This window comes from Dendropsophus ebraccatus, chromosome 10 (genome assembly GCF_027789765.1).
Source record: "Dendropsophus ebraccatus isolate aDenEbr1 chromosome 10, aDenEbr1.pat, whole genome shotgun sequence".
Taxonomy (NCBI): Eukaryota; Metazoa; Chordata; class Amphibia; order Anura; family Hylidae; genus Dendropsophus; species Dendropsophus ebraccatus.
The window spans coordinates 19,360,365-19,477,918 of record NC_091463.1 but is presented as its reverse complement, the minus strand read 5'-3'; the positions used below and the strand labels follow the sequence as shown (position 1 = coordinate 19,477,918).

General features: G+C 45.4%; 3 protein-coding genes across 9 annotated transcripts; 1 reads left to right on the top strand and 2 right to left on the bottom strand.

Annotated features, from left to right (window-relative positions):
• Positions 1-29,113: 29,113 nt before the first annotated feature.
• On the bottom strand, positions 29,114-44,903 carry SMC1A (structural maintenance of chromosomes 1A). Its single transcript, XM_069985846.1, has 25 exons — positions 44,682-44,903; positions 41,884-42,072; positions 41,419-41,531; positions 40,686-40,889; positions 40,135-40,373; positions 39,562-39,820; positions 39,333-39,473; positions 39,159-39,241; positions 38,310-38,517; positions 37,989-38,174; positions 37,675-37,854; positions 37,251-37,397; positions 37,011-37,148; positions 36,786-36,902; positions 36,599-36,705; positions 36,191-36,332; positions 34,277-34,422; positions 33,267-33,420; positions 32,413-32,523; positions 31,851-32,007; positions 30,642-30,796; positions 30,407-30,558; positions 30,178-30,247; positions 29,959-30,069; positions 29,114-29,396 (listed from the first exon to the last, which is right to left on the bottom strand). The coding sequence occupies exons 1-25, from the start codon at positions 44,788-44,790 to the stop codon at positions 29,313-29,315; spliced, it is 3,702 nt and encodes a 1,233-aa protein (XP_069841947.1). The 5' UTR covers positions 44,791-44,903; the 3' UTR covers positions 29,114-29,312.
• Positions 44,904-48,213: 3,310 nt separating this feature from the next.
• Positions 48,214-74,365, top strand: LOC138802779 (prickle planar cell polarity protein 3-A-like). 4 transcript variants are annotated; one of them, XM_069986414.1, is made up of 8 exons: positions 48,214-48,348; positions 60,519-60,604; positions 63,392-63,572; positions 63,659-63,772; positions 64,410-64,526; positions 65,019-65,222; positions 65,312-65,498; positions 72,476-74,365. In XM_069986414.1, exons 1-8 carry the CDS (start codon positions 48,316-48,318, stop codon positions 73,159-73,161), a joined length of 1,608 nt encoding a protein of 535 aa, XP_069842515.1. In that variant the 5' UTR covers positions 48,214-48,315; the 3' UTR covers positions 73,162-74,365. The 4 variants fall into 4 exon arrangements, with proteins under 4 accessions (XP_069842515.1, XP_069842516.1, XP_069842519.1 ...); XM_069986415.1 differs by having other exon boundaries at positions 48,216-48,348; positions 63,396-63,572; positions 64,386-64,526; XM_069986418.1 differs by having other exon boundaries at positions 48,241-48,348; positions 64,386-64,526.
• A 1,013-nt stretch (positions 74,366-75,378) lies between these two features.
• STXBP1 (syntaxin binding protein 1) lies at positions 75,379-116,803 on the bottom strand. 4 transcript variants are annotated; one of them, XM_069986110.1, is made up of 20 exons: positions 116,665-116,803; positions 99,306-99,355; positions 99,142-99,223; positions 98,027-98,103; positions 96,267-96,345; positions 96,063-96,166; positions 95,316-95,464; positions 94,770-94,854; positions 92,267-92,397; positions 90,802-90,909; positions 90,650-90,713; positions 90,490-90,555; positions 89,882-89,962; positions 88,684-88,822; positions 88,471-88,580; positions 87,859-87,960; positions 86,763-86,848; positions 86,519-86,673; positions 82,164-82,296; positions 76,638-76,720 (listed from the first exon to the last, which is right to left on the bottom strand). In XM_069986110.1, exons 1-19 carry the CDS (start codon positions 116,699-116,701, stop codon positions 82,187-82,189), a joined length of 1,815 nt encoding a protein of 604 aa, XP_069842211.1. In that variant the 5' UTR covers positions 116,702-116,803; the 3' UTR covers positions 76,638-76,720; positions 82,164-82,186. The 4 variants fall into 4 exon arrangements, with proteins under 4 accessions (XP_069842213.1, XP_069842214.1, XP_069842211.1 ...); XM_069986111.1 differs by having other exon boundaries at positions 90,653-90,713; XM_069986112.1 differs by lacking the exon at positions 82,164-82,296 and having other exon boundaries at positions 75,379-76,720.
• Positions 116,804-117,554: the final 751 nt, after the last annotated feature.

Sequence of the window (117,554 nt, the reverse complement as noted above, 5' to 3'; positions counted from 1 at the left end):
TGTCAAAGGAGCAGCAAATGATATTGGTTACAATTGTGGTGCTAGCAGCGAGGTTGTCTTCAGATCGAGCCCCTGGGAGCGGAAAAAAACCCTAAAAATAGGGAAGAAAAAAAAGCTGAATGTAGCAAGGTAGAGGCTTTGCAGCCTGCGGGATCTGTCAGCAGATAGGGAGCCAGGGGGGAAAGTGATATCACAAATCTTGCTGACATCCTTGGCTACATATCACCTTCATAGGTAGATCATGGATGGGTAAGGAAATATGTCCTGTCCGACCAATCACAGCGCAGAACACCTGCAGGCCTGCTGTATTTATGGCGCTGCCTGCCGGGGGGCGCTGTGAATGATGACGTCTGTGAAATATTACACAGGTAGCAAAATCCTGAATCCTAGAAAGAAAATAGCAGGGATGTAGTATTGTGACCCCTCTCCATTAGATTTAAAGGGTAACTCCATCTAAAAAGTTATACTTAGCTTGTCCAAAAAGTGTTATGTCTAGTGAAAGGCATGACATAGGGATACCGTCTCCAGGGGGCATCGCTTCTCCTTGTGCAGACCGCCAGCTGGCGCAAGGGAACAGCTTGCATTGATAACACACGGCCTGTAAAGACTGTGCCAGGCAGCTCCTGGAAATAAGTACAGGAGAGGGAATCTCCCTACTGTGTCCAAGCCAGGAAGCCCAAGGAATATGTGAGGAGGGATTCTCAACTGTTCCAGCAGGACCGTCCTGGATTCTGGGCTTCTTCCACTGCACCTCCTTTAGTTAGCACAGTGAAGAGGGAGTTGCACTAGGATGATGGTGGTGATAGTAGTCCCCCCCGAGCACTCCGTCTCCTGGCTGATGTAGGTTGGGCGCCTCTGACAGTACTGTACATTTTGGCAAACTGAAGGTTAACATATCTACCATATCTTAAGACATTTCAGTGACTTGTCTTCTTTTTATTGCAATTCCCATCTGGGAGGTAGACAAACTTTTGTGCTGCAGTTTCCAGCTGCAGGGTGCAGATCCTTAAAGGGGTACTGCAGAAAAAAATTGTTTAAATAAGCTGGTAGCAGCAAATTATACAAATTTGTAAATTACTACTACTTAAAAATTGGAAGTACTTATTAGCTGCTGTATCTGGTCTATTCCATCCAGTCTGATAGTGCTCCCCGCTGCCACCTCTGTATGTGACAGGAACTGTCCAGAGCAGGAGAGGTTTTCTATGGGGATTTGCTGCTGCTCTGGACAGTTCCTGACATGGACAGAGGTGGCAGCAGAGAGCACTGTGTCAGACTGGAGAGGATACACCACTTCCTGCAGGACATACAACAGCTGATAAGTACTGAAAGACTTGAGATTTTTAAATAGTAATAATTTATAAATCTGTATAATCTAAATATTTTAAAACATTTTTATCCAGAGTATCCCTTTAAAAAATATGTAATGTGAGGGTATGATTGGTCAGGCAAGAGGCTGCTGGCCTAGTCCAGGGCTCTGAGGTCCTTGTACATATTCTCCTCACAGGATAATCTTGCTCCCCTATAGACAAACACACTCCAGCTCCTCTCTCCTGTGCAGTGTCCCACTGCATACCTTGAGGGGCCTGATGGTTGGTGACCTTGTTTTTTGTGTATTTATGCCGTGGCCCGGGTTGCTGGAACAGATGTTAGTCCTGCTGGTGGGTTCTGGTGTTTTGGAGGCCACTTGTCAGCTAAGGTGAGGTGCCAGGTGTAAGTGCGGTGGCAGAGATGACTACTACATAGTTGCCAACAGTCCCGGTTTTGCGCGAGTGATGTCACTCATGCAGAGCAGGAAGAGGAGTTGCTGGGGGACTAGAGGAACCATACTGGTGAGGTAAGTATAGCTTTTTTTTGTTTAAAATTTTTACAAATTTGTTTTACAAATGAAGGGACAAGAGGATTCTGAAGGGGGTACTGGTATGATGATGTAGGGACAGGAGGAGCATGAAGGGGGCAGTGGTATGATGATGGAGGGGCAGGAGGATGAAGGCGGTAGTAGTATGATGATGGAGGGGCAAGGAGGATGATGAAGGGGTAGTAGTAATATGATGATGGAGGGGCAGGAGGATGAAGGGGGTAGTAGTATGATGATGAAGGAGCAGAAGGATGAAGGGGGTAGTAGTAAGATGATATGGGGTGCAGCTGAATCATATGGGTACAAACTACCAGTATGTACAGTCGAATGCTATCTCTGAGTCTCAGCCTGCTCTGAGTAGGGTGTGTAATATACTAAGGACCTGAAACTGGGGTGTGTAATATACTGGGGACCTAATACTGGGGTGTGTAATATACTGGGGACCTGAAACTGGGGTGTGTAATATACTGGGGACCTGAAACTGGGGTGTGTAATATACTGGGGACCTAATACTGGGGTGTGTAATATACTGGGCACCTAATAATGGGGTGTGTTATGCTCCTTTTGTGCTGTTCTGACTGTAATTCCAACTGGAAAATTTTTAACCCACACTTACCGATACCACACCCCTTTATAATGCTAAAGTGTCCCTGGAAAAAATTTGGAAATGTTGGCAACTATGCTACTATGATCCATGGCGTAGGCAAGGGGGAAGACTCCCTTTGCTCCGTTTTTCCTAGGGTTCTTGTCTAGCAGCCCACAGTGGTTGGGTGACTAGCTGTAAAAAAAAAAAAAAAAAAACAGCTCTGCTCTCTTCTCAATCTGAAACCAGAATGAATACCTCAAGGAAATGCAGACTAAAGAGACCAGAGAGGAGACCAGAGAGTGTGTGTTGCTAGATCTAGTGCTGTCTGCAGCTGTGCTGTATAAGTGTGACCTCTAGTGGTTGGAGTAAGGTACAGCGGCCTCCTGTCCTAACCTGTGACACTAGAGAGATACACTTTTATCAAGGTATAAGAAAAGAAAAGAAAACAGGTAGTGGGACACAACATTTATACCTGTGCCTTTGGCATTGTTCTTAGAATGTTTTATGCCATTGTTGTAATGTTACTCATGCATAACGTCCCAGTGTCACATGTGAATTAGTAGTTACACATTTGTCTTTATTTTTGTCATGTGTTTGTGGTATTTTACTCTTTTGCACTGTTTATGCTGTGTGTGATTATACTGTTTTATATTGTTTGCACACTGGACTGGCTCTCAGTGAGGAAGTCCATTCACTTAAAATGGCCCATAGATTAACAGTGAGACTTCAGGCAGTGGGAAGGGCCTGCCCTAACCCTGTCTTTCCTTCTGCACAAAAAGTAAACTAATCTATTTTATTGTGTGAGAAACGGTGACTAACACCTAATCTCCCTTCTTGCAGTGGTAGGCCACGTTCACACTTTGTAAGACAGCGGCCGTTCTGTGACACGGACGTGTCACAGAACGGCGGCTGTCTGTGAGGTTCACCCCGGACGGTACTGCAGAAGTGGCTGGATAAACATCACTTCTTTGGAATTAGAATGCGGGCACATCCAGGTGTGCCGCATTTCAATTAACCATAGGAGACAATGTAAAGTGCAGCCTGCGCCGCACTTTACATAGTCAATTTTGTGTGGTCACAATTCAATGAATTTTTTGTGCGGCCACATGGAATCCCGGCCAGAGTGTATACAGTGTGTATACACTCCGGCCGGGATTCCATAGCAGTTAATGCGATCGGCCGCTATCATTAAATAATGGCCGTTGTTGCAAACCTGCAATAACGGCTGTTGTTTAATGAAAATATATGTTGTGTGAACGTGGCCGTAGACTAGATTGCTTGGGGGAACATTAGCTCCGGTGGAGTAAGGATCACATCCTGATGAACATTATCCTAATACATCATGAGAGAATAAAGAGATAAGGAGACAGTCTCAACATCTGTGGGGAGAAAGTGTCCAGGAACCCCATTGAATTCTTGGACCTTTCACATCTGCCTCATGAGTTGCTGATATAGGAATGCTGGTCTACATATATTACATATATTAATATTTTATCCCATGTCCTATTCTCAGAATTTTATATCTGTTGCTCAACTTTAATTTCTTAATTTGGTCACCTACTTGTCCTGACTCGTAACTTCAGATCTTTAGGATATACAGTATTTCCACATCTAACTGATGGGACTATAAGGTTGGTTACACCCTTAATGGCTGGAGGGCTGGAATAGTGATATAAATTCTTTCCTGCTGTATACTAGGTCTCAGTAATTAATTAGTTTTACTGGGAATTTTTAAAAGAATTTATAGTATAATTAGTCTACAGAAAGTGGATGAGCCATTTGGACAATGATTTGTGTAATTGTGTAATGCTTCATTTCCCCTGCGGAGGAGCTGTAGGGAAAGTGAACACCTGATCAGCTAATGGTCAGGGGACCCTCCCAACAAAAATGAATAGTGGTAATGTGGTGCTCGTGTTGTGGGAACCACCAAATGCTGTGCTGGTGGTTGTGGCACAACTCAGCCGGTGATGGTACTGTCGTGACGCCAGTGCTGGTTGAGCACACAGGTGTGGTGGTATACCTGCTTTTAGCGGTGGCTGGCTGTATCCCCCTGAAATGGTCGGTGAGACCTGCTGGGCTGTGATGGGTCCCTTGTCACAGAGATCCGGAGTGGAGAGATGACCCACCCGGACTGTCGGTACCACCACTCACAGAAAGGGGAGAGTAACCCAAGGAGTATGTAGCCAGTTTATGTAGGTGCTGGTGCAATGATCACTGAGTCCCAATAAAATAAATAAAATGGCTTTACTGATAGTCTCTTGTGATACAGGTTACGCTTGTAATAAACAACTTCTTTCTTTTGGCATAGACTTGTGTTCACTAGATCAGTGCCGGGAGATACCTTAAGTGCTGAGGTAGAATTGCGGTGCTTGCGTAGCTTAGTGTTGAGCAGTGAAGAGAAGAAGAGAGGAGTTTGTCGTGAGAGCCCCAACCCAGGGTAGTAGTGTGCTCTGCTGGAACTTGGGAGAGAGATACTTGGGAGAATATTTGTGCCCGTGTTTCACTAAACCACCTTCTACCCTGCAGTGTCGGGGTACCCGTCCTATCAGGGTGACACAAGCTCCACTCTTGGTTACCTGAGAGTAGCTAAGTGTCCGAAATTATCCAGTGTCATCTGCGCTGTGAGATAGAGTACGTAGACTTTTGCTTTGCTCTATACGGGTCCTCTGTATTAGGACACTGCCCTGCACTTTTCAGAGAGGTTAACAGCGTGGGCTGGGGTAATCTCTGACTTGTTCTCCCTGTAGGGTCTAACACTGCATAGTGGCTGTAGTTATAGTCAGAGACTAGAAGGAAAAATCTCTGGGTTCTCCATAAATGTGTGTCTCACCAACACAACTCGACTGGACTGTCCTGGAGAGGGATCCTGTCAGAGCCAGGCCCTGGCTAAGTTCAGCAGGGATGTCTGTTCTGTGTGTGTCTTACTCCTCAGAGAATTAGAGGGAAACTGACGCTATACTTCCTGACTACGTCCTACCAGGGTATGTAAGAGCCCCTGTGAGTGGTGGAGAAGAGAGTGTGCAGGGAAAGAGGTACAGTGATAGGTAGAAGAAAAAGGAATATCTTCAGTGCACCAAAGAATCACAGAACATGAAGGAAAAACAGTAACCATAGTAGCTTACAGCTGTGCAACACATATATACAAGCTCATACATAAAATACTGACATCTAGTGGCAAAATAATAAATGTCTGGTTCATCACCACCTTTGGAGTACACGGCTTTTGCGACAGGTGCCATACAAGGAACACCCCTGGTGGGACACCACAGTAGGGACCCATTTGATTTTGATTGATATCATGTCATACTGCTGACCTAATTTCCCCTGAGATGCTACTCCTGTTCTTCGACCAACCAGCAATGGCAAGTATATACTCATAGTAACCAACAGATATAAAGGGCAACACCCTAGATGGGAAATCCATTCAACACCTTGTATCGAAGAGCAAAAGAGGAGCCCCAGCCATACCCAGCGCACGCGATGGCGTCTTCCGGAAAATTGTATTTAGCATATGGTACATTAAAAACTTTTCACAAGGCAGAGACATTACTACTATTAATCTCATCCTTACCGAGGTTACAAAGTGTAACTTTACCTAAGCGGACGCATGGCGATAGGGCGCATATTGCAGTATGTTGGCTTTTCTCAATCTGTTGAAGTTAGTTCTGGCATAAAGAGGAGATGGGAACAAAGGTTATCTCTCTCCAGAAATATCTGAGGAAAGAGGTGAAACAAAGAGACTTTCTCTATGGAGAGAATGAGGTGAGTGAGAGAAGCCAGTGAGCCGGCGGCTGCGCTCTCCCCTTATCGCCGCTCTCCCGTGCGGTGTTCAGCAGTGATGAGGGGTCGTGGTTTTGGGTTTCAGGAACCTGTGATAGCTACATAACTCGGTCTGGAAAACACATTGAGTTGCAGCCATTGTTGGTTCTGCTCTCCTAAAACCACTTATCCACGTGAAAGATTATGGATATTTAAGCCAGGAACGAAAAGGGTTTGTCCGAGATTAAAAAAAAAAAAAGCCAAATTGACTTAAGTGGGGATGAGCTGTAATGCCAGAATCAGCCTGTGGACGAGAGGGGTGCTGTTTCCAGAAAAAGAGCAAGCCCTAGACGTACGTTAAAGAGAAACTATCAGCAGGTTGGAAGCGTCTAATGGGCCTTAAAGATTAAGAGGATTTTCTTAACTTGATCTTCTGTGCCGTTCTGGGAAATTTTTAGTTTATTAGATATGTAAATAAGGCAGTTTGGTGCACAGGGGGCGGGACTATTAGCCATCCCACTCTTCTAATGTATATTAATCCGGCGGTCTGCAGTAATGATGTCAATATTCATTAGGAGGGCAGGCCTGGTGGGGGTGGATTGGTGCACTGAGGGTGGTAGTCCCTTACCCAGTGCACCAAACCGCAATATTTACATATTTAATAAGCTACAACAGTTCTGAGTGCCGAGGATCAAGGTAAGAAACTTACCCTCAGCGCTATAGGGACATGCAGGGTTAGATGCTTTCCCTTTAAAGGGGTATAGTGGTAAGTACCTGCTATAAATGCTCCAAGCTAGGACAATCAGAGAACTGGTAACGGGCCCATAGGTGGCCAAGGCTCATAAAGCACATAGAGAGCAAAGGCTAGCACATCTTTCCGATCACTAAGGGCCCAATAGAAATGGCTGATGATACTTTTTTTTTTAGTATCAGGACACACAGAGCATTGCAGATTACTGTGTATGGGGCTGCAATGTTACTGTAGAGTCCTTCAGGTGCTTTTTCCCAAACTCCCAGCAGCTTTCATTTGTCTTTCTTACCCCTCTACCATAAAGCCCAGATTTGTAAAGATCGAACTTCTGGAAGTTTCTCCCATCTGCACACAGGATCTCTGGAGCTCAGAGAGTAACATGAGATAATTGGTCACATTTCCTACCAAAGTCCCCCCCAATTGCCTAGTTTGTTGGGCAGTAGTCCTGGTTGTACCTCCTTCCATATAAAAATATAGCAGCCACTGGGCTCTTGGGAATTTTCAGTGCAGCAGATGTTTTCCACTGCTCTAGACCTGCTCACACAATCCTGTCCCTGAGCTCTACAGGCAGCTCTTTCCTCCTCCACACAATCCTGTCTCTGAGCTCTACAGGCAGCTCTTTCCTCCTCCACACAATCCTGTCTCTGAGCTCTACAGGCAGCTCTTTCCTCCTCCACACAATCCTGTCTCTGAGCTCTACAGGCAGCTCTTCCCTCCTCCACACAATCCTGTCTCTGAGCTCTACAGGCAGTTCTTCCCTCCTCCACACAATCCTGTGCCTGAGCTCTACAGGCAGTTCTTCCCTCCTCCACACAATCCCGTCTCTGAGCTCTACAGGCAGCTCTTTCCTCCTCCACACAATCCTGTCTCTGAGCTGTACAGGCAGCTCTTTCCTCCTCCACACAGTCCTGTCTCTGAGCTCTACAGGCAGCTCTTTCCTCCTCCACACAATCCTGTCTGAGCTCTACAGGCAGCTCTTTCCTCCTCCACACAGTCCTGTCTCTGAGCTCTACATACAGCTCTTTCCTCCTCCACACAATCCTGTGCCTGAGCTCTACAGGCAGCTCTTTCCTCCTCCACACAATCCCGTCTCTGAGCTCTACAGGCAGCTCTTTCCTCCTCATGGCTTGGTGTTTGGCCAGGTATACATTGTAAGCTGTGACACCTTATACAGTCAGGGCTGCAAGCTTCCACAAAATGTGAAAAAAGTCAAAGTATCTGAACAGTTTTGGAATGCATTGTACTTTTCTCTGCTTTGTACATTACTAGTTACTCAGTTGCGGAATAAGAGGATTTTTTTACTCACCGTAAAATCTCTTTCTCGTAGTCTTCATTGGGGGACACAGAGACCATGGGGTATAGGCTGCTGCCACTAGGAGGCGCTGACACTAAGAAAGAAACAAAGGAAGTGACTCCTCCTGAGCAGGATATACCCGCCCACAGGCACTGAGGTAAACCAGTTTGTGCCAGAGCAGTAGGAGAAGTCAAGAACAGGTAAAGTAGGAATAACACCAAAACGGAGAAAACTACCATACCAAGGAAAAACCCAAAAGAAAAATGGGTGGGTGCTGTGTCCCCCAATGAAGACTACGAGAAAGAGATTTTACGGTGAGTAAAAAAATCCTCTTTTCTCGTGCGTCTTATTGGGGGACACAGAGACCATGGGACGTCCAAAAGCAGTCCATGGGGTGGGAAAGATAACCGCTAGACAAGAGCGCTTGGCGAGAAGGCACAGAATAGCACCAACACAACCATCAACTAGGAAGAGAGCAAGGGATGATGCTGAATGCATCAGAGAAAACCCCGACAGGTCCGCGGCAAAGGAAAGCAGGTCTAGTCCCTGGAGCAACATGCTGCACTGCAGAGTGGGTTGTGGCCTTCCTGGAAGCCAGCAACATGATGTAACATTGAGTCCAACAGAACTAGTAGGCTAGATGTGGGGAAAAAAGCAGACGCCCAGCCAAGTAGGCGACCACAGGCGGCAGGGACTTACTCTGAGGTAGAACAGAAAAAAGGCAAATACAACCATGACGGGAGAGACTGGAAAGTGTTTCGTGGCACCTAGAGGCCTAAGGCGTCAAATAAAGGAAAAAGGACTGAGAGTCTCTCATAGAAGGTGCCACATGAGATGCAGGAGAAGCTGCGTCCCTGACTATGGAGCAGGGAAGAATGGCCAGGCTGGAAGCTCCATAGGCCTAGGAGTACAGTCTTCACTGAGAAGAGAAAGCCATGGCCTATGACATGAGTTACCCCATCTGAGAAACACATACATGTTAATAAGAATAAAGCTTTCCAAGCGTAATGCAGTCCAGGGAAAGAAGGAGAGGGAGAAAAGAAAACCATGATCTGAATCTTGAGCAAGTTGTCCTGAAAAGAGTACAGTAGTAACAGGTTCCCCGCAGTGTCCGACAGAAAAGATGAGCAGAGGAAGCCGGTAGGCCGGGAATAAAACAACTCCATGGGCTGTTAAAGCCTCGGAAAGGAGGTCGATCATATAAAACACTCCGCTCCAAGGAAGCCTAGAGGTACTCGAGAGCATGGAGTCAAAGAAGAAAACCGTTGAGGGAGGTCGAGGTAAGGCTGATGGGCACGGGAGTTGTCACAGGACAATGGGAACAACAGTTAATACATAGACTAGAGTCCATATGTAGACTAGATCTAGAAACCAACGCCTCAAAGTGTGAACAAAGACATTGCTTGAGAAAGGAACCTTATGCGGGATCCAATGGCCACATTGAAGAGATTAGTGGATCAACCAGCTCAACCGGATCCCTAGGCAATTGGAAAGGCGAGAGCCAGATGCATTCTGGTGGACAGAGCAACAGGAAAACAAGGGGACTTTAATGGTGAATGAGAAAAGATGATCGAGAATTGGCAACTTGCTGAACAAATGAAGCCTGGCCAGAATGCGATAGGTTCGGAGACGATAGAGCCTTAGGTAGGGCCAGACATGGGCCAGTGAACAACCCTGTTTGCAAGTAGAGGAAATCTTTAAGGGAGAAGTTCTCGAGGACTCCACATGGGAGACAAGATTAGGGAGGGGGACCGGGAGTCCCATCTGGAGAGCATGGCAGGTCAACAAGAAGACCAAGGACAAGCAAGTCAAGCAGGAGTGCTCATAGAGGCCAATGAGGGCCGAAAACCCACACCTGCCTGTCGGAAGAAGCAATCTCGGAATAACAGTCCTCTGGAGGACTGTAGGATACCTATTATACTAAATATTCCATCCTCACGGAGGAGAGAAGGACTGCTTGAAGATTTCCTGACTGAGTAGTAAAAAACCAAACCTAGGATAGGGGGGTCATGCACAACAGTGTGCTACTCCAGAGCATAGGAATAACTGTGTATGCGGGAGCACTGCAAAACCCTGAACTGAGAAAAACAATGCTTCATAGTCCATATGGCCAAAAAAGGACACTTGGAGAAGCTAGACCACAAAGGGACCATACACCTAGGCTTAGGACGGTAGAGAAACAGTACAGGCACTAAACAGGAATCCTTACCCTGTGAGACTGCAGCTGCCTAAGAGAGAGAAGACTAAATACTAGCCATGTTGGCCATAGGCAGATGCAGAAGGAGAAGTTCTAAAGCAGCACTGTGAGTCATGTAGGCAGTTGATGTCCTACATACACCAGGGGTAGAAGAAACCCTTACTGTTTTACCTGAGGAACCGAGAGGCCTCACTTCACCCAGATCAAAGAGAAGAGGCAATGTGGCTGGTGCTGACCAAGGACAGCTTCCTGAAGTAGAGCACCATGAGACAATAAGAACAAACCTCGCTGAGGGCCATCCGCAGTATAGCAGAGGGGACGGTCTAAGCAATACAATACTACTACTGTTACTAAGCCATACTACTGGGTAACAGCCAGTGAAACAAATGCCAAAACATGGTAGTTATGCCCAGATGAAGGACAGAAGAACCACCCTGACAGTACCAGGATGAAATAGTGACTGTACCTATATGCTGCCGGCCACTCAGAGGACCAGAGTATGACAGTACAACAGTCCGGGGGCAGGTAAAGCAGGGGGTTCTGTACCTTGTGTAGTGGGACACGTAGCAGGATGCTCGGGCTTTAGAAAGGATACGGCCCGAGAGGAATAAACCAAGGTTACACTGCCCGAGAGCAGGTAATGAGACTTGCTAGTGGAAACATACAGAAGACGAAATGGTGTGGTAACAAGTTACCCTATGATGATCCCCTGAAGTGACAGGCACCTATCATGGGAGTCCTACGTGGATGAAAGGTAATATACAGGGTAACACGAGCAGAGTAGCTGCAAGCAGTAGGTAACCAAGGACCAGCATTCAAGAGATACAAATCCCTGGACTGGAAGCAGGTAATGTGCCTGGTCAGACCTGTAAACTAGACAAGCAAACAGAAGCCTACAGGGTGTGCTCTGGGAGCAGGGAAGAGAAGAGGACTGAGTCCCAATGTAAACGAGAACTGGACACGAGAAATGCCAAGCATCACCACTATAATGCACTATAATGAGTGGACCTGAAGAAGGTGTATTACATCGTGTAACAGAATACCACAATCTGTGCACACCAAACTACAGGTAATGTAGTTGGAGCCATATCATGCAAGGGGATATCCCCTGGGAGGGGATAACGTGTCCAGTTCTATGTCTCTGACATCATGTAGTAAAGGAATCTATGTCATGAAGATGAGAGGCAGGTTTGAAGCACCGCCCGCTAAGGGGTGATGTGAATGACAGGACATGTGTTGTGCTTGTGACATCCTGTAGCAGAGGGGGTAGCTCTGAGTAACACAGGAACAACGATTGGCAATGGGTGATGTGTCTGGTCCCATAACCTGTATGACCAACCATGTAGCAGACGGTTCTCCTGGTTGGGAAACCGTGTAGCAGAGGGTTCTGCTGAGAGCACAGATACACCGCCTGGAAACAGGTAACGTGTCTGGTTCCGTGTACTTATCGTGACACTGTGTAGCAGAGGGTTCTGCTCAGAGCCCAGATACACTGCCTGGAAACAGACAATGTGTCTGGATCCGTGTCCTGCTCGTGACACCATGTAGCAGAGGGTTCTGCTCAGAGCACAGATACACCACCTGGATAGCGGGTAACGTGTCTGGTTCCATGTACTTCTCGTGACACCATGTAGCAGAGGGTTCTGCTCAGAGCACACATACACCGCCTGGATAGCGGGTAACGTGTCTGGTTCCATGAACTTCTTGTGACACCATGTAGCAGAGGGTTCTGCTCAGAGCACAGATACACCACCTGGATAGCGGGTAACGTGTCTGGTTCCATGTACTTCTCGTGACACCATGTAGCAGAGGGTTCTGCTCAGAGCACACATACACCGCCTGGATAGCGGGTAACGTGTCTGGTTCCATGAACTTCTTGTGACACCATGTAGCAGAGGGTTCTGCTCAGAGCACAGATACACCACCTGGATAGCGGGTAACGTGTCTGGTTCCATGTACTTCTCGTGACACCATGTAGCAGAGGGTTCTGCTCAGAGCACAGATACACCACCTGGATAGCGGGTAACGTGTCTGGTTCCATGTACTTCTCGTGACACCATGTAGCAGAGGGTTCTGCTCAGAGCACAGATACACCACCTGGATAGCGTGTAACGTGTCTGGTTCCATGTACTTCTCGTGACACCATGTAGCAGAGGGTTCTGCTCAGAGCACAGATACACCGCCTGGATAGCGGGTAACGTGTCTGGTTCCATGTACTTCTTGTGACACCATGTAGCAGAGGGTTCTGCTCAGAGCACAGATACACCGCCTGGATAGCGGGTAACGTGTCTGGTTCCATGTACTTCTCGTGACACCATGTAGCAGAGGGTTCTGCTCAGAGCACAGTAAACTCCGTCTAGTAGTGAGTAACGTGTCTGGTGCAGTGTCCTACTTGTGACACCATGTAGCAGAAGGATCTCACTGAGGGCACAGAAACACCGTATGGTGATGGGGAATGTGTCTGTGCGTATGTGGTTGGAGGGGAACCAGAATGTGTATATAAGTATTAATGTAATCTTAAATATATAAAATCTGACACAGAGGGGTCAACCAGCACCAAAAATGCTGGATCTGCAGACCAAGGGTTGCTGGAACATTATATGGAACATTGGCCATAAGAAAACTTGATGCAAGCCATTCTTATATATGTAATGGTGTAATAACCACTTCCACCAGTAGGTGGCAGGAGAAGCTGCTGGGAATAGAACAGTGTGTGAAGACCACACACACGTGGCAGGGGGGAGCAACATCCCTCAGTGTAGGCTCAGTGTAGCCACAATCCTAATAAAAAGGCAGGATGCTGCAGTCCGCAGCACCCGAAAAGGGGCGGGGCAACCCGGGAGGGGGCGGGGCATCACAGTGAAGGCTCCACAGAGTTAAAAAGATAACAAAAATGGTGATGCTGCGGCCGTTACGGCATCCGAAAGGGGCGGGGCCTAACGGGAGGGGGCGGGGCATCCCACAGTAAGTCCCAGCAACTTAAGAAAAATGTCAGATGCTGCGGGCTGTGCGGCTCCCGAAGGGGGCGGGGCCTAACGGGAGGGGGCGGAGCATCCCACGGTGCAGAATCAGCCACATAAGATACAGGGCTGGATGCTGTGGCCCACGCGGCACCCGAAAGGGGGCGGAGCCTAACGGGAGGGGCGGGGCATCCACAGTGCAGTAGTGCAGGCTCAGCAACCTAAGAAAAATGGCGGGATGCTGCGACCGACAGGGGGCGGGGCCTAACGGAGGAGGCGGAGCATCCTCCAGAGCAGGTACTCCAGACATAGCCACAATAGGGAAAAAAGGCGGGAAACTGCAGCCTGCACAGCACTGACAGGAGTGGGAGACCCCTCACTGTACACCCCATGGCACCCAGAGAGGCACCAGTACAAAATAAAATGGAGGAGGGGGCTGGCCTGTTACTGACTGAGGAGAGAGCCACAGAGGTACAGTGACCCTGAGGGAGTGGAGCAATCCCTGTGTGAGGAAAGCATGGCCCGGGGGTTGTCTATAAGAATACAATGGCGGCCTGGGAGGGAGGGCAGGGGGAATATACTCACCAGGTAGGAGCCCATACTCACCATTGCTGTCTTCAGCCGGTGGGTGCCTCACCTTACGCGCCAAGCTCTGGGGGGCGAGGCGGGAAGGGGCTGTGCGGATACAGAGTCCGCAGAAAGGCGACCAGACAGTCAGACTGATCTGGGGCCATGGTGTCACGTTGCCGGCCGGTGGCAACCGAGGGTAGACAGTCCATCTATATTTATGGTCTGTTCCCTGGTCGCATAGTGAGGGGATCAGGGTGGGTCTAGATTACCCACCGTGCCCAAGAAGTTAACATTTTGTCATGTTAATGTGTTTTCCCTGAGTCCTATTAGCATCACAACAGATGGGGTGTTTCCGCCCCTATGAGCTCTCAGGACAAAGGAATTTTAATGAAATAAACCTGTGACTCCACCCCCTGCAGGCTATATCCTGCCGTTAGCCCCCCTTTACCTCAGTTAATTTTTAAAGTAGTCAACAGGGAGGGACTCTTGTGATGCTAATAGGACTCAGGGAAAACACATTAACATGACAAAATGTTAACTTCCCTAGCGTCCTATTAGCCTCACAACAGATGGGGATCTAGCAAGAATTACCCCCACTGGGAGGGCACTCAGTAGATACAACACTTAAAACGGATCTAGCGAACTCAGTTCGCTTAGACAGGATGGAGTCTAAACGATAATGTCTGACAAAAGTCAGAGGAGAAGACCAAGTTGCCGAAAGGCATATGTTTTCAATGGGCACCGAGCATCTTTCGGCCCAAGACGTTGATATCGCTCTTGTAGAATGAGCTTTCAAGAACTCTGGTGGTTGAAGTCCTTCTAATTCGTAACATGTACGAATACAGTCGGAAATCCACCTGGATATCGAAGGCTTGGAGGCCTTTTTCCCTTTAAATCTTCCCTGGAAAAGAATAAAAAGATTTTCCTCCTTCCTGAATTCAGATACCCTCGAAAGGTAAGTTTGAAGAGCGCGGACAACATCAAGTGAGGAAAAATCCGTGTCTTCCTCCGAAGGAGGAGAAAAAACTGGCAAAAGAATTGGCTGATTCAGATTTGTGTGGGAAGGCACCTTTGGTCTAAACGTTGGTAGGTATCTGAGGATAACTCTGTCTGTAAAAAAGGTCACATATGGTTCAGAGGAGCCTAGGGCCTGTATTTCTCCCACTCTCTTTGCTGACGTGATCGCTAGCAGGAACACCACCTTAAAGGTAAGAAACTTGAGGTCTGTTTCCTGTAAGGGTTCGAAGGGTTCGCCACAAAGTCGCTTGAGGACTAGGCCAAGATCCCAGGCAGATACCGGTCTGACTAATGGAGGCCTCAACCTATCGATGGCTCTGGTAAAGTCCTTAATTTCTTGAATCTGTAACAATTTTCTGCCTAGGAAAGCTGACATGGCTGCAATTTGAACCCTTAGGGAACTAGGTCTCAGGCCTCTGTCGAACCCGTCCTGCAGAAAGTCCAAGATTTCTGGTACTGTGGGAGAAACTGGATCTATTCCTTTAAGAGTGGCCCAATTCTGAAAAATCCTCTTTATCCTTTCATAGGATCTATTAGTCGCCTCACTCCTAGAGTGAGAAAGCGTTTCCAACACCCTTAGTGATAACCCAGCGGGTCTCAATAGGGGCCTATTAACCTCCAGGCTGTCAGATTGAATGATTTCAGATTGTTGCAGAGTTGTCCGCTCTGGGAGAGAAGGTCTTGATGTAGGGGAAGTCTCCAGAAGTTCCCCTTGCTCATGTTCCAAAGGACCGGGAACCAAAATCTCTTTGGCCAGAAGGGAACTATTGCAATCACTGACGCCTGGTCTCGCCTGATCTTTGCCAATACTCGCGGTATCATTGATACAGGCGGAAAGACATATGCCAGCTGGTACTTCCACGGAATGGACATGGCATCTATCACAGTTGGGCTGTCTGCTTTGTATAGGGAACAGAACTTCTGGAGTTTGGTATTGGTTCTCGTCGCCATTAGATCTATTTGGGGGAGACCCCACTTGTCCACTATCTGATTGAAAATCTCTTCTTTCAGACTCCACTCTCCCGGAATAGTAAGGCCTCTGCTGAGGCGGTCTGCGAGCACGTTCTGTTCCCCTTTGATATGGGTTGCGGATAACCTCGTTATCCTCCCCTCTGCCCAACTGAAGATCCTTTCTACCTCCTTGAGTAGAGCTTGGGATCTGGTACCTCCTTGCTTGTTGATATAGCATACGCACGCAACGTTGTCTGTTCGTACTCTCACTGGTTTGCCCGTGATATTTGGAGCAAAGTGACTTAGTGCTAAACCGATTGCTCTCAGTTCTCGCGCATTGGAAGACATCAGGGACTCCTCCACTGTCCACAGACCTGAGACTTGACGATCCTCCAGGTGGGCTCCCCATCCTGTACCTGATGCGTCGGTTGTAAGAACTGTCCAGAGGGGTTCCTCTATATGAAGGCCATCCTTTATATCGTTCCACCACCGAAGAGAAGTCCTGCTGCGAGTTGACAGAACAATCTTGTTGTCCAAAGATTCTTGGGATCTGTCCCATGACTTCAGGAGTTCGCACTGAAGCGTTCGCATATGCCAAAGGGCCCACGGTACAGCATCCGCTGTTGAAGAAAGGAGACCTAAGAATTTCATTACTGTTCTTATAGGAACCTGTCTCGGCTTCGAGAGAAATTGGCAACCTCGTACAATTCTCATCTTCCTCTCTCTGGTTAGGAAAATCCTCATCTGTACTGAGTCCACGATGAACCCCAGAAAAGTCTTGGATGTCGCCGGAATTAGATCTGATTTGTCTAAATTGATGATCCATCCTAGGTGCTGTACGAATTGTAGTATCGTAGAGATTTGCGTGCTCAGGAGGTCGGCTGTGGCTGCAATGATCAGCCAGTCGTCTAGGTAGGGAATTATTCTGATTCCCTGAAGCCTGAGTTCCGCTACTACTGAGGACACCACTTTGGTGAACACGAAAGGAGCTGTGCTTATGCCAAAGGGTAACACTTTGAACTGAAGGTGTCTCAGTTGGTCTCCGATGTATACAGCAATTCTCAAATATTTCCTGTGTGGTTTCCATATTGGTATGTGGAAATATGCATCTTGCAGGTCTAGAGACGCTAGATATTCGTTCCTTTGGAGGACAAACTGTACCGATCTTATGGTATCCATGCGGAATCTTTTCTTTATGATAAATTGATTGAGAAACCGTAGGTCGATGATCAACCGCCATTTCCCGGAGGGTTTGGGGACCAGAAAAACCGGGGAATATATTCCTCTGCCCTGGTCTTCCGGTGGAACCTCCTCCAGGGCCTGTTTTGAAATTAACATCTGTAGCTCCTGCTCCAAAAACTTGTTTTCCGAGAGTCCTAGTCTGCGTGAAATTAAAAATCTCTCCGGAGGTAGCGGGTCCAGAGAAAGGGAGTAACCCTCCCGAACTAAATTTACAACCCAGGGATCTTTTATTGCAGATTCCCAGGCATTGACAAAAAAGGTTAACCGGCCTCCTACCGGTAGGCATCCACCGTCAGAAATCTGACTTTTTAGTGGCTCCTTTGGCTTGTTGCCGTGTGTTACCTCTCCTATTGGCATAAGCTCCTCTGCCTCTGGAAGAGTAACGGAACTGACGAACTCTTTGGGGGGTTCTCTCCCTCCGAAACCTACGAAAAGGCTTCTGATTTTGGGGAAGCGACTTACCTTTCTTGTCAGAAAGGTCCAGCATGAGCTGGTCCAGCTCAGTACCAAATAGACGTCCCGGAGTGTACTCAAGATTACATAAAAAATATTTGGATGAGCAGTCGCCTGTCCAAGGTCGCAACCATAAAGCTCTGCGGCTTGCGGTTGATAGCGACATAGATCTTGCAGCAAGTCTCACTTGCTGTGAAGAGGCGTCACATAGGTAATCAATACCCATGTTTACCTGTTTAAACCTAGTTAGGATATCATCTCTCCCCACTCCAGTCTCTATCTCTTCCTGCACCTTCATCAGCCACTTCCTTAGGGCTTTGCTAACCTCAAGGGCTGAGATGGAAACCGCTTCCTGGGCAGCAGCGGCTGAATATGCCCTTTTCAGAGAAACTTCTAGCCTTCTGTCCATGGGATCCTTTAAGCTGGAGCCATCATCTGCTGGGACTAAGGTCCTTTTGGACAATTTGGCCACTGCTACGTCTACTTTGGGGGCTGGCATCCAGTCCTTAGACTTCTGTTCAACTAAGGGATACATGGTTTTAAATCTCCGGGACAATACAGCAGCCTTCTCAGGTTTCTGCCATTCGACCCTCATCATGTCTAGGACCGAATCGTCTATATCAAACCCTCTACGACCCCTAGAAGTAGATGGCTCCTCATCATCCTCCTCCGGCTGATTTTGTATTCTAACTGCCCTCAGCAGTTTAGCCATCTTCTCTGTCGGGAAATAGGATCTGACAGATTGCAAATCTTCTTCCTCTTCATCAGGGGAGGTGGCGTAAACCTCGTCCACAACCCTATAACTAGTTCCTGCCGGAGATTCTTGCATAGGGGAATCCTCCCTCCTTGGCCTTTTCGTGACTACGACCCCTGTGGGCTGGCGAAAGGATTCCTTTAGGTCATTGAAAGCCTGGTTTAGGCCTGTAGAAAAAAGGGAAATCAGCTAGAAGCTATGTATTACACTGGAGTGCGGCAGAGGAGACTAGGTACGCTTACCACTGACGGACTGTTCCATATAGTCCTTTACCCAGACGACCACATCATGGATAGTGGGTTCAGTTTTTTCAGCGGGTGTTGCCCGGCAATCCAAACATTTAATATATTCCCACTCATCAGGAAGGGGTTTATCTATAACAGTGATAAGACCCTAAATAAATAGGCAAATATGGAACAGAAAGAAAAAGACTGTCGAGGTGCAGCGCACCGCTTACCACACTGGGCACATGTGAGATGTTTTCTCTTCAGGGTAGCTTTCTTTGCAGGAATTGGTCCACCTGAATCCTCTCTTGAAGACATCTAGCCCACAAAAACATGCATTAAAATCATATAGCAAGTAATATTAATCTTATATCCAGGTACTTACTCTCAAATACAGGAGAGAAGCAGCAAAAAGAGGAGGTAATGTAAATCCTGAGCTGTAGGTATGGTACACCATATGACAGCACTGGCCGCCCAAACACACTGGGTTTAAATGGCCGAAATGGCGCCAAAATAGGCTCCGCCCCAAAATAGGCTCCGCCCCCCGGAATTGCGAAATTTCTGGGTCCCGAAAACAACAGAAAATCCAGCCAGGTCGAATTGAGCTTTAGCTGTAGCCCCTCATCCATGAGAAAAACGCCGCTCAAGTACTTACAGAGAGAAGGGGCAGTAATCCGGCCCGGACCGCGGACCGGAAGTGCGTCACCGGCGTGTGACGTCACTTCCGGTATCGCCACGGACTCCGGAAAGATGGCGGCGCCCTAAGGAGGAGACAAACAGCTACAGACACTCCAGAGGAGAGATACAAGATGTGTATACACTCCCAACAGCCCGATATCACAAGCTCTGCTCCTGAGACATGCGATTAAGGCCATTGAGAGAGTGCTGCATAGTGAATCCTTCATCCTTACTCAAGGGACAAAAGAAAAAAAACTGAGGTAAAGGGGGGCTAACGGCAGGATATAGCCTGCAGGGGGTGGAGTCACAGGTTTATTTCATTAAAATTCCTTTGTCCTGAGAGCTCATAGGGGCGGAAACACCCCATCTGTTGTGAGGCTAATAGGACGCTAGGGAATCCATAGGACCTAGAAGGAAAAAGAAAATCTAACTAACTAAACATGAAGGAAGAAACTGGTCTGGAGAACCCAGACCTGTGTCTGCCTCCTACTGACACTAAGCTAAACTGGTTTACCTCAGTGCCTGTGGGCGGGTATATCCTGCTCAGGAGGAGTCACTTCCTTTGTTTCTTTCTTAGTGTCAGCGCCTCCTAGTGGCAGCAGCCTATACCCCATGGTCTCTGTGTCCCCCAATAAGACGCACGAGAAATAGAGAGTTCACCCCAGGTAAGCTTTTAGTAATACAGTCCCCATTTTTCTACCAGTTTTATATGGCACCAACACTATTGGCATGGATGGCTGACTTTGTGAGATTTTTTGCATATCATATCATTTACTGTCACTGTTATGGAATTTGATATAAATAGTATTGGTGTAATGTCAGGCCTGTAGGAACAGGAATAGGAAGTTCTTAGAAATCTACGGTTAAGCAATCCCCAATATACTTTAGGATCTGCTAATTATTTTGTCATGGCTTTATGATTAATTTTGTCTTTACGGCAGAGTGCTAAAGTGGACTACTCCGATTCCATAGACATATAGCGATGGAGAGAGGCAAGAGGATGGATCTATACGGATGGAAAAGGTATCAGCTGGAAATGACTGATTGCTTCCATCAAGTTTTATGAGAAACAGATTCGAAGCATATGTACAATCACTGGTACTGAATTTTTTTTTCTGCAGTACCTGCTCAGCGCTGGTGCGGGAATCCTGGTGGCACAGTCCAAAACGCCAGGGGACTCCTGCGTTCTGTAAGCCGAAAAATGCATTTTTATCATGAAAAAGCAGTTTGAAGCTCTCCCCCCTGTCTTCATTGTTCTCCTATGGAGAGAGCTAAATAAAAGACCAAAACAGGACAAAGAGTTAATCTACAAATACCTCACCCTTTATCTCCTCTGACAGTCAGCACTGACCTCTCTGAGCTCTGATTACAGCTGTCACCCTGCCTGTAATCCTCTGTTATCTGCTTTCTGCTGCCGGCTAACTCCCTCCTTCCTCCTCCCCCTCCCCTCTCCCTAGAACAGGCAGAGTGTGACTCATGCAACAAGTCACAATTTCCAGATTTTTTGCAGTGGATGGAAAAGAGGAGGGGGGGGGGGACCTGGGAAAAGGCTTTTTAAATGCAGATAATGGCATATTTGGCTAATAAACCCAATTACAAAGTTTCTTTAAATCGCCTAGGCTATTGATTTATGCAAAAAAAAAAAAAAATACGACAGTGACTCTTTAAAGACAGCGGGCGTACATGTACGCACCCGCCACCTGGGACTTCGCGCATCAGGATATACATGTATGCCCTGCCGGGGCGGAGCTCTTTAAAGAACAGGTAAGGACCAGCTGCTATCAGCAGCACAATGGCAGGCCACAATTAACCCCTTAACCGCTGCGATCGAAGCATTTAAGTGTAAGTGACAGGAGTATCTCCTTCACTTACCGAAATCTAATGTATTAATGTAAAAGTCCCCTAAGGGGACTTAAGTGTAAAAAAATAAATCGATAAAAGTTGTAAAAAATGTCCCCAAGCCCCTGCCCCAATAAAAGTGAAAATCACCCCCCTTCCTATTTTTTTTTTTTTAAACTGTAATTTTTATTGGTTTTTCAATTTGTTTGTTTTTTCCACAACAAAAGACAGACAATACATATTTGCATATATAGCATACATGAAATGAAAATCCACCAAATGAACAAAGCCACTTTAAGAAAGAAGTCGTACTATATAATGTCCTTTAAAGTCCAAGACATCACCCATATATGGACAAAAAGAGAATATCAGTTATACCAGTGGCATATAAACAGTATTAACCAGAGTAGTCAGAATGGCAAACTTTCATGTAAACCAGCCAAACAGAACCAGGAAAAACAAAAAAGAAAAAATAAACTAAAATAAAGACACACAGGACCAGACCAGACGAAGACAATGGACCCAATAGGGAAAGACAGGAAGGGGAGGGGGATCCTAGGTTTAGGTATGCGTAGATACATCATGAGTGTCATACGAGTCCCATGGGGCCCAGGTAGACTCAAAACTCTCCATAGTGTTATTAAGCGACGCAGTCATTTTTTCTAGCCCACGTAACTCTCTTATCTTCAGCCTGAGACAGTTAAGGGTCGGGGGAGAGGTTTTCTTCCACGCTCTGGCAATCAGGGATTTGGCTGCTGTAAACACCACCAGTAAGAATTTAGCTTGTTTTTTCCTAAGAGTTTTGGGAAACAGGTTAAGGAGGCATATAGCCGGATCTCTGGAGATGGTAACCTGTAAGACAGCTGATGCCAAACCACATACATCTACCCAAAACTGACGGATGAGAGAGCACTCCCAGAAGATGTGATACAATGATCCCACTGTTGCCATACACCTCCAGCACAGCACGGAGATAGAGTTATTAAGCTTATGCAGCAATTCCGGGGTGTGGTACCACAACATCAACACCTTGTAGTGTGCCTCCCTATACGTTGCACAGATAGAGGATTTAGCCGCTCTTTCCCATATGACACCCCAACACTCAGGCGGTAGTTCCCTACCTATGTAAGCCTCCCACTTAGCCATGTATGAGTGTTTGACTAGAGAGCCGTCCACTGGACTCAGAAGAATACGATATATATCAGAAATAAGTCCTGCCGTAGATGTACCCCTTCTAGCTAGCTGCTCAAAGGCCGAAGGCTTAGAGACTGTGTCGGTGCCCAAACGTGAGATCATAAAGTGTCTCAGCTGGACATAGGTGAAGTACTCCGATCGGGGAAGTTCCGAACGGTCCATGAGCCGGTCCCATGGGAGAAGAGTCCGTGTTATGGGGTCTACAATGTCCGCAAACTGAAATAATGTCTTAGAACCCCATGTACGCACTATCTGCGATTGCAAGCCAGGAGGGAAGTCAGGGAAGAGTAGAAAGGAATGCAGAGGAGAGGATTTAGAGGACAAACCAAATTTGCTAGCACAAGAAGACCATATGTGTAGTGTAAAACGGATAGGGCCTAGCAGGTTCATGTGAGAGGAGGGAGGAGGAGAGATATGCCAGAGAAAGGAGTTCGGGTGGAAAGGTGCTAACCAAATTTTTTCGATCTCTGTCCATTTTTTGTATGCAAGGTAACGAGACCAGGCTGGGATCTGTCTCAAATGGGCCGCCCAGTAATAATAAAGCAAATTTGGAACTGCCAAGCCCCCCATAGATTTACTGCTCAACATCACTGACTTAGGAATGCGATGTCTCTTGGCACCCCATATAAAACGGAAGATAAGTTTCTGAAGGGACTTGAGCTCCCTAAGAGGCACACGCACCGGGAGGGTCTCAAAAAAATACAATATTTTAGGCAGTATGGACATTTTTACCGCGGCTATTCGCCCCAGTAAGGAAATGAAGTGGGACGCCCATTTAGAGAGGAGATTCCGTAGTTCCTGGAAGAGGGTGGGAAAGTTCGCTGAATATAAGTCTCGGTATGTGGACGTAAGATGGATTCCTAAGTATTTAATAGCTTTCAAGTTCCACTTAAATTTATAAACCGACTGGAGCTGCATGACCAGGGGGGGAGGGAGATTCAGTGGCATAGCTTCCGATTTTGAGGTGTTAATCTTATATCCCGACAGCACCCCAAAGGTGTGGAGAAGGCTATGTAAATTAGGAAGGGTAGTTACGGGGTTCGACAGGGTGAGGAGGATATCATCTGCAAATAACATAACTTTAAATTCTTTTCCCCTGACCAATACCCCCTTAATGTCTGGGGCGTTCCGAATGGCAGCCGCCAGGGGTTCAATACACATAACAAACAATAAAGGTGATAGGGGGCAACCCTGGCGGGTGCCATTCATTATCGGGAAAGTGGCAGATATCATATGTGGGAGTTTAATCGCCCCCGTGGGTCGGGAATACAATGCCTGAACCGCAGCCAGAAAGGGCCCCCCAATGCCAAAACATTTCAGTGTCTCAAACATAAATGGCCATCCCAGGCGATCAAATGCCTTTTCGGCGTCTAAGCTAAGCAACAGGGCACTCTCTTTCTGCTGGTTCACGGCATCAATCAAATCAACTGCTCTCCTGGTATTGTCCCCCCCCTGTCGACCCAGAACAAATCCCACCTGGTCAGCATTAATTATAGATGGTAACCAATATCCCAGTCTAGTAGCCAAAATTTTCGTAAATAATTTAAAATCGGAGTTCAGTAGGGAAATGGGCCGGTAATTAGCACAGTCCACAGGATCCTTACCCAGTTTAGGAATAAGAGTGACGTATGAGTGGGATAGAGAGGACATAAGAGGTTCCCCTTGGAGAAAAGAGTTGAACAGAGAGATCAGTTTAGGAGATAGTTCAGAGGAGAAGGTCTTGTAATACAAGTAGGTAAAGCCATCTGGCCCCGGGGCCCTACCTGTAGGGATCAGCTTAAGTACTTCGGCGAACTCTTCCTCAGTGATGGGTGAGTTCAGTGCTTCCACTGCCTCAGGAGACAGGGATGGTAAATGGCAATCTTTGAGAAAATCTGTGATTCGTTTAGTACGGGCCTCGGGATCAGACGGCAAGGTAGAAGGCAAAGAGTACAGTTTTTTGTAGTAGCGAAGAAAGATAGAAGAAATATCAGTAGGGTGAAATTTCAATGTCCCATCAGTATCTTTAAGTGCCTGCGGGGACTGGGCAGCGGAACGATTATTAAGCATGTTGGCCAGCAACGTATGTGCTTTGTTGCCATTCTCATAGAATCTCTGTTTGGAGAAGAGAAGAAGCTTCTCTACCTTCAATAAAGACAGGTCCTTAAGACGCGCTCTGGCTGCCACCAGTCTCCGCAGGGTACGTAGGGATGAGCAATTAGCTAAAGAACGTTCCAGTGCAAGGACCTCCTGAGTAGCGGCAGTAATCTGCGCCTGTGAGTCTTTCTTTTGGCGTGAACTTAAAGCGATACACTGGCCCCTGATAACGGCTTTATGAGCCTCCCATAAGATGGACTCCGACTGTACCGAGTTCTCATTCTCCTGAAAGTAATTCACTATACATGTTTTGATGGAATCCCTAGTAATCTGAGACTTTAGTAAATTTTCATTTAAGCGCCAGTGACAGTGGCGAGTTGGCGTCTGTAGACTTTTAAGGCAAACTCCCACTGGACCATGGTCGGACCATGAAATGGGGTAAATAGAGGAGCTATGTAAAAGGCGTACCATAGGGACATTTCCAAAAAAGTAATCGATCCTGGAATGAAGCTTGTGAGGATGAGAATAGAAAGTGTATTCCCTCTCCGCAGGGTGGTCAATTCGCCACAAATCGTATAGATTATGTCTACGAATTAGTTTGCGAAACTCCGTGGAAAGTCTAGATTGTTCCACCGGAGTAGGGTGGTTTGACACCGAATGTCTATCCAAGACATCCGAGAAGGAGAGGTTAAAATCTCCCCCCAGGAGCTTAGGCAGGTGTGGATAAGCGGACAACTTGATCAACACCCTGCGGAGGAAGGGTATCTGCCGTCTATTGGGAGCATAAATATTGCAGAGTACAATTTGTTTGCCTTCCATGGTTCCCTCTACTATCACAAATCTACCCTTCGGGTCTGAGAAAGAGGAAGAAAGCTGAAAAGGACAGGAGCGAGAGAAAAGGATAGCTACCCCAGCAGTTTTGGTCCCGCTGGAGGCAGAAACAACAGTGGGGAAGGAATGGCGAGCAAAGGCAAAGGTGGCCTCATGGTCGAAATGAGTTTCCTGAAGGAAGGCCACATCTGCTTTCAAGGTGCGGAGTTCCCTCAAGACCAGTTTACGTTTTACATTGGAGTTAAGCCCCTTGACATTCAGAGTAACACATCTAACCATTGGGGTATTTAATCAAAAGGTCAATACGAATGCAGCATCTTACCCCCACCAAGAAAACTCGTAGGTGAGTCCTTACTGCGAGGCCAACAGGTACCCAGAGTAGTGTGCGATTGATAAACCTAGGGAGAACAAATATAGGGAAAGAAGGGGGGGGGAACACATACACAGAACAGACATAAATACTACAAATACAATAAACTTGAATCGGCATTGGATACGGCTCAACCTTCTGGCCTAGGAAGCCAGGACAGGGGCAATAGGTGGCCAGCAAGAGCAAACAGAGAATACGCTCAAGAACTAGCCACCCCAACTGTAAGGAACCGAAGCCCCAGGGGGTACATAGGAAGCACCAACAGAACCGAGAAATGTACATACACAGTTGCGTACACGGAACCCAACCACGCAGCTAACTAAGCATATGATCAAAACATATATAGGCCTAACTCAGCGAGATGTCATTCAGAAGTAGCATAGAATAACTAAGCAATGAGGGGCAGGAGGTGAATCCCCCAGTCCACTAGTATTCAAGACGGGAGGTCAGGGGCCCGGGTAGAGGGGGAGCCTGAGCCGACTGACTTCTGGTGGCTCCTCTTCCGGCCAGCAGATTGCCACACAGGTGGCGGGGGTGGCGGAGGGGGGGCTGTAGTCCAGTCGGAGATCTTTGGCATAGGAATATCCAGGGCGTCACAAAACTTGGGGAGGTCAGTAAGATTACGGAGTACTGCAGCACGACCATCCCGTCTGGCCGATAAGGCAAAAGGAAAGTTCCATCTGTAGGTAGCATCACAGTCCCTTAAGGTCATCAGGAGGGGGCGTAACAGGCGGCGTTTTTGTAGGGTTATCCATGATAGGTCAGGGAATATTTGAAGAGCTGCGCCATCAAAATCCAAGTCCCTCAGGGAGCGTGATTTTGTCATAATAGCCTCTTTGACCGTATAATCATGTAGGCAGCAAATAACATCTCTTGGGGTGCCATTGGAGGGCTTGGGCTTGAGGGCTCTATGTGCCCTATCAAATTTGATCTTATTAGTGGAGGGCTCTCCTAAGATGGTGTTGAAGAAACCCTCCAGTGTGTCCACCAAGTCTCTGTCCTGTGTTGCCTCAGGGAGTCCCCGTATTCTAATATTGTTGCGGCGCCCCCTGTTGTCTAAATCTTCAATATGGCGCTGCATATCATCCAAAGCGGCCGCCTGTGTGCTAACAGTGGATTGCAAGTGACCAATATAAACCCGCGTGGAGTCATGTTCTTCCTCCAATGCCTCTACTCTGGAGTTAATATGGCGGATGTCTCTTCTAACAGCCGTGAGTTCCACCCTGAGGGTCTCCTTAACTTCAGAAAGTAGTGACTTGAAGTCCCTTTTAGTAGGCAGCTGTGATATTAGATCATGGACATCCTGCTGGGAAGAGTGCCCCCTACCAGAAGTATCTGAGTCATAATCGGCATGAGGCCAGGAAGAGTCTTGTGACTGATCGGCCAGTGTGGGGTCTGGGAGAGTTTTTTGAACTGTGGGGGAGGACTGAGGACCATCCGGTTTGTATTTATCCCCACGTGGGGGCTTAGGCACCGCCGCCATCATATATGGCAAAATAGACCGCTGGCCCTTTAAGGTGTCGGAGTCCGGTGAACAACGGTCCCCCAGGTGCGTAGATATAGCCGGACTACAGGGCTCTGGGGTCGGGCTCTGAGTAGTAAGTCCCCGGGCAGGAGAGGGAGCACTCAGCAGCTCAGGAGCTGACTCACCACCTCCTATGTCGCAGCGGTCCGGCAGGCAAGATGGCGGCGCGCCACGTGGTGAGGAAGGCCTCTGCTTCTGTCCCGTCCTCTGCTGGCTTCCGCACCCCTCGGTGCAGAGGGAAGACGACGGGCCGACCGGCGGAAGGCTCCGGAGACGGAACGGGACCCGGGGATCCACGCCGGGAGACCTCCGCACACGGACCGGGGACGTAGGCCGCAGCCCCCGTGCTGCGGACGTTCTCCTTGTGAGGTATGGGGTAAGGGAGCCCACACGCTGGCCCGACTTGCCACCGGGACCGGAGGTTCTGGGGTTCCTCCTGGACCTCCCCCCCATAGGCTGAGGGGATTTTTGCGGGGTAGAGCGGGTGTTAGGCCGGCTAATACAGCTGCGTGGTCGGGAGCTCCTGGTTTATGCGGCCGCTTCCATCGGCAGTTCGCCACGCCCCCTCCCCCCTTCCTATTTTATACATAAAACAATAGTTAATTAACATTAACGTTAAAAGCATTTAAAAAAACGCAGATATTGCTTATTTAAAATTACATTTTATGTATAAAAAAAAAAAAAAGTGATCAATACGTCTGATCTAGAAAAAAAAAAATGTTAATAAAAACTAGAGATCATGGCGCAAAAAATTACGCCCCATACGACCCTGTAGGTGAAAAAATAAAAGCGCTGTAAGAGTCACAATAGGGCCATTTTAAATACCTATTTGCAATAGTTTGACTGCTAATAAAAATAGTAAAACGTTAGAAAACCTAGTAAACCTGCATATCGCTGTGTTCAGACCGACCTATAGAATAAATGTCAGTTTTACCATAAAGTGCATTACGTAAACATGGAACCCCCAAAAAAATTTGCCGAAACACATTTTTTTTAACCAGATTCACCCCATATTTTGGGGGTTCTGTCAGAGGAGAGAACCCGCGATGTGAATGTAAATTAACTCTTTGTTGTGCTGTTTTGCTGCTTTTACTTTCTCTCTCCATAGGAAAACCATGAAGACAGGGGGGAGAGCTTCAAACTGCTTTTTCATGATAAAAATTCATTTTTCGGCTAATAAACCCAATTACAAAGTTTCTTAAAATCGCCTGGACTATTGATTTCCGCAATAAAAATTTTTAACGACAGTGACACTTTAAGGAAAAAAGAATTATAAAATTATATACAGCGTTACCTCTGCTCTCAGCAACAACCCCTTCTGGCAGACTGGTAGAGAACCAAGCAGTTTTTGACAGATCCTGGTAACAAATACACTATATACGGACAAAAGTATTGGGAATAGAGACAAGTAAACATTGAGCACGCTTAAGTTTGGGCTCTCGCCATTTGTTTACGAGTGGCTGAAGAAGTTGGAAGCAGCCTATTTCTGATACCAATGTTTTCAAGGCATCCTTACACTGCATTCAACTTCTTCAGCCACTCATAATCAAATGCAGAGTCTGAAGCAGAGCATGCTCGAGGATCACCCATCTCTAATAAGCAGCTTTCAGGTCAACCCATTCTAGAGCCATTGATATTAATATGGAGTGGCACCCTCCCCCCTGCAGGTAAAGCCACTTCCTCTGAATATATGAGAATTTTATTTTATTTTTTTAAATGGCCGCTCAAAAGTTATAATTCCTTTATTGCAAAACAATTTGACATTTGCAGAGGTGAAAATATGTAAGACACTAAAAACAATAAAAGGCATCATAGACATTATATTAAAAGCTGTAAAAAGCACTTGTCTAAAAACTTGGAAGGTTCAGCACTAAACACAAGAATGCCACAATTGTGAGAAAGAAAAAGGTTAAAAAAAAAAAAAAAAAAAAAAAAAAAAAAAAGATAATTACACCTTGATTAAAGTGAAACAACACATTTGGGGGGGGGGGGGGGGGGGCGGTAAACCATGGAGCAAAGCTTAGTGGCCTCACTCGACTGCACCTGGATGGTGCCCATAAGTCCATATACATAATTCCACAATCGGGGAGACCAAGTGAAGCCATGATAAGTTAAAATGTCCCATCCCAAATAAGATGGCTAAAGAAGTATAAAACAAAGGAAACATCCAGACGATGGCGAGACCTCTATTGATCGTTTGGATTGGGGTTGGCATCTGGGTACTTGGTGAGGTCGAAAGTCAGGACTTTGCTGATCACACAATCCCCTTGCTGTAAGTAAAGTAGATTTTTGTTAGGAACAAACATATAAATGTAAAGAAAGCAACACTATACAATTATTACATATAAAGACAGTCTCTATAAAACCCAACCATCTCTATAGAACTATGTAGGAGGGTTAAAGCAGCTCTGACACGTGATGCCCATTATAGGGTGCCATCTGCACATCAATGACCTATCCCAAAGAGGGCTCAATGATTCCAGAGCTCTTTAACAAAATAATGACCAGCAGGTGGCGCTAGAGAGGACGATTTAGCATACATTATATACTGGAATCCCCCCATTGACTTTTAGTTGTTTTTTTTTCACTTTAATATTTAGTGTTGAGAGGACTTGGGTTCGCTAATATTCTCTGAACCTGAACACTTAGCATTTGACTGTCTGCAGTTGGAGAAGTTGGATGCCGCCGGGAGTCAAATGCCAAGCTAAGTCAGTAAAAAAAAAAAAATCTGGACGATGCATTAAGTTTTGAAATGTCATACTGAAAAAACGTAAGTAACCTCCTGAAACTGGTACCTGGCTGCTACATGTTAACGCTGGTTACGTTACTTACCTCAGGGTAAACCCCAACCAAGCTCTCTGCCTTGGTGTAAAATTCCTCCTTAAGGGAAATGACAATGGCCTGGAAGTTAGTCACAGACTGTTCCTTAATGTAGTTGGCCACCTAAGACAAAGACGAAAAATGCATGAAGGAAGAAGTGGATCCTGGACTCACAGGGAACCACATGTCCACCACATGTCCTCTTTCTACCAAAACCGAGGATTTCCTCACCTTTCCTATGTTGGTGTTATCCAAGGCGGCATCAATCTCGTCCAGTACGAAGAACGGGGACGGTTTGTAACTAAAGAATAAATAAGAATATCATACACAACTTTAGAAAACGGTGGATGATACCCCCACCGATCCAATATTGATGGCTTATCCTGAAGACAGGTCTCAATTATTACAGGCTAGATAACCCCTTTAAATGCTAAACAGAGCGAGTTCCTTAGTTCCTTACCTGTGGATTGCAAAAAGCAAGGCAAGTGCTGCCACGGTTTTCTCTCCTCCGGACAAGTTGTCCATGGGCCGGAACCGTTTTCCAGGAGCCACGCAGTTGTAGTTGATGCCATCCAAGTAGGGCTCTTCAGGGTTTTCTGGGCCCAGGAAGGCCTGTGTGCATTACATAAAGCATTAGAAGTCAGATAAAGGATGATGGAAAGACGATTGTTCTGCATTGTGGATAATGATATTACCTGGGCACTGCTATTCCTGGACAGGGCTTTGTAGATTTCATCAATGTTTGTCGCCACAGACTCGAAGCAGGCATTAAAGCGGTCGAATCTCTCTTTCTTTGTCTGCTCAAATGCCTGCTTTGCCTTCTTAGCTCGCTTACGAGCCGCTTCAAACTCTACAAAATAAAAGATAAACACATTTCAGACTTGGTTAGTGATGTCGTATACTGGATCCCGATTATACTTCTATTATGACATGACTGTTCTGAAAAAACTCCAATTCAACGTTTTGTTTTGGGTTTTTTTTATTTCTGCTAAGCACAACCTCTTCTAGGTAAATCTCCAATTACGTGTGATAGGCACTTAAAGGGTCTAATGAGGTTATCCCAATTTGGTGAAAAATGCAGCTCGCCCTGGGCAATTTATGAAGCATGGCGAGTCCCACTCTAAAAATAGGACTCGTACGTGAAAATAAAAAATAAAAAAAGAGAGGCACTGAAAGTCAGATTTGGCTTCATGTAGCCCAGGCGCAGACTAGCCCCTCTAAAAGGGAGCCAACCATAAAGTGTCATTACAACAAACTTCTGACATCTAATAGCCACACGTCAGAAATTTGTGTGGGTGGGGGTCCAGGTGTTGAGACCCCCACCGATCGCTAGGAGGGGCAGAAGCACTAGGCAGCACGCTCCCAACCCCTACATCTCCACTCTTCACTGCTAATCCAACAGGAACACTATTATAATTCCATCTTTTGCTACTTTAGCAGTGAGAGGGGGATGAAGGGGCTGGGAGTGTGCTGCTAAGCGTCTCTGCCCCTGCATTCTAGCGATTAGTGGGGGTCTCAGCACCTGGACCCCCCCACTGATACAGACCTCACATATGGCTATAGCACGTCAGAAGATTGTTGTAATGACAGATACACTGTAATTTCTATCAAATCCACAACAGAGAGATAGTAAGAGGGCATGTCTCAGATTGCTGCAGAGGGTTCCACAATGGATATACCCCTAATCGTAAAAATAGTAGTAAATGCAGTGAATAGAACCAGCAGACTAAATTCTGGGACTGGTTATAACAGCATAAAAACCTTCTGCAGCAGGAGCTTTTACACCAGAATCTTCTGATATTGTCTGTTAATTTTGCCATCCGTACTAGCCAGGCTGCTGCCGTGATGAGATCACTTTAAAAAGAGGAACATGTGAAATCCAACAGTAGATCCAAGTATCTTACCGTCAGACGTCTCCTGGAACTTGTCCCTGACGCTCTCCAGCTTCTCCATGGCCTTCATGTTGGGGGCTGAGATACGCTGCAAAATGCTCTGCTGCTCATTCAGCTTTTGCTGCAGGGCGCTCATCTCCTGCTTGATGTCGTCGTCTGCCACGGCATCCTACCCAAAACGGGACAAGAAAGGGTTAATCTATCAGCAACAGAATTTAAGAAACGTTAAGGGTGCGTTCACACCTACCACATCCGCAGCTTATTTTTCCGCGGAAATCCGCAGGTCTGGTAGTGCAGATTTCAACCTGCGAGAAATCCGCGTATGTGTGCGTTTTGCGGTTTTTCCGCAGCAAGTTTATCGCAACTGAAATGTCCGTTTAAAATGTCTCTCATTCTAAATGGACATTTCAGTTGCGATAAACTTGCTGCAGAAAAAACGCAAAACGCACACATACGCGGATTTCTCGCAGGTTGAAAGCTGCACTACCAGACCTGCGGATTTCTGCGGAAAAATAAGCTGCGGATGCGGTAGGTGTGAACGCACCCTAAAGCAGTAAAAGGTCTATTAGTTTACCTTGAGGTCCTCAGAGAGTTCGCTGTAGTCTATCTCGATTAAAGCTTCCCGAGCGTACAGGGTAGAGGTCCTCTGGGAGCTGCTGACAGATTCTTCTGCCTGGGAGCCTCCCTTAAAGACAAATAATGAAGTCTTTAAAGAGTGGAAAGTATCTACAAAAAGCAGGACCGGCACATCCAGGCATTACATGAGGAACCCATTAAAGGGGTTATCCAGCGCTACAAAAACATGGCCACTTTACCACTGTTGTCTCCAGGTCAGGTGCGGTTTGCATTTAAGCTCCATTTACTTCAATGGAACTGAGATTCAAACCCCACCCAATCTGGAGACAACAGTAGGGGGAAAGTGGCCATGTTTTTGTAGCGCTGCCTAACCCCTTTAACTTAAAGGGAAAAAGCAAAAAGTAAGAATTACTACCGTAACCATGAAGTTTTAAAACAATATAGCCAAGAGAGAGAATTATACATTCCTATAATGAACAGCTAATATATAACAGGAAGTTATAGGCGGTATTCAGAGTATGAACACTACTATCCCCACATGAGGGAAGGTCAAATGGCAGGAGATTCTACTGATGGGACCCACACCTTCTGACAATTATCCCCTATGCTGAGGATAAGAGATAAACATTCTAACTCTGAACACCTCTTAAGACTTGGAAATGTAGAGTAACCCTTTAAAGGTGTTATCCAGGATTAGAAAAACATGGCTGTTTTCTGCCAGCAACAGCGTCACTTGTTTTTGTGTGTGGTAATCCAGCTCGGTTCCATACCAAACAGAGGGTGGCGCCATCTTGCAAGCAGCTATGTTTTTTAATCCTTCATAACCCCTTTAATGTCCTTAGCTTTTCCTACCTCTTCTTGGCTGATGTCATCCATGGTGCCCTTAGACAAGGGAAGCTTAATATCCTGCATCTTGCAGGCCTGCAGCAGGTTGTGTCGGTCGCTGCGCTTCTGCTCCAGTTTGGTCTCAATCGCGGTGACTTCTTTTTGCAGATGCGTCATCTCCCTGAAGAACAAACAGGAAATAAAGTTACAATGATGACTAACAAACGTTAACAGGAACGCAGGCCCAGACATTGCATGGCTGAGGAGGCAAGTTTGGCTAAGACTGTGCCAGAACCGTGGTATATAAGACTACTGCCACAATTTAGTAAGCGAAATGAACCATAAAGAATAGACAACAAGGGAGGCAGCATGAGGGACTGTCTAGTCTAAGAAAAGTAGAAATGAAGCGACACTCACCCTCTTTTACGTGATAATATCGGTGCTTGTTTATTTCATCCGTCCATGTCGACAAAGCATGCTTTGTTGACATGGATAAATGAAAAACGAGCACCGACATTATCACGTAAAAGCTGGTAAGTGCCGCTTCATTTCTACTTTTCTTAGATTGTATACACATTAAATATTCTAGAGCTGAGCACCCCACCTTGATAAAGATTACCTTCCTGCACTACTGTGTCCAGCAATCCCGAAAGAGTATGCGGCTACACTCTCCCAAGACTAAATTAGCATGCTGTGCCGCTCTCTATCTTTCTAAGAAACTGTCTAGTCTAAGTTTACACTAAGAATTACACAGAGTCCATTTTGCCCTGGTATCTTTCTTAGGTAACCCATAGTACACAAAGCAAGATATGTAAGTGTAAAGCTGTCAGAAAATGAGGGTAAAAGGGAGCAGAACTTGTATGTCCTAATGACAAAACTATCACAGAGACAAGGCCTTATAGCTACTAAGAAACGCTATGTATAACAAAATATAATAGGCAGAAAATCTGGTAAACACCGACTACAACTTAAAATCATCAATACATGAGTGTGGATTAGAAAACTGGTGGATATACTGTATATATATATATACTGACTTGTTGGCGCCCCCTAGCTTCTTGCGGATCTCTTCCATTTGATGATTCTTGTCATTTACTTCAGATTTTTTAGCCAAATGTTGGTTCTTCAGATCTTGTAACTGAGCCATGGTCTCATCAATGATCTTCATGTGTCTTTGCTCCTCCTAGATAACACAATAAAGCCAAATCAACACAAGACAATGGGCTTAATCCGGGACCATGAAGACTTACTACAGCTTTAGTAGATTCTTCACCTAGAGCTGGATTTTGGATGGGGCACAAACTTCTAATAAATGTCACTTTATGATTTTGTCTTTGGACAGAGATTAGGTGATGAGGTACTCTAGTGAGATCTGCCAGGGGCCCCATTCTATAGGCCAGGCAAAAAAGCGCCCAGGTAAAGAGGAGACCCAGTCCTGTCATTTATTAAAGATTACAGCTGGTTGAAAATAATATTTCCAGAGAGCTAACAAAAGAAATATACCATATACCATGGTTACATGTGATTAGATCTGCAGTGTCAGGGCGCCATCTAGTGGATTTTTGGAGAGGCACTCATTATTATTAATTATTTTATTAATATCATATTGGTGTAACAGAAAATTTTTGATTGCTTTTTATTAATTTTTTTTTCCTGATATATAATAAAATCAGCAATCCTGGTGTGTTTTTTTTTTTTTTTCATTTACACCGTTCACCGTGCGGGAAAAATAATGTTATATTTAAATAGATCGGACAATTCCGCACTGTACGATATGTAATATGTTTATTTTTATTTTTTTTATAATAAGCAAGGGGGGTACTTAAAACTTTTATTGGGAGGGGGGTTTATAAGATTTATAGATTGCATGTACTGATTTATGCTATGTCATAGTATAGATCAGTGTTATCGGCGATCTATGCATAGAGCCTGCCTGAGAGCAGACTCTATGCACAGATCGCCGAACCGACAGAACGGAGGTAAGTGACTTACCCGTGCCCGTCAGTACATGTGATTGGGACCCCTGCAGCATGGCTGCGGGGGTCCCAATCACTCAGTGACAGAAGCTTGTTCTGTCACGGAGTACCTTAAACACCGCAATCCCTATAGATTGCTGAGTTTAGGGGTTAATGAGACGCAGCTGCCTCATTACCTCTGGCCCTGGACAATGTGTGCAGGGCCTCTCTCACTGCAGCGGTCCCACAAACATCAGTAAGCACCTGAAGTCAGGAACATATATATACACATTCCTACTGCACGGGATATGTGCAGTAGGAACGAATATATACGTATTACTGACGGGAAGGGGTTAAAAAAAAAGGTACAGCTAGTTTTAGCTCAGCTAACTACAGGTGTCTGTAACTCTATATCAAGTATGGAGATCACAGATTCCCTTTAATGGATAGTCTCGTCAGCAATGTTAACAACACTATACATAGAGCAATACCTGCTGTTGGTAGGTACCTTATTACAATAAGCATGACCAAGAAAAACTGTTTATGTTCCGACCACAGCAAATGACAAGAGGTTAGATGCACAGATCTCCCTGTACTGCCCCAACAGCTCTACTATCCAATCAGAAGACTGCTTGAGACTGCCAATATAGAGACTTCAGGGCACCTGACTGTAGGTGGGAATGCAATGAAACATTTTCCTTAGTCATGCAAGTTGTAGGACTGAAACAGTAGATATTGCTGTACTCTTCTCTAACTCGGCATTAAGCGGACAGCAGTTCTAATGGCTCCAAAGTGCTTTAGGACTCCCAGGTATAGTCTTCTAGCACACACAAATGGGCAGCATGGAATAGAGTCTCCTTCTTAGGATCCACCTTATAAGCCCAAACATGTATTACACGATGATGAAACATTCCATAGTTATAGAAGATGCAGCTGGGCTTAGGATCTCTCCATTAGACCTCTAAGTAATACGCTCTCAGTTCAGATTGCACTTACCTTTTTCAGTTTCTCAATCTCATTTTCATCCTTCTTCACAGACTGCTCCCATGTCTGTGACTTCCCTTGGTCCTCTTTAAGCTGATTCTTTTCATAGTCAAGTTGGATGCCCAGACGGGTCTTCTGATTCTCAAATTCTAACCTATAAAGACCACAACACGTTCATTTATATTGTAAATCTGTGTTCGCCAACCCGGAGCCCCTCAAGCCATTGCACAACTACACAACTCCTGACATCATGCTAAGTGATGTCGTCTTGCAACAGCCATAGAGCCACAAGGCTGGAGATCACTGACCTCCAATAGTGATTAGAGAAAACAGTAAAGCTCAATAAAAATTAAACATTTTATTTAAAAAAATAAAAAAAAACCTCCTATTTGCATGGGATCAGCCGGAGTAAGTGAATACCTCTTCTTGGCAATCTCATTTTGCCTCTTGACCTTCTCTTCTTCGAACTCTCTGATGTTACGGACCCCAATCTCCTGACAGAACTCCTCAAACACCTCATCTTCCACCTGACAAACACAAGTATACATTACTATTAGCACAGGTCACATAATACAGACAAAGTCAATTGGTTAGCTCTACCACTCACCAAGTTCATCTTCTCCTTCAGATCTTTCATCTCCCTCTCACGGCTTTGGATAATCCGCTTTATATCATTGATCCTTGGGTTGAAATTGGCCAACTCACTCTCCAGCTTAGATTTTTCCTAGGCACATAAGACAAGTGGAGACGATGTCAGTGTAGTTCATGAGCACACCTACAGGTAGGATGATACAGACTTCCATCTAATAACACAGCCGTGTCTGACTAGTACCTGCATATTCATTGCCAAATGGCGGGTTTTGGTCTGCTCCAGGTCACTCTGGGAGTATTTAAGCCTCATCTGCAGCCCATGGGCCTGGGACTGGACCTGCCTCAGTTCAGCCTCCTTCCGTTTTGCTTTCATTTGCTCCTGTAAAAGAACAGAGAGGTCATTATAGATCTGTAATACTACAAAAGACCAGCTATGCTGCCACCATCAAACAACCTCCAGCTTCCACGTCTCTACGCTCACCTTCAGCTCCTCTGTTAATCGTTCCTTCTTTTCTTTGAGTTTATCCACCGCTTTTTCATCCCATCTTCTTGCCTTGGCTTTCAAGTCACTGGCACCTCCAGAGATGACACCAGATTTCTGGAATAAGGTTCCATCAAGAGCGACAGTCTGCAAGAAACCAAAAATAAGATAAGATTGTAAGTGATCTGTCACTGCCATCTGGGAATTAGCGGCTGGAGAGTTCATTGGGGACCGGACGACGCCACAGGAGGACCCCGGGGAAGCGTGGTTAGGCAAGATAAGGATTGTCTTAGTATTTTCTATGTAGCCTCAGCACTATAGCAAAAATTTCAAATGGCCGGAGTACCTTTTCAAATCTATAAGATGTATGGACACCAAAAGAAGGCAGCAAAACAGACAAAACTTGAAAGGACAGAATACTTACTTTGTGTCTCTGGTGTCCTCCGAAGGCTATCCTGCGGGCATCTTCTACATTATCGCACACCAATGCGTTACCGCAAGCATACTGGAGGGCCTTCTTGATATGCGGGGGCTCGTACCGAATAACATCAATGACCAGTTTTGCCCCTTTAAGCTCACGTAGCTTCTCATCAGTAGGTTTTACCTAAAAATGAGAGAAGATACAGTATGTGACCAGTAACAATGATAAACCTGTAATAAAGATCTATAAGAAAACAGAAGGAAGAGGATAAAATAAAGTCACTAAATGGTTTGCTCTATGCAAAAGAAATGCAATACCTCAAGATAATCAAGAGGGAGGAAGGTTTCGGGCTCCCCACGTTGCTCCTTGATATACTGGATACAGTCTCTTCCTGTCTTTTCAGAGTCGACAATAATGGCATCCATGTTCTTTCCAAGCACCTTTGTGACGGCGATCTGGTACTTCTTCTGGGTGGGCTGGCATAGGTCAATCAGGCGGCCATACTGAAAAGATACATGAACGTAGCATTACCATTACTGACCAGCTGACCTTCCCCAGGACTAGGGACTCATTCTCCTGGTTAGTTTTCCTATTTCTTAAACACACAATGTACTATAGGTAAAATCTGGTCTACATACCACAGACCCAGGATACAGCCTTTTGATGCTCTCCATGATCTCTGCTTTGCGCTGCTGTCTGCTGCTTTCTTGCCGATCAATCCTGGCATCTCCCAGCTGCTCCATGACTTGGTTCAGCTCCTTATTGATTTCATCAATCCTTCTCTTGGCCATTTCTACTTCCTCAGTTAAAGTCTCTTCAAGATTCTTCTGCTCTTCCAATGACTGCCTAAAACCGTGAAACATCTGGTAAGTGACATCGTATGTGCAATACTACAAATGATATATTAGGATACATCAAACCAGATATTTAATGAAGGCAACCGCAGTATCGTCCATATTGAACGGCATTTATTCTCTATCCACAGATTAGGCAATAAATGTCCGATCGTGAGGGATCTGACTGCTGGGACCCCCATGATCTCAGGAACAGGACTCTAGAAGATCCCATTTAATAGAACGGCAGTGCATATACTCCACCATCACTCCACTCACTGTCTACTGGAGATGTGAAGCTAGCCAAGTATAACAATTGCCTATCTCCAAAAGCTACCATACTATTCCCAGGATGTAGGTCCCAGCTGCTCAACCATCCCAAATCATATACCTGGGGATAGACAATAATAGACAGACAACCCCTTTAATTCTTTAGTAATAAAATCTGCAGGTTTATAAGATCCAAAACTTTAAAATAACATGTAGGCATAGAACCCCCTTGTGAAATGAACATAAAATTGATAATTTTACGCACAAACCAGAATTTCTACACCAATAGAAGCCAGATCCCATTACATAAGGGATGTTGGCTATTTTAACAAGAGGTACATGATAACCAAACTGACTATAAAGGAAATACAATGAGCTACCCACTTGCTGGTTGCAATATATTCCTCCAGCTTTTCTATCCTCTTCTGGTTTTCTTCAATCTCACGGAGCTTCTGCTTGATTTTTGCCTGGTAAAGAGATTAACAGGTTACAGGTCTCCCTGTTACTAATGTGGCCCAGGCCGGGCTAAAGATGCAGAAAAGTAGAAGTGCTTCATACTTCAGTCTCCACTTTTTTTCTTTCCTCCAAATCCAGGCGATCCTGATCGGCTTTTTGGTCTCTGTTGAACTTCTCCAGCTCCTGAGCGAGAGTTGCAGCCCTTTTGCTGGCCTCTTCTTTTAGACGATGGTATTTCTTCACCTAGAGGACCAAAAGAAAAAAAATATTTGAGGTAATCAAAAAGTCAACCAGGACAAACAGGCCAAGCTGTAAGGAAGGCAGCCATTACCTGGTTTTCTTCCAGTGTTAGATCCCGACCTTGGCTCTGGCTTTCCTCCTCCATCCTTTCCTCAAACTCCTGCCTGGCCTTCTCCACCGACAGCATCTCCTTCTCCAGCTCATCCATATCAGCCTTGCGCTTCTTATATTGCTTCTGGGCGTTCTGAAGGGATTTCTTAGCAGCTTCCAACTTCTTGATTTTGTGAGAAGTGTTCTCCTTGGCTTTGATATACTGTGGACGCTTCTGATTCAATTCGGCATCTTTCTCCCTATCAATGCAAGAAACAGCAATATGCACTTAAAGGGTTATCCCGGGTTAGAAAAAGAGCCATTTTTGTCCAGAAACGGCACCACTCTTGTCCTCAGTTTGGGTTTTGCAGCTGAATTCCTTTGAAGTAAATAGAGCTGCGTTGTAATACCACACACAACCTGAGGACAGGGGTGGCGCTGTTTATGCAAGAAAGTAGCTACGTGTTGTCTAGTCATGGATAACCCCTTAAAAGAGAAGATATATCTTATACACCAGGCAACAATTGATATCTCAATAGAAGAAAATAAGATTTATTCCTGAAAGGCGACTTACTTGATCTCCTTCTCTATGGCTTGTTGTTCTCGCATCATCTTTCCCAGCTCCTTTTTCTTATCCTTCAGTTCTTCTTCTACTTTATCCATGTATTTCTTATCCTTCTCAATCTCCTTGTTCTTAGAGGACAGTTCCTTGTTCAGTTTCTCGATCTCAGACTCGTTGTGGTAAAGCTTGAAGAGCTGCATTTGGATCTGGGCTCGGGCCACCTCGTCCTTAAGCCGCTGGTACCGCTCAGCCTATACACAGTGGAATACATTAGATCTTTTATTACAGGAAAACATCTTTTCCTCTGCATCTCACCAGTAGCTGCGAACCTTGTTAGAATATGGCTGTTCATAGAACTGCGGCTCATCGAGGCTCAGTCCCGTTCACCTGAATGGGGCAGAGCTCCAGTTCCAGACACAACCACGTTCACAGATGTGCTGCTATATCTGGTACAAAAAACAAAGCGGCTGCGGCATCTTGTAGGGTAATACAGTTATACTTTTTCTTGAAAATCACTCAATCCTTTTAAAGCAAACATAAGAATAAGAGCAGAAATAGCTAACCTCTTCCTTCTCCTGTTTAGCTTCTTTTCTCTCCGCAGCTATGTTCTTCTTGCGGTGATAGTTGAACTGCGTATCTTCCTCGGCTTTCACCATTTCCTTCTTGCACTTGTCATACTCCTGCGCCAGCTCACCAGAACGGCTGATCTCTTCAAACAAAGCTGTGCGCTCTTTAGGATTCTTCATGGCGATGGACTCTACTGCCCCCTGTAAAAAGTGTGTGGAAAGTAGAACAAAGTCAACAACTAGGGAAGAACCATGAACTCATTAAAGTAAAAGATAAAATCATGAAAAACACCAAAACAAAATAGAAAATAATATGGAAATCCAAAAGGGGGAAGGGGTTTGCCAGCCAGCCAGGTCATAAGTATCTAACCTATGGTAGTATTAGATTTCCGAGAGAACCTGCAAGTTCCTAAGTGTAATACCAACATGTATGTCGAAATTTTGGCCTGACCTTTATAATAGATGTTGGTGAGGTGCTTCTTAGTAATATTAACTTTATAATAAACATTTGAATGTACCTACCCTGATCTCTCAGTTCTGCCAGTGTCGATCCCCACTGCACAGCACCTGACCGTGCCAGCACTAGCCAATCAGCTGCATGGGCCAACACTGACAACAAGGAAGTACTGCGCAGGGGAACCAACACCACCAGAACAGTAGTATAAAATGTTGTTAAAGAATCTTTAGAATGCCCCTTTACTATGGTAAAGCTTTGGAGAGATCAGCTTACCTGAAACACCAAGAAGTTCCTGGCTTTAATAAGGATCCCAAGCTTCTCTAGCTCATCGCTGTATTCTGACAGCTGAACCACTTTGCTGTTGATTCTGTATTCGGAGGAGCCACCTAACACAGGGTAAAGAGGATGAAGTCATAAAAAATTGCAACACTAACTATTTCTCTATTCCATAATGGACAGGCACTGGGAGCCTGGCCCCTACAAGCACCAATCAGGCTCACCCCCTCCATTGATAACTACTAATAGTTCCCCTTTGAACCAGGGGTTTCAAACTGGTGGCCCTCCAGCTGTTGCAAAACTACAATTCCCATCATGCCTGGAAAGCCAAAGCTTTAGCTTTACCTGTTCAGGCATGATGGGAATTGTAGTTTTGCAACAGACACAGGATTGTAAATTTGTCCCCTGCTTTCACATGACAGCACCCCTCACAATCTAGCAGGTTTTTCTGCACGGCATTACCAATGATATGTCTGGCAAACACCTTCTCTTTGCCATTGTCCTCCTCGTACACCATGCTCACAAATGCTCGGTTTGCCGCAGGTTTCCCCACAGGAGCTCCATGAATGAGATCTCGAAGCGTCTTCACTCTCAGGTTACTGGTCTTCTCCCCCAGCACAAAGCTGATGGCGTCCATAAGATTGGATTTCCCTGGAGACAAAAAAATGCTAAATGAAGAAGCAGAACAAATATCTTACAGACCTGTATCCGGCACCCAAAGAAGCCTCCACTGTATACGGGTCCGTTCACACTACAGTCATGAGTTATGTGATGGATCTTCATAGCAGCGTCACACTGGAGCACAGCGTTCTAACCAGGTTCACTTATGGTTAGCACTGATGTGCTCAGGAAGAACACACTGGAAAGCCTGATGGAATCCCAGTACAAATGTGAACAAGGCCTAAGGCTGGCAGTAACCCAATATATATACTCTATTAAAGAGCTGTACATGGCGGATGGTTACATACAGACTGACCGATTAGATATCAATAGGACTAGTCAAATCTTCTCCAAACAAAACCATGGTAACAGCCAAGTAAACCCCAGGCACCCCCCTATGACAGTCCCCAACTGCGTGCACCCTCCCACTAAACCCATCCACCAACCCTTGGCACCCTCCTGTGACAGCCCAACCCCGAGCACCTTACTGTGACATCCCCCCCTCAATCCCGGGCACTCTCCCGTCACAGCCCCCCCCCTCAACCATATGCACCCTCCCATGACACACACCCGCCCCCAATTTCGGGCACTCTCCTGTCACAGCCCCCCCCCACCATGTGCACCCTCCCATGACAGCCCGCCCACTGCCCAACCCTGGGCACCCTCCTGTGACAGCCCCCCCCCAACCTGGGCAACCTACTGACACTGCTGCTAACCATGTGCGCCCTCCCATGACACACACCCGCCCCCAATCCTGGGCACCTTCCCGTGACAGCCCCCCCCCCCCCCGAACCATGTGCATCCTCCCATGACAGCCCCCCCCCCCATGTGCATCCTCCCATGACAGCCCCCCCCATATGCATCCTCCCATGACAGCCCCCCCCATGTGCATCCACCCATGACAGCCCCCCCCATGTGCATCCTCCCATGACAGCCCCCCCCCATGTGCATCCTCCCATGACAGCCCCCCCCCCCATGTGCATCCTCCCATGACAGCCCCCCCCCCCCGAACAATGTGAACCCTTGTGTGACAGCCCACCCCCAAATCCCAGGTACACTCTCGTCATAGTGCCCCTCCCCCCCAAACCATGTGCACCCTCCCGTGACAGCCCCTGCCCCAAACCCAGGCACCCTCCCGTAACAGCCCCCCCGCCCCAACCTTGGGAACTCTAAGTGTGATAATCCCTAATCCCATGCAACCACCCGTGACAGTCCCCTTAACTAACCCTAAACAGCCTACTGTGACCCTCAGCACCAGGAGCACCTAAACCTGGTCACCCTCCCGTAACAGCTACTCCAACCCCCGGTACCCCCAATATCAGATACCCAATCACAGGAGCCCTCTTTACCTAAAGCCAGACACCTTACTGTGACAGCCCCCCACCATGGGTGCCCTCTGGTAACACCCCCCAACTCAAGACACCCTCCTGTAACGGGCACCAACCCCTGGCCCACTCCCTTAAAGGGGTTATCCAGCACTCCAAAAACATGGCCACTTTTCCCCCTACTGTTGTCTCCAGTTCAGGTGTGGTTCGCAATTAAGCTCCATTTACTTCAATGGAACTGAGTTTTAAAACCGGCACCCAATCTGGAGACAACAGTAGGGGGAAAGTGGCCATGTTTTTGTAGTGCTGGATAACCCCTTTAACAACTCTCATGCGCCCTACTGTAAGAGCCCCCCCTACCCCGGGCCCCCTCCCGTAAGAGCCCCCCCTACCCCGGGCCCCCTCCCGTAAGAGCCCCCCCTACCCCGGGCCCCCTCCCATTACAGCCCCCCCTACCCCGGGCCCCCTCCCATTACTGCCCCCCCTACCCCGGGCCCCCTCCCATTACAGCCCCCCCTACCCCGGGCCCCCTCCCATTACAGCCCCCCCTACCCCGGGCCCCCTCCCATTACAGCCCCCCCTACCCCGGGCCCCCTCCCATTACAGCCCCCCCTACCCCGGGCCCCCTCCCATTACAGCCCCCCTTACCCCGGGCCCCCTCCCATTACAGCCCCCCCCACCCCGGGCCCCCTCCCATTACAGCCCCCCCCACCCCGGGCCCCCTCCCATTACAGCCCCCCCCACCCCGGGCCCCCTCCCATTACAGCCCCCCCCCCCCCGGGCCCCCTCCCATTACAGCCCCCCCCACCCCGGGCCCCCTCCCATTACAGCCCCCCCCCACCCCGGGCCCCCTCCCATTACAGCCCCCCCTACCCCGGGCCCCCTCCCATTACAGCCCCCCCCACCCCGGGCCCCCTCCCATTACAGCCCCCCCCACCCCGGGCCCCCTCCCATTACAGCCCCCCCCACCCCGGGCCCCCTCCCATTACAGCCCCCCCCACCCCGGGCCCCCTCCCATTACAGCCCCCCCTACCCCGGGCCCCCTCCCATTACAGCCCCCCCTACCCCGGGCCCCCTCCCATTACAGCCCCCCCTACCCCGGGCCCCCTCCCATAACAGGCAGGTAACCATATCCTGCCATCACCTGTGCCCTTCCCATCTGCACCAACCAGCTGACTCAGACAAGTTTCTGCAGCGCACTCAGCAGCTAGAGAACCACAGGGCACTGACCCCTCCGGCACCCCGTACTGCTGTCACCTCCCGTTCTGCACTTACCGGATCCATTGGGGCCGATGATGGCCGTGAACCTGCGGAAGGGCCCTATGATCTGACGTCCTTTGTAGGACTTGAAATTTTCAATCTCAATTAACTTCAAGAAGCCCATGGCGGCGGTCTACGCGCTCCCGGTGCCCGCGGGCCCCTCCGGAACTACCGATAATCCGGGGCCAGAGGCCGCCAATTCTCTGCTCGTCGATGGAAGCGCGCCTGGCAGTGACGTCACCAATCTGCTGCGCGAGGGGGCGGGGCTCCGTCACATAAACACGCGTCGCTACTGTACCCAGCTGTCGCGAGAGGTTGGCGTTTCCGCCATATTTTTGGTTGGATTCTCTAGTAGTCTCTGAGCAATGTCCGCTGCCTATGTGGCAGGGATGGGGAAGCTTTATCTCTGCAGCTGTTGCAAAACTACAACTCCCATCATGCCTGGACAGCCAAAACTTTAGCTACTCAGGCATGATGGGAATTGTAGTTTAGCAAGAGCTGAAGGACCGAAGGTTTCCCCATCCTTGCTGTATGGCGTGGAAGCAATGTCTAGGATTGTGTCTTGGTGATAAAAGTTTTCTTATCAACTGGTGTTAAAAATGTATAAAGAAATATACATTATTTATAGTAAAAAAAAATATCCAGGTTTTCCAGTACTTATCAGCTGCTGTATGTGCTGCATGAAGTGTGGCATTGAGGAAGTGCCAGTCAGGCCCCTATTTAATCTTTTAAATACCTTGATTGCTATTGACACCACGGTCGTCGGTTATTGACAGTAAAATATGGCTGATCGCAGACGGCACCCATCATCTATAAAGCCAGGCTAGTATGATATTTTCTTAGGAAGCGGGTCGTGAAGGGGTTAAAGGGGTAGATAAACAAAAAAATCTTTCAAATCAACTAGTGGCAGACAGTTATACAGATTTGTAATTTACTTCTATTAAAATATCTTCCAGTACTCATCAGCTACTGTATGTCCTGCAAGAGGTGGTGTATTCTTTCCACTATGGAGAGCAGGAGAGGTTTTCTATTGGGATTTGCTGCTGCTCTGGACAGTTTCTGACAGCAGAAAGCACTGTGTCAGACTGGAGAGAATACACCACTTCCTGCAGGACATACAGCAGCTGATAAGTACTGGAAGACTGGAGATTTTTTACTAGAAGTAAATTACAAGTCTGTATAACTTTCTGGCACCAGTTGATTTGAAATAAAAAGTACCCCTTTACTCCCTATACATTGAGGGGGTGACAGTGGCATCCCCCAGTGCGGTGTTTAGATATTTTTTACTTTATACTTCTACTATAAACCATGACCAAATAGCCATATGGAGAACTGCATGACCCTCTTTTGATCTCCGTCGGCTGCTGGGGGGGGGGGGGGGGGGGGTCTATGGGGGGGGGGTCTGATGCTTACAGTAAACGGGAAGTTCTGGAAAAGGCGGCATATACCGAGGTTATGTTTCCTGCTAGGATCCATTCTCCTTCTAGTTAGCATTTTGCTGCCGGGGTATTATGAGGGGTTTATAAGAAGCCTAACAAAAGCAGACATTCATAGGAAGAGCTGGGAGAGCGCTGCGGATTAGTCATTTCTTGTAGCTTACACAGAGGTGGGTGTTGTTGCTTCATTGTGTAAAAGAAAAAGGGCTTTGTGTGTCAGCATCTTACCTTTCGCCAAAGTTACACCCCCTTACATTTCTGCTTTAGGGTACGTCCACAGGTACAGAACTGATGTTGCACTCCCTCATTTGTTTACAGCATCAAACCATCAGGGTAGACGTGAACGTCCATAAATGCCTTATTACATGGGCCCATTATCTGTCAAATCAGGTTTATATCCTCCCCCGGATAATAATGCAGTGATCAGTCAATGAATGAGCAAATGATCACTGGTTAGCTGATCACTCACTGATCGGCTAATCGCTCAATGATCGGCTGATCGCTCACTGATCGGATGATCGCTCATTGATCGGCTGATCACTCATTGATCAACTGATCGGGTGATCGCTCATTGATCGGCTGATCTTTCACTGATCAGCTGATCGCCAATTGATCGGCTGATTGCTCACTGATCGGACATGATGTCAATATAAGCCTCTACATTTTAGGAGCCCGACTTTTATAAAGTTACCATGGGACAGATGTTAGAAACATAGTGGACATGCCAAGGTGTCGCCTCTGTGGTGACCCCTTAGGGGGCTATGTTGCACTGTAGACACAGTATTACGGCCACAAATCACAGCCCAACCTCAGATCTAATGACCTGAACTGACATTTCTTATGTTGCGTTTACACGTAACGATTATCGTGCGACTTTGCGCGATAACGATCGAATTCGAACGATAATCGAACGTGTAAACGAAGCGAACGATAAAACGACGAATGAGAAATCGTTCATTTTGATCTTTGAACATGTTCTCAAATCGTCGTTGATCGTTCGCAAAAAATTCGCACTTCGTTCCGTGTGAACAGTCGTTCCCGATTTAACCAACGTGTGAGATAGGCTTAAGCGATCGGAATACGATCGCAAAACGAATTTTCCGTATGATATATCGTACCGTCTAAACGCTGATCGTTATTAAAAAAATCGTTTCTCTGACATCGTTAATCGTACGATCGGGCCAATTATCGTTTCGTGTAAATGCAGCATCAGTTTGGCTCATGAGACCCTTGGTTGGGCTGTGACTTGTATTCTGTAATACGGACGCACAAATGCCAGTGTGAACCCAGCCTAAGAGTGTTTGCACATACTACTATTATACCAAATCCATATGGTATCCTTTTATGCTGGATGGGTCCCCTAAAGACAGGCTGATCTTCAGGACCCCTGAGGATCTTCTACAATTTTGGGGGAAACCTGTTGGGAATAGTTCATTCCACTTCCAGTGCTACCAGTGGGGACGTAAATTATTACACTGTTCCCAAATATATTAGCAGGTCAAGCAAACCATTTTTATGGGTTTTCTTGGAGTGGGAATTGTAGCACTCTTATGGATTTCTGCAAGACCCTTTCAATGAATGGATTGTGACTGTGACTGACTCCATCAGATTGGTAGCTCACTGATATGGTATCCCCTGCAGCAGTTTACAGTGCCCCCCTGAGGCTGTGTTCTCATGTTGCAGGTGAACTGCATCTCTTTGATGTGATTCCTGACTAAATCAGATACTGGATTAGAAAAATAAAAGGGCTAAAAATACAAAACTGCACATGCATTTTATCATCCGGTAACAATTTCGCCAAGAAATGCCTAAAAAACGACAGCGTAAGCCAATACATGAGGTGTTCTGCATGCAAGGTTGGAAATCCTGGAAACTGAACTGAGGATTTCACTAGAATTTATACGGTATAATAGAGTTAATAAGTCATGTGTCTCTTTCCGGTCGGATGGCTCACTAGCATTCATTTGTCGTTTTCTTTAGAAATGCTCAGTACTGGACACAAAAGAGTTAAAGAAAGAGCTATGTGCTGTAATATGAATGCGGCTTCCGGGGGTGGTGTCACTTGTAGCCTAGGAGTGTCTGTCTCCTCTTACAGGTAGGGCTGCCTGTCCCCGGGGAGGTCCTGTGTGCTCTGGAGGGGTGTGGACTGGCTGCAGGTGAACGGAACTGAAGACCAGGAAAGAGTTATTGGAAGAGTCCTCCGGAGGGTCAGGATGTTTCGTAATTCCAGGAGACGCCGGTCTCAGGTAAGGTGGGCGGCTCACGCTGGTCTATACAGAACTTCTGTGTCTCTTCCATTCTGGCTTTGTCTCTTTGGTGAGCGCAGACATGTGTCGTCATATCGCCCTCGCTTCATTCATCAGGATGCATCAGCTATAACCCGGAATTCTTTCACGTCATTGCGTCGCATTTTTTATTTGCACTACTTCGTACTGTTAGTATGACTTATTTATAGGGTCAGAGCTTTTACAATACTATCATAGCTATGTAGCCGTCACCATGGCGGAGCATTACACATGCAGTCATATCCAATGGACACACGTGCTGATGTCATTTAATAATTTTGACTATCGCATTAACAGTAAGGCTATGTTCACACAACCTAAGTTTCATATTAATCACGGCCGTTGTTGCTGATTTGCAATAACGGCCGTGATTAATATGAAACTTAGATGTTGCTGCTGTCTATGGAACCCCGGCCGGAGTGTATACACATAGTATACACTCCGTCCAGGATCGCTAGCAGACCACAAAAAACTGAACCTGTCAGTTCACGCAATATAGCGTGCGGCTCCGGCCGCACGATCCATTGTGAGCAGTGGTGAATTCGGCAGAAGTAAAGATCGCCCGGCCGGTACTGCAGTAGCAGCCAGGATGATCTTCAGTAACACAGGTTGTTTCATGATCCGGCCGGGTCATAGAACGGCCAGTGTTATACTAAATGTGAACATGGCCTAATAGTCCATGAGGTCTGGGACACTTATTCAATGTTTAATAAATATATTATATGAGTAGGTTGAGCCCAGTCAGGACCCATTACCATTAGCTTAGGATGAGAGTTAGATCACGAGGGTCTCCCAAGACGGCCATATCCTAAAGGCACCTCTTATATGGCCGCAGTATTCCCCTACTGAACACATGGGATCCTGAGATGACCACAGACGTAACATTCCCTTCCCAGGCTTAGCAGAGAGCGTAACATCCATAAACCCACACACAATGATGTCACGTTTTAGACGTTAACGTAGTTATTTTACTATCAACACCGAACCCCCTCAACCTGTCAGATATCTCCCATCATGTAGTGCAAGTCACAGATTCTCCACATAAGCCGCCATCTTTCAGAGTCCAGCTCCGTCAGCGTCAGAATACAGGGTATACACTTGTTAATCTGCGCCCAAGGCATTCCACTGCATTTCGGACAACCGAAGCTTTGGCTGTCCAGGCATGATGGGAATCGTAGTTTTGCCACAGCTGGAGGGCTAGGAGTTTGACACCGGTGCATTCTCTCTCATTCATTGAGTTTTACCATGGTATCAATGCGCTAAAAAGTATAAAAAAGGATAAAACATTCTAAAAAACTTTAGTGGTAGTGGTTTAGCTAAAAGGGTATATATGGTACTGACCAGTCACATCTGATCCCTGCTGCTTTAGAGGGCACACTGACTACTACATAAGATATAGCATTATGGTAGGTGAGGGCTCTGATACGGACTATATACCGAGAACTGGAAGATTCAGCTTGCAAACCCTCTAAAGTTCTCGTTTTGATGATGATTTCCTTAAAGGGGTTGTCTCAGGCTGTTCAGATGTTATCTGTGGGAGATGTGGTATTCACCTATACATGTTCCGTACAGCAGCTGCTGCACTGACATCTAATATTGCACAGCAGCCATTCAGCTGAATAGCTGTAATACATAGGGCCGCCAAAGTCAAAGTGTGTGGCTGTCTTTTCCCACTCACTGTTCTTTGTTCTTGGTCATATACATTAGATCAATGCCAGCTAATGGAAGGCTCCCGACTCTTCCCAATGCCAGATGTCAGAGGATTTAACCACTGGGCTGTCAGATTACAACACACCCCATTCCTTTGTTCTCAGGGCAGATAAGTCACCACCTGAGGCACCAGGGCAGATAAGTCCATTCCCCCCCACCTACACATGAACATTTGTCACCTTCAAGCATTCATGTGTTCCCTATGGGAAGAAGTAAAGGCCACATTACACTGCATGTCCCTTGCAGGGGGGCGGGGGGCGTGGAGAGGTGCAGGAGGAGCTGCCCGGACAATCCTTAGATCATCTGGGCAGCCCATTAAAGTCAGCTGTGGTCTGCTGCCACCACTTCTATTGCCCGGAGTGACAAACAGCAGACCGTTGCTGTCACGATTGGGTCGTTTCAACATGTTGAAGGAACACAATTAGCTGACATCATGGTCTTTTAGCATGCGATATTACATCAAACGATTATCGTCCAGAACAGTTGGCAATCGGCCAAGTACGCTTTGTTTAATAGGGCCTTTAGTCACTGACAACAGCTTATCCCACTGAAAACAAAATGGTCAAGCAGAGAGGGTCTTTCCACCTGAGAGTCCACTGTACACCTTAGAAACTCGGCCGTAGCGGCTGAGGGTGTCAGCTTTAGCCAACTTTAGTATAAGGTATATGGCGCTTTTACTCCCCATTCAGACATACACATAAAAAGCAGAATGGGCACGTGTACGATGATATTTGGAGATAGAGGTGTGGTTTGGCCAATGGCTGTTGAAGTGTATGTATAGACGGCTGAACCATTTTAACAATCTTGCCCATGATTGGTCTGTGACTATATAGAGCTAAGTGCATACAATCTTCAATAGTAACATAATTATAGACAATCATGGCAGCCAGTCAGACATGAGGTAATGCAGTGGTCTCACAGGCATGTGCTATCTGTTTGGACTTGTCACATTATGGGGCTGATTCGTACATACTTATAGATCAGAGGTAGTAGGCCCGGCGTCTGGCTGGCAGGGTATGCTGGTACCAGCAGGTCTCATCAGATAGTCCTGAAGCAGTCAGTGAAGACCCCTCACCAGATATGTTGCTGATACAGATGCCCCTATTGTTTCCGGCTATAGTCTTCTGAAGGTCACATCAAAGCAGGCATCCCAAGGGTCAGCAAAGCAGCCCTCCATCCTGCCCAAGGAGAACCCATTGTTTCATTGTCATCCATAGTTTCACAGAGGCGTCATGGATGATTAAACCGTAGATGGGGTCCCTCTATACACAGACATTGAGTCATTCGTCAAATATAGCATCCAAAATGTATTTTTCCATCGTAACACATCATCAGGAGAGAGTCATCAGGACCAATGGCAACCAATAAAGTTGATGGTTGACATTAAATTTCCTATGGTGGTGATGCTGGGTGGATATGATCTTTCTCTTTTTAAATTACCCATAGGGCTGAGCAAATCTATGGTAAAAATTTGTAGAACCTGAGTATATAAGAATATAGGGTTACTCGAAAAAATTGATGACAAAAAAACTTACAGCTCCTCATCCATGGCAAGGTACAGATTGTTACCCAAGTCCATGCAGGATAAATCCTTGTTTTCTATTTTTGTCCGCCCGGCCACATCTCTATCTAACATCGCACCTTGATGAAGTAAATAGGCTATCAATCTTGTTTCCTGGAAACCCCCTTTAAAATATTAGCTTAGTACTGAAACATAAAGAAGCCCTATCTGGCCTGGCCATGTACAATGCATATATGGATTTTAAGGGGATAACTTTTCTGTCCTGTAGTGTTTGTCAGACTTGTCCTCAGTTTCTCACACCCGTCCTGAGAGCAAAGTAATAAGCAGCTCAGTCATTCATGACCGGACTCCACAGATTCCTAATTTTAAGACCTCATTCCCATGGGCAGAACCCCTCCACCACCCTGCTTCCTGTAAATGACTGCTCTATGCCCCTTCATGAGAGCTCTTTTTCTATCTATCATTGGGTGGCATGGTGGCATTGGGTGGCATGTGTAATATGGTGAACGATTTCAGGTTAACGATAAACATCATTAACATGTTAACATCGTTAACATAAAATATCTCGTTTGCGATCGGTTCTCGTTAGTCGTTAATTGTTAAAAAACGCTCCGTGTAATAGGACCCTTAGACTGTGCAAGTGGCATTATTGTTACAATCTCAGAGAACTCCTTTAAACCAACGTACAGCACTGGGCCTCCAACCAGCCAATGCCGAGACAACCTCTTCAGTGTTGCCTCAAGGTACATTAAGATCTTTCATATGATACAGACGTGCAGCAGAAATCTAAGGACAACCTTTAAATTTCTGACTGATTTGCAACCTGTGTGCGGCAGATTTGGTTGTGGATTTGGATGCAAATAAACTCCATTCAATGGTGATAATCAGTATTTTACATGGATTCTTCAAGGATTTCGTGCACTCCCCGTCGGAGTTTACAGAGAATTTTTACCGTGTGAACATTGTACTACAACCTCAGCTTCTATTGAAGTAGATAAGCAATATTTTTTTTTCCTGGATAACCCCTTTAAGAATTTTGAATGGATCCACACTTATCCCCTCCATGATTCCATTTCTTCAAAGGAATCTGTCATGTTCAATATGTTTTTACAAGAAAGTAGATGTTCTTTTTCTAATCCTGTAAAACCCCTTTAAATTGTAGCAGTAATGAGCAACACAGCCCTCTCTGCTGCCACCAGTGTTAGGGTCCTATTCCATGGGCCGAGCAGGACCTGATCAATGATGTAAACGAGCGCCAATCTGCTAGATTGCCGCTCGTTTACTGGGCCTATTCGTTGAGCGAGGGCTGCAGGGACATTGTTACCGATGTCTTCGCAGCCCTTGAAGCATCATACATTACCTGTCAGGTGTTCTGCTCCGCTCTGTCTTCCTTCCCGGGTCCCGCGCGCTCTGGCTTCAGAATGGCCTGTCAGCTGACAGGTCACTCAGCCAATCACAGGCCGTGGCGGTCCCAGCCTGTGATTGGCTGAGCGCTCCGTCAGCTGACCGGCCATTCTGAAGCTAGAGCATGCGGGACCTGGGGAGGAAGACAGAGCGGAGGAGAAGCCCTGCAGGTAATGTATGCTGCGCTTCTCAAATCGTCGGTTGCCCGCCGCGCACCGCTATTCCACCGTATCGATGCGCGTGGGGGATCGATGATTTTAGGTCTGGACCTAAATGAACAATCAGCCGATGACACGATCATCGGCTGATCGTTCTCTCTATTCCACCAAGCGATAATCAGCCAAATCGGGCCGATTCGGCCGATTATCGTTCCTGTGGAATATGGCCCTTAGTGTCCAGTATTGCAGGCTGTCCAAGCCCTGGTTCCCGCTCTGTGCTCTGATCCAGCATTGCTGCACATGGAGCTCTATGGATACAGAACCATTGTTTGTTCTGCAGAGGAGATACTCTCTGGAGTCCCCTTTAATTTATATCCTGGCTCATAATGGATTTAAAAGTCCAGTGGGCTGTCTTATTGACAGCTATCTCTGTATGTAATCTTATACAGGGAGGGCTGCCAGTCACAGAAATATATAGTACAAGTTTTAAAGGGGTTATCCGGCCACTTTCTTCCAGAAACAGCACCACTCTTGTCCTCAGTTTGGTGTCAGTTTTAAAGTTTAGTTCCATTGAGGTGAAAGGAGCTGGATTGTAATACCGCACACAACCTAAGGACAGAAGGGGTGCTGTTTTTCATGAAAGTAGCTGTGCTTTTTCTAATCCTGGATAAAGCCTTTTAGTCTAAACATTTTTCCTCCAAACTATATATCAATCTACTTAACTCCTCCAGCTCCGTAACATGCTGCCGCCAGCTCAGATAGCATGCTCTACGTGACAGGTTCCCTCTAAATACACTGGAAATGTGACATCAAGTGACTTGCTAATTACGTAGTTAACTATTACATGGCTCTCATCATTCATTAGACAAATTCCATTTCCTACTCCCAACATGTTTAAGCCCGGTTCAATGGTATCTGCCAAGCGCCGTACTCCTTATTTCTGATTTTATTTTTTATTGTTTCTTATTGTTTTATTGTTTTATTTTTTTATTTTTTTTGTTTGCTTCTTTTTTTTCTAACTTTTTTTTTTTAGTAAAGCAGAATCTTCCCGCGACTTGTCCACATCATTTGTCTTTGATCTCTGCAGGGATCTCATAGCAGGGAATGTGCCCTTAGGACATTCACACGACCGGAATTACTGGTGTGTTCTGACCGATCACAGCTCATACCACCGCCATTAAGGGATGCCTGTACGCGGTGTAGTGAGGAATATACAGGATTTATGATCAAACATTAGAGGGACGGTATTCACAAACCCCTCGGAATTATCTGAGACTTTTACATGAAGCATCTGTTTGTGGTTATACTTGCAGGTGGCCATCTCCCTGATCATCAATATAATATGTATGGAGGATAAGGGGCGAGCATTGCTCTGAGGTAGAATATTGCACCATATGGCATCACGTGGGACGCCACAGAATCTATAGGATTTACTGAGGTTCGTCCCTCATGTTCTGCCTGTATTCAGTAACATCGGCTGATATATAGACATCAGTCAGTCACCCAGGGACGTTCCCAAACGTACAAGAGTGTGTTCAGAGGTGAATCTTATCTTCGAGCAATTTTTCACAACCTGAAAATATGTTGTCTATTCCTCAAGACTATTGTGTGGGCTGACATAATCTCTCATCTGAGGCTTAGGCCGCATTCACACCTATGTAGCAAGGACACATGTTTACGTTTGTACAGACAGATACCTGCATCCATAATACAGATGCAAACCTGTGTGAATGCGGCCTAAAGGTGCCCATATACATACTGTAAGATTGAATTTGCTAAAAAAAAACAAAAAAGTATGGTTTCGACCAAAACAATCATCCTTCCAATGACAGATGTCATCATCCAATAGATCTTTTGTTGATGAACGATCTTTCAAAGAAGAATGGAGGAGATTTATGGCGCCGTCTTATTTAGGATTCTCTCTGTTGCCCATAGCAACCAGTCCTGGCTCAGCTTTCATTTTACCAGAGCAGTATGAGTAATAAAAGCTGTGATTGGTTGCTATGGGCAACAAAGTGAATCCTATTATAAGACATCCTATTATAAAACATTCTCCCATTGTCATTGATCTTGTATGGCCACTTTGAACATCTGGATTAAAGATAGTATTGGCCACACTGGTAAAATGATCATACATCCGACCATCAATCTATATCTGTCTAATGTGGACAGCCATGCAGCAAGAATACGCCATGTTGGATGAGAACTAGGTCAGTCCTTTGTTCTGCTGGAATATTAGCTGATGCCAGGAGTGTCTGGCAGCGGCCTTCCCCGTCTCTTAGCTGTTACGTATAGGGCATTATACCCATCATTTTGTCTCTATTGTGATTTCTGCAGTCTTTTACCATAGCAGACTGAGGCATAGTTCCTCCTTCAGTTTAGGGTAAATAGGGCGCATGTTGATGGTATCTACATGATGGACCATACCTATATTTATTTTACACTATAGTAGGGATTCCATATTCTCCACAATGATGTGCAGTGCCAGAATGAGTATCCGCAATGCCCTGTAGGTGTAGATATTTGCCATATGGCAGAGCAAAGCCTATGACCCTATATAGAATATGGGTGGATGTAAGGGTATGTTCACACTCTGCAGATCAGCCCTTAGTGAATATATCCTAATACTAACAATATATAACAGAACCAACAATCAGGGATCCAGATAGCTGACCGCAAATGTTTGGTCTAGGACGTCTTAAAGTTTTTTCAAGGCCTCTTCTTGCGTAGCTGAGTCTGTCCAGAGAATCCTGCAGTTGCAGATGCCTCAGAGTCTGAACAGTAAATCATTAGATGTTATACTTGTACTATTGTTGAGCACAGGTGCATACTTATTGTAATGATATACAGTGGTGCCTTGAATTACGGGCATAATTCATTCTGGGACTGTGCTTGTAGTCGTGGAAAAATGTAACAGAAGGACATGTGTAAAAATGTACTTTTATTGGATATGCATTAAAAGTAAATAAATAATCCAACAATTTTATATTTACAAAGTATCTCCAGTAATAGAGGCCGTTAGGAGGGCTGTTACGTCAGTATGTCCAAAGTATGATACTTTGTAAATATTTGTATATAAAATTGGTGGATTATTTATTTACATTTAATGCATATCCAATAAAAGGTCATTTTTACACATGTCCTTCTGTTACATTTTTCCATTTTGATAAGCAAGGATTGGTCTATTAGATTTTGGGTTAGTGTACCCAGAAGTACACGTATATTTGACCGCGCTTGTAATCCAAATCCACTCTTAAACCAAAGCAAATTTTACCATAAGAAATAACTGATATGCAGACAATTGGTTTCACACCCCAAAAATAATGATTTTTTTATTCTGAATAACATGTAGAACAGATGAAACAAACAATGAGAAACAGCTGAATATGTGATATTATAAGTGACTGTACAGTATAGCAATCAGCATGTGGAATATAATGTATAATAAGTGCATAAACCTGAAAAACAGCAACAGTTTGTAGATACAGGATGGAACTGCCCCACAATGCAGGAGTGTAGTACAATAGGCTAGAATAGAGAAGCAGGGTTGCTGTCAGAGGTCTGTGTGGTCACATGACAGCAATGGGGAAGGGGGTGTGTTCAGCATGGACCAATCAGGAAGTGAGAATCACAGAGCTGTGCAGGAGGACAAAGACAGAAACGTTTCTATACAATGTGAATGCAGGCACATTATAGCAGCAGTGTGTATATCTGAGTGTAAGTGCAGGCACATTATAGCAGCAGTGTGTATAGCTGAGTGTAAGTGCAGGCACATTATAGCAGCAGTGTGTATAGCTGAGTGTAAGTGCAGGCACATTATAGCAGCAGTGTGTATAGCTGAGTGTAAGTGCAGGCACATTATAGCAGCAGTGTGTATAGCTGAGTGTGAGTGCAGGCACATTATAGCAGGAATGGAGATGATGGGAAACACGAGGGCTGACAGAGACTGCAGGGATGAGCAGGACATATGTGGGCACATACGTGCAGCATCTCTGTCCGGGGAGAGAGGGGTTACAGCTATGAGGAGATTACCTCCACAGTCCTGTCCCCTGATGCAAGCCCCAGCCTGAAGTGGATCTGCTAGTATCTGGAAGGTGAGGGAGACTTCCTGGGTCAGAGTACAGAGCTATAGACCCCGCTGTGCAGACCATGCCCCTCCCACACTCCCCTCCCACCCAGTACAGGGGGCTCTTACACCAAATAAATGCTCTTAAACCAAGTCACAATTTTGAAAAACTGTGAGCTCCTCTTGCAAAACGCTCTCAATCCAAGTTACTCTTAAACCAAGGTACCACTGTAGTAGTAAACTTGGTAGCTGAAATACCTTGAATGTGATTTTTCTTGACAATGTGGGTACTTTGTTTTTTTGTTTTTTTTTAATCAGAAGAAAAGATATATAGGAAACTGACTGGTACACCAGAAATAATATAATATCAAAAAGAATTATACTTACATACTGCTAGATCTGCAGCATTCAGATACTAAGGGACCTTTTACACAGCCAGATTTATCTGACAAATTATTAAAGCTAAAGCCAGCAATGGATTTAAAAAGAGGAGAAATCTCAGTCTTTCCTATATGATCTGTTCTCTGTTTATAGTCTGTTCCTAGCTCTGGCTTCAATATTCTTTCAGATAAATCTGTGTGTGTAAAAGGACTCTAAGCCTCTGCAGATATCTATTCTAATGCTTATTTGTATTAGAATAGACATTACAGTGTCAGTGGTGCTGCATCTGTGGTACAGTATAGCATTGTGAGTAGGGATAGCTGTCAGTCACTGCTCACTCTGTTACACTGTGCCGCAGCTGCAGCGACATTAACAGACAGCTTCCCAAAGTCTAGAACAGACATCAGAGGAGGCTTCAGGCCCTATTCCACAGGCCGACAGTAAGGAGCAAACAAGAGCTGTCAGCGCTCGTCTGCTTCTCGTTCCCGGCTTGCTGCCACCGCTATATCACGCGAAAGCAGCGAGCGAGTGAGTGCGGGGAGGGCCGCAGGGGGGGCTGCCTGGGTGATCGCTGATTGTCCGGGCAGCCCATAGTATATAGCGGCGGTCTGCTGCCACCGCTCCTATTCCACGGAACGACGGCAGCAGATCGTTGCTATATAAGTCGATTGTCTTTCAACATGTTGAAAGACAAACGACTTCAACGATCAGCAACATGAACTACGTCGGCAGATCATTGCCTCCTATTCCACGAGATGATGGGCCTTTAGTATCACATGCGGCAGCCCTAGTGACTAGTGACTGTAACTGTGCCAGGAACAGAGCTTGAGTAGCCCTGCAGTTTCCAACACAGCCACTGGTGGCAGCAGAGGGGTTGATTGACACCTTACCACTGCCACTCATTCTAAAAATTAAAAAAAAAAAATATATATATATATATATATATTTAATCTTATTCAAAAATAAAATTGTTCGCCAATATGCCCCTTTAAGGATTATACTTCTGCTTTAAAAAATGGATCAGGAGCAATAGCAGATGTCGTGCCCGGGGGGCCTACATGTACTATGTTTTTTTGTTGTTGTTTTTTTAATCATCATTGTGGGTAGAAAAATCTTTATTCCTGGTATGGCGCTCTCAATTATTGATGAGTTTTATTTTTGTTCTGGATTCGGGGCTTAGATGGTATCATTCTTGTGGTTTGCATTGTTTTACCTCCACACCTATTTCTCTCTACTCCAGGTATGATATAACGCTCTTCAAGTTTAGACATCATTGTCTTATATCTTACCCAATCATCGCTTCTTTAGGAACGTTCAAGTCCAAACATTTTATATGGTGTAAGTTCACCTGTAGTGAACCGGCACTTGCACGTCAGGAAATTGCACAAGCAGGATATAAAGGATGTGGTGGGGATTTCTATCTCTCAGGAGCCGTATGAGCCGGTAATAGGTCGGCACCATATGGTTGTTTTATAGCATACTGTATATAGGCTATAAAGTAGTCTATACATAGACTATACAGGTAGATATAGGGCATAAATAAGAGATCTAGACCCCACTATTCCGGTAATTCTCTATAGAGCCAAAGGCTGCAATCATCTATCTCTGACGGCTCCATAGAGAATTAATGGAGCAGTGGTGGACGAGTACATTATACATTAAGGGTGCCCACAGACACAGCTTTTTTGTGGCATTTTTCACAAAAACACCAGAAAAAATGCCAATGCATTAACAAGTTTGCATTTTTATTGGGTTTTGTTCTGGGGTTTTTGTGTTCGTATGTGTATTGTGTTTGTGTCCGAACATGGACTTCATCACAGAAGTCCGACTTTTGGTTGAAACACTGACCCGAATGCCCCAGCACCAGAAAAGAAGGGCTTAAGTGACCCCTTTCCTTGCTTGGACCGGAGCAGGTTGGGGGGCGGGACAGGGGGCAGGGAGGGGGGTGAGTGTTCATACTTACCATAGACGCCTTCTTTCTTTACCAGATCCAGAACACTGAGCTTGAAGTGTGACGGGCGGTGATTCTTCAAATGTCTGATCAGCCAATCAGCGGCTGAGGTGGGATACTGCTGCAGCGGCAGATTGGCTGAGCTGAAACTGCACAAGTCTCTGCTCAGTGCTCAGCCAATCAGAGGCTGCAGTGGGGTTCTGCCTTAGACCCTGATTGGCTTATTCTGTAAACTCTGGCTGGTTTAATCCCTCCTAGCCCCCCCCTAATTTAGCACAGTCTGGCCCACAGGGGGACCCCTGCAGTCTATCATGAATGTAGCCCTTAATTTTATACAGGTTTTAAAGCTGATAAAGCTGCTATGATGTGTAGAGTACGTCTAAATATCAAGAAAGAGAAAAGTAATAAGGATGCTAGAGTTTACATATACTGACGTGAAATGCGTGAAATACAATAACTATAATATATTATATGAATCTATGCGCCTCTCTCATATGAATCTTATGAATCTATATGCACCTTTGATATTATATGATATGAATCTATGTGCACCTGTGATATGATATAATAAGCTTATGATACCATATGATATGGATCTATGTGCACCTGTGATATGATATGGATCTATGTGCACCTGTGATATGATATGAATCTATGTGCACTTGTGATATTTTATAAGCTTATGATATCATATGATATGAATCTATGTGCACCTGTGATATTATATGATAGGCTTATGATATCATATGATATGAATCTATGTGCATCTGTGATATTATATGAATCTATATGCACCTGTGATATTACATAATAAGCTTATAATATATGATATGAATCTATGTGCATCAGTGATATGATATGAATCTATGTGCATCTGTGATATTATATGAATCTATGTGCACCTGTGATTTCATTTAGTAACTTTCATGTTTGCACTAGGTAGCAGAGGTCAATGTCACAGGACAAGGTCAACCATGTTACTCCTGCAAAGAACGGTGTCCAGGCTTCCTTGCTCACAGGTGGAGGTGTGTAAAAATGTAATAATTTATATCCATGTGGCTAAACATTTTTAAGCATTTTTGCCATGATTTGGACAATTTTGGGGCAAAATGCCATAATGTATATGCCTGTATTCTCTGGCTCTCTTTCTGTGTGCTTTGATGACTCATTGTGTATCTCCAATAATATTTGACATGTCCTCAGATGTTTCAGAAGTTACTGATTGCACCGGGTCTCATTCCTGAGACCATGTGCGGCTGTGTGCTCCACTCCCGACCTGCAGGGACATACAAACCGTTTGTTTCTAATAGAGCGACAGAATAAGACTTGACTGACACTCTGTCACACACTCCTCCCAGCTGTATCTCATGATCACAGCGAGTTTCAGTACTGCAATCCAGTTCTGCAATCAGTCCAGCTGCAGGCATGAGCTCTGTAACGCTCTTCATTTAGCATTCTATATTTTCAGAGACATCTTCTTCGCCTTCATTTCTAGCCATGGTGACAATGCCGGGCTAATCCCCCATCATGCAATGTTATTGATGTGTCACATTCCTCACGGTACCTAAAATAACTTACTCGTCACCGGTTTGACTCTGTGACCTAAAGTGCCGTGATGCTACATTGCTTATAAATACAAAAAGTAGGTGTAAGAGGTTAATAAAACGGACTTACAGGCACATCGTGTTTTACTCTTGGATGAGCCCTTTCTCTGTAGTTAACGTCCTATAATAACAATACTCTTTATGTTTGCCAGCTTCTCCTATCCATCTTAGCGGGTGGGGACAATGAAGAGACAAGGAATGGTTGAGAAATGGAAGTATGCAGGGGTATAAACTGTGGCGGAAGGAGCCCACAGCAAAATAAAGATGGCGTACATAAACACCCAACCCTGTGTCCCTATCTGGTTCCTTCTCAGCCTGAACCACAGCAGTGACCCCAATACCAAGTTCATACAATCACTAAGATCACTATCAACCCAAATGGCTTACATCCGTATGTCTATCTACCACCTTCTCTATCAGGAGGAGAGAGTTAAAGGGGTACTCCAGCAAAAAATCTTTTTCTTTTAAATCAACTGGCTCCAGAAAGTTATATAGATTTGTAATTTACTTCTATTTAAAAATCTCAAGTCTTCCCATACTTATGAGCTGCTGTATGTCCTGCAGTTATTGTTGTTTCCTTTTCAATCTGACACAGTGCTCTCTGCTGACATCTCTTTCCAAAACAGGAACTGTCCCGAGCAGGAGAGGTTTTCTATGGGAATTTGCTACTGCTCTGGGCAGTTCCTGACATGGACAGAGGTGGCAGCTGAGAGCACTGTCTCAGATTAAAAAAAGAAAACAACAATAACTGCAGGACCTACAGCATCTGATAAGTATGGGAAGACTTATTTTTAAACAGAAGTAAATTACAAATCTATATCACTTTCTGAAACCAGTTAATTTGAAAGAAAAAGATTTATCACGGCTGACCCCTCTCTCCACCAACATCATCTTCCAATCGGTAGGCCTCCATACACCTAATACTGTTGAGCAAACCTGACATTGACAGTGGGTTGGAGCAACTTTAGTATAAGGTGTATGGGCACCTTAAATAGGTTGTACGGGATAAGTTCATAATCAGTGATGCTGCAGGGGACATGACAGTGCTGTGTACTTACCAGTCCTGCTGTACCGCAGCTACCGTTTTCTAGGCCTCCTGCTCTCCGCTGCAGTCAGTATTTTAACAACATTCACTGACACGCTGTTCCCAATGGAAATGGCTGCTCAGCATAAACAGTATAGAGTTAGGAGTGGCCGTTTTCTGTGGGAGTGGCATCTCACTGGATGTTAAAACAGCAACAGCGGCAGAAAGCTGGCAGCCCGGGAACTGGCAGCTGCGGTAGAGAAGGACAGGTAAGTATATAGAATAATGAATAAAGGATAAAAGGAGGCACTCACCAGGAGTGTATTCAGACCATCCGGCTTTTATTGCTGTGCGCAGGGGGAGCGGGGGAGACACGGTGGGTGACCGCAGTTTCGCGGCTTAGTGCCGCTTAGTGCCGCTTTGGGGTTCGTCAAAGCGGCACTAAGCCGCAAAACTGTGGTCACCCACCTTGTCTCCCCCGCTCCCCCTGCGCACAGCAATAAAAGCCGGATGGTCTGAATACACTGCTGGTGAGTGCCTCCTTTTATCCTTTATTCATTGTTCATACAGCATGTTTATTTCGAATTGAGCACCACCACATACCGGACCCAGCCTGAGATAGTGCCATCTAGTGGAGAGCCAGGCAGTGCCATCACTTTTTTCTTTCTTGTTGGTAAGTATATAGCACTATTATATCCCCCACAGCCCCGGCAGCATAGCTGTTTATATGTTTATCCCAGACAACCTTTTTAAGCCAAATTGCCCAAACATTTTTAATTTTTTAAAAACTTTATTGCATTCCAAGACCCAGAACTTTTTATTTTTGTCAGCAAAGTGTGGGCTTATTTTTTGGGTGGTGGAATGATGGAAAATGCATTTTTGTCTAATACAAGACAGGACAGGTCATCCTGAATGAGAGACGCTCTTTGTTACCAGATTCTACCCTAGCAGAGACAATGGTCGTCTTTTAAAGGGGTTGTCCAGGTTATAAAATGTTGAAAGTGAAGCAACCCTTTAACTCAGAAATCTAAACTAGACAAACCCCTTTAACCCACCATTTCACAATCCAAAAATAGTTCTTAGCACTTGGGAAGGGTCTGTAGTGGAATGGAATAGATTTTCGAAGACCTACTGTATATAATTTGCTTTACTGTTCACAATTTTCCCATTCCTTTTTATCCCAGGAAGATCTGCCAGCATTGTCACTGTCCATGGGAAGATCATGGGAGCGCTGCGTCTCCTCAGGATGTAGAGCGATCTCTGTGCCAGATGGTAGGGGCACAGCGCTTGTCTTCAAGTGAAAGCAGTTCTGATTCTGCCTTTGAGAAGTATGCCTGGGTACCCCCTGGACTCACCCCGGAGCAGGTATCTTTTCTCCCATATTTGCAGTGATATTTTATGGTAAAATTTATAATAGTCACTGATTTTACGTTGCAAATTTTTTTTTCCAGGTGCACCAATATTTCAGATGTCTTCCCGAGGAAAAAGTCCCATATGTGCAGAGTATCGGAGAACGATACCGACTGAAGCAACTTCTCCACCAAATACCCCCTCATGACTCTGAGGTAAAGAGAATGGTTGAGGGTTATACTACCTTATCCTACCTTCCTATTGTTTCTTTCACCTTAGTAGCCTGTCTTTTATATAGTATGCTGAACATATGCCATATAATATCGCCCAGTACCTCCCCATTTAAATGAGCATTTGCCACAGCCTCTAATATTCATGTGTTTTCAATGGAGATAGGTGGGGGTAAGCCTGGTGGCGACTTATCTCTCAAAGAACTATAGGGTCCGGCAACATGCCCAAACCTTCTCTCCTGGGACATCATCTGGTGAGAGTTGGGAGGCCCCCATACACTTTAGGCTGACTATTTCACTTAAGTCTATGGGTACCTTTACCTTCACTTTCCTTGCTAGTAAAATACTTGGCCACCATGACTAGATATTTGACTAGTTAGATCTATAAGTAGGACACTGTGCAGAAACCCAAGTAAGATACAGTCATACAGTCCTCTCTTCCTTAGACTATAGAGCTAACCATGGCCAAGCTCTTCCCACTTTTCTCCTTTCTTCTCTTTATGTTACTGTTTGCGTGGTTATGTGGCAGACCCAGTGCTGCTGTTTGTTCTATGCTAGGCCCAGTACTGCTGTTAGTTGTAAGCCGGTCCTGTCCCAGGCCCGGTACTGCTGCTCTTTGCAGGGAGAGGAAGAAGAGGAGTTACTTATGCTATTCAGCCAGAAACGGAGACTTGAAAATTTGGGTCGTGGGTCTGTACGTCCGGTCTCCAGAACTATGAGTGGTACAGTCTGTCAGAAGGTAAGAGAGCACCTAATGTATGCCATTAATACTACTGGCTGCCCACTGTTTTCTATGCCTTATATCCTCCCTCACAAACTTCCAAGGAACTAAGATATAGGGGGGTTAGATTTAGGGGTTATCAAGGCTTAGAAAAATATGGATGCTTTCTTCTAGAAACAGCACCACTTCTGTCAGTTTGGGTGAGATTTGCAGCTTAGTTTAATTGAAGTGAATGGAGCCGAGATGTAATACCACACACATCCTAAGGACAGGGGTGGCACTGTTTTTAGCAAAAAAAGTAGCTGTCCCTTTTCTAATCCCGAATAACCCCTTTAACACTACAGAGCTGCGTTAAAATTTGTTTTACGTGTGCATAAAACGGCCACGTTTTTGTGTCTGTATCGGTCAGCCCAGGACTGGTAGCTGTAATAAGATTGCAAAAATGAGGCCTTATTATGCCCATGTAAAACCCAGCCTAAAAAGCTTAACAGAACTATTGTCTTTGTGCAGTGTGGACACCAGATCGGTGGGGGTGATGTGGCGGTATTTGCATCCAGAGCGGGGCTAGGCTCTTGCTGGCATCCTCAGTGTTTCTCCTGTACCCGGTGCTCAGAACTCCTCTGTGACCTCATCTACTTCTACCATGGAGGACATGTGTACTGTGGCCGGCACCATGCTGAACTTCAGCGCCCGCGATGCTTGGCGTGCGATGAGGTGAGCGCCCTCACGTCTGCCCTCTTACTTTTACAATGAATTGCCTTCAGAATTTGTATTTTATGTTCTATGGTATTTTGTCTTTTCAGATTATCTTCTCGGTGGAGTGCATGCAGGCCGAGGGTCATCACTGGCACACCAGGCACTTCTGCTGCTTTGAGTGTGAATGCTCTGTTGTAGGTCAGCGCTATATAATGAAAGAAAAGCGGCCATACTGCTCCTCCTGCTATGAGAGACTCTACGCACAGTACTGTGACAGCTGTGGCGAGATCATAGGTAAGAACAAAACCACCAGTACATGCTGGAAGTCCTTGAATTCTCCCATTAGGCCCTGATAAAGGGGTCATCTAGTTCTGAGAATTTTCAGTATCCCAAAAGTAAACATTTCCTTCCATGGGATAAGGGGTAGCTAGCTGATTGGTGGGGGTCTTACTGGAGGTCCCTTGTGCCCCCAAGTGAATGGAGTTGGTGCACATATGCTTGGCCACTGCTCAATTCATTCTCTATGGAACTTCCAAATGTTTCTGTGCACAGAGCGGTGGCAGTGCCTATACACTGTTGTTACAATCACTCGAGGAACAAAGAATTTGAGGACAAGAGTCTCCATTCTTGTGACCAGGGGGTCTGACTCTGGGCAATCAGCTAATTATCCCCTATTCTTTCCAAGGGGATAACTTTTAACCATTGGATATTTACATTATTACATGAATGTCCCCCGTTCTGGTCCGGACAATCATGCCACTTGCACAACATTATACACTCTTGAATAGGTTCTATGTTATGCTCAATTTCAAATCAGGTGGCATTTTAGTGAAATTTAACACCTTTTGCAAAGTAATCTACTAGATTACAGATCAGTGCTGGGGAGGGGGATCATAGAAGATATACACTTCATTTTGTCAACAGACCCTTTTAACAAGGAGAGCTTGTTCAAAGTGGCCAATGCAAGCAAAGCAATATGATTACCTTGTGTAGGGATCTTCCCGGGGGATGGTGTGTTTGGACACAGTTCACAGCAGACTTGGACTTGTAAAACAACAGCTTGGCGTTTATTTTCAGCATAAACAGTCCATAACAGAAATATAGCAACACTGTGCTTTAAGAACAAAACAAAAAGGTCTTGCCCGTCTGGGCGCTAACTAACAACGCAGGTTACCTCTCTGGCACTTCAGTGGTCAGTTTTGCGGGGTGTGAACAGGCCCCAACAGCTGCTGTCTTCCCAGCTCTCACCAAACAGCATGCAGGCTGTTCACTCCTGGCTGAGAGAGAGAGACCTGTACACTGAGCACAGCTTTTGCCTTCTCAGGCTGATTGGGATCAGAGCTCACCTGATCCCAAAACCCACACTGGATCGAGGGGGAGGGAATGGCAAGTCCCACTACCAAAACCTACCTGCCATTCCATGTAAGTCCAGGCCCGGCAATAATAAATAATAGCTCAGCAGCATAACACTGCTGAGCACAGATGCCTCCTGGACTCACCATCTCACACTGTGTATCAACCTGGGTGAGATGTACATCCCCTCGAGCACTTTACCAGTGACATGTCCACATATCCCCCCCCTCTTCTTCAGACCGGAGGGCTGAGCGTATTGTCCCCACAGGCAGTGTACCCTTGATAGGGCGTCAGCATTTGCCTGTAATTTCCCTGGCCGGTGTTCCACAGCGAAATTAAAGTTTTGTAGGGACAGAAACCACCTAGTCACCCTTGCATTCTTCTCCTTGTTTATTTTCATCCATGTTAGGGGGGCATGGTCTGTCACTAACTTAAACCTCCTGCCTAGTAGGTAGTACCTCAGGGATTCTAGGGCCCACTTCACTGCCAGACATTCTCGCTCAACTATGGCGTAGTTTTTCTCGGCCGGGGATAGTTTCCTGCTTAAGTACATCACCGGGTGCTCCTCGCCATTCACGACCTGTGAGAGGACGGCACCTAACCCTGTGTTAGAGGCGTCTGTCTGTACCAAAAACTCTCGCCTAAAGTCAGGGGTAACTAGCACAGGCTGTTGGCACAGGGCAGACTTGAGGCTTTGAAAAGCCTTCTCGGCCTCTGGTGTCCATGTCACCATTGCGGACTTCGCACCCTTTGTCAGGTCAGTTAGTGGGGCTGCAACTGAGGCAAAATTTGGCACAAACCTACGGTAATAGCCCGTAATACCCAGGAAAGCTCTGACCTGTTTCTTTGTGAGGGGTTGAGGCCAATTCTGTATTGCCTCGATTTTATTTAGTTGTGGTTTCACTAACCCCCTCCCAATAATGTAACCCAAGTATTTGGCCTCCTCTAAGGCTAGTGCACACTTCTCTGCATTGATGGTTAACCCCGCATCACTTATGGCATCTAACACCGCCTGGACCTTACAGAGGTGACTTTCCCAATCCGGGCTAAAAATGACCACATCATCGAGGTAGGCAGCGGAGTAATCACGATGTGGTCGCAGAATCAAGTCCATCAACCTCTGAAAAGTGGCAGGGGCTCCATGTAACCCGAATGGCATCACTACATATTGGAAGAGCCCATCAGGGGTGGAGAATGCAGTCTTCTCTCTAGCCTTAGGAGTGAGTGGGATCTGCCAGTAGCCCTTAGTGAGATCGAGGGTAGTTATGTACCTGGCATTACCCATCCTTTCTATCAACTCATCTACCCTGGGCATGGGGTAGGCATCGAACTTGGAGATCTCATTTAACTTTCTAAAATCATTACAGAACCTCCAAGTTCCATTGGGCTTTGGGATTAACACAATCGGGCTGGACCACTCGCTCTGGGACACCTCAATGACTCCTAGGTCAAGCATACGTTTTACCTCGGATGATACCGCCTCCCTCCGTGCTTCTGGTATCCTATAGGGCTTAAGGTTTACTCTGCTTCTAGGCTCAGTTTCAATATGATGACTAATGAGATGCGTACGCCCTGGTAGGTCAGAAAACTTGTTTTTATTTTTCTGCAGGAACTCCTTAGCTTCCTGCTTCTGGGATACTGATAGGGTGTCACCAATCCTGACCGGAGGGATTGGTGGTGACAGATGACCAACAGGCTTTGTCGCCACCAAGGATTCCCTGTCTTTCCAGGGCTTGATCAAGTTTATGTGATAAACTTGGAAAGGCTTCCTTCTACCTGGTTGGTGTACCTTGTAGTTGACCTCACTGATCTTCTCTACAATTTCATAGGGACCCTGCCACTTTGCTAAGAATTTGCTTTCTACCGTGGGAACAAGTATGAGTACCCGGTCACCTGGGCTAAATGTCCTGATTCTTGCAGAACGATTGTAAATTCTGCTTTGGCCCTCTTGCGCCCTCTGGAGGTGTTCCCTTACTAGGGGCATTACAGTGGCTATACGGTCCTGCATTTGTGCTACATGCTCTATAACACTCTTGTATGGGGTGGACTCACTTTCCCATGTCTCTTTCGCTATATCCAATAAACCCCTAGGGTGACGACCATAGACTAATTCGAAGGGAGAGAACCCTGTGGACGCTTGGGGTACTTCCCTAATAGAAAACATCAGATAAGGTAGTAAGTGATCCCAATCACGACCATCCTTTTCCACCACTTTTTTTAACATATGTTTCAGGGTTTTATTAAACCTCTCCACTAACCCGTCTGTCTGGGGATGATATACAGAGGTACGTAGGTGTGAGATTTTAAACAGTTTGCATAGCTCTTTCATCACCTTTGACACAAATGGTGTACCTTGGTCAGTCAAGATTTCCTTGGGGATCCCCACCCTGGAAAACATATAAAACAATTCCCGTGCAATTGTTTTAGAGGTAGTGTTTCTTAGGGGTACAGCCTCAGGATAGCGGGTCGCGTAGTCCAACACCACTAGAATGTACTGGTGTCCCCTAGCCGACTTTACAATGGGACCCACCAAGTCCATTGCGATCCGGTCAAAAGGTACCTCTATGATGGGGAGTGGGACCAAAGGACTGCGAAAATGCGACACTGGAGCGCTAAGCTGACATGTGGGGCACGACTCACAGTATTTTTTTATGTCAGCATAAATCGCAGGCCAATAAAACCTCTGGAGGACTCTCTCCTGCGTTTTATCTGTCCCCAAGTGGCCCCCAAGGACATGATTATGGGCCATGTCGAGTACCTGACGCCGGTACGACTTAGGCACCAGAAGCTGTTCCACCACCTCATCATTAATTTTAGTGACTCTGTAGTAGAGATCATTAGTCATAGAAAAATGTGGAAATTTTTTCTCAGCTTCTGGTTCCTGAGGTACCCCATTCATAACAGTGACCTGTTCTCTCGCATTTTTGAGAGTGGGGTCCTGTAATTGTGCAGTACCAAAATTATCCCTAGACACCTCTAAGTCTGGAACATTTTGCGCAGTGGGAGGAGCCTCTTCCTCACCAGCCTGGACCTGCAAAGGAAAAGCATCATATTCCTCCTGTACATTTTTATCATTTACCGTGGGTAATGCAATAGGCTTAGGGGTCTCCTCACTCCTTTCAGGGGATTGTTGTTTTCCCCATAGAGCCCAGAACAAAGGAAAATCACGCCCCAATATAACATTATGCATAAGGTTTTTAACCACACCCACTTCATATTGTACAGCGCCTAGTTCAGTCCCGACATTAGCCCGTACTATAGGGTAAACCTTTGTATCGCCATGTATGCATACCACACTCATATGTCTTGCTGGCACAAAGTCCCCAGTCACCAGGCTGGCATGCACCAGGGTGACAAGGCTTCCTGAGTCCAGCAACGCCTTAACAGGAAAGTCATTTACAGTAATGTTGCAGACTTGTGGTTCAGTCTCTAGTCCAGTGACTGCAACAAAAGACGGCTCCGCAAATAGCGACTGACGCCGGCTAGCGTCACACTCCATGGGCTCAGAGGTAAGAGGGCAATGGGCAGACATATGTCCCGTCTCGTGGCATCTCCAGCACTGGATAGGGCCTGGTCTCCTTGGCAGGGAGTCCTTTTTAGGGCCACTTAGCCACCGGGGTCCCCCACCAGTCTTTTGCCCCTGAGACACCTCCTGAGCGCTCTTCCCTCTATCAGCACCCCTCCACACTCCCCCAATAGATGGAAGTCTCTTACCAGATGATGGCACAGATCTGGCACTCCGGGGAGGTGACGGTGCTGCAGGAACATCACGGAGGTAGTCCTCGGTCGCCTGGAACCTCTCCACAAGGCTGACGAGTTCGTCGGCACTCCTAGGGTCGCCTTGTCCCACCAAGCGTTGCAGATCAGCAGGAAGTGCGCGGAGGTAGCGATCCATCACGACCCTCTCTAGGATCTGTGCAGGAGTAGAGGTGTCTGGCTCCAACCACTTTCTTGCCAAATGAATCAGGTCGTACATCTGGGACCTTGCTGACTTGTCCAGACTGTAGCTCCAGTTGCGGACCCTCCGGGCACGGACAGCAGCAGTAACTCCTAGTCGGGCGAGTATCTCTGCTTTTAGCCGAGGATAGTCCTTGACCTCTTGCTCACTGAGGTCATAATAGGCCTTTTGAGGTTCGCCTGTTAAATAGGGCGCAATCACTTCTGCCCACTCAGTGGAGGGTAGCTTTTCTCGCTCAGCCACACGCTCAAAGACAGTTAAGTAGGCCTCAACATCGTCATCAGCAGTCATCTTTTGCAGCGCACGCTGCACAGCTCTTCTTACAGACAAAGTCTCTGGCGCGGCTGCTGCCACCAGCTGGGGATTAGCACCTGCAGACGCCTCCTGCTTTGCTATCAGGTGCTCAATAAGTCTCTGTTGTTGAGCCATTGCTTGCTGATGTGCAGCCATTGTCTGTTCATGGCGCAGGTTAGCGTCTGCCAGAGCCTGTTGTTGCTGCCTATTAGCCTGCTCATGGCGAAGGTTAGCGGCCTCCTGATCCTGTTTAGCGGCTGCCTGAGCCTGTTGTTGTGCGGCCAATGCCTGTTGCTGTTGCAGACTCACTTGCATTAACTGCTTCATCATCTCCTCCATGTTGCTTGTCTGTTTTTGGAGTGAAGCAGCAGCCTTCACCCAGGACATATGCCGCTGTAGCCAAGTTGCTGCACACCGTTGCCCCTAGCAACCGTTTTGCCCGCTCCGCAGCACCAATTGTAGGGATCTTCCCGGGGGATGGTGTGTTTGGACACAGTTCACAGCAGACTTGGACTTGTAAAACAACAGCTTGGCGTTTATTTTCAGCATAAACAGTCCATAACAGAAATATAGCAACACTGTGCTTTAAGAACAAAACAAAAAGGTCTTGCCCGTCTGGGCGCTAACTAACAACGCAGGTTACCTCTCTGGCACTTCAGTGGTCAGTTTTGCGGGGTGTGAACAGGCCCCAACAGCTGCTGTCTTCCCAGCTCTCACCAAACAGCATGCAGGCTGTTCACTCCTGGCTGAGAGAGAGAGACCTGTACACTGAGCACAGCTTTTGCCTTCTCAGGCTGATTGGGATCAGAGCTCACCTGATCCCAAAACCCACACTGGATCGAGGGGGAGGGAATGGCAAGTCCCACTACCAAAACCTACCTGCCATTCCATGTAAGTCCAGGCCCGGCAATAATAAATAATAGCTCAGCAGCATAACACTGCTGAGCACAGATGCCTCCTGGACTCACCATCTCACACTGTGTATCAACCTGGGTGAGATGTACATCCCCTCGAGCACTTTACCAGTGACATGTCCACACTTGACATTAGTGAATAGCGATGTGGCTGTTCATGCTGTTCTCTCAACCACTGCTGAGGGCCGGTGCAAACATAAAGCAGCCCAGTGGCCCATTAACTGGGAGGCCCACAAGGCTTTTGCCCGGTCTGCCATATTGCCAGTCTGGGCCTTTTTAAGTGGCTACTGTAACAAGATGTGTACTTCAGGCAAGAAAAAATGGCGGAGAGAATTTTTTTTTAAACAAATGGGACAACTTTAGAGAACCAATAAATACTCTGACCGAAGAAACAGTGGAGATTCTTGACAGTATCAAAAGTAACATGAAACTTTAAATAAACGTTATGACCTTTGCAGGTGTACAAAACATAACGCACTGTATACCACAGAAGGTAAAATAGTATGTTTAGAACTATATCCCGCTTCCACGATACTTTTTAGGAGCAGCACTGATGACAATATCCATTGTTTCTTCAGTTGATTGTCTACCAGGGATCTTTGAGACTAGATGTCTTATTTATGTGTTGTTCCCCATCACAAGATGTAAAGGTGAGAGCTTTTCTCTCACACCATTGCTGAAAAATCCTGCGCTATAAAGCACTGTGTTTCTTTTCTGCTTTGTATACAAGCTAATGGTCTTCTTGCCCCTAGGTGTAGATGAAGGACAGCTATCACATGGAGGACAGCACTGGCATGCATCTGAACGCTGTTTCCGATGCGAAAGGTGCGGGTCATCACTTTTGGGGCGACCATTTCTACCCCGTCATGGACAAATTTACTGCTCCAGGGCCTGCAGTCTTCCACGAGCAAATAGTGAGCGCTCTATCAGTCCGGCACAGTCAGATGGATCTCCATGCAAAGAAACTCGAGATATTGGCACATCTACCAACGTAGAACAAGAGGGTGAAAGTTTTGGAGAAAGACGAATGGGAGGAGGAAGAAGAGCCATGTCTATGATTGATCAGTCAAGGACACCCCAGAACTGCAACTCATATGTAGCTCCTGTAAGGTCTATACACTCCAGCCTAAGAGGGGCACCACGTGAATTTAACCGTGAATCTTCCCAGAGACGCTCTCTGCCCGACCTCAGGAGTCAAAATAGAAGCCGCCCTCGAGTCACCTTTAAAATTCCTCTTAGCACAGAACTGAAGGAACCCATACATTTCAGCTATCCGTCATTCTCTTCTACTTCCTCTTCATCTTCAGATGAGGAAGATGGATATTTTTTAGGAGAACCCATTCCTTTGCCTGCATTTATGAGACCTCCAGGGCACTCTGCTCCTTCCATTCCTCCCCCAACACCAAAGAAGAAAGACAAGAATTGTCTTCTGTCCTGAACGTATGTAGCTTTTCCATCCAGAGGCCATTATACGTCTCCTTCTAGATTCAGACTTTTTGTAAGACTTCATGGTGACTTCTGGGTCCTATGGCGGGAACTGGTATTTATTGGGACATTGTTATCATTGATGTGGAAGCAATCTGTGTATTCACGGAACAGATGGAGGAGATTCAGGGAAGATCTCATAATTCCTCAACTCTTTTTAAACTTTTTTCTAAAAGTGAAGCATCCTTTAAAGGGGTTGTCTATTCCTGCATATACAACCCCTGTAAAAAAATTCTGAAATCCGGACACTTCAAAGATGGTCACCCAGCTTGTTTACTTCCTACCAAATACACAAATCACAGATGTGATGCAAAACTCAATTTAAAGGTTTTGTTCCATCGAGGTCTAATTGCTGAGACCTCCACCGATAAGGATGAGCCAGGAGAAGCATGGTGGCACATGCTTCTCCTGGCTCCCTCGTTTGGAGAATTTGTTGTTCAGACATCTTCATTATACGTCTATGATATGTCTGGGTGGTGATGATTGACCGCGGGGAAGTGTCCCATGCCGATCCCTGTTTGTTCTCCTGATCGGTGGGATGTTTTCAAGGACTAGGGCTGTATCAAACTTCTTCAGCCACCAAAATTTAAGTGCTGAGCGATCGGAGTTGCGCTCATCTCTATGAGCAACATTTTCTTAAATCTTTGCTTGCTGCCAGTAAATAATTTTTTTTAAGCAAACGGAAACTGACTTAACCAATCCAATCTAATACTTCTCACAGATCAGGACTGAACATGAGGTGCAACATTTCATCACTATGCTTCGAGAGATGGATACAAGCCATGTTATCTGGTGACAACACAGGATGGAGGGGGCAGACTGTTGTTTGCTTCATTCCTTAGGTCTCTTCATTTCTTGCAGTTATTGTGTTCTCTAGTCGGGTGATATTGCACAAAACCCGTAGCAATCCTACCTTCATAGACATACATTACGTGGAAAAGAATATATAAATATAAATATATATGCCTGAAGGCAAAGCTGTCAATCATATCACAGCCCCACCCACAATTAGCTGCTCAGCACTATAAACAAGAGGGACCAGGTTACTGTGAAAGTGTTGGGGGTTTTACATTTCATTACTATTTACCCTGCTGACCTTGGGTCCCGATTTGCACTAGGATACATTCTGATGTTGTTTATTATTGTGATGCATTGTCATGGACAATAAAACATCGATTTGTGTTATATATGTAAAGGATAAAGAGAATTTCTTTGTATATTGTGGACAACTGCCATTTACTGTAAAAAATAAATAAATTAAAAAACGGGGAAAAAAAAGAAACTGTTGACCAAAACAGTTTATTTTTAAATTTAATAATAGAGTAGAGGGTACAGCCATAAAGCCATACTCAAAAGGAAATCCAGCGGGAACCCCCCCAGCATTTCCTGTACTGTAACTGTAAAGAGAAAAAAACACCTACATTTTGGAGAAAATGCTAATGCGGTGGGAAATAGGTGGTTGTTTTGTTTTCTATATTATCGGGAGGGGGACGACTACTGTATTGATGCACAGCAGAGGGGACTTTACTATTATATGGGGGCACAGAGGGGCCTAACTACGATACAGGGGGGCACTAAACTACTATATGGATGCACAGAGGGAGCCAAACTACTATGTGGAGGCACAGATGAGGCTAAATACTATATGGGGGCACTAAATTGCTATATGGATGTGCAGAGGGAGCCTAACTACTATGTGGAGGCACAGAAGGGCTAACTACTATATGGGGGCACTTAACTACTATATGATGCACAAAGGGGCCTAACTAGTATAAAAATACACAGGGGGGGCCTTACTACTATATGGAGGCACAGAGGGGGCTAACTACTATATGAGGGGCACTTAACTACTATATGGATGCACAGAGTGGGGCTTACTACTATATGGTGTTACAGAGAGGACCTAACCCCTATATATGTTTACTGGTATTAGTAGTAATACTGGTCTTGATATAACGGATTTACCAGCAACTAACCTGCTGTAATCTAAAGTGTCAGTGTAATGGATAAAAGTATAACCAAGCTCATCTACATGCTGCGAGTAGAACCCACAGTGAAGGGTGATCTGCACTGCAGGTTTTATACCCCAGGATATCAGCTATTCTTGCAAGGTTCGAATGTTCTATGAATATATCCATATATCCCATTTGTAATGCTTTCTTTCATGCTTTTTAAAATCTCTTTATTATTTGCAGGCAAAAATGACAAACTGTATCACAGAACAAATATTACAGGGAAGGGAGGAGTGAGGCTGAGGGTCCAGTCCTAGGTTTATCCCCTTTTCTCTATCATTTATCCATAAGGAAGGTACAGGTGTTATACAAGAAGCATGGTGTAAGCAGGGATAACATCACAGGTTGCATCGTCCTTCACCACACGACTCCTCGTGAGCTTTTCATTCCCGGATATTATTTACATGAAATACACAAAAGTAGTGATTTAAACGGCCACAATAAGTTAAGGTTGCAGTCTGGCGCAGTCAAGGCCTCAGCCTCACCCCTTCTATCTAGAAACATAAATATCTCTTTATATATTATATATAGGACGGAACCAAACTCAGACATTTAGGTTGCTACACACAATAAGGATGCAAGCATTCATTTCCAAGTAGTGGGGCAGGACAAGCTCACTCAAATACAGAAACACGCATTTCCTGAACAGATAACAAATCGTTGGTGGGTTCAAGGGTTGGGAAGGTTTGCTCGGGGGTAATGTAAACATACACATCATGATGGGCATTGGTTGTGGCGTGTTCTAGACTGTGATCGAGATACATGGCATCACCGGATAGTTACCCCTTAGTTGTGCTTTATCGCATGGGGGGGCTGCTGCAGGCTCGGAAGCTCTGCAGTGCTCCTCTGCCTGTCTAGCGAAAACATGGAAGCAAAGTGCATTGTGGAAAAACTGCATAAAAGACATAAAGAGAAGCATTATGTGACTCCAGACTATGTTGCTGTACAGATTGCATACTGAGAGGGGTCTTGGCTGCAAAGCAACACAATTGCGCAACAGAAAGATCTCAGTGCACGGGAAGGCGACACGTGTAAACGTACAGTGTGCTTAACCCAGGATGTAATACGTGAAACTTAGGCAATATTCCAAAATCACTGGCGTCATTACAAATTTCAGGACAAACAGACAGATACAATCTCCACAATGCAGGGCTCAATGGGGAAGGAGTGGGGGGAAGGTGAGTACAAAATGGCCAAAAGTACATCCATGCCTTAATGTTAGGAAGCCTTGATCGAAGGCCGATAATTCGCATTGGTTTACAAGTAGGGTGCGGCAGAGGGAGAACTCCCTTTTTGCTGGTGGGGCAAAGAACTGAAGAAGACTGATCCTCAACAGCTGCTGTAGGAGCAGGAACGGGTATCGGACGAGATCGGAGGGAGAAAAGCTATAACAGTGTGGGGGGGGCTTAAGGGGAACCTAACTGCTGATTTCATCGTCTGTCTTATTCAATCTCTTCAGAGCGTCCAGGAGTTTCTGAGGGGTGAGGACATGGGTGGAGCCTGCAATAGAATAAAGTGAGAAGAAAGAGAAGGAAACACAAGTAAGTATAGAGCAAGTGAGACGTCTTTTGATGTGTGCAACCCAATGTGTGGACGCGGCAGACTATCTAATCTACGGCTCCATACTATCACAGAAGAGAACGCTAAACCAAAATAGTTAAGCGTTTAGCACTGAAGGCTTCAGAAGACTCACCCTACTACTACCTTTCCCCCTTACTACTACCTTTCCCCCTTACTACTACCTTTCCTCCTTACTACTACCTGTCCCCCTTACTACGGTTGTACCTGTCCCCCTTACTACTACCAATCCCCTTACTACTACCTATCCGAAATAGTAGTCCACCTCCTGTGATTATGCTACATCTCATGCTGTACTGCATCTAGAAAACTAGAGGCAACAAGCTACAGCACATCGATATAAAGGCTCAGTATCTACAGATTTTCCATTTGCATGATGCCTTAAAGGGGTATTAACATTTTTTATACACTGCTGGGCTGCTGTAAAAAAAAAAAAGTTATGCTTGCCTACCCAAGTCCCATGCAGCTCCCCCACCAATACTTGCCTACCCAAGTCCCATGCAGCTCCCCCACTAATACTTGCCTACCCTAGTCTCATGCAGCTCCCCCACTAATACTTGCCTACCCCAGTCTCATGCAGCTCCCCCACTAATACTTGCCTACCCCAGTCCCCTGCAGCTTCTCCACTAATACTTGCCTACCCCAGTCCCATGCAGCTCCCCCACTAATACTTGCCTACCCCAGTCCCATGCAGCTCCCCCAGCAATACTTGCCTACCCCAGTCCCCTGCAGCTCCCCCACTAATACTTGCCTACCCCAGTCCCATGCAGCTTCTCCACTAATACTTGCCTACCCCAGTCCCATGCAGCTCCCCCAATAATACTTGCCTACCCCAGTCTCATGCAGCTCCCCCACTAATACTTGCCTACCCCAGTCCCCTGCAGCTCCCCCACTAATACTTGCCTACCCCAGTCCCATGCCGCTCCCCCACTAATACTTGCCTACCCCAGTCCCATGCAGCTCCCCCACTAATACTTGCCTACCCCAGTCCCATGCAGCTTCTCCACTAATACTTGCCTACCCCAGTCCCATGCAGTTCCCCCACTAATACTTGCCTACCCCAGTCCCATGCAGCTCCCCCACTAATACTTGCCTACCCCAGTCCCATGCAGCTCCCCCACCAATACTTGCCTACCCCAGTCCAATGCAGCTCCCCCACTAATACTTGCCTACCCCAGTCCAATGCAGCTCCCCCACTAATACTTGCCTACCCCAGTCCCATGCAGCTCCCCCACTAATACTTGCCTACCCCAGTCCCCTGTAGCTCCCCCACTAATACTTTCTTACCCCAGTCCCCTGCAGCTCCCCAACTAATACTTGCCTACCCCATTCCCCCGGCAGCTTTCCCTCTGCTTGTCTCTTTTCTTTTCTTTTGAGACCACACATCAGGGCAGGACTTGCCTGCTCAACCAATCACTGGCCACTGCTGCAGGCAGAAATTAGCTGCCTCATCTCAGAAACAGAGAGAATGTATACGCAGTGGAGAAGTGGGTGAAGGACACCAGGATATTTCAAAATCTTTTTTTTTTCTTCCTTTTTTTACAGCAGCTCCAGCTGTGTAGAACTTTTTGGTACCTTTAAAGGGATTATATCAATATTAAAAGTTATATCCAATCGACAGTATAGGGAATACCTGATTCGTGGAATCGGGTCACTAAGAGAGAAGGAGGTGTCTCTGTGTAAATGGAACAGCAGCGAACATGTTCCTCCACCACTCCATTCATTCTCTATGGGAATTCTGAATATTACAGTGTTCTGAACTATGTTTAACAGTCCTAAAAACTTTGAGTGGAGCAGTTGCGGAGCATGGTGAGGGAGCCACTGACCTCTGTTCTTGTGATTGATGAGGGTTCCAGAGCTCGGACCGCCCACCAATTGGCTAGTTATGCCCTATCCTGTGGATAAGGTATACATTTTAAAATGGAAAACAGCACCACCCCTGTCTTCAGGTTGTGTGTGGCATTACAATTCAGCTCCATTCAGTTCAATAAGACCGAGCTCTAATACCACACCCAAACTGAGGAGTGGCGCAGTTTCTGGAATAAAGCAGCCATAAACCAGCCATATTATTCCAAACTTGGATAGCCATTTTAATCTTAGGATAATCCCTTTAAAGAAGTGCCGGTAATAACTTATGAGATATCCCATGCTGGTATAAAATCTCACAAATATGTAAACTTTTACTGTGGCCATATGGAACCCACAGTAAAGCCAAATTACTACCCCTTTAAGGGCTCCAGGTAACCGTCCCTTGTAGTAGGACCCTAAGATAAAATTTTTTGTATGTTCTACATGTGGTTGACACTACACTATAAGTTTTATATACAAACACATAATAACATGAACATCATCACCCAGGTATGGGCTTAATAGCCTTCCCATCATTCCCAGCATGCAATGTCCCTTTTGGATATCCCTCCCAACTCCCCCATAACAGAAAAAAACATTTTGTGTCAAACCAACCACCACCCGCCCCAAAAGTTCAATGCTTGCTGACGTGGAATCCATGACATGCACAGATCCCGTGAACGAGCGATAACTTAAAAAGTGAGTTGCGTGAGCTGTAGCCCAATACCTGCCACCTCCCCATGGAGAGAAGGGGTTAATGGGACAGATGTCGCTGGATAAATGAGGACGTGGTACACCAAACCAGGAGACTGGCACCTTTATGGCACAACCTTGGCGGTATATGGTTAGAGTTTTCAGGACAAGTATCCGGATTGTTATATTAGCCAATCATGATATAGACGTACATAAGTGTTATATAAGAAAAGGTGACACTCCACCTGGTTTACATTAACAGGGACCGGTTAAAATGCGACAGTCACTGGCACACACCGTGGAGATGATAGTCACGTGACTAATTTACTCAGAACGCAGTCTAATTGTTCAGTGATGTCATAATAAATCCTGCGCGGAAAACAATTTGGCCCTCGACTTATTTGCTCCGTATTTGCGCAGGTGACAGTCGCAGGTTAAACTGGTCTCATACGGATTACTGGGACATTAACCCGTTCTCTGCCATAGCAGGTTAAGAGCGAGCGTTCCTTGCCTTGATTGGTGAAACATGACTTCATGCAACCAGTGGCAATGTTTCCGGGGAGCTTGTGTCCGCCCCACCGTTACGTTAAAACTTACAAAAGATTGTTGTGGGGCTGACAAGTGAACCGCTGGCTGAGCAAAATGCTTGAAAATGTTTGTCCTATGGAGAGGATGGCAGAAGGATTTATGGGTGAAAGATGGAGGAGGAAAAGTCATGGATTTAGGTATGAAGGTGACCTCTAGCCTAGGCTGGAAATGGAGAAATCCTGCAAAATCCTTAGGCCTGTAGAACATAGGAGGGATAGGCTGGGTGTAAGTATAGGCTGGAAGTGATCTTAGGGCCCTATTACAAGGAGAGATTATCGGGCCGATTCAGCTGATTATCGCTCCGTGTAATGGAAACAACGATCAACCGATGACAACGATCAGCCAATTGCTGCTTTAGGTTTGGACCTAAAATCATCGGGCGCCGACCGCTTTTACACGTAGCGATGCACGGCTGTCAATTGCCCAAACACCTGATATCTTACCTCTCCCCGCTCCCGGTCTTCTCCCCTGTGCTACGCAGCTTCCCAATCCCGGCGGCTGCAGCATCTGAGCATCCCATCAGCTGACAGGCCGCTAAGCCAATCACAGTCCGGGAAGCTGCGGAGCACAGGAGAGAAGACCAGGAGCGGGGAGAGGTATCAGGTGTTTAGACAAGGGCTGCATGGACATAATAATGTCCATGCAGCCCTTGCTGCATGATTTTCAGGTCTAAACTGATCTAAAATGATCAGGCAGCAACCTAACTGCCCGATCTACCTGAGCTACTTAACAGGAATTGACTTTAAGGGAATATACCATTAGGTACATCACTTTTTTGTGTATTTTACAGACTGGCACCAGCACAGGGATGCCGGTGCCCGGTTCCGGTCTATTCCCAAGCACTGGCCCGGCATGAAGCACTAAAGGCGGGCCCGCCCGGCCCCCAGTGTGACAAAACCCCCTCTCCTCTGTGACGCAGCTCCACTGGAATCAATGGATCCTCATCACAAAAGGGAGAGGAGATCGTCACACTGGGGGCCGCTGGCCCGCCCACAGTGCTTTATGCCGGGCCGGTGCTCGGAAATAGCGCAGGAACCAGGTGGCGGTTTGAAAAGAGAACCACAGCATCGGCATCCCTACGCTGGTCTGTTCATGTAAAAAACACAAAACAATGTACCTAGTGGTCCATTTGCTTTAATTAGCCACTGCAACTTGACACATGTAAAAAGTTTTTTGGAATAAAGTGGCTATGTTTTTCTAAGGTCAATTGTTCCACCATTGAATGAAGTTGCACTTACTGACAGCAGCTTCCTGTTTACCACATAGAGTTAAAATCAGATGTCCCTGCTCCAGGCCGTGCTTTCCTGTCCTGTATGCTAAACGGCGATCGTGTCAATAGGGTGGTCGAGCATGGAGGAGCATGTTTCCTCCATAGACATATACAAGCTCAATGGTGGACATTGCGGCCGGGGCATAGTCACATGCTCCTCTATGCTCGGTCATCTTATGGACAGAATCACCACAGAGCAGGACAGCACAGCCTAGAGGAGGGAGTATGATATCAGGGGATGTTATGAAATCATAACCTTATTCTAAACTTAGGGGGCATTCACATGGTCCGTGTATGGATAATGGGCTACACACTGGAATTCAGTACAATAAATGATGATGCCGGGAGCTCCAAAACTGTTTAAATCTTCATGGTACTTTACTGACACGCATGTCAGTACAGTAGTGCAAAGATTTAAACAGTTTCTGAGCTCCCGGCATTATCATTTGTTATTCTGAATTTAATATTTACTTGCATGGAACGTGCAAAGGACTCCCTACTGCTCAAGATGGTCATGGCCAATTGTGACCCCCAATCTCCAATGTTAATGGTGAAGGTAATAGGTGACTGTCAGAACCTTGTCCCCCAGTAGATGTAAGGAAGCTAGAATGTATAGTCACATCAACAGTAATGGAAATGGAAAGATCATATGATGAGGAGGAGCCGAAGTGGAACAGTAACCTGAAAGCAGAGTTGGGGCAAGCCGTATGAGATCATGAATCAACAAGCACAATGGTAAGATGGAGGCACAAATCAATCATGAGACGCCATGATCAGCGGGAGGTGAAGGACACATTTTCAACTGTTACAATAATGACATTTCCAACAGAAAGTAAAAAACCAGCAAGCATTTCCTTATTGTAACAAATAAGTGATATTGAATTGGTGATGTCCGAGCTGAGGGTGAGTGGGGCAGAGAAATCCACGAAGGGTGGGGGGGTCGGGGGTATTAAAGTCTCTCTTTACTTTTTGTCCCAGCTCGCTAGACCTCACTCCATGATGGGAGCCGGGTCCTCGAATGACACCCGACTGCTGTCTCGGAAGTCTGGGTGTCTGAGGTCTTGAAGAAATTTGATGGGTGTTAATATGTGAGTGGAACCTGTGAGAGAAGAGAGGGGGGCTGACAAAGGCCTAACACGGATAGGAAGGAGCAGGGGGAGGGAAGGAGAGAGGGGTCTGTTGAAGAAATCGCACATAGAGAAGATTATGGCACAGGGTGAGGAGGCGGCGAGATAGATGACAGAGAAGGAGATAAAGAAAAGAAGGAAAAGAAAGAAGAAAAGTGGATGGAAAGCCTTAAAGGAGAAGGCAGTAATAAAGCTGAGCTGGCAGAACAAAGGAGGTGGACCATGAGGAACAAGGACAGAGAAGGACAAGTAAGGTGACACCATGCAAGAGCAAAAACATAGTAGCTTAAAGTGGTTCTCTACCTTTGGAGGTACTCTAGGGCACTGCATAAAATAGTCTTATAGTACAGCAGGGAAGCCATGGGGAAGCTAATATGGCCTGCAGCTTTCCCAAGCTATGGTGACCCACCAAGACAGTCTATATTCTGGGATCCACTGTAGACAATAGACTGTTATAAACGTCTATCCACAGCCATCTGCTTAGAGAAGCCCCACTCACTGCTAGCGGGAGCAAAAACACTATGTCGCTCAACGGCCATTTAAGCAGTTCCCTACTGTTCTCTGAAGAGTACCTCCGAAGTGGTGACACCAGTTATAGTCTCTGGACATTGCTTACAATATCATGTAAGACTATGCTCCAAGACCAAGGTGTTACAGGCTGAATAACAAAGACTGGGTGGTGGTAGGGTGAAAAGAATAGGGATTTAAGCCACAGAATGGCCAGGGGCAGAAATTAAAGTGTTAAAGGGACATCCACAGAATATGCCATCAATGTCCGACCTCTTTTGCCCAACCTAGTTGCGGCAACTGAAGGTCGTTGTTTTATGGAGTTCACGCAACTCCCACTGAGGTTACTGAGAGTTACGCTACGCTCTTCTGTAACTTGGGGATAGTTTCCAATTCTGTACTGTTCGTTCAACTCCTATTAACGTAAATGGGAGTTAAGCAAACTAGACCATCTTTGGCAGCCACAATTAGGAAGAAGAGGCTGGGGGACCAACGATCAAGAGGCGGGTTACACATCTATCAGACATTTATGGCATGTCCGTTCTTGATGGATTCTTTAAGGATAGGTGCACACTTGCATTTAGAGTGTAGCATGCCGATGCCACCTCTGCCAGGGACAGGCAACCAATGGGCAGGAGACACATTTGTCTAGGAGCTCACTGTGATGTATAAAGAGCAGATGTCTGAGGTACCTCACATGTCTATAGAATTCATATTTAGGTGCCTAATGTACACCTTATGACTCTCAATCCTATAGTGGATGTCCTGTGCCATGGACATTACTGCTGACATCTGTTCTTTATAGAGATCAGTGACCTCTTGGACATGACTCTTTCTCTTGTCTGCAGCACAGGAAGGGCAGGGAACTCCTTGAATCATATATAACACAAGTGTGCGGGTAGTCAAGGGAGAGAAAAGATGCTAGGGTAGGTTCACACCTTTTTGCAGTCCATTTAGAGGAGTACCCTGGGCGGGGGGGGGGCTTTATTCAGTATGGCCGAGGAGGGGCATTAAAGCAACAACGTCCACTTACCTCCCCGTTTCCAGTGCTGGGTCCCACATTGCGCTGCTCTGGTCTCCGTTCCCCCGGCTCCTCCCTGGTCTATGACACGGCTTGAGATGTGATGTTTCAAGCACACTTAGCCATTCAGCAGCTGTAGCGGGTTCCCCCCTCTGCTGCTGAGTGACTGAGCGTGCGCGAAATGTCACTTCTCAAGCCATGTCATAGACCAGGGAGGAGTCGGGGGACCGGGGACCAGAGCAGTGGGATGCGGGACCTAGTACTGGAACCGGGGAGGTAAGTGGACGTTGTTGCTTTCATCCGCAACCCAGCCATAGTGAAAAAAAGCCCTAGAATAGGGGCGCAGAAAGGGATGTGGTACAAACAGAGGATAATATCCCAAAAGCAAAAGAACATAAAAAAATCTACATGGAAGTCACATGATGTATATCAGAACTAGAGATGGTTAAAAGTGAATGAGGTTAAATGGAAGTTAGAAAGTTAGAAAAGAGGAAACATAGTGAGTAAAACAGACAGAAGCAGACAAAGGACAGCGAAAGACAAAACTCTTCACAGAAGGGAACAAACAAGGGTCATATAAGAGACTTCAGACAAACACTTCTCTACAGGTGAGAAAACTGGACGGCCTTGTATTAGAGACTTCATCTCTTATCATACTGCATGTATACACTGGGGTGAAGGCAGCTAACACTCCAGGCCAAACTGATATAGACTATTACATGTACCGCAGGGGCGGTTACATGCTTGTGTCAAGCCCCGCCCCTGCGGAACAGAGAAAACATTGTGTACCAGTTCTGCATGGAGTGTTTCTTCAATGCAGGGATGGGGAACCATTGGCTCTCCAGATGCTACAAAACTACAATTCCCATCATGCCTGGACAACTAAAGCTTTGCAAACCTGCTAAGTGTGAATATATCCTAAATAAATAAACCGTACAGTTTCCTCACCTTGTGAGACAGAGACAAGAAGAGAAGCGAACAGACAGACTTTACACAGGAGTTTTAGTAAGGAACAGACCAACATAGAGGCAGAGACAGCCTGTACAGTGCACACATACACTCACTACACATAATCATTCATGGCTTACAGCTAGAAATATGACACGTGTGTGTGGATGGGCTGGAGACAGTATACCCTCTGTGTGGTCAGCACAGGAAAACTACTACTGAGCTGGCTGCCATGTACAAGGGGTTGTCTAATATTGCTAAGCAAGTCTGCTTATTTTCCAGCAACAGCGACACTCTTTTCTATAGGCCGCACTTGGTATTGCGGCTAAGCTGCATTTAACTCAAAGCAGAGCTGCAAAAAGTTTTTGGTGTGGCTTTGCTCCTGCAGATAATTCTACGCTGAATGGACTTGTCCTTAAAGGGAACGTGTCACCTAAATTTTATTTTACTAATTAAAATCATATACCTAAAACTTTTATTCTAATCTGTTTCTATTTTCTTACTTTAATTTTTCTTTATTCACTTTTTTGTACATTTTTATGGGGCTGCCATCTTGCCTGGGTTGCTTTTAACAGCATTTAGTGACATCCTTTACAGCAAGACTCATGGGTATAGACGGCAATAGACAGACTCTGTCCCCTTTAGACGAATGTGAAACATTACTAAGCGCTCTCTGTGACCTTTGAAAAGGTCATTCCACAAGGAGCTGCTAATGTCTCCTGTATCTACCGGTGTCACATGCCGCTGCAATGCAGTACAGAGTGGTGAGAATGAAAATTGCAAGATCTCAAGATTATTTTATATTATAGATAGAAAAAAATGTCAACAAAAATCCTTAAAAAATATGTTTAACATAAAATCATTATTTAAACAGTCATTAAAAGTCATTTTCTGATGACACAATCCCTTTAAAGAAAGCCTATGGTCAATCCGAAAAATAAAAATTTTTGCACCATTTTTTTAAGCCTCTACGGTGGTTTTACTCTCTTTCTACACCCCCTGTTCCTTACATATAGGGGTTTTACAATTTGGTTCTTATTGTCAGAACTGTATTGTCAGATGGGCTGGAACTTTTGCAAAGTACAGTGCGAATACCACATTAAGAGGGGTGATTAGGAGGCTGGAGGGGCATAAATCATGGTTAGAGGGTGTCCTAATACCACAGTCAATTTGGGTCTTTAGACCCACAGACAGGAGGAATCGTAGCTCTAATACTGATGCACAAAGGCATCTATATTAGTCTAGTGCAGGGATGGGGAAACTTCACCCCTCCAGCTGTTGCAAAACTACAATTCCCATCATGCCTGGACAGCCAAAGCTAAAGCTTTGGCTGTCCAGGCATGATGTGAATTGCAGTTTTGCAACAGCTGGAGGGCTGAAGGTTTCCCATCCCTGCTCTAGTGTGAACCCAGCCCTATTTTTGTCTGTTTCAGGTGTTGTTATTGTCATAGCCATACAAAGTACGCACAACATGCATACATATAACATACATACACTACTGAACATACATCAAAACAGAAACACATAAGATATAGCAGACACACAAGCAGAATAATGCACACGAAGCTTACATATACTTACATGGTGAAAAACGCCAGGTGTACATTGTAATAGGCAAACATACTTAGTAGCATACACACAATAAAGAGTTTGATTTGACTTCATGATGTCAGTACACAGCCCTGTATACACAGACACTATATACATCCACCACTCACCTATGAGAACTTCCCACTTGCCGTTGGCCTGTGATACCTCGTATGCACAGCGCATTTCACTGAGAGCCACTCCTCCCAGGATGAAGATGATCAGGCGAGGGCCAGCTCGGTACTCCCCTGGGGCCTTGTTCTTGTGCCAGTGTCCATAGCGGGCACTGCAGGGGAAAAATTATTTTAAAAAATCCATACCCTTCCTCTAGATGACTGCTATATACTATATCCTATAAGTTAGATTGACACCTACCTTACAGCTGTTGTACTAAAAGAGGCAGAGGAGCGTGTGGAGATGTATGGGTAATGTTTTGTGTCCAGCTTGTCGTCAATGGTGTCCTAGATTCATGGCATATTGTTAAAATTAGAAGAATTTACAGATAAAAAAAGTGTCATTAGTTAGCCACTAAGAGATCTATCGTGGTTGCAGTCATAAAGTTTTTATTGGTTTATCCAAGTATTTCTGGTATACTTTTAGTCCTATGTCCCTGATTCTAGTCCCTCCTGTTTGTGTTATTTGGATATGTATGTTTAGAGGTGATTGGATTCTGTTACCTAGCAAGTCATAGTGCCTTCTTTAGCATAGTTTAGTCTAGGGCTATAATAGGGATATTACAGGGGCAGTGAGGTTACTTTTGTTTAGCATAGGGTAAAATTAGAAAAGGTTAGGGAGAATTAGGACCTTTCCTATATTTGTCTATTATGTCATCTTCTGCCTTGTTCTTGTCATTAGCATTCGATTCTACCATCATCCAAACCATTATCTAATGGTGTTCTTGTTACCCTTATTTATTGATACCATATTTGTTTTTGTTACTGCCTGTTGGTCCTATAGTCCTGGGGTATCTGAGTACAGGGAGCCACAGTCAGGAGCCAGATAAGGAGACTGTTGCTATCGTTGTTGCTTGGGCAATGTAGTATTAGACACCAGCCACAAAAATGATGCATGGACAGAGTTTCTCTAGTTACCAGTAATCTGCTTTGGTTCATGGATGGGGGCTCGAGCAGGGCAATCCTGTGTGACATTGATATAACATATTGGGGAGCTATGAGATGATCAATAAGATGATCATTAAGTTGTCCTCTTCTATGTATGGAACCTTAAAGTGGTTCTCCTATTAAAACTTACTGTGGATAGGGGACAAGTAAGTTTTAATCGGAGAACCCCTTTAAGTGGTTATTGCTGGATCAATGAAAGGGGCTATACAACGCCTTTTTCTCAGTAAGCTGATCAGCTCTATATTTTATTATAAATTTAAATTTTCAAAATCTTCCAAGGACAACAAGAGCCTCCCTTCAGCTACCCAGGATGCAGTGCACAAGCTGTCCTCCTGAACCTCTCCACCTACCTCCATGATATCTTTGACAACTGGTGTCCATCGGGACAGCTGATAGGTCTGTTCACTAATCCTCTCCTTGCGATCTGGCTTGCTCCTGCGACGAAGTGTGGACTAAAGATTGAATAAATTGTTACGATATGCCAAGAAGTCATTCAGATTCAGCAAGATCCTTTGGCTTTGTATGTATCTCCCGCCAATTTCCCCTCATCCCTAACCTAGTGAATTGTGGCTGTAACCATAGTAGATATGTCTACTCTATTATATCATACCATGTTGTATACAGTCACCTACTCTCTGTCTGACCCCTTTATGGACATTCTAGTTCTTCCATTATGCAATGCAAATTATTTATTCCCAATCAGAAAGAAACTGGTCACGTTCTTAGGCTCAGAAACTATAGGGTAGCTACCAGCAGGTGGCACTAGAGAGACCACTTTCTTTCTTCTAGATTTGAGCTCATTTGCATATTCCTTCCCACTGAGTATTGCCTGTAAAACGCCATACCTTTAGCTGTATCTCCTCAATGAGAACCAGTACCCCCCAAGAGCGCCACCATATTAGTGGTAGTACCAGTTTGTCCTATGAACCCTCCCAGTCGTTCCTGTTTAGAAATATACATACATCAGTGATGATGGGAACACCCAAATGCCCCATGTTGGTAATGATCTCGCTATCTTCTGGTGGAATCTGTGCATGTTGGATCAACTTGTTCAGATTCTCCTCGGTGATCCCTAAAACAAGCAGAAAAAGTTACTAACATATCCCTCCCCCCTCCTGCCAATCACTTATTGACTGTCAATTCCCTATATTAGTTAAAGTACAGTTCCCGCTTACCATTCTTGAGGAAGATGTACAGGAGAATGATGCGGATCTTATCGTATGTACTGACGTTTCCATCCAAGAGAATAGGGACAATGGCCCTCATGGGATCCTTAATCTTCTCCCCTTCGGCATCTGTGCCCATGGCAAGGTCCTAAGGAATGATCACATGATGAATTTGGGCGTGTACGTATTATATAGCCCATCACTAATAACAGTAGTTATTGCTATCATTGTAAATGAAAGGGGTACTCCAGTAAAAATCTTTTTCTTTCAAATCAACTGTTTTCAGAAAGTTATATAGATTTCTAATTTACTTCTATTTAAAAATCTCCAGTCTTCCAGCACTTATCAGCTGCTGTATGTCCTGCAGGAAGTTGTGTATTCTTTACAGTCTGACACAGTGCTTTCTGCTGCCACCTCTGTCCATGCCAGGAACTGTCCAGATCAGTAGAGGTTTTCTATGGGGATTAGTTACTACTCTGGACAGTTCCTGTCACGAACAGAGGTGGCAGTAGAGAGCACTGTGTCAGACTAGAGAAAAAACACCACTTCCTGCAGGACATACAGCAGCTGATAAGTACTGGAAGACTGGAGATTTTTAAATAGAAGTAAATTACAAAACTATTTAAAGGGGTAGTGCGGCGCTAAGAAATTATTCACAAAATAACACACATTACAAAGTTATACAACTTTGTAATGTATGTTATGTATGTGAATGGCCCCCTTCCCGTCAAAGACGTCATCTTCGGGAGGCCGGCCGACCCGCACGCCGTGGCCGCGTCATCAGCTGGTCAACTGCGATTGGCTGAGCATAACTGTGCTCAGCCAATCGCGGCTGAGCACAGTTATGACGCGGCAGAGGGGGGCCGGCATGAGGGATGGCAGGAGCGGGTCGGCCGGCCTCCCGAAGATGACGTCTTTGACAAGATTACAGACGGGGTCGGTCGACACGGATCAGGTATGTATACTGCACTACACTTCCGGGTACACGGGCGGTGGTCGGGGAACACGGGAAGGGGGCCATTCACATACATAACATACATTACAAAGTTGTATAACTTTGTAATGTGTGTTATTTTGTGAATAATTTCTTAGCGCCGCACTACCGCTTTTACTTTCTGAAACCTTTTGATTTGAAAGAAAAAGATTTTAGCTGGAGTTGCCCTTTAAATGCAGCATCTATTATTGGTGTAAGATGTGTATATCTCACCTGTTCCACGCGGCAAAGTTTATCCACAGTTCCCTGGTAGTGCTTCATGCAATCCTCAGCTAGATGCAAGTGGGTGGAATACTGCAGAGAGAGCAATGGGTTAACTAGAGAATATGCACTAGTAAATGAAAGCATTATAATAGGAATACGAGCAAGGTAATAAATATCTATACCAGGGGTAGTGGACCTTGGCTCTGTTGCAAAACTACAACTCCCATCATGTCTGGACAGCCGAAGCTAAAGCTGGAGGGGATGATGGGAGTTGTAGCTTTGCAACAACTGGAGAGCCAAGGTTCCCTACCCCTGATCTATACTGTACTCTATATGTAGGGTATATGGGTATGTCTATACTAAACAATGTGGGCTTATATATTTGGGAAAGAATTTACCCAAGAGAGTACCCACCCTGGTAGGAGTGACTATGACATAAGGAGACATGCTGTTCTTAAAGGAGTTATCCAGGATTAGAAAAAACATAGCTGATTATTCCACAAACAGCACCACTCTTGTGAATGCTGAGCTGTAATACCACACACAACCTGAGGACAGGTGTGGCACTGTTTTAGGAAGAAAGAAGCATTTTTTTAAATAAGCCCTTTAACACTCACCTTGCTCAGCTCCTTCTGATACTGAGGCATCTTCTTCAGCATTTGGGAGAGATCTCTCATGGTGGTCTGGGGGAAAAAACAGAACCACAATCATTACCGGGCAGAAGAATATAAGATTATCCTACCTATTGATGATGCGGAGCAGCAATAGATTCCATACCACCTTGTCGCCCGTGTTCATCCGTTTGCTGGACGAGAAGTCCTTTAGAGAGCGGGTGACTTCTCTAGACAGCGGGAAAGAGAAAAATCTCATCAGTTCCATTGTTGAGGACTCTTTAGGCTTTCGGTAGAAGCAGGACTGAAATGACTTACTGAGACACCTCGGCAATGTGCTTGTGACGCAAACCCACCCAGAGATCATCGTCCTCATCTAGCAGGACCTCCTTGACACGCTGCTCTCCTATCCCACTGGTCTCATACCTGAGGAAAGAACATAGTCCATATATACTAGACGTAGAGGCAAATCTTTGGCACTTTACTCCTTTACTCAATCCTGTCTTATATTTAATTTTATGCGGGTTGATTATGTAATAAGTAGAGATGAGTCTGATTTTTGGCATTTGACTACCGGTGGCTGTAGAAGTTGGATGCAGCCCTAAGGAGTCTGAGAAAACATGTACAGCCTATGAACTATGGCCGTATCCATGTTTTCCAGGACTCCCCAAGGCTGCATCAACTTCACCAAAATATGGTGTGTTTAGCTTAGTAAATCTTCACACACAAGTAAAGCTTCATACACAAGTCTTAAACTTAAAGGGGTACTCCAATTTAGTTAAACAAGAAATTACAGCCTGTAGGGGTGTATATATAGTATACTCACCTCGACCATAGTCTGCCTCGCTGCCTCTGTTTACTTACCCTGATGACACTCTGTCCTGAACCCAATGCAGACAATCGCTGGGATGAGCATGCCATCAGGTGATGACTTCAGAGGAGGACTGAGGTGGCGTTGCTGGGATCAGCAAAGTGAGTATGCTCTGTTTTGTTATTTTGCACCCAGAGCAGGCTGTCATTTTATTACTATCAATCTATTTATAAGGATGTTCTGCAGCAGCTGAGGTAAGAATAATCTACCCCATCTTACAATAAATGGTAAAGACTAGTACAGGCCATATTGAAGTTCTGTGCACTTAAAGTGACACTGTCACCCCCTTTGTGCATTCTGACATCTCTACACAGGTGTAAAGGGTAAATTTAGCGTTTTTCATACCTTATTTCATATCATACGTCGTGGTATTTGTTCAAGTAAAAAGTGTCCTTTTATCAACTGCAGATTGTATTAAGTGGGTGTGGCCCCGCCCCCTTGACGCCCATTGGTTGGCCACCGTAAAGGGGGTGGGGTCTAGACCTTTTGGCCAGCCTGTTCCAATGGCTGGCAAGGGGGCGGGGCCAACTGTGGCGTTGTGGGTGGGGCTAAGTGGCACTAATGCCGCGAGGCACAGTCTGCACAATCTGCAGTTGATAAAAGATGACTTTTTACTTGAACAAGCACCATGACGTATGATATAAAATAAGGTATGAAAAACTAAATTTACCCTTTACACCTGTGTAGAGATGTCAGAATGCAAAAAGGAGGTGACAGTGTCACTTTAATATATAGCTTATATATAGACTGGACGAAGACCCTCAATACGAGGTGGAGATATCACATGGTCACTTAGCAGAAGATTTTACAAATGGGACATCAAAATGAAGCTAAAAAAATTCACCAGACTTCTTTTCCCCTTATATACTGTATACGGTGAGCTATAGCGGGCACCATGGCGTTCTGCCTTACTTATAGACGTCATTCTCCACTGGAAGGAGATCATAACTCATGGCCTGGAAGGTTAACTCATGCAGGACTGGAGAGGCAGGGTCAAAGCCACGATCCAAGATGATGAGCTGTGAGCGAGCTTTGTCCGGACCCTGTAAATGGGAAAACACACAATAGTGAGCACTATGGAGAGTCATCAAGGCCAAAGCACTCCATCAGCGTTAGAAACGTCATTGAGTCCTAAGAGCAGGAAGGAGCCTCAGGACTATTCACACTAGGATATTACTAAACATATAACAAGTGCTACTGGCAGCTTACAGCATCATATCTTGTGAAAGGCCATCACTCCGCTAGTGTCTTGCTCACACTAGTTTCCACCAAACGGACAAGAATGGAGCTTTTGTGGCAATCCCTGTACTCTGGGGTTCTGTGACAGTCCCTGTACATTGGGGTTCTGTGGTGGTCCCTGTACATTGGGGTTCTGTGGCGGTCCCTGTACATTGGGGTTCTGTGGTGGTCCCTGTACATTGGGGTTCTGTGGCGGTCCCTGTACATTGGGGTTCTGTGGTGGTCCCTGTACATTGGGGTTCTGTGGCGGTCCCTGTACATTGGGGTTCTGTGGCGGTCCCTGTACATTGGGGTTTTGTGGTGGTCCCTGTACATTGGGGTTCTGTGGTGGTCCCTGTACATTGGGGTTCTGTGGCGGTCCCTGTACATTGGGGTTCTGTGGCAGTCCCTGTACTTTGGATTCTATGGCAGTCCCTGAATTCTGGGGTTCTGTGGCAGTCCCTGTACATTGGGGTTCTGTGGTGGTTCCTGAACTCTGGGGTTCCATAGCAGGCACTGTTACCCCCGATTTACACATAAAAATACAAAGCAAAGGGGTTGGCCACTTTATAGTAAAATAGTTTAGTGTGTAGTATTAGTAAATGTGCTCACTGCATATACTAACAGCAGCTCCCTGTGTACTTCATAGAGCTTAAATCAGACTCCCCTCCTCCAGGCTGGGCTGCCCTGCGGTGATTCTGTCCATAAGATGGCCGATATGGAGGAGCATGTTACCTTGTCCCGCCCCCAGTGTCCTCTATAGGCTTATATAGGCTTAGTGGTGGACAGTGGGGGGCATGGTCACATGCTCCTCCGTGTCGGCCATCTTATGGACAGAAACACCACAGGGCAGGACAGCACAGCCTGGAGGAGGGGAGTCTCATATTAGCTCTATGAGGTACACAGGGAGCTGCTGTCAATATATACAGTGACTGCAATTACTAATACTGCACACTGACCTATTTTACTATTAAATGGCCAACCCCTTTAACTGGACACTGTCACTTCAAAAAAATAAATAACATTTTTTCCATGTCCCAGAGAGGGTCCTAGATGGTTTGGGTGTCCAGTGCTAAGTGCTTTACTTCCTGCCTCACTGAGGAAGAAGGGCACCATAGACTAAAATCCCTTTTGCTCTGGCCGATTATCGTCAAGGAGTATTGCTACAAACGCTCCTGGGGCTAATAATCGGCCTGTGTAAAGGTCAATCAGTCGGGGAGTGAGAACGGCTGATCGTGTCTTTTGTGCGGGCGGTAAAATCTACTGCTATCGGCCACACATCTCCCTGTGTAAACAATACATTTAAATGGCCGTATGAATGATGCAGTTATGGTTCGCACAGGCCAGCTGCTCTGCTAGCTATGCTTTGTGAAGGCACTGCAAATGATCAGCGCTCGCATGTGCCCTTGCACTGCCGTGTAAAATAACCTTTATAACGGTGGCCATCTCCTGCAATGAGACAAATACTGCATCAAGCTGGGGAGTGAAGCACTTAGTTGAGTGCTTCTCCCAGTTAGAGTGGGGGTCTAAACACCTAGAACTCAAGTGGTCAAAATTATTTTGTGTAGCCATAATCAAAGACAACGTTTAATAATTTAAGGCCCAACACTTAGGCTAGTTTTTTTGCTAGATGAGCTGTAGTTTTTATTGGTACTTTGGTGTATTTTTAATCACTTTTTATTTGAATTTATGGAATATTTTCATAGTTTGAAACATGCAGCAATTCCAATCATGTTTTTTGTTGATACAAAAAAAAAAAACTTTTTGGGTGCCACTAAGAGAACTTTACATATGATTGCTTGCATAATGTGCTGCAACACTTTTATTATACCCTGCCAGAGACAATACAAGAGTGCTAAGACGGTGGTCCTTCATCAGTCCACTGGCTGCCATGGCAACCCATGACTGTGCTGCTGGGGGTCTTATGGATGACAGATGGCACATACCCTTCTAATCACTAAGATGCCTTAATTGCTATACTCCATAAAGTTGAAAGGATCTGCAGTGCACATGCCCAGCCCCCTACCATCCAAACAGGGTCATTAATAGGGTCTCTGCAGTGAGGCCCCAGGAATCAGAAACTTTTATCAACTATCTATGGACAGGTGATAAGTGCTGTTCATGGGAAACCCCCCTTTTAATGAAATTCGCAAAATTATTCTGTATGACCAAGTTTTTTTTTTCCGTCCATCCTCACCTCCCCCATTGTTGGATCATCGGCCTTGTATGCATCGAGCTTATCTTGGATCAACTGCGCAAGCATTGCATTATCCTTGTAATCTCTGCAGAGAAACACACGGAGTGATTATCACACTTATGTAACAGAACATCAATCATATCAGATGGTCTCCGCTCCCCCCCTACATATATTACCTGAGCAATCTCCATTCTGGCCACATATTATATACCATATGTGTGAAACAAAGAGAAGTGGGGACAAGCTCAGGGTTTCCTACTGGTAATGGGATCTTAAAGAGGTATTCCAATATCAACTTGTTATCAAGATAACACATTAAGTGGTGGGCATCCAACCACCCATCCTGTGAGGTCCTGTTCAGCCACTACAGCCTGCGCTCCATTCATTCTCCATGGCCCACCAAGCGTTAAACTCAGAAACCCATAGAGTGATGGCACATATAAAGTTCTTATCCAATCCAGTACAAATGTTGTATTGTTGGCCTAATCTCGTGATACTGCACTCTAGGCTCACTCCGTTTACACTCATGGCTTATGTAGTACTCACCCTCGGTAGCGCACAGCTGGGTATTCTTTCAAAGTAGCGCACAAGGTGGCGAGCTGTTCTGCAAGACGTTCCAGGATGGGGTTCTTCATCTGAGCCTTATGGGGGCTGTAAAAACTGTGAAAGGAGTCGGGATAATCCAAGGAGAAAACCTGGAAAAGAGAAAGCAGAACATTCCTGTAAAAGGAACACTAATCCAAGTGATAAAGTTTTTGTCTTCACTTTAGATGGAGACAACAGGGCAAGGAATCGGCTGGTCTTGACTGCAGATAGATAGAAAATGACAACTTAAAGGGGTATTCTGGGGCGAACCTTTTATCTAAAATTGCTAAGCCTGTTAAAAAACAAAATAAAAAAAAAAAACATACTCACCTTCCCAACTTCCCCTGCTTCCACCATTCTAATGGAGCAAGTCCCACTGCACAGCAAATTATATGATTAGGAATGTTCAGGGTACATGCAAGTGACCTGTTAGTGGCTGGGACAGGACATGCTGCACAGCAGGACCAGGCTTGTTAAGAATGGCAGTGGAGGAAAGGAGAGACAAAGGTGAGTATATGTTATTTTTGTTTGTTTGTTTTTTGTACTAGGTTTCTCCCTGAATACCCCTTCAAGCCTTAAAGGGGTTGTTCTGTAATTACAAGTTATCCTCACTCCTCAGAATACAATGGCAAGCATGGAATATTGTCACATAATAAATTCCTTAAAACATGGTGCGAATCACATCCTTATAGAGTAAACCCCGCTCACCTGCGACTCGTAGGGAAGGAAAGCAATGTTTATCTCAGTTAAAGTCTTGATAACTTTGGATGCTCGAGATTTCACCAGCTCATTGAACAGAGGGTCTGGACAAGCTGTGGATAGAGATAATGTAAACGTAAACTACGAAAAGAGAAAGGGGACAAAATACAGGGGAGGAGAGTGAAAGGAGGCGCGTGTTAGTGATGCACTTACAGTCAGTAAAGAAGACATGTGCGGCTCTGTACTTAGCGGAAGGAGGATCTTTGAAGTCATTGATGAGAGAATGAACAGACTGCAAGAGAATGAGGTAGTGTAAAAAAGAGACAGGCAAGGATAGGAGACGACAACTGAGCCAAGAATCCGAGGGTTGTGGGAGCAGATATGGAGGACTGTATAACGTAACAGATTACAGTGGAAAATCTTTAAGGAACTTTCCACTTGAGTCTGTATAGTAACTTTGCTCCCGCCTTTAATTTCTGAGACAGAAAGTGACTATAAGCAACTTCCTGTCAGCCATATTAACGCTCATTCTCCTATCACCTATCTATATAGAGTGCTTCTTGGCATTTAAAGGAGTTACTTGGTTTCAGTGACCAGTTATCATATATCTTATTAGGTAATTCTAAGTTATACAGGAGGGGGGCCCTTTGTTGTTGGTACTCCAGCAAAAAATTCTTTCAAATAATACGGTAATTTACTTCTATTAAAAAAAACTCAAGTCTTCCAGTACTTATCAGCTGTTGTATGTCCTGCAGGAAGTGGTATATTCTTTCCAGACACAGTGCTCTCTGCTGCCATCTCTGTCCATGTCAGGAACTGTCCAAAGCAGGAGAGGTTTTGTATAAGGATTTACTTCTGCTCTGGACAGTTCTTGACAGGGACTGAGGTGGCAGCAGAGAGCACTGTTTTAGGAAAGAATACACCACTTCCTGCAGGTCATACAGCAGCTGATGAGTACTGGAAGACTCAAGATTTTTTAATAGAAGTAAATTACAAATCTCTGTCACTTTCTGACACCGGTTGATTTGAAAGAAAACATTTTTGCTGGAGTACCCCTTAAAAGCGTTACTTAAAAAATCTTTTCACATGTCTTATAGACCAACAAAACGTTTGAATTACTAAGATCCCCACCAATCTCTAGATATAGCTGGGAGAAGCACACGGCTGTGTGCTTCACTCCTTGGTTCAGCACTTGATCCATCTGATTGCAGGAGGTGGGCTCCATAGACTTGTAATAAAGTCCGACTTTTATTGTGGAACGAGCTGGGGAGTGAAGGCTGCTGCCGTGCGCTTCTCCCTGCTGTATCTAGAGATCAGTAGTGATCAAAATCTTCCCACTACTGCTTTAGCCACTCTTCCCACACAACCTTTCACATGTAACAGCCCAGCCATTGATACCCTTGCTTTGCAGGTATGTGCTATCCCTATAGGTTAGTGTTTGCAGAGAGTCATTCCATTCAGGGCTGAAGACACAATACATTGCTAAGGTCCACAGCAATACAAGAGGCCTATACTACTCTGTCAGCACAAGACTTTTACCATGGTAGAGCTAATCTTCCATTCCCACATACCTCAGAAACCCTTAAAGGGACACTGCACAGTTTATGAAAGCAAAGCCTATTATTACCATCCTCACACATGTATGTAAATGTCTCTGTAGCTTCTCAGGACTGGAGATGTGTGAGCAAAAAAATGGGGGCGGGGCTTAACATCCCTTTAAATTTTGAACATGTGAAGTGAAAGTTAGTGAGGAGTCAGAGCAAGAGTAAGGGTTAATCTAAGAGCAAACATGGAAAAAGACGAGAACCAGCATAGTAACCATAGCAACAGAACCCGTAATATTCTCTGTCATTCTGTCCTGAGAAACGCTGGACACCATGTAACATGGAAGGGTCCCGTCCCCACTGTCTATGGTCACATAGACTTGTTATAATATGCCGATATGGTGTCAGGATATACTGCGGTGAGGTCACCTTTTCGGAAGGTGTGATCAGATACACGGCCTCCAGGCTAGGAAGTGGCTCCCTCCGCTTGTTAATGTCTTCAACGACTGAAACAAACAAAAAAATTATATAAAAAAATTAGAAAGTGTTCACAGTGCGAGTCAGTCCTGTAATTAGTAAGGATGTATAAGCTGGACATGTCCCTTTAAATGCCAGGACATGTCCCTTCAAATGTGATGCCTTAGAACTAGAATGTATGACAGCACCAATAACAGCCGGACTGCAGAGTCCGCCTCATGTCCGTGTGTGGATTTTTTTCTGTGGGTTATCTGTGTATTGTATCTGCTACTTTTAAATAGGAAAAATCCACAATAGATATTCACATGTTAAAGGGGTAAAAATGTTTTGGCGTACAAAAAAAAAAAAACAACAACAACAACGTTTTGTTATATAACTTTGTTAGTAACGTTTTAAAAGAAAAATGTTAAATATATATATAAGTGGCCACATGTTCCCTCTGCTGCCCCCAATGGCTGTGTTGGGAAATGCAGGGCTCCTCAAGCTCTGGTTCAGGCACAGTTACTTATCTCTCTATCAGCTATATGACTTTAAGGGAAGCTGAATAACCAGCGTAGAACAGTGACCTACTTTGTTCTGTAAGTCATGCTGTGCTGTTCACACAACTCCCATTTAAAGGGGTATCCCAAGGAAAATTAACTTGTCCCCTATCCACAGAATAGGGGACAAGTAAGAGATAAGGGGGGGTCCAAACTCCGAACCTCCCATCGATCTCTGCAGGTACAGCACAAGACCCTTGGCTCTATTCATTCCTATATAGGTGCCAGAGACAGGTACATCGCTCTTCCCGCTTACTCAGCTCTTTTCGGCCCCTCTATAGGAATGAATAGAGCCGTGGGTCACAGCCCGTACCCGCCCGTATTCATAACACAGAAGCCCGGGGGCCAATAAAAAGAACGCCAGGGGGTTCGGACCACCTGTGAGCTCTCACTTGACCCGTATCCTGTGGATAGGGGACAAGTTAATTTTTCTTGAAATACCCCTTTAAGTCAATAGGAGTTCTGCAAACTTCCTGGATTGCAGTGAGGAGTCAGCGTATGGTCCAGTCTCCTGATGCTACCGCTTACTTGTAATTCCTTCAGTCATGATGTCGGTCATCTTGCAGCAGGAAGACAACATGCGTGTACTCAGCTGATCCACCACCAGCACCTGCACAACAAGACAGAGCGCCATTATATAACCAGCAGGAAACAATGAAGACAATAAGTATTCCGGCACAACAGCTCCGCACCTTCCATTCTCCTTTCTTCTTGACCTTCCGGATGACATCGTGCATGATCTCTGCAAGACAAAGAGATTTATACTAGCGTCTCTCAAGAATGATGCACCTGAGTGGTGTATTGTACAGTACTGACACCATGTTTAGTACCAACACAAAGATTATAGTCAAATGCGTTACTATTAACCATGCCATCAGAGTGCCCCCTCCCCCATATACAGTGCCATCAGAGTGCCCCTCCCCCATATACAGTGCCCCTCCCCCATAAACAGTGCCATCAGAGTGCCCCCTCCCCCATATACAGTCCCCCCTCCCCCATATACAGTGCCATCAGAGTGCCCCCTCCCCCATATACAGTCCCCCCTCCCCATATACAGTGCCATCAGAGGGCCTTCTCCCCATATACAGTGCCATCAGAGTGCCCCCTCCCCATATACAGTGCCATCAGAATGCCCCCTCCCCCATATACAGTGCCCCCTCCCCCATATACAGTGCCATCAGAGTGCCCCCTTCCCCATATACAGTGCCCCCTCCCCCATATACAGTGCCATCAGAGTGCCCCCTCCCCCATATACAGTGCCATAAGAGTGCCCCCTCCCCATATACAGTGCCATCAGAGAGCCCCCTCCCCCATATATAGTGCCATCAGAGTGCCCCCTCCCCCCTATACAGTGCCATCAGTGTCCCCTCGCCCATATACAGTGCCATCAGAGTGCCCCCTCCCCCATATACAGTGCCATAAGAGTGCCCCCTCCCCATATACAGTGCCATCAGAGAGCCCCCTCCCCCATATATAGTGCCATCAGAGTGCCCCCTCCCCCCTATACAGTGCCATCAGTGTCCCCTCGCCCATATACAGTGCCATCAGAGTGCCCCATAAATAAACACAGTCATCACAGTGCCCCCAGTGCCCCTACATACATAAAACCATTAGTGCTCCTATAAACAAAGCTATCAGTGTCCACCATAAAAGCCCCATCAGAGTGCTACCCCATAAGCAGCATCACCTGAGTGCCCCTAAGGCTATGTCCCCACAACGTCTTTTTAGGTTAAAAAATGGCCGTTATTTTATGAAGACGGCTGCACACAAAGATCACGAACATTATTTTCGGCCGTGCCCGTTACTTATTAAAAGACAGAATATTTTGGACGGCCATCCCATTGTGTGAACATGGCCTTGAAATGATAGAACAAGGAATAAATGCGGGCAGAAGATAGGGATTGGCCCTGAGCTTCACTATCCTATCACAACAGTACAGATCTCTAACCTTTGGCACTCTCTTCATTCCCTGACAGCCTTCAGGCTGAGAGTTGTAGTTTGGAGATCACTGGTATGGAAATCACTGGAATGGAAATCACTGGAATGGAAATCACTGGTAAAAAGATCACTCGTATAGAGATCACTGGTATGGAGTTCAGTGGTATGGAGATCACTGGTATGGAGATCATTGGTATGGAGATCACTTGTATAGAGATCAGTGGTATAGAGATCACCGGTATAGAGATCACCAGTATGGAGATCACTGGTATGGAGATCACTGGTATGGAGTTCAGTGGTATGGAGATTACTGGTATGGAGATCACTGGTATGGAGATCACTTGTATAGAGATCAGTGTTATAGAGATCAGTGGTATAGAGATCACTGGTATGGAGATCACTGGTATGGAGATCACTGGTATAGAGATCACTGGTATAGAGATCAGTGGTATAGAGATCAGTGGTATGAAGATCATTGGTATGGAGATCACTGGTATAAAGATCACTGGTATGGAGATCACTGGTATAGAGATCACTGGTATAGAGATCACTGGTAAAGAGATTACTGGTATAGAGATCACTGGTATAGAGATCACTGGTATAGAGATCACTGGTAAAGAGATTACTGGTATGGAGATCACTGGTACAGAGATCACTGGTATGGAGAAGGTTACATTTCTGGCAGATTCCCGTCGCTCCCGTTACGCCTGACCTCATTCTCTCTTATTCCTCCCACACAAACAAATGAAAAAATAAAATTGTCTATAATTTACATTTCAGCGCGGCATGTATAAGGGGTAATCTTCTCTACTGACTGGTGATTCCACCTACACACTAAAATGATGCCGCACATGAATATATCAATATCACCGGCTTGGGTGGTTTCACACAAGGCATTATTCCTTAAAAGATTTCTAATTTACTTCTATTTAAACATCTCAAGTCTCCCAGTATTATCAGCTGCTGTATGTCCTGCAGGAAGTGGTACATTCTTTCTAGTCTGACACAGTGCTCTCTGCTGCCCCCTCTGTCTATGTCAGGAACTGTCCAGAGCAGGAGCGAATACCCATAGAAAACCTCTCCAGTTCTGGACAGTTCTTGACATGGACAGAGGTGGCAGCAAAGAGCACTGTGTCAGACATGAAAGAATACACCACTTCCTGCAGGACATACAGCAGCTGATAAGTTTTAGAAGACTTGAGATTTTTATGCCAGGAGCCGGACTGATTGATGGTCTATCTTGAGATTAGAGCATCAATTTTACAAAACTGGATAACCCCTTTAAATAAGATATCCCAAGATGACAACTTATCACCCACCTATTCATCATACAAGCAATGTTTCCCAAGTCTCCTAAGTACACTAGGATGTAAATCCTTTCAATAGGCACATCTGGTGTCACTATGTCAACAACAGATGGGCCACTATAAGGTATTTAGGACGTATAACAATGGGATAGCCAGCTGGCCAGCAATTTGAACACCCCCTGCACCTTAGGCTTTAGTCATGCGTGCTAATTTTACTATTTTATGTTTGGTAAAAATTATATGGGGAAATTTTTTTTTACAAATTTTTACAGTATACAGTATCATGAATGCAGGTATAGAATCCTATACTAGGAGATCTGGCATTGGAGGGTGTGTAGGTGGATGAGGTCAATGGTATAGGAATAGGTATAAAAGAAATAGAAAAACGTGTGGAGTCCGGCAGACAGTCCGTGCCAAGAGTGACGACTGAAAGCCGGAATAAAATTACCACGATAAACCGGCGGTAATTGTTTTAGCAGTTAATCTGAACTAAACTCTGCCCAATCAAGCGGAGTGTTCTCCATTATCCAGATCAGCAGTCCTAGGCAAATCTAGTCACTGGCACTGTGAGGGACGGGCATGTGCCCAGTGCATTGTGATGACTGAAGAATAGCACTACAACTCCCAGCATGCAGCTCACAGGTTGGGATGCTCACAGGGGTCTGTTCCTATTACGAATTCCCTGTCACAGTCACTTTCTATATAGCAGAGATGGGGAAACTTTGGCCCTCCAGTTATTGTAAGGGTACAAACCCACTTGCCTTATCCGCAGCGAGTTTCTCACTGCGAATTTGCAGCGAAACTCGCTGCGGATCCCGGCCCTGTTTACTCAATGGCAGACAAACTCTATCTGCCAGTTTGTCTGCCATTGAGTAAACAGGGCCGGGATCCGCAGCGAGTCTCGCTGCAAATTTGCAGTAAGAAACTCGCTGCGGATAAGGCAAGTGGGTTTTTACCCTAAAATTACAATTCTCATCATGCCTGGAAAGCCTTTGGTGGCTGAAACAGAATACATGCCCGAATAAAAAAAATTAAAAATGTGGAGAAAAAAAAAAAAATAAAAAAAAAAAAATAAAATAATAATAATAATAATAATAATAATAATAATAAAATAATAAAAAAAAATAGATTTTCTATCTAGAATGTGGCATTTTTCCACAGGTTTAAACAACCCAAACATGTAATTGTTTGCTGCGTTTTTTTTCTGGTATAATTTTTCCTCACATTGTTCAATAGAAATCCTTAAATCACCCGCCTTGTAATGAGCTGAAAAAACACCACATAAAAACACACACATACTAATACACAGTATTGGGGGGGATGGTAGGACATCACATAAAACAATCTGGATCGACTTCTTGATCAAAAAAACTGCATCAAAATCTGCAGTGTGTGTATCCAGCCCTAGGAAGCTGCTTCACATATGTAAACAGGGAAAAATAAGTCTTCAGCCATTTTGTTTGCTGTGAGACAGGATGACAGAGATGGACACCTGCCTTCACCCCCGTACACCGCTCACTTCACAACTTGTACAGATCAGAGGACAATACTGCCTGCAGCCCAGGCCGCTGTCACTGCACATTGTAATCTATGGCGGCCATGAATACAGAGCGGAGGAAGCGATGAAGGAAGACGCCATGGAGACGTGATTAATGGCCGTGTCCTCTGAGCACAAGCTGATTAACCGCTTACAATCCGTCATTAATGGGGTTGATGGAGGGTAATATGATTGTGTGGTGATGAGGACGCAGCTGTTGTATCCGGTCTGTGAGGCAGCGCAAACAACTCAACAACCAAAGCTATAGGAATCTGTATTTTGTGTCAAAATGAAGGCCTAACAGAGGCCTAACAGGCCATGACAGCCTTCCTCACAGTCCCCATGTCTGCCCTGGCACCTACAATGTAATGTCACACATCAGCGTCACATTCCAGCTGACGTCTTCTCTTCCCGTAAACTACAGGATTCGTCCGCTGCCAGGTTTCTATACAATAAGGTCATTCTTAGCGACGGCACCACAGTCGCCAAGGCCGCGTTCACACACTGACCCCAATGACTTTGGCCCCTTCGTAATGATCTGGTCTCAGATGTCCAGGGATCTATGGCCGTGACGGAAAAAGTGTTTGCCTCATCGTAAAATGACACCATGCTATTCCCCATGGGTTACTGACTAGGGGGAAGGTGTATCGGCTGATCATTATAATCAATAGTCATTCCATCTGACGGCAATAAAAATAAATGTTAAAAAGATTAGAATAACATAGGTGCTACATGCGTCCCTGGAATGTAACTATGGTCTGTCATCTACACTGCTATTTTGACCTTGTCGCACTAGAGATGTCCTCTTGTTTTTTGCTGTCGGAAAATATGGTTTAAACAAAGAATTTATGTAAAAAAAAAAAAAAAAGAACATAGGTGCTTTCTTCCAGAAACAGCGCTGCTCTCGTCCATAGTTTGGGTGTGGTATTGCAGCTGAGTTTCATTGAAGTGAATGGAGCTGAATTATAATACCACACACAACCTAAGGACAGAGGTGGCGCCGTTTTTGCAAGAAGCTGTGTTTCTCTAAGGTTTGCATTTTTTTAAGTCGGTCATCCACTCACTTAAGCAGAAGAATGAAAAAAAAAACAAATAGATCCAGCAGATCCTGCTTGAAATTCTTCGCTCATTGCATAGTGTGTACGGACCCTTAGAGGGGAGTCTCCTGCTTACAACCCCTCAGAATGGACAGTCAGTACACAGAGAGGTGAGCGCTCTGGAGGACTTAGCAGAATGAGGTACCAGAATGAGGCACCACGTAATACCACGTTTTACGGGGAAGTATACCGATATAGTTCCAATGGAAAATATGTCATTCTCTATAACCCCTGTAAGATGTACTGCAAGAAAACTGAACACCCCACCTTCACATAACAGCAGATAACGGGCATCTAGAGTGCCGGACAGTCATGATTGCGCCATGAAAGTTGCATATGCCTATTCATCAGTTCTGGCAAAAAACCTTAAGGGCTGTCTGGTTAGAAAAAATATATTTTAAAAACCCTAAAACAATTCTAAGTTAATGGATTCTCTGGAGGACCCTGCGCGTGCTTACATTACATTGAATACAAGCTGATCCCAGTATAAAACATGTAATTCCTTCTTTGCCCTGCGGGAGTGCTGCTAGAAAACTACTTGCAGTCAGGTACCTACACAAGACCACTGATAAAACTTGAATTACTATGGTGAGTGTTGCAAGGAGGTCATTGAATGTTGAATAATGCTGCGTTTTCACGGAACGATAATTCGCCCGATCGTATGATTAACGATGTCGGAGTAACGTTTTTGTCTTATAACGATCAGCGTTTAGATGGTACGATATATCATACGGAAAATTTGTTTTGCGATCGCTTAAGCCTATCTCGCACATAGGAAAAATCGGTGAACGACTGTTTACACGGAACGATATGCGAATTCTTTGCGAATGAAGAACGACGATTTTGGAACATGTGAGATCAAAATGAACAATTCCTCGTTCGTCGTTTGATCGTTCGCAGCGTTTACACGTACGATTATCGTTGGAATTCGATCGTTAACGTGTAAATTCGCACAATAATCGTTCCATGTAAACGCAGCATTAGATATACTCTTAAATGTTAAAGGGGTATTCCACTTTTTACATATTTTGTGTATCGATTCCTCACAAGTCTCTTTTTGAGTCACTGAATGGGAACTTTCACTGTCAGAGGGTAAAAATCGGTCCCGGTCTTAAGATATTCATATTCGTACCATGAGCGTACAGTGTATCCGTGCACTGAAAGGACCACAATCAAAAAACGTTTATACTTCTCGAAGAAGCCAATAAAGTTTCCTGTTCACTTACAGCAAGCAGAGGTTTTCTTAGCAAAAACTGAACTACCCCTTTAAGACAACCTCTTACCAGGAGTATTGGGGGGTCCTCGGGTATCTAACATTCTCTTTCAAGGATGAGCAGAGATTAGGAGACAAAACTAAAACAAACCCCTTACTCACCCTCTACTCACTCCCAATCCAGCACTGTCACTGACTGGCCACAGCATCCTGTGTACAGGGTATAGTAATGTCATCTCAGTGGGAGCTGCAGGGCAGCGGTGGAGAGGTGAGTATAGGTATGTTTCTGTTCAATCCCTGCCCCCTTCTATCTAGTCACATCAGTAAGTGACAAGGGATGACCGGAGAGCGAGTAGTAACACAGCAGGTAGTGACACAGCAGCCATATAACTGCATGTACAATGCTCTGCACAGACGCCTCACATATCATAAATTATGGAGTAGGAGAACATCTGTCTGTATATCTAATCCCCTCAGGACATACAGCTTGTGTGGGGCCGACACTATACCCATACAGGACCATCAGCTCCCCACTATTCCTACAGGATGAGATAGATAGATAATAGATAGGAGATAGATAGATAGATAGATAGATAGATAGATAGATAGATAGATAGATAGATAGGAGAGAGATAGATAGGAGATGGATAGATAGATAGGAGATAGATAGATAGATAGATAGATAGATAGGAGATAGATAGATAGATAGATAGATAGATAGATAGATAGAAGATAGATAGATAGATAGATAGATAGATAGATAGATAGATAGATAGGAGAGAGATAGATAGGAGATGGATAGATAGGAGATAGATAGATAGATAGATAGATAGATAGATAGATAGATAGGAGATAGATAGATAGATAGATAGATAGATAGATAGATAGATAGGAGAGAGATAGATAGGAGATGGATAGATAGGAGATGGATAGATAGGAGATAGATAGATAGATAGATAGATAGAAAATATAAAGCAATAAGGCGGTTTCATCGAGAAACTGAAACGTTGTACCGCATATTATGGGTGAATAAATTCACTTTATTATTCACTATTCCTGGAGTGCCGCCTTATCGCTTTATATTTTGGATCTTTGTGGAGCCTGGGTCTGACTCCGGAAGGCTGCGCACCCACTAGAGCTTATTGCCGCATGGTGCCGTCTACACTTACCTTATTTTAGATAGATAGATAGATAGGAGATAGATAAATAAATAGATAGATATATAGATAGAAGATAGATAGATGGATGGATGGATAGATAGGAGATAGATAGATAGATAGATAGATAGATAGATAGATAGATAGATAGATAGGAGACAGATGATAGAGATGAATAATAGACAGATTACATGTTAATAAGAAGGCTAGTATATAAAGTATACGTTGTCCACCATCACACCTATTATATATTATAGTTACAGTGTTGTAGCTGCTGATGAAGTGACTGTAACCCAGGAGTAACTAACACAAAGCATGAAAAAGATGTTCTGCAGCAGAGACACTATAATACCAGGGCTGTGGAGTCGGAGTCGTGGAGTCGGAACTAGTTTTGGCTAGAGTCAGAGTTGGAGTCGGAAAATTTTTGTTCATCAATATATATTATAAGCAACATTCTAATAGGACACTGGCCCTATTACATAAGGGTGGTCGGGGAGATGTCACTTTTTGGCAGTTTGTTTCTGAGCTCTGAGTGTTCTATGGCTGCAGCTGTGTGTGTGTGTGTGTTTGTGCTATGGCTGCAGCAGGCTGAGTGTGTGTGTGTGCGTGCTATGGCTGCAGCAGGCTGTGTATGTGTGCTATGGCTGCAGCTGTGTGTGTGTGTGCTATGGCTGCAGCAGGCTGTGTATGTGTGCTATGGCTGCAGCTGTGTATGTGTGTGTGCTATGGCTGCAGCAGGCTGTGTGTGTGTGCTATGGCTGCAGCAGGCTGTGTATGTGTGATATGGCTGCAGCAGGCTGTGTATGTGTGCTATGGCTGCAGCTGTGTATGTGTGTGTGCTATGGCTGCAGCAGGCTGTGTGTGTGCTATGGCTGCAGCAGGCTGTGTGTGTGTGCTATGGCTGCAGCAGGCTGTGTATGTGTGCTATGGCTGCAGCAGGCTGTGTATGTGTGCTATGGCTGCAGCTGTGTATGTGTGTGTGCTATGGCTGCAGCAGGCTGTGTGTGTGTGCTATGGCTGCAGCAGGCTGTGTATGTGTGATATGGCTGCAGCAGGCTGTGTATGTGTGCTATGGCTGCAGCAGGCTGTGTGTATGTGTGATATGGCTGCAGCAGGCTGTGTGTATGTGTGCTATGGCTGCAGCAGGCTGTGTGTGTGTGCTATGGCTGCAGCAGGCTGTGTATGTGTGATATGGCTGCAGCAGGCTGTGTATGTGTGCTATGGCTGCAGCAGGCTGTGTGTATGTGTGATATGGCTGCAGCAGGCTGTGTGTATGTGTGCTATGGCTGCAGCAGACTGTGTGTATGAGTGCTATGGCTGCAGCAGGCTGTGTGCGCGCTATGGCTGCAGCAGGCTGTGTGTGTGTGCTATGGCTGCAGCAGGCTGTGTGTATGAGTGCTATGGCTGCAGCAGGCTGTGTGTGTGTGCTATGGCTGCAGCAGGCTGTGTGTGTGTGTGCTATGGCTGAAGCAGGCTGTGTGTGTGCTATGGCGTGCCCCCACACCCACAGTGACCCCTCTATATCACTATGTGTGACCCCTCTATATCACTATGTGTGACCCCTCTATATCACTATGTGTGACCCCTCTCTATATCACTATGTGTGACCCCTCTCTATATCACTATGTGTGACCCCTCTCTATATCACTATGTGTGACCCCTCTCTATATTACTATGTGTGACCCCTCTCTATATCACTATGTGTGACCCCCTGTATATCACTATGTGTGACCCCTCTCTATATCACTATGTGTGACCCCTCTATATCACTATGTGTGACCCCTCTATATCACTATGTGTGACCCCTCTCTATATCACTATGTGTGACCCCTCTATATCATTATGTGTGACCCCTCTATATCACTATGTGTGACCCCTCTATATCACTATGTGTGACCCCTCTATATCACTATGTGTGACCCCTCTATATCATTATGTGTGACCCCTCTATATCACTATGTGTGACCCCTCTATATCACTATGTGTGACCCCTCTATATCACTATGTGTGACCCCTCTATATCACTATGTGTGACCACTCTCTATATCACTATGTGTGACCCCTCTATATCACTATGTGTGACCCCTCTATATCATTATGTGTGACCCCTCTATATCACTATGTGTGACCCCTCTATATCACTATGTGTGGCTCCCTGTATATCACTATGGCTGACCTCTATATCACAGGTATATGGCATTGTTAGCAGTGTTTCTGTGTGTATGGTGAATATTTAGTTAGAAACATAGAAGACTGTCAGCAGGAAAAGACCACCTGCTCCATCTCGTCTAGTTGTGAGTAGTTCAGGACATGGAGGCTGGAGACTGGCTGCATCCACTGCACACACAGGAGAAGCTGCTTTATATCTTTCCTTATTCCCTCAGAAGTCGCCCCAGGATCATGTAGGACATTAGGGAGAAGCTGCTGAGCCAGTGTGATAAATAACTCCCCTGGTATATGACCGGCCATTTATGAAGTCGGGAGTCGGAGTCGGTCCTGATAAAATTCAGGAGTCGAAGTCAGAGCTGCGGCTTACCGACTCCACAGCCCTGTATTAGACACCCCTTATACCTCACTTTGGTCTCTGCTCTTCTATAGCCCCAATGTAATAATGGTAGTTATTATGATACATAGTATATCACTGTGTGCAGGTGATGTCAGTATACGTGGTGCTGTATATATCACTGTGCAGTATACATGGTGCTGTGTATATCACTGTGTGTAGTATACATGGTGCTGTATATCACTGTGTGCAGTATACATGGTGCTGTACATCACTGTGTGCAGTATACATGGTGCTGTATATATCACTGTGCAGTATACATGGTGCTGTATATCACTGTGTGCAGTATACATGGTGCTGTATATCACTGTGAAGTATACATGGTGCTGTATATATCACTGTGTGCAGTATACATGGTGCTGTATATATCACTGTGCGCAGTATACATGGTGCTGTATATATCACTGTGCGCAGTATACATGGTGCTGTATATATCACTGTGTGCAGTATACATGGTGCTGTATATATCACTGTGTGCAGTATACATGGTGCTGTACATCACTGTGTGCAGTATACATGGTGCTGTATATATCACTGTGCAGTATACATGGTGCTGTATATATCACTGTGTGCAGTATACATGGTGCTGTATATATCACTGTGTGCAGTATACATGGTGCTGTATATCACTGTGTGCAGTATACATGGTGCTGTATATATCACTGTGTGCAGTATACATGGTGCTGTATATATCACTGTGTGCAGTATACATGGTGCTGTATATATCACTGTGTGCAGTATACATGGTGCTGTATATATCACTGTGTGCAGTATACATGGTGCTGTATATATCACTGTGTGCAGTATACATGGTGCTGTATATCACTGTGCAGTATACATGGTGCTGTATATATCACTGTGTGCAGTATACATGGTGCTGTATATATCACTGTGTGCAGTATACATGGTGCTGTATATATCGCTGTGTGCAGTATACATGGTGCTGTATATCACTGTGTGCAGTATACATGGTGCTGTATATCACTGTGCAGTATACATGGTGCTGTATATCACTGTGTGCAGTATACATGGTGCTGTATATCACTGTGCAGTATACATGGTGCTGTATATCACTGTGTGCAGTATACATGGTGCTGTATATCACTGTGTGCAGTATACATGGTGCTGTATATCACTGTGTGCAGTATACATGGTGCTGTGTATATCACTGTGTGCAGTATACATGGTGCTGTATATATCACTGTGTGCAGTATACATGGTGCTGTATATATCACTGTGTGCAGTATACATGGTGCTGTATATATCACTGTGCAGTATACATGGTGCTGTATATCACTGTGTGCAGTATACATGGTGCTGTATATATCACTGTGTGCAGTATACATGGTGCTGTATATATCACTGTGTGCAGTATACATGGTGCTGTATATATCACTGTGCGCAGTATACATGGTGCTGTATATATCACTGTGCAGTATACATGGTGCTGTATATATCACTGTGTGCAGTATACATGGTGCTGTATATATCACTGTGTGCAGTATACATGGTGCTGTATATCACTGTGTGCAGTATACATGGTGCTGTATATATCACTGTGTGCAGTATACATGGTGCTGTATATCACTGTGTGCAGTATACATGGTGCTGTATATATCACTGTGTGCAGTATACATGGTGCTGTATATCACTGTGTGCAGTATACATGGTGCTGTATATCACTGTGTGCAGTATACATGGTGCTGTATATATCACTGTGTGCAGTATACATGGTGCTGTATATATCACTGTGCAGTATACATGGTGCTGTATATATCACTGTGCAGTATACATGGTGCTGTATATATCACTGTGCGCAGTATACATGGTGCTGTATATATCACTGTGCAGTATACATGGTGCTGTATATATCACTGTGCAGTATACATGGTGCTGTATATATCATTGTGTGCAGTATACATGGTGCTGTATATCACTGTGCAGTATACATGGTGCTGTATATATCACTGTGCAGTATACATGGTGCTGTATATATCACTGTGTGCAGTATACATGGTGCTGTATATATCACTGTGCAGTATACATGGTGCTGTATATCACTGTGTGCAGTATACATGGTGCTGTATATATCACTGTGTGCAGTATACATGGTGCTGTATATCACTGTGTGCAGTATACATGGTGCTGTATATATCATTGTGTGCAGTATACATGGTGCTGTATATCACTGTGCAGTATACATGGTGCTGTATATATCACTGTGCAGTATACATGGTGCTGTATATATCACTGTGCAGTATACATGGTGCTGTATATATCATTGTGTGCAGTATACATGGTGCTGTATATCACTGTGTGCAGTATACATGGTGCTGTATATATCATTGTGTGCAGTATACATGGTGCTGTATACATCACTGTGTGCAGTATACATGGTGCTGTATATATCACTGTGTGCAGTATACATGGTGCTGTATATATCACTGTGCAGTATACATGGTGCTGTATATATCACTGTGTGCAGTATACATGGTGCTGTATATCACTGTGTGCAGTATACATGGTGCTGTATATATCACTGTGTGCAGTATACATGGTGCTGTATATCACTGTGCAGTATACATGGTGCTGTATATATCACTGTGTGCAGTATACATGGTGCTGTATATATCACTGTGTGCAGTATACATGGTGCTGTATATATCACTGTGTGCAGTATACATGGTGCTGTATATATCACTGTGTGCAGTATACATGGTGCTGTATATATCACTGTGTGCAGTATACATGGTGCTGTATATATCACTGTGTGCAGTATACATGGTGCTGTATATATCACTGTGTGCAGTATACATGGTGCTGTATATCACTGTGCAGTATACATGGTGCTGTATATCACTGTGTGCAGTATACATGGTGCTGTATATATCACTGTGTGCAGTATACATGGTGCTGTATATCACTGTGTGCAGTATACATGGTGCTGTATATATCACTGTGTGCAGTATACATGGTGTTGTATATCACTGTGCAGTATACATGGTGCTGTATATATCACTGTGTGCAGTATACATGGTGCTGTATATCACTGTGTGCAGTATACATGGTGCTGTATATATCACTGTGCAGTATACATGGTGCTGTATATATCACTGTGTGCAGTATACATGGTGCTGTATATCACTGTGTGCAGTATACATGGTGCTGTATATCACTGTGTGCAGTATACATGGTGCTGTATATATCACTGTGCAGTATACATGGTGCTGTATATATCACTGTGTGCAGTATACATGGTGCTGTATACATCACTGTGTGCAGTATATATGGTGCTGTATATATCACTGTGTGCAGTATACATGGTGCTGTATATCACTGTGCAGTATAAATGGTGCTGTATATATCACTGTGTGCAGTATACATGGTGCTGTATATATCACTGTGTGCAGTATACATGGTGCTGTATATATCACTGTGTGCAGTATACATGGTGCTGTATATCACTGTGTGCAGTATACATGGTGCTGTATATATCACTGTGCAGTATACATGGTGCTGTATATATCACTGTGTGCAGTATACATGGTGCTGTATATATCACTGTGTGCAGTATACATGGTGCTGTATATCACTGTGCAGTATACATGGTGCTGTATATATCACTGTGTGCAGTATACATGGTGCTGTATATATCACTGTGTGCAGTATACATGGTGCTGTATATCACTGTGTGCAGTATACATGGTGCTGTATATATCACTGTGCAGTATACATGGTGCTGTATATATCACTGTGCAGTATACATGGTGCTGTATATATCACTGTGCGCAGTATACATGGTGCTGTATATATCACTGTGTGCAGTATACATGGTGCTGTATATATCACTGTGCAGTATACATGGTGCTGTATATATCACTGTGTGCAGTATACATGGTGCTGTATATATCACTGTGCAGTATACATGGTGCTGTATATATCACTGTGTGCAGTATACATGGTGCTGTATATATCACTGTGCAGTATACATGGTGCTGTATATATCACTGTGTGCAGTATACATGGTGCTGTATATCACTGTGTGCAGTATACATGGTGCTGTATATCACTGTGTGCAGTATACATGGTGCTGTATATCACTGTGTGCAGTATACATGGTGCTGTATATCACTGTGTGCAGTATACATGGTGCTGTATATATCACTGTGCAGTATACATGGTGCTGTATATATCACTGTGTGCAGTATACATGGTGCTGTATATATCACTGTGTGCAGTATACATGGTGCTGTATATCACTGTGTGCAGTATACATGGTGCTGTATATATCACTGTGTGCAGTATACATGGTGTTGTATATCACTGTGCAGTATACATGGTGCTGTATATATCACTGTGTGCAGTATACATGGTGCTGTATATCACTGTGCAGTATACATGGTGCTGTATATCACTGTGTGCAGTATACATGGTGCTGTATATCACTGTGCAGTATACATGGTGCTGTATATATCACTGTGTGCAGTATACATGGTGCTGTATATCACTGTGTGCAGTATACATGGTGCTGTATATCACTGTGTGCAGTATACATGGTGCTGTATATATCACTGTGCAGTATACATGGTGCTGTATATCACTGTGTGCAGTATACATGGTGCTGTATATATCACTGTGTGCAGTATACATGGTGCTGTATATCACTGTGTGCAGTATACATGGTGCTGTATATATCACTGTGTGCAGTATACATGGTGCTGTATATCACTGTGTGCAGTATAGATGGTGCTGTATATATCACTGTGTGCAGTATACATGGTGCTGTATATATCACTGTGCAGTATACATGGTGCTGTATATCACTGCGCAGTATACATGGTGCTGTATATATCACTGTGCAGTATACATGGTGCTGTATATATCATTGTGTGCAGTATACATGGTGCTGTATATCACTGTGCAGTATACATGGTGCTGTATATATCACTGTGCAGTATACATGGTGCTGTATATCACTGTGTGCAGTATACATGGTGCTGTATATATCACTGTGCAGTATACATGGTGCTGTATATCACTGTGTGCAGTATACATGGTGCTGTATATCACTGTGTGCAGTATACATGGTGCTGTATATATCACTGTGTGCAGTATACATGGTGCTGTATATATCACTGTGTGCAGTATACATGGTGCTGTATATCACTGTGTGCAGTATACATGGTGCTGTATATATCACTGTGTGCAGTATACATGGTGCTGTATATATCACTGTGTGCAGTATACATGGTGCTGTATATATCACTGTGTGCAGTATACATGGTGCTGTATATATCACTGTGTGCAGTATACATGGTGCTGTATATCACTGTGTGCAGTATACATGGTGCTGTATATATCACTGTGTGCAGTATACATGGTGCTGTATATATCACTGTGCAGTATACATGGTGCTGTATATCACTGTGTGCAGTATACATGGTGCTGTGTATATCACTGTGCAGTATACATGGTGCTGTATATCACTGTGTGCAGTATACATGGTGCTGTATATATCACTGTGCAGTATACATGGTGCTGTATATATCACTGTGTGCAGTATACATGGTGCTGTATATATCACTGTGTGCAGTATACATGGTGCTGTACATCACTGTGTGCAGTATACATGGTGCTGTATATATCACTGTGCAGTATACATGGTGCTGTATATATCATTGTGCAATATACATGGTGCTGTATATCACTGTGCAGTATGCATGGTGCTGTATATATCACTGTGTGCAGTATACATGGTGCTGTATATCACTGTGTGCAGTATACATGGTGCTGTATATATCACTGTGCAGTATACATGGTGCTGTATATATCACTGTGCAGTATACATGGTGCTGTATATATCACTGTGTGCAGTATACATGGTGCTGTATATCACTGTGTGCAGTATACATGGTGCTGTATATATCACTGTGCAGTATACATGGTGCTGTATATATCACTGTGCAGTATACATGGTGCTGTATATATCACTGTGCGCAGTATACATGGTGCTGTATATATCACTGTGCAGTATACATGGTGCTGTATATATCATTGTGTGCAGTATACATGGTGCTGTATATATCACTGTGCAGTATACATGGTGCTGTATATCACTGTGTGCAGTATACATGGTGCTGTATATATCACTGTGCAGTATACATGGTGCTGTATATATCACTGTGTGCAGTATACATGGTGCTGTATATATCACTGTGCAGTATACATGGTGCTGTATATATCACTGTGCAGTATACATGGTGCTGTATATATCACTGTGCAGTATACATGGTGCTGTATATATCACTGTGCAGTATACATGGTGCTGTATATATCACTGTGCAGTATACATGGTGCTGTATATATCACTGTGCAGTATACATGGTGCTGTACCACCTATACATGGCCTTATGGTTGCAGTCCCCCATCATGGATGACATGACGACCCCCTGGAGATCAGGATGAGGGGGGGATGGAGCAGTGATGCATGAAGACGCATAATGGGAATGAGGATGTATGGAGACAGTGATGGGGGGGGGGGATGGGGAGGAGCCGGGTCGCATGATTGATGATGAGGATGGTGGTGATGGTGGTAGTGGGGATGATGATGAGGATGGTGGTGATGGTGGTAGTGGGGATGATGATGAGGATGGTGGTGATGGTGGTAGTGGGGATGATGATGAGGATGGTGGTGATGGTGGTAGTGGGGATGATGATGAGGATGGTGGTGATGGTGGTAGTGGGGATGATGATGAGGATGGTGGTGATGGTGGTAGTGGGGATGATGATGAGGATGGTGGTGATGGTGGTAGTGGGGATGATGATGAGGATGGTGGTAGTGGTGTGATTTCTCCCCTCACCAGGGCAGATGACACACCGCCTGGCAGATGTATGATGGAGGAGCGCAGGATAATGGAGGAGGGATGGGCTGGCACGGATGGCTGATGCTGCAGAGGAGCCGGGGAGGATGGGGACAGGTGCAGGGGGCAGGAGGGTGATGCCAGGAGGGGCAGGAAGGTGATGCCAGGAGGGGCAGGAGGGTGATGCCAGGAGGGGCAGGAGGGTGATGCCAGGAGGGGCAGGAGGGTGATGCCAGGAGGGGCAGGAGGGTGATGCCAGGAGGGGCAGGAGGCAGCTGCAGGGCGCAGACACATCCGCAGGACACAGGGAGGGGTCACCCAGTCACCACCACCCACCCTGTCACCCACCCGGGTACCCAGCACCCCCGGCCCCGCTTACTTTCTCCCACCACTGCCTTCAGCCCGCTGGGTGCCATCGTGACCCGGTCCAACCGATGAATCCGATCCGAGAGAGAGAAGCGACTGCAGGGGAGAGGGAGGAGAGAGCGTGAGGTACAGGAGGAGGGATGAGGATGAGGATGGAGGGAGGGGGAGGGAGGGATGGAGCTGCTGTCAGCTGACCATGGGGGAGGGGGGGCTGCAGCAGAGGATGGGAAGGGAGACAGCTGGACCACAGCCTGGTGTCATCACCAGCGGAGCCCCCCACCTGGATACAGGACATACTGGGGTCAGAGAGTATATATACCACACAGTATACAGGACATACTGGGGACAGAGAGTATATATACCACACAGTATACAGCCCCCCACCTGGATACAGGACATACTGGGGTCAGAGAGTATATATACCACACACAGTATACAGGACATACTGGGGTCAGAGAGTATATATACCACACAGTATACAGCCCCCCACCTGGATACAGGACATACTGGGGTCAGAGAGTATATATACCACACAGTATACAGGACATACTGGGGTCAGAGAGTATATATACCACACAGTATACAGGACATACAGGGGTCAGAGAGTATATATACCACACACAGTATACAGGACATACTGGGGTCAGAGAGTATATATACCACACCCAGTATACAGGACATACTGGGGTCAGAGAGTATATATACCACACATTATACAGGACATACTGGGGTCAGAGAGTATATATACCACACCCAGTATACAGGACATACTGGGGACAGAGAGTACATATACCACACCTAGTATACAGCCCCCCCCCCCCCCCCACCTAGATACAGGGCATACTGGGGTCAGAGAGTATATATACCACACCCAGTATACAGGACATACTGGGGTCAGAGAGT

What these genes read in the sequence shown, in the direction of transcription:
- LOC138802779 (XM_069986418.1), top strand. Translation starts at nt 48,316, where the DNA reads ATGTTTCGTAATTCCAGGAGACGCCGGTCTCAG. An exon ending in CCAGGAGACGCCGGTCTCAG is followed by an intron (nt 48,349 to 60,518) that starts GTAAGGTGGGCG and finishes TGTTTGCACTAG; the next exon opens with GTAGCAGAGGTCAATGTCAC. An exon ending in GATGCTTGGCGTGCGATGAG is followed by an intron (nt 65,223 to 65,311) that starts GTGAGCGCCCTC and finishes TTGTCTTTTCAG; the next exon opens with ATTATCTTCTCGGTGGAGTG.
- STXBP1 (XM_069986110.1), bottom strand. Translation starts at nt 116,701, where the DNA reads ATGGCACCCAGCGGGCTGAAGGCAGTGGTGGGAGAAA. An exon ending in CCAGCTGTGCGCTACCGAGG is followed by an intron (nt 94,855 to 95,315) that starts GTGAGTACTACA and finishes GTTTCTCTGCAG; the next exon opens with AGATTACAAGGATAATGCAA. An exon ending in TTTAGTACAACAGCTGTAAG is followed by an intron (nt 86,674 to 86,762) that starts GTAGGTGTCAAT and finishes TTTCCCCTGCAG; the next exon opens with TGCCCGCTATGGACACTGGC.
- SMC1A (XM_069985846.1), bottom strand. Translation starts at nt 44,790, where the DNA reads ATGGGCTTCTTGAAGTTAATTGAGATTGAAAATTTCAAGTCCTACAAA. An exon ending in TCCCTCTTGATTATCTTGAG is followed by an intron (nt 37,855 to 37,988) that starts GTATTGCATTTC and finishes TCTCATTTTTAG; the next exon opens with GTAAAACCTACTGATGAGAA. An exon ending in ATGACATCAGCCAAGAAGAG is followed by an intron (nt 32,524 to 33,266) that starts GTAGGAAAAGCT and finishes TTTGTCTTTAAG; the next exon opens with GGAGGCTCCCAGGCAGAAGA.